At 41.5% G+C, this 144,179-nt stretch overlaps 2 protein-coding genes and 1 long non-coding RNA gene across 15 annotated transcripts; 2 read left to right on the forward strand and 1 right to left on the reverse strand.

Annotated features, from left to right (window-relative positions):
• The first annotated feature begins 2,292 nt into the window (after positions 1 to 2,292).
• LOC140776673 (uncharacterized) lies at positions 2,293 to 55,624 on the forward strand. Of its 12 annotated transcripts, none has more exons than XR_012106917.1 (9): positions 2,293 to 2,607; positions 2,702 to 2,889; positions 4,757 to 4,883; positions 38,661 to 38,726; positions 38,864 to 38,904; positions 38,998 to 39,064; positions 39,140 to 39,189; positions 53,680 to 55,137; positions 55,387 to 55,624. It is a non-coding gene; the product is annotated as an uncharacterized lncRNA (long non-coding RNA). The 12 variants fall into 12 exon arrangements; XR_012106914.1 differs by having other exon boundaries at positions 2,760 to 3,203; XR_012106915.1 differs by having other exon boundaries at positions 2,760 to 2,889.
• Positions 55,625 to 62,254: 6,630 nt separating this feature from the next.
• LOC140775798 (serine/arginine-rich splicing factor RS2Z33-like) lies at positions 62,255 to 65,692 on the reverse strand. Of its 2 annotated transcripts, XM_073119237.1 has the most exons (8): positions 65,552 to 65,585; positions 64,738 to 64,850; positions 63,886 to 63,991; positions 63,716 to 63,755; positions 63,498 to 63,593; positions 63,199 to 63,395; positions 62,982 to 63,065; positions 62,255 to 62,793 (listed from the first exon to the last, which is right to left on the reverse strand). In XM_073119237.1, the coding sequence occupies exons 2-8, from the start codon at positions 64,832 to 64,834 to the stop codon at positions 62,436 to 62,438; spliced, it is 978 nt and encodes a 325-aa protein (XP_072975338.1). In that variant the 5' UTR covers positions 64,835 to 64,850; positions 65,552 to 65,585; the 3' UTR covers positions 62,255 to 62,435. The 2 variants fall into 2 exon arrangements, with proteins under 2 accessions (XP_072975338.1, XP_072975339.1); XM_073119238.1 differs by lacking the exon at positions 63,886 to 63,991 and having other exon boundaries at positions 65,552 to 65,692.
• A 52,766-nt stretch (positions 65,693 to 118,458) lies between these two features.
• Positions 118,459 to 120,060, forward strand: LOC140776488 (adenylate isopentenyltransferase 5, chloroplastic-like). The gene is made up of 2 exons (XM_073120212.1): positions 118,459 to 118,504; positions 118,682 to 120,060. Exon 2 carries the CDS (start codon positions 118,729 to 118,731, stop codon positions 119,830 to 119,832), a length of 1,104 nt encoding a protein of 367 aa, XP_072976313.1. The 5' UTR covers positions 118,459 to 118,504; positions 118,682 to 118,728; the 3' UTR covers positions 119,833 to 120,060.
• The last annotated feature ends 24,119 nt before the right edge of the window (positions 120,061 to 144,179 follow it).

Genomic DNA, 144,179 nt, shown 5'->3' on the forward strand with positions numbered 1-144,179 from the left:
TACGCTAAGAGTATCTCTGTAGATAAATCATACCCTATCATACGTTAAGGGTATCTCAAAAGGAAGTAATCATACCCTGCCATACGCTAAGGGTATATCAATGATAGTTGTACCCTGTCATACGCTAAGAGTATGTCCAGTATCAGTTTGGATCAAATACCGTTCCAGCCATCACATCACATCACATACACAACTATTTTTATGATTTCCTATACATGATAGATTATATGCATATATGCAGTACTGCAATAGATCATGCAACTCAGGAATTTAGGTGGTAGAGAAGCCAAGAGAAAAATTATGTAATGCAAACTCGAACTATGTATCTAACAAATGCATACTCCTACTAATCTATCACATGCATACTCATGATAGAGATTATTCCGACATAAAACCATAACATTATAATCATCTCCAATTATTTCTATATATCACCAATGTACTCATATCCCAGATCAGCCTAATCAAATACATGATAAAATATGCTTGACTGAAATTATCTCTAGATAAAGTCATATAATCATATTGGAAGCCAAAATATGCATGTACATAATATATAATATAACCTAATTTGAGAAAGGCGTTTAGAGGATAAGACTACTCACTCTTGATTAGAAGACACGAACCACGCAACTCTCACGTCTGTCAGTCAGACATCAACTTAACGTCAGGGTCTACGGGGTCTCACATAAGGGGTTCGGGGGTTTAAAAATATTTAACTAGGAGGAAGTTAGTTGTTCATCTAATTAAAATCCGTTCATGTAATATATGATGATTTAGAAGGTTTTAGAATTTCTACTTATCTTTATAACTAGTTAGATTTTTAATTACAGATAAAAATAATAATATAAATATAGATGAAAACCTAACTATAATTATATCTTGATTAATTAGATATTACTTTATAAAATAATAAATAAATACATAAGCATAGTATTTTAGATAAGTGAAAGCTAATTTGGGGGAGAGTAGTCCAGTAGAAGAGAATTGCCAATAAAGACCATCTTTCCCATTAGAAAGGGCACAGTGACTTAGTGAATTTGAAAGTAAGTTGAATTTCACTAGAGCGTTAAAAGGGATTCATCTAGACTAGAATAGAGAAATGGAACTAAAGACTTCAGAAACTGAAAGCTGTCTATATGAGAGGAAAATTTCATAAGGTAGGGAGGGAAAATAAATAACTTGTTGACCTCCCAATCATCTAGCGATCTGTCTAGAAATTTATAAAAGTACCATTACCTATTTCATAAGCCAGGGAGCTCTCAACCCCTCTATTTATAAACTTCTTATACAAAATCTAATAGAAAAAATATTGGTTAATCAAGTTGGAAATTTGGTGAGTTAGGTGGATAGTTTATTCAACTGGAAATTTCTGCTCAAACAAGAATTTCAAATCTGTTTGCTGATGCAGTCACTACTAGAATTTGTTACTGAATTGGAGTTAGAAGTATGTTGCATTAGATGAATATTCCTTACTGAAAATCTGTAGTTTGATGGAGATTTACTTGCTGAAAATTTATAGCTTGATAGAGATTTGCTTGTTTTAATAGCTACGTGGAAGTGGTAGGAAATAGCTACATGGAAGAGGATGGTGAAAATCTATAGCCAGATGGAGATTTGCTTGTTGAAATAACTAGGTGGAAGAGGAAGGAAATTTTTTTCTTTCCATCCAAACCCATTCTAATTTAGGTGAGGAATAAAGTGAATAATGGATCTTAATTTAATTTATGCATGACTTGAGTGGATGAGAGCTGGGTTGAGTTGGCTAGTATTAATTAATTAGCCTAAGTGGCTAAATCTAATTCCGGTTTGAGTCTAAGTTGAAATATTTTTAGTGATTACATGTGATTTATTTGATCAAAATTTTATATATAACTGAAATACATTAATTAGTTAAAATAAAATATTAATAATTATATAATTTAGGCATAACAAATATAATAATTATGAACTTAACAAGAGGCTAGGATATGATGGAGCCGATGGCAACTACTCTTAAAATTGCTCGACTTTGACCTCCATCGCGTGATCAAGTGGCGTAGACGTTGACGAGCTTGGATCCACCGGTGCTCTCCTTGCAAACATAATATTAATTGATACAACACTAGGATTAGAGTTATATCACTTCCATTAGAGGTTGGTCGAAACTAGTAAAAAGATATGATCGGACTTATGCATCTCGGCCTACCCAACAACACTTGGTCTAGCCGGCTAGGACCACAGTTAAATGGCTACGAGGTCCATGGCTGCCAGGAAAACAAGTGAAGATTAGGTGGGGCTAAAGGAAGAGACCTTAACCAAAACTCGAAGATAAGGTGAGGGAAGGGTAGTGCCAACCTTAACTGATCCAGGCCGACTAGAACCATCCTCGGTTGGTCTTAGACCGAACGCAGACTAGGTCCATCCCCACGAACCCTCTTCTCCTTTGGATGTTAGAAGAGATGCGCGCAGATCATGAAGCACAAGAGGCTGCTTGTGAATCGCAGGAAAAATTTACGGAACTCCTCATCGAGGCGATTGCTACCAAAACCTCCAGCAATGGGCACCCCAGCCGAGCATCTATACCTAGGTCTTCCTCAAACTCTAGGGGAATGTCAAGAGACTAAGGTTGGGAATATCTTTCTTTCTTTTTTTTTTGTTGTGATTATCGATGCTTTGAATTGTTATTATACTCATGGAGAGCAAAATCCATACTTTCAAGGGAGAAGATATTAAATCTTGGATAAGGCTTATGCTCACATCATACTTGTTCATTATAGAGAGGTGGCTGAGGGAAGATTTATTCAGGGGTCAGCCTCAAACTCACCGACAGAATCTAACTCAGCAGTTCACCAAATGAGCAGCATTGTTAATAGCCAATCCCCAAGCGTCAGTACGAGAAAGAGTGAGGTATATGAACTGTACTAGAGCTCGTGTAGTTCAGTGGAAGAAGATAGTTTGAAGTTTGTTATAGAAAACTTTGAATCAGACAACAACAATACAACAGATAGATCAGGAAAACGTGATCACTCTTTACAGCCAGAAGTCAATCAAGCAGTAAGAAAGCTTGTAGAGCAGTCAAGTTTGAGTGATGATGATGATTATCTTTACTTTAAAGAAATAAAGTCTGATTTTGGAACTACAGTCTGGGACTTGATTTTGATACCAGAGAATCCAGACCTCCCAATGGGGTGGAATTCAACAGGAGTGTTCAAATTTCAGAGGTTGGAAAACACAATTATGTTGGTAGCCAATCCTTGGATGTTTCAGGTCATAGTTTTGAAATGAATGAATCACCATCTTGGAAAGATATGCTGGAATTATGATAAACTTCAGCAGATACTAATGCCAGTGGGAAAATCTCTGAATTATTGAACTTAAATGACAGTGTTACTGATTCTTCTCATTACAGAACAAATGATCTAGCATTGGGGCTTCCTTCCAAGTATACAAAAATAAAAGTGCAATTTCCTTAGAAAGGGATAAAATACCTTCTATTCCAATTGGACAGTCAGACATCCCGCTCTGGCAAAAGTTAGAAAATAGGTCTAATGGTCATTAGCTTGATGATAGTGATTTGCGTATTCAATTGTCTACAACTATAAATTTTTTGTTAGGTTCTGACAATTTCATGGAGTCACCATCCACAACTTTTTTTCTGAAGGAAGTGAAAAGCACTGTGTCTTTGCAGCAAATACTTGTCAAGTCCAAGCTGATGATTTGTTGCTTAAGAAATATTAAAGCACTAATTGGGTGGAGACTATGTCCAGTACACACCCTTCTGACTTGTCAGGCTTGTTACTCGATCAAAATCACCTTAATACTTCTCTTGGAATAGAGTCAAGTCTAACCTTGGCGTAGAAACAACGGTTTAGCACTCGTGAAATCTCCCCATGGGCATTTCCTCTGAAAGTACCAAGGAAATAATTACTGGAGAGTTTCTTTCCAATCCTTCATACAGTCCTTGGGCAGTAATGTTTGGTGATGTCGAGGTTCCTCTTGAAATTGTCCAGCAAGGTGTTCTCTATTGCCAAACTCCTCAACACAGTGTTGGAAGGGACACGTATTGCCCTCACATCTGCAATTAGGGAGTCCGACAATGAAATTAGAGAGTTTGAATTCCGTTCAAATCTAACTACCACTATATTTGGCAGTACTTCACCTTCTGAGAATGTTGTGAAAGATGCTGAAGAATTGTTATTGCTTGTCAAATTTGTATGGTTGCTTATATGTCCAAATGATGATTAAACTGCTCCTAAAGATGGTGTTGACCATCAAGTTGACTGTTCTAGAATATTAAAAGCCACTGATTATCATTGGCAACAATTGATTGATGGATGAACTATTAAAAGATAAATTGTTGCATTGGCTATCATAAAAATATCACCGGAATAAGGTAACAGGTAGTTTTCCATCAAAGCAAGAGCAAGTCTGGGATATGACTGGGCCCTAAATTCAGTCACCAATGCTGGCATTGGTATACATTTTTGTGATGCAAATGGGTGGACTGCATGGGAGTCAATTTCTATTTCACATTCTTAGTTTGTCGATTTCCCGTTCAGTTGAGTTAGTCAATTTTATTTTGGTTGAGTCAATTTCTATTTCAGCTTGTTATGACTTAAGTTGTTCAAGTAGTCATAAAAATTCAAGTCATGTGGAAAATTCTGTGTTTGGTAGAGATTATCTTCCTCCTTGGTTTCAGGGATATAGGGAATATCAGCAATTATTCTCTGAACTCTGTAGATATTCTGTGGTCACTAGCTGCTTTTCTCTGCAGTGTGACTCCTACAATAAACTGGACTGATAATCATTTCACAACTGTTGCACGACTCATATCAAAACATGCTTGGTTATACACGGAAATGGTTGTTGCAGAAGCCATTGTTCACCAAAAGGATAATTTGGTAAGCATACTATTGTCTGAGTCCTGAGCTTTCTGTTAGTTGAATAAATTCATGAATACAAGGTTCGCAAATTCTTGTTATAATATTTGTAAAATCTTATCTGTTTTGCTGGATTCTTTGTACTTATTGACAGATTTTGAAGCCAAATGAATTTGATATGTTTATTAAATTAGTATCTAATATTTATGTAATTCACTAGGTTTAGCTTACTATTATAGAAAACTATAAACTTATGAGGTATCAGACCTTAACAAGCTTTACCAGAGTGTAGGATGTACCATATAATGGCTAAAATGAAAAACAATACATCAAGCTGATGTGGTCCTTCTACTTAAAGGGAAAAGACAGATTGATTTCATTGGTGTAGTGTAGAACAATATAGGAGTTGGATCTAACATGTACGAAGTAAATGCACTCACAAATTAAATATGCTATGTTACGGAAAGACAAATATCTAGATCTATATGTTTTGCAAATTATCTAATACTGAGGAGAAGAAAGTTAAAAGTTATAAAAGAATTACAGACGGTAATAAAATAATTAAAAATTTGAAATTTTGGATATTTACTATTGTGTAGTTCTTTTTTAAAAGAAAAAAGGTTTTTTATAGATTAAGTGCCTCGATTACAAAATGTGCTGCTGAGATTGAAGCAAAAAATCGGAGCAAGGGCGAGGGATTGCCCCAACCCACGTGCAACCAAATCTAGAAGTCCTCCTAGTGTTAGAAAGGCAATTCGCACATCTATTGGCTTCTCTAAACACATTGGGTGACTTTTACATTTTGATAGGCTTTTAAAGAAAAAAGGTTTCCCCCACAATAGATTTCAGCACCCATGGTGGCTGATGTATTTTGCAGAGTATGTTTTTGAGGATCATTGAATCAGTCTTGACCTAGATATTGGTGAGTTGATGGTTCTTTATCACCTTAAGATCTTACCGGACAATTATGGCCTCTATAGCAAGAGTTGATTGTGCCACTATGCTCTTGGTACCTACAAGGATCGACTCCCCATTAGGATGGCAGACCACAAAACCTATACTTGCCTGCTCAAGGGGTCCAATGAAGGACCCATTTGTGTTGAGGTTAACCCATCCCAAAGGCGGGGGCTCCCAATGGATGAAGTGGCAGACTTGTATACGGTGGTCTGGCGGTTCATTTTTAGAGAATTCAAGTGCTAAATTCAAGGCCGAGTTCCAAACCTTATGAGCTGGGAGCAAAATATTCTTGAAGACAGACTCATTTCTTCTTTTCCATAACTGCCAATGCAGAATAGCTAGCACCGCTCTAAGCAACAATTTACTTTTAGGCGCTAACCCATCTCTCTCATAATGCCATTCGCCAGTATCCCAGTTTTGTCTAGTGAAGGTAGTCTCAAAAGCCTCCTTAGCAAAATTCCAATAATAGGTGGCAAATTGACACTCATAAAAGAGGTGCTTAGTATTTTCTAGCACCAGTTTACAATTCGGGCACAGTTTTTGTTGACCAATATTGATGCTTGCGAGGTAATCAGAAGTAGGTAATTTGTCCCCAAAAGATCTTTCATAGGAACATCTTGATCTTGGGCGGGATATGCATAGCCCACAAATACCTCCAGTCTTGCCATATATGAGTAGGTTCCTTAGGTCTGGTTTGGAGGAAAAAGCAAACTGATTTGGCCAAAGCAAAGCCATGAGGATGAGAAGACTAGGCCCATCTATCAACCCTCTTGCCCATTGGAAGATTAATGGAAAACACACTTTCAGCTAGAGTCGGCCTAAAAAGATTGAGAATCATGTCCACATTCCAAGCATTTATAGTGATAACATCCAAGACTTGCTTAAAATAGCCCATAACATCTAGGCCAAAAATTAATGGGCATAGAGGTGAGCCAAGGGTCTTGCCAAAGATTTGTATTCTTGCCATTCTTAATTAGTTTGCAAAGACCCGTTTTAATGTGCTCAGTCAAATCCCAAATCAGTCTCCAACTCTAGGCACTATTTCTAGGCCTACATCCCTCCAGGGATGAAGGGCTCTGTTTTGGCCCTAATGAGGTCAACCCACTACTTATGATGCTGATTTAAAACAATTAGGACCTTTTTAGCCACGAGGGACAATTTGATACTCTCGCAAGGCTTCCTTCCTTGCGAGAGAGGGTAGTTTTGTCCCATCCCACAAGGTGGAGGCCACCGTTCTACTTGCCATTTCTCTAAAGAAAGTTACGGGCCAGCTCAGTGATGCAGTTCACAATTGCAATCGGGGTCTAGGTAGAGGATAATAGGTGGATAGGCATGGAGTTGAGAACTGAGTTGATGAGCGTTACTCAGCTTGTTTCCAACCCGCTAACTTGGTTTCAACTCTAGCCAAAAACTACTCATGGTCTTTAATTAGTAGACACAGGTGAAATTTTCACTCCCAAGTATTTGAAAGGAAAAGACCCCTCTGTCATATTTAGAATGCCAAGGACGCCCTCTTTCAAATGAGTAGGAGAATTTTTGGGAAAGAAATCTTGGATTTGTTCCTATTGATTCTAAGGTTAGTGATGCTTTTATCGACCTTAAAGATTTTCATCAGAGAAGAACAAGAACATATAGAAGCATCCATCTGATAGGTTACATAACAATTCCTTCTAGATTTGGATTTATTGCAGGAAACAATTCACACAACCGAGAGAATATATTCACCAAATATTTTTCCGTTGTTAAAAAATTATGAAACTAGTGGAATCGATCCATAACTCTCTGATCTACGTTTTTCGTATTTATGCCCTTCGCAAATTCAAACTGCAACTAGGACTAAATTATGATTTAGTGCAAATGATGGTGGTGGTGACCGGTGGAGTGGATGTTAGGGTTATGGATTGTAATGGAAATGAGGATGAATAGTAGATGTTGTTTAAGGGATAAAGACGAAGGGGAAGAAGTGGTTGAGATCTTAAGGAAGAGGAAGGACTCGACAGACAAGGGAGATTAGAAGTTAGGAGAGACCTTGCCAACGGTAGAGGTGGTAGGTTGGTGACGAGGAAGGAGGAAGATTAGGATAGAGAAGATAGAAAGAAGATAGGAGACAAGAAATCAATAATTTAATAGCATAATGATTTTGGCTGTCGTCTACACCTTTATAGAGGCTAGTCAACAAGCCAAAATAGCAATAATTAATCTTAATTCTAAAAGATTTTCGTTGATCGCGTTCAAACGCGTCCGATTGCGTTCGAATGCATAAAAGGCGTTCCCTGTCGATGCGAATGCGATGCAAGCGTTCGAATGCCGCGTTCGAACGCGCCCTTAACCGTGTTCGAACCCGACTTACAAAAAATCTATTTTAATAAAAAAAAACTAATGTAATAAGAAAACACTCTAACAAAGTGTATCACCATCACAATAAGCAGGTAATCAACATACACGAGATGAGTAATGACAAAACGATAACCAATATGAAAAGGGGTCAGCTCATTGTAAAGAACATCATCCTTCATAAGGGCCATGAAATTTCAGAAACCAAAATAAACAGGTACGGGGAGAGGGGTCCCCTTGGCGGATGCCTCTCTTCCCTGCAAACTACTTCGACGCACTACCATTAATCAAAAGGGAGAAAGTAGGAGAAATAAAACAATTTTCAATCCACTTAACAAACTTAGTAGGAAAACCTATTTTGATCATGGTCCTAGTGATCGCCTCCCACTTGATGTGGTCATAGGTTTTCTCTAAATCCACTTTTATCATGATAAATCTACTATCACTCCTAGGGAATTAATGGAATGTGCAATTTCCTGGGTTATGGCAATATTGTCATGAATATGATGATCGGCTACAAAAGCCGTTTGCTTAGGACCCACCAAGGATTTTAGTTGTGGCTTGATTCTATTTGCAAGAATTTTTGCCAACAACCTATAATTAACATTACACAGAGATATAGACCTAAAGTTGGCAACCTTAATAGGATGGTCATTTTGGAAATAAGGGTATTATATGTTTGTCCCTAGGCCTAAAGAATCTGATTGATTTTTTGAAAATGGACTATGGCTTCCACCAAAGTGGGTCCAACAGTATCCCAATAGTTCTTATAGAACTCAGCATGATAGCCATCGGGCTTAGGGGCCTTCCTACTAAGCATTGACCTTAAAGCCTCTCTCACCTCACTTTCAGTTATATCCTTGGTGAAGTCATCTCACTAGGACAACCCATAACATGAACTGTTGGCCAATGAACTAGAGGATTCCCTTTGACATCCTTGCACCACAGCTTATATAGAAATTTAAAAATTCATCTAGCACCTCCTTATGACTAGAAACATTTTCTCCCCTATCATTGTAAATACTCATGATTAGGTTTCTCTGCCTACGAATATTAGTAGTAATATGAAAAATCGAGAGTTTTCATCCCTTCTCCTTAATTCAGGTAGCCCTAGACTTGCTGTGCCATTTCAAACTAATTTATCTTAACAGAGCCATGTAGGGCCAATTTAATAAGCAAGTCTAGTGCTATATGCAGTGGAGAGAGTGCTGTTTAGTTCTCTAGACTCAAGGGTAGTAATATCATCTTTAATTCTAGCTAAGTTCACTTCCAAGCGACCTAAACAATTCCGATTCCAATTAATTAATTCATATCCAATCAGTGAAAGATTGTGATCGAGAACAAAGGGAGGAGAAGAGACAGATAGATGTGAACCTTTGGCCCACGCATCCTCAATAATATTTTTAACATCAGGATATTTAAGCCAAAACCATTCAAATCTAAAGATTGGTTTAAAGTAGACATTATTGCTCCCAATGTTTGCAATTAAAGGTTCATGATCAGAGGCAATTTGAGGAAGGTGGGAAACATCTAAACGCAAAAAAGCATGTAGAAAAGCATTGTTAATAAAGCATCTATCAAGTATAACCAGGGTTCTAGAATCGCCATGCCTGTATTACATTAGGTGTAAGGATTCCCTTTATAGCCCATGTCAATCAAAGTAGCCTTTGAAATTAAATTTCTAAGGGCCTGACCGAGTAGCTAAGCTAAAAAGGGGAGCCGCCACACTTATCTTTAGGATTTACTATGCAGTTGAAATCTCTAATAACACACCAAGGTGTATCATGAATATTTAGGCACCCAAGTTCATGCGAGAGGTAGTTTCTGTCCACAGAATTTGTGCTAGCATAAATCGAAGTGAGAAACTAGAGGGGCTTACTTGCTTGGAGACCACATAGTGCATGGTCTGGGTGGAGGATGAAATAGGGGTTACCTTCAATTATCCTACATGCTAGCATACAACTATCTCACTTGTCACGGACAAAGTCTTTGAGATAGACAATGACCGCGCGGTACCCAACTTTCAAGTAGCAAAGTTAAGTTAGCCGTTCGCTTCCTAAGCGATGCACCTGTTTTTGGATTGCAACAAAGCAAAGATAAGCAAAATACAAGGTTTGGCAAACAAGTTTGCGATTCTCTATTAATTGGAAAAGAAGTTACAAGACATGCCAACGACAAGAAATTTAAAGGGGCAGGATAGCCATCGAGGGCAAAATGAACACCATTGAACCAGTGGCACTTCGGTTGCGAAGCTGGCTCACTTAATGCTTCTCGATAGTTCTCCTATACTACTAAGTATGAGCATCCCCAACCCGGGGGGTTCAAAGGTCTTGTGGGGCGTTACGTTTTGAAAGTAAGCCCCATTTGGGTTTTGGCCCATGAGTTTTATAGGCACGTGCGGGGAAAAACCCAAACTAGTGTTGCGGCGACACTAATATTGCAATCCCAAGGTTGCTTCGCAAGGAGCTCTTGAAGGGAACTAAAAGACACACAAAAACATGCAAAAACATGGGGTTGGCATCCCATTTACATACTCAAAAAGCGAAAAGTACAATAGGACCGACATTGCGACCAAAACGGTCCTAACAGACTCCCCCACTTAGACTCTCGGCGTCCTCGTCGAGGTGATCTTCGGCTGCTACCAAGTGATGCTTGATTTCATCTTGACGTGTTCGCCAAGTTCTTCTTCCGGTAGGCTTGAACCTTGTCTTCTTCATGCCTTAGAGTTTCTTCAAGTTCCCAACTAGCTTCAAACATTGGAAGATTCTTCCACTTGACCAAGTATTCGATCTCTGTAGCTCCATTGGGTAGTGTCCGCACTCTATCCACTAAGATGGTGTCAACCTGCCTTTCAAGCGACGCCGTTGTGGGGTTTGGCCGGCTTGACACATTGCGAGAAGGGTCTTCGCGATCGACATGATACGGTTTGAGGCAACTCACATGGAAAACCGGATGGATTTTAAGCCAAGCGGGGAGTTGCACTCGGTAGGACACATTGCCCACCTTATTCATGACAGGAAAAGGGCCTTCATATTTGCGAGCAAGTCCTTTGTGCACCTTGCGAAAGAACTTGAGCGATGCCGGTTGAAGCTTGACCAGCACCAAATCGCCTTTCTTAAAGTCTCGCGGCCTTCTATTCTTGTCCGCCCACTTCTTCATCTTTTGTGCAGCCTTCTCAAGATAGGCTTTGGCAATCTCCGCATTCCGATGCCACTCTTTGGCAAGGTGATATGTCGAAGGGCTGCTGCCTGTGTAACCCACCACCAAGGTATGCGGTATGAAAGGTTGTTGTCCCATGATAACTTCGAAGGGGCTTTTAGTAGATGCAGAGCTCCGCTGCAAGTTGTACGAGAATTGGGCAACGTCAAGTAACTTGACCCAATCTCGTTGGTTGGCACTAACAAAGTGCCGCAAGTATTGCTCAAGAAGAGCATTTATTCTCTCCGTTTGGCCGTCGGTTTGGGGATGAAGGCTTGTGGAGAAGAAGAGTTTTGACCCCAAGAGTTTGAACAACTCCGTCCAAAACTGACCCAAGAATCGAGGATCCCTATCGCTCATGATGTTTTGTGGAACTCCCCAATACTTGGCCACATGCCTTAGGAACAAACGAGCTGCTTCATCAGCGGTGCAATGCAGCGGAGCCGGTATGAAAGTCGCATACTTCGAGAACCGATCCACTACCACCAACATTGAGCCAATGTCCCCGACCTTTGGCAAGCTCGAAATGAAGTCCAAAGAGACACTTTCCCATTGTCGCTTAGGAACGGGGAGCGGTTCCAACAAATCACAAGGCTTCGTGCGCTCCACCTTGTCTTGTTGGCAAATGAGACAAGTGCGCACGTACTCTTCGACGTCTTCCCCCATCTTTGGCCAATAATACGCTCTTTCCACAAGAGCCAAGGTCTGATGTACGCCCGGATGACCTGCCCACAAGGTGTCATGACACTCTTTGAGCAGTTCTCTTCGCAAGTTGTTCGCCCGGGGCACGTACACGCGGTTTCCTTTTGTCATGATGAGTCTCTCCTGGACCCAAAACCGTCGCGTCTTGCCTTCATCTACAAGCTTCTTGAGGGTCTCCGCCATCGGATCACTTTGCATCCCCTCGCGAATCTTCTTCAAAAGCAACGCTTGTACTTGGCTTATACTCTCATTTGCCACCGCTTTGAGAGTAGCCAATTCTGCTTTGCGGCTTAAGGCATCCGCAACCTGATTTGTACTCCAAAACCATGTCGAATTCCGCCAAGAAGTCTTGCCATCTTGCTTGTTTTGGAGAGAGTTTCTTTTGAGTTTGGAAGTAACTCAAGGCCACATTGTCGGTCTTCACAACAAAGTGAGACCCAAGGAGATAATGCCTCCAAACACGAAGGCAATGTACGACCGCCGTCATCTCCTTTTCATGCACCGTATACCTCCGCTCCGTCTCATTCAACTTGCGGCTTTCATAGGCAACCGGATGTCCTTCTTGCATAAGAACTCCTCCGATGGCATAATCTGAAGCATCCGTGTGAACTTCAAACGGAAGGGAGTAGTTCGGCAACTGCAATACAGGTTCCTCTATCACCGCTCTCTTCAAATCAGCAAAGGCCTCTTGACATTTGCTAGACCACTCCCATGAGCGGTTCTTCTTCAGCAAATCAGTCAGCGGCGCAGCCCTCCGCGAGTAGCTTGCAATGAACCGCCGATAATAGTTGACAAGCCCCAAGAATGAAAGAAGTTCTGTCACCTTCGAAGGGGCTTGCCAATCATGAATGGCACGGACTTTCTCCTTGTCCATGCGAATGTGTCCTCCGCCAACTTGGTGTCCAAGGAACATAATTTCCTCTTGTGCAAAATAGCACTTCTCCTTCTTCACAAAGAGGGAGTGTTCCCTTAGCACTTGGAAGATGGCTTTGAGATGTTGGATGTGCTCTTCCAACGTCTTGCTGTACACCACGATGTCGTCGAGGTAGACCACCACGAACTTGTCAAGATACTCATGGAACAACTGGTTCATGAGTGTACAGAAGGTTGTAGGGGCATTTGTCAAACCGAATGGCATCACCAAGAATTCGAATGCGCCATAACGTGTCACACACGTTGTCTTTGCTTCATCGCCTTCCGCAACTCTGACTTGCCAATACCCCGATCGCAAGTCCAATTTGGAGAAGTACCGCACTCCTCCAAGTTGATCAAACAAGTCCGCAATGAGAGGGATTGGGTACTTGTTTTTTATCGTCGCTTTGTTTAAGGCGCGATAGTCTACACATAGTCGTAGACTCCCATCATGCTTCTTTTGAAATAGCACCGGCGCCCCAAACGGTGCCTTTGAGCTGCGGATCAACCCGCCTTTAAGCAACTCATCAGGTTGCTTCCGAAGTTCCGCCAACTCCGGAGGAGACATGCGATATGGTGCACGGGCTGGAGGCTTCGTCCCTTGTTCCAACTCGATCTTGTGATCCACCGCTCGCCGAGGAGACAAGGTCTTTGGCAATTCGGGTGGCATGACATCCCCAAACTCCTTCAAAACCCTTACGACCCCAAGAGGAATTGGGCCATTCTCCAAAGGATCCGCCTCTAGCTTCAAGGCCGCCAAGAATGTTTGCTCACCCTTCTTGACACCCTTCTTCAGCTGAAGTGCTGAAAGTTGCTTTGTCTCCTTTGTTGTCGTCTTTGCCATCGGGACGACACAAGGGGACTCATCTCCCATCATGCATAGAGCATTAAGAAACGGCATAGGTACTCCTCTCGCCGTTTGCAAAAATTCCATCCCAAGAATGACTTGGAAGTCATCCAAAGGAACCGCCATGAAGTTGGCCTTGCCCCTCCAAGACCCAACCGCAACATGTACGTCCTTCGCTTGCTCGGTGATTGGTTGAGACTTCGAATTCACCGCCTTCATTCGACTTGAGTCCTTTGAAAGGAGCAACCCAAGTCGTTGTGCCTCATGGTCCGCTATGAAGTTGTGAGTGGCCCCAGTGTCAACCAACGCCTTCGTCGACTTTCCATTGAGCTCAATGTCGACGAACATTAGCTCATTTGGCTTTCGGTTCTTTGAAGGCAAAGTCTTCCGCTTCTCCCCCACTTGAGCCTTGAGTGCATTTAGAAGCCGCAATGCCCCCATGCGAGGGCCCTCCGTCGACTTCTCATCGTCGCTCTCCGAACTTTGCTCTTGGGCTTGCACTGCATTGAGCGACTTCCTTTGCGGGCAATTCTTCACAAAATGTGGCCCTCCGCATAGGAAGCACCCCTCCTCGGGACTCTTGTTTGGCTTCGCACCCTTTTGCCAAGACCCATTCTTCTCGCTTTGCATCACCCCTTTGCCTTTCGGCCTTTGGGGCTTTGCATTGCTCGTCGAAGGCTTCTTCTTTGGGTTTTCGGGGGTTGAATAATCCGTCAAGCGCTCCGCCGCAGCTTGGGCCGTCGCTAAGTTAGGAATGTCCCAACGTCGCAACTCGGTCTGTGCCCAAGGCTTCAAGCCTTCCAAGAAATGAAAAAGCTTATCCTTCTCCGACATGTCCCGAATGTCCAACATGAGCGTCGAGAATTGTTTGACATATTCTCGAATCAACCCCGTCTGTGTGAGATGTCGCAAACTCCGTCTTGCGATGAACTCCACATTCTCAGGAAAGAACTGCACCTTCAGCTCCCTCTTTAGATCCTCCCAAGTGTTGATGTTGCAGCGGCCACCTTGGATGTCCTCGTAACGAGTCCGCCACCATAGCTTGGCATCTCCGTCAAGGTACATCGTTGCGAAGGTGACTTTGGTTTCTTCCGAGTCCGGTCGCACCACTCGAAAGTATTGCTCAACATCGAAAAGAAAGTTCTCCAACTCCTTGGCATCCCTTGCGCCCTTGTAGCAGCGCGGTTCCGGCACTCTGACCCTTCCAGAATGTCCCTCTGCTTGTGCAGCGGGTTGCACGATGCTCATGGCTCGCGTGAGTACCGTCACCCTTGCGGAGAGGTCCGCTAGCTGCTCTTTGAGATGTTGGACAGCTTCCTTGGTGTTGTCTCACAACGTCTCGACCTCGTCGTCGATGTGTTGCTGATATGCCTCCAAGCGATCCGCCCTATCGCCGAGAGTGTATATTTGAGCAACATTGGCACTCAATTGCGAGATGTGTGCCTCCATCTCGTCAAGCCGCTCCCTGTTACTTCGATGCCTTTCAGAATCGCTCAGATGTGGCTTTGTAATCAGCACTGCTGGTCCTTTGCCCAAATTTGCTGTATTTGCCGCTTGACTTGTCTCTCCGCCTTGCTTATGGCGCCCCATCTGCAAGGATGTTGCTCTTGTCGACCGGCTCTGATACCACTTGTCACGGACAAAGTCTTTGAGATAGACAACGACCGCGCGGCACCCAACTTTCAAGTAGCAAAGTTAAGTCAGCCGTTCGCTTCCCAAGCGATGCACCTGTTTTTGGATTGCGACAAAGCAAAGACAAGCAAAATACAAGGTTTGGCAAACAAGTTTACGATTCTCTATTAATTGGAAAAGAAGTTACAAGACATGCCAACGACAAGAAATTTAAAGGGGCAGGATAGCCATCGAGGGCAAAATGAACACCATTGAACCAGTGGCACTTCGGTTGCGAAGCTGGCTCACTTAATACTTCTCGATAGTTCTCCTATACTACTAAGTATGAGCATCCCCAATTCTGCAACCCGGGGGGTTCAAAGGTCTTGTGGGGCGTTACGTTTTGAAAGTAAGCCCCATTTGGGTTTTGGCCCATGAGTTTTATAGGCACGTGCGGGGAAAAACCCAAACTAGTGTTGCGACGACACTAATATTGCGATCCCAAGGTTGCTTCGCAAGGAGCTCTTGAAGGAAACCAAAAGACACCCAAAAACATGCAAAAACATGGGGTTGGCATCCCATTTACAGACTCAAAAAGCGAAAAAATACAGTAGGACCGACATTGCGACCAAAACGGTCCTAACAGACTCCACCATTTCTCGGGACAAACGTCCCTACCCATATGATCTGTAGACAAGAACTTGGGTTGGATACCAAAGGGGAGGAAGGAGGATAGAGAAGATGGATCAAGCTTAGATGAAAACTGATTTCAATATTGAATAATCAATCCAAAAAGGTTGCTTTTCCATATATAAAGAGGCTAATCAAACATCCAAAAACTCTAAATATATCCTATTACAACTCAACTTAACTCTAAATGAGTTTTATTATAACTCAACTTTCTTGTCGTGCGTTTGAATGCACCCTGTTCATATGCGGATAGCCAAAATACATTCTTTGTATTAACATGAGATTAGGCGTTCGAACGATCGTTTTTGAACGTACCTACTAGAAACTATTTTATTTTCCTAAAATATAAATAGAAATTGATACAAATTGAAGCGGTTTCACTATGCACCTAAATTAAGAACCACAACACTCGCAAGTGTTTCATGTGATCCGACCAGGTCTTGCTGTACCCAAGAATGTTATCAAAGAACACCACACTACCGCCAAAGGAGTGGTCAGAATATGTCGATCATCAGGCGCTAGAACGTCATCGGTGCGTTTGTCAACCTGAATGGCATGACTTTGAACTCATAATGTCCATGAGTCCGAAATTAGAGTACGGGTCGAGCTTGGATCTAATAGTATGCTGCATTGGAGGTCGAGCTTGTTGAAGTAGAATGCTCCTATTAGCTTATCCTGCAGCTCCTCAATAACCGTTATGCAGTACGGGTCCTTGACGCTAATGGCGTTCAGTGCACGGAAGTACACGCAAAAATGCCAACTCCTATCTTTCTGTCTCACTAGTAAGATTGGCGAAGAATATGTGCTCTGGCTTAGTTGGATGATGCCCTGCTCCAACATCTCGGTAACCAACCTTGAGATCTCCTCCTTATGCACATGTGGGTACCGATAGGGCTGAACGTTGGCCGGTTCGGCCCCTGGCACAAAGTTAATGCTTTGGTCAACATGCTTGGCAAAGGGTAGCTTCGTCGAGGCCTCAAATAGTCTAGAAAAGTCAATTAGTAACTAAACCAAATTGGCAAGTTTACCTAAGCTTAGAGCGGGCTTAGGTACAGTTGGGGCTAGCTGTAGGAAATAGGAAAGCTCTCCGACGCATAATACACCAATCAATAACTGCAATGTAGGGGTGTGGTTGAGGTCGAACTCCATCCAATCTCACCACTTATTCGTCCCTCCAGAAGGTGAGCCATGTGTGTGAGAACTCAAATGTAATTGGGCCAAGACTCTAGAGCCGCCAGGTGCCCAAGACTACGCCTACCCCACGGCATGCCAAGGGGTACAAGTTCATTATGAAGTTGTGACCCTACACCCTTAAGGAGACCCTTGACATATACTCTCCACTCGAAGCTTCATGCCGTCCCCGATGGTCACCTAAAAGCCGATAGAGGGCTCGACCTCCAATCCAATCATCTGCACGAGCTGCTTGCCCAAGAATTTATGCGTACTCTCGGTGTCTATAAGTATGTGTACGCTGTGCTTATTAACTACCCTATTCGCCTGTAGAGTTTTCAGGGAACTCATCCTTGAGTAAGTGTGCATGGATATCTTAGCGAGAGTATGCTCAATGAGGCCCTCGTCCATGGTCTCTACTATATGCTCAATGGCCACGTCATCCTCCATCACCTCCTTCTATCATTATAGTTGTTGATCAACATCACACTCCTAGTGGCTTTGGCGCATTAGTGGCTTGAAGTAAACTACTTGTCGCTCTACTTGTACAAGCGTAAGAGTGCGGACTACAGGTTGTGCCCCTCCTCCCGGATTTGTAGCTGGTCTCGATGCTATCCTTATGCCAAAGGGGCAAGGAATGGCCCTTAGAGTAGTTGTTAGCCTGTCCTCACCCCAACTGCACGTGGGGTAATCCTACTGTCTTGGCTAGTCCATGAAATCCTCAAAGCACTCCTCAAGATCATATGCTTTTGCTCTATCCGCCTGGCATCCTTGAAGACCTCGCTCAAGGTCCAAGATTATAAGGAAAGGACATCGACCTTGACCTCCTCATGTAGGCCAAAGATGAATGTGCTGGTCAACAACTGTTGCGGCCAAAGAGGTCGGCACCTGCTACCCATGTGCTCAAACTTCCCTTGGTACACGACTACATTTATCTGTTGAACCAATTTGAAGAGCGTAGCGTGGTAATCCTCGAAACCAAGGGTTTTTAACCGTATTGAGAACCTCTCGATGAACTTGGTCCATAACCCGAACAGTTGGTGGGCGCTCACCGACTGGTACCAATATAGGATAGCCCCCTCTAAATTGAAGCTCGCTAACAGCACCTTAATGTCCTCCGTTGTGCCTTGGTACTCAAAAAACTATTCTCAAAAAATCTAATCTAACGTGTTAGCTCCTTGAAGTTTTGGAAATTCAAGTCATATTATTTGCCTTTGAATGCCGTTGTCACGATTGGGGTCACATACTTGTTTAGGTCTGACTCTTGGTGGATGGAGGGGTCACATACTTATTTAGCCCTGATTGCGTCTGACGAGAGCTAGGACCCTCAAGTCTTCCCTTAGCCCTCGCATCTCTTCCTAGGACCGCTCTTGCAACTGCAGTAACCTTTGGGACAAGGAGCGTGGTGAGGGGCTCTTGCAGCGGAGCTCCCTCCGCTGGCAGTGTGCTCGGTGCGCTTGAGAAGGCTTCAGCCTTGATCGGCATAGCGGCACTGGTGGTGGTGATTAGGGGCTATTCGTCAACCGGTGCTTCAATTCACCATCACTCGCATGGTGGTCATGCCTGAGGATGGGGTGGCTCTACAACCACTGATGTGCGTGACAGTGGGGACCAAAATAGTGAGCTTAGTTGATGGAGAGTGGTGAGCTAGTGGAGGCTGTGATGGAGTAGAAATGGTGGGCTTGGTTGAGGAGATGAAGTGTTGCGGGCTGTTGTGAGTTGGTGGTGGGTTGAAGTGGAAGGAGAGGTGTGGTGGGCTATGGGCTATAAGGGAGGTAGCTAGTGCAAGTAAGGGGAAGAAAAAGAGAGCTAGGAGGGAAAGAAGAGGGATTCAATTGGTGGTGGTCTTAGTAAGAGTGCCTCCAGTTGTATGGACTAAGGGAGAGAAAAAATTAGGGTAAATATTTTTTTGATTTCCTTAGGATGCTCACCGCACCTTATTTAATGTGGCTAACCTATTTAAGGTGACTTGCTTTCCAAGCAAATCTAAACTAGACTCAACACAACTAGACCAACCCACCAAGTGAGTACATGACTCGGCTAGACCAACTAGCTCTGGGTTGGTTCACGACAAACTCTAAAGCTCTTAAACTTTACTTTGAGAAAAGTGGAACTATAGAACTCTTAAACTTCGATCTCCCTTTACTTCTCTGTTTTAATATGATCTTTGACAATTTTTTTAAAGTGAATTAGAATGTCCTTGATTCGTTCTAGGAGAATCCCAAAAGGAAATACCAAGTCTGAGAGAGTTTTAGAATTTTCTAATTCTAATTCATTAGTAAAGTGCGCACGCACCTGACTTACTTAGTGCACACCCATGTTTGAATTGCATAGAAATTTCTATAATAATTTCGTATCGGTGTGTGTATCTCATTATTTAGGGCAATGTTTTGAAAGGCGATCGCAAACGATGGGCGGTTATCTCACCACCTAGTGCTAAGACGAAATGTGGGCGATAAGGTGGGTGACAAGACTGTCTAGCATTTTCTATATAAAAAATTCAAAAAATTATATATGATATATTTATAATTTTTAATACTAATATAGTATATCTTAATTCAATAATCTTAATTTAGAAATCTTATCAATATTATAATGCAAGATAGTGGAAAAAATTTAGTAATCTTAATTCAAAGTCTAATTAGCATTAAGCAATTAATTTCTCCAATTAATTCCTCTCTAGCTGCCTAAACGAGAGTGGGAGAGACTAAGAAGTGGGGTCGTTAGTGGGAAGAAGTGGGATTGTGGGACTATGGGAGAGATTGAGAAAGAGTAAAAGAGAGAGAGACAAAGAGAGAGAGAGAGGGGGAGAGGGAGAGAAAAGAAAGATCGTTGTCGATCATCCACAATCGATCATCACTGTCCACAATCATTGTCACCTTAGCTCATTGGTTGCTGGTCGCCACTCGTCGCTCGCCTCTCGCCTCTCGCTACCGTTGAAGAAGACGATCGAGGGTTTGGGTTTAGGGTTTTGAAGGTTAGATTGAGAAAGAGAAAGAGAAAGAGAGCAACGATGGGTTTTACTATTTTATTTTGTTTATATATAATGGTTATTGGTTAGTCAGTCGGATTCAATCCATTAAATGGAATCCAACCCATTTCCAACACGATAGCATTTAATAAGCGGGCTGAACTACCTAGCCTGCAATGGTGCCTAGGCCCTATTCGGACTAGCCGAGGCTGAGCGAGCCGACTCTAGCTCAGGCTCGGCTCGAAACTTGATTGGTGCCGAAGTGGGGGAGAAGGTCGATGGAGAAGCAGGCTGAAGGAGGAGGCTGGATGAGGGGGCAAACGGAGTAGGAGGCCGGAGGAGAGAGATTTTGGTAGGCACGTCTTTACGAGCCATTTGCAGTTTGCAAGTTCTTCAAACCCCAACTAAGCCATTATTTGGAGATTTTGTTCCTCATCTTGATGAAAGCAGTTGCTTTTAATAAATATTGAGTGGATTGATGTGATAGAATCTGCCCATGATTTGTTTAATCTTATACTGCTTCTTCTGTCATGACCACAAATCCTCTCCATCAAACTCATTAAAACCTATTCTTCTTTAGCTAGTCTATTACTGCCACTCCCCCTCTCTCTCTCTCTCTCTCTCTCTCTCTCTCTGAGAACTCATTAAAACCTGCTCTTCATAGCTAGTCTACTACTGCCACTCCCTTACCTACCAATATTAATTAAAATGGCAATAGGAGCTAGACGAGGCAACAAAGGCATGGGCATGATGATGCCCCCCACTGGCACCAACATTGGGGCATGACATAGGCGGTGGCCATGGCGATGCCACCATGATGCACATAATTTTCTTCTAGGGGAAGCATACGTAGGTCTTGTTTGCTGGCTGGCTTGGCAATTAAAGCCTCGGCATGTACTTCCTCTCCCTCATCTTCGTTGCCATCATGTCCTTCAATGGGGGCATGCTCATACTCACGGTGGTGGGCCATTTGCTTGGGTTCCTCCTCTCCAAAAGCTTCAAATCTAGTACTAGTGATTAAGAGGCTAATAATAGAAGCACCTCCAAAGATTAGAGTCGGGTGTAAACAAGCCCATCAAGCCACACATGAGCGAGCTAGCTTTTGACTCAAGGCTTGGCTCAAAATTCAAATCAAGCCTAAAAATTAAGCTCAGGCTCGGTTTAAGCTAAGCTAAGCCGAGTCGAACCCAAGCTTCAATCGGGTCGAGCCCGAGCTGCTCATTTATTTTGACACCCCTAGCCCGACCACATTTCACCTCCCAGCCCGCAATGCCGCGGCTAGGTGGCCCGCCAATGCAGCAAGCTGCCTTCTCCCAACACTAGACCGGATGGCGGTCACCTAGAACACCATTTAAAACACTGATTTGGGGTATGCACCCAAACTGTAGAACTAACCAAGCTGATTTTGACTTGATTTTAGTGTTGTTCTTTGATCTTTTTCGCACGAGTTGTACATCATATTTTTGAGTGGTTTATATTCATGAACTTGCTATTACATAATATTGCACTTTCAAATATGACTCTAATAAACTCGGAATAAACTCAAATGAAGTATGAAACAAACCCAACTTGACTTCAACAATAAAATTAAACATAATCATCCTCTAGGTTCCAATTGACTCAATTAAAGATCAAATACAGATCTGAGAAGGACTGAATTGATCAACAAATGAAATCCTCGCATGCCTAAATCTTGCTGTGAAGTTTCTGTGGTTACAAATCCAAAGGCTTGGATATTTCTTCGGAAGATGCACTTAAGTGTGTAAGCCATCTGGATCTCCATCGTAATGGCTCTAAAGATCAAACCTAACCAAGTCAATTTAACCTGTGATGCTTGACATATTGGCTTTATGCTAAATAGTAAGCTTTATAATCATTATTGGTGTATCTTGTTAACTTCTTGGTTATATACATTCAAGTGTCGTATTTCTCATTTTAGCAACAAATATTAGAGTTCACTTGTTACTGCTGATTACCCTTTGTCATTTCACAAAAATCTTTGTATAGGTTCTAATCAGCAAAAGTATTTAGGTCTATTGTTAATGTGGCAGAATAGCTTGGACCTTACAAAGAGTTCTGAAGGATTGCAATAATAAGATTGAAACATTGACTCATAGGAGTTCATTCATATCATTATTCTTAAAAGAAAATTGGACATTGTTGTAACTTTCTTCTTGCTGATCCTAGGCCAAACCAGCTTGCTTTCATGAACTTTCCATTGCCATCAAATGCATCGATTACATACACATGCCATTTTGAATGAGTAGATAATTAAGGAAGCTGTTATGAACAATGTGATGGTGGTTTCTCTTTGTTCATTTATAGTAATTAGTAGATGGATTGTTCATTAATAGATAATATACTAGATAGAGAATCCTGCACTACAAAAATTCAAAGGAGAAAGAGAATCTATGTAGCTTACCTCAAATAGGCATAGTGAATTCATGGTTTCTGCTATTGCTGAGATCTATGATGAGATCATTAAGGTAATACTTATCAAGATTTGCCATGCAAATGGAATGGAGGGTGACAATTAGCCATTGGCACAACATGTTCTGACTGGTAAAGGTCAGCAATGAAAAAACTAACTTAGACATGCATATGTATCTAAACCCTAGGTAATGGTATCAACTCTTTACTTAAATAAATAAATACGGAATAACTAGCAAAGAGTAAATCAAAGATGAACGCCAAGATTTTTACGTGGAAAAACTTAAATAGGAAAAAAACTATGGATCTAAACTCAGATCAAAACCAATCACTAAATTTGTAGTAGTCATAAGACTGACTTACAAAACAACCCGTTGATCGCTGTAACTTTGTTTCTCTCAATCTTGCTCACTAGAACCAGTAATTCATTGCTTTATGTGATTGATCTCCAATCTCAATAGCCCTTGAAATTGATCCTTTGTCTAGATGACCCTTAAAACGAAAGCTTGGTGCGTTGTAAAAGAGACGGACCTTGTTGGTGGAAGAACGTTATAGCTTCAAAAAATCCTTTTCAAAAGCAATCACCCATCTCCTTAGGATCAGGGCATCCTAACACTTATATAGAATAACAAGATAAGACTAAATCCAAGTCAAAATAGAACTCTTGAAAGTCTAAAAACTTGCATGTTACGTGAGTGCATTCGAATGCGGTCCGAATACATTCGAATGTCCAAAACGTGTTCTCTGTATGTGTAAACGTCTGATTTTGCATTCGAATGCAGTGTGAACAATTGCAGGGTGCGTTTGAACGCAACCTAAGTGCATTCGAACGTCTTGTTCAAACAGCAGACTAGATAGTTGAATGCAGAGTACCTATTCTTGTGCCTTTAAGTAAAATTTCATACTTTTTCAACTATCATGACACCATTTAATCACTTTAATAAACTTGTAACCTTGCTCAGTTTCAATATATTAATATCTTTTTCAAAATAATATTGTTATTTGTCTCAATGGATCTATACCCTGTGGATCTACATAAAGTAGAAGTCATCTCGAGATGACGCTCGAGTCTTTTTCTCATAATTGATCCAATTAAGGTCATTACAAGGTGTCACTATGTGATCAACACTATAATAACCAAGATTTAAAATAATAAAATAATAATAATAATATATAAATTAAATTATAAAAAAAGAGACAAAAAGAAAGAAATTTTTTTTTATTGACCATGCAAGTTGCGAGCCCGCGTTGTGGGCGCCACACGTGCCCCCAACTATTGGCCCCGCTGCCGCAGCCACCGCCAATACCCCCCCCCCCCATCTTCTCTCTTTAAATCTCTCCCTTTCTCTCTTAATCTTTCTCTCTCATTCTTTCTCCCTTTCTCTCTCTCCCTCATGGTTGTACTGCCTTCGAAACCCACCGCCGCCACCTCCACCGAACGTCGATTTCGAACCCTCTTATTTGAGACCCCGTGGACTTTGCTAGCGATAAGTTGATACTCTGTTGACGGATGTGAGATATATTATTTTGTCTTCTAATCAGATGTGAGTAGTCTTATCCCCTAGATGCCTTTCTTAAATTAGGTTATATTATATATTATGTACACTAATATTTTGGCCACCAGTATGATATATAACTTATCTAAAGATGATTATAGTTGAACATATTTTATCATGCATGTAATTAGGCTGATCTTGGATATGAGTATGATGATGATATATTAAGATGATTAGAGATGACTATACTGTTATAATTTTGTCTAGTTGATTTGTAGTATGAGTATACATGTGATAGACTAACATGAGTATGCATGCAATATATGTACCACCGGAGATTTCATCGTATCATATATTTCTTTTGACTCTTTTTTTACTTAAATTTCTAATATGCATGACTTATTATAGTACTGAATAAAATGCATATGATCTGTTATTTAGAAGAAAAGCATGAAATCTGATTAATAGGATAGTTGATAGAAAGTATGACCATATTAGCTGGATAAAATGCATATGATTTGTTATTTAGAAGGAAAGCATGAAATCTAGTCAGAACTCACATTTTGAAAATTTGGCAAATAATTTCTTCTCTCTCAAGATATGGAGAATTAACCTCAAGTGATACTCATGTTCTTTCTCACTAGCTGAATATATTAGTATTTCATCAATGAAAACTATTACAAATTGATCCAAATAAAGTTGGAAAACTCTATTCATTAGATCCATGAAAACAACTGGACCATTGGTCAATCCAAATGGTATGACCAAAAACTCATAATATCCATATCTAGTATGAAAAGTAGTTTTAGAAATATCCTCCTCACGGACTTTTAACTGATGGTAACTATTACTCAAGTCTATTTTTGAGAATACTCTAGCTCTCCTTAACTGGTCAAACAAATCATAAATGCGAGGTAGAGGATATTCTTTATAGTCACTTGGTTCAGCTGTCTATAGTCTATACACAGCCTGAGCGTCCCATCCTTCTTAACAAAAAGAACAGGTGCTCCTTAAAGAGAGACACTATGTCTTATAAAGCCTTTCTATGGCTTTCCACCATTGTTCAGCCTTACCCCTGAGCATAAAGGCAGCAAAGGCTATCTTCTGCTGATCAATACATCCTAGAGTATCCAACATTTTCTCTATGTCCAATAACTATCCACTAGCCTCCAGTGGATCAACGTCTTCACCGTAAATTAAGGGGTTTAACGGTATAAACTTATTTAAGGTGATACGTGTTGTAAGAGGTGGCTCAGAACTCTCTATAAATTGGGGGCTCAGAATTCTCTTTGTCCGATAACCATCCACTGGCCTTTAGTGGATCAATGCCTCCACTGTAAATTCGGGGGGGTTTAACGACATAAAGTTATTTAAGGTGATACCCATTGTAGAAGGTGGCTCAGAACTCTCTGCTGATATGCTAGCTCCTCTACTCCGAAGGATCTCCTCAATAAGTCTTTCTTGACTGTCTAGGAGACACGAAATAGGATCATGCTTCTCTATAGATGGAGGAACTTCTAGGGTCTTAGTAAGGGCCTCAACTGTGGAGGTCACCCTAGACTCTGAACTTCTGCGACGGGGCGACATCTTTCTGTGAAAATAATCAAATTCATTAACTGATTAGTGATCAAGCAAAACCCTAAAATTTATCTCTTGCATAATCCTAAAATCGTAATATTTCTTTAGACACAAGGTGATAATGTACAAATGCTCTTGATGATATGCCGGATACTTATTAAACCTGGGCTCTGATACCACTCTAAAATGAAACATCCAAACCCTAAACACATGCATGACATGAGCCCACACGGCACGTGCAAAGCACCTGACAACTCAGTTAGATGCTGACAATCAAATAAACCTATACCAACACTATAATTTTATCCATAATGTCTAAAACAAAAATAACTCAAAACTACCAATAGCATATACATAATTCTTAATAGGGCCTCACACAGGACACAACACATCATCAAGAGCATTTCACTATTACATATACACAACAGTGGTATATACGTAATTTATCAAGTACAAAGTCACTTGCTAAAATATAAGACAGAGGTAAAGATATTCTAAAATGTCAACTGATACACCATAAAATATGATACATCTAGCATATAACACTAACACACTCTACTCTTTACCCGTCGGTAAGACCTTTGAGAGAATATCCTGCTCTACTCGCTCACTTGGGTTTTTGAAAAGGAGAAAATAAAGAGTCATGAGCTAAAGGCTCAGTGAATAGATCTTACTCTGAATCAGTGATGCCAAACAGAGAGTAAATTATGTACTGGATAATATGAATCAGAAAGAAATATGAGGCCGTGTATGAGTATGTATATATATATCCTCGATAACATATATATAAATAAAATTAAGATTATCTCATAAATGAGCATATTATATCCTCAACCAAAACTATATCTTATGATGAAATTATAATATAACATCACCGAATATAATAACATATAATGTATAACAATCATGATCTAGTGATACCACTTATATTAATGATGATGCATGATGCATGTCAACCACTACATAATCGTATATGTCAAAGCTGGATATAATCCACATATTTCTCACTATCATAGTCATTTGTCTTAATTCTAAATATCATCTACCATGTTGGACTACGGTATCCGGTCCTAAACTCGATACACATTATGCCACAAGCTTAGAGCATACTCTGTCATACGCTAAGAGTATCTCTGGAGATAAATCATACCTTGCCATATGTTAAGGATATCTCAAAAAAAAAATTATACTCTATCATATACTAAGGGTATATCAATAATAGTTGTACCCTATCATACGCTAAGAGTATAACCATCAGCCATTATCATACTCTGCCATACGCTAAGGGTATGTCCAGTACTAATCCGGACTAAATACCATTCCAACCATCACATCACATATACAAGTATTTTTATGAATTTCTAATACATGATAGATCATATGCATATCTAGTACTACAACAAATTATGCAACTCAGAAATTTAAGTGGTAAAGAAGCCAAGAGAAAGATGATGTAATGTAGACTCCAAATATGTATCTAACACATGCATACTCCTGTTACAGATCAACTAGATATAAAATTATAACAGTATAATCATCTCTAATCATCTCTATATATCATCATCATACTCTTATCCAAGATCAGTCTAATTATATGCATGATAAAACATGCTTAACTGAATCATCTCTAGATAAAGTCATATAATCACACTGGAGGCTAAAACATGCATATACATAATTATATAATATATCATAATTTGAGAAAGGCATCTAGGGGATAAGACTACTCACTACCACTGTATTTACCAAACAACTACTCGTTCACGCTGCTACGACAACAATCAGGCCTTAATAGCTAAGTCTACGGAGTTTTGAATAGGGGGGTCGAAATCTGAAATTATTTATAACATATAATGTCAGTCTTTCTATTAATTAAAATTAACCCGACTAAAAGATAATTTCTTGTTGCAATCATATACTTTTCATTCCTATATTTGTTTTGTTATTTATTAACCATAATTATATTATCTAATAGTGTATTTGAAATATAACTATCTGCCTATTATTCTCTTTGATAATTAAGAAAATAAGAATTAAGTTACTGCAAATAATTATACAAGAATATACGTACATAACCCTTAATAATTACTATACTTAGTTAGGATTAATATAGTAATTTATGTTGCAGGTATTTTGCTAAACATGATATAATTAGATTTAATTCATATCAATTAAATACATTAGATTAACTAAACTAATTAAATAACTAATAACATAATCAAATATAATTTAAATAATAATCAATAATATGTATATATATAGTATATATATATATATTTATATTTAAAAAACTATACATAGTGTTGGGCTCAGCCTAGCACCTCAACATAGCAGGTTTTTGGTGCTCAACTTTGATTTGCTGACAAGTGAGACATGTGGCCACAAAGTTAGCTATGTCCTTTTTCATGCCATTCCACCGGTAGTTTTCTCGCAAATCTCTATACATTTTTGTGCTGCCTGGGTGGATACTGAATCCTAAACTATGAGCCTCTGACATAATTTCATTCTTTAACTCCTAACTGGCTGGGACGTAGACTCGATTCTGGTACTTGACTAGTCCTTCGTCTGATCTCGAATAGCCAGGAGCTTCTCCTTTTTCTAATCCTTCCAAGATCTTCTTGAGGTTGGCATCCTCTAATTGAGCAGCCTGGATGCGATCTAAAAGTGTAGGTTTGACCACTAGCCGGCTGCAAATAGCTACTCTCTCTGGATTTGATGTTACTTCAATCTTCAAGCTTTTGAATTCTTCAATAATACACTACTGACAAGTAAGTGCTAATAAGTGCCCCTTTGATGATTTCCTGCTCAAAACATTGGCTACCACATTTGCCTTCCCAGGATGGTAATTGATACTAACATCATAATCTTTGATTAATTCTAGCCACCTACGTTGCCTCAAGTTAAGTTCTTTTTAAGTGAAGATATACTTGAGGTTCTTGTGATCAATGAAAATTTCACAAGATTCTCCATAAAGGTAGTGATGCCAAATCTTTAGTACAAAAACCACCGCAGCCAACTCAAGGTCATGAGTAGAATAGTTCTTCTCATAAATCTTAAGTTGTCTAGATGCATAGGCTATCATTTTTCCATGCTGCATCAAAACACAACCAAGACCCTGTCGGGGATGCATCACTATAAATTACAAAGATGCCGCCCTCTATCGGAAGTGAAAAGATAGGAGCTGAAATCAATCTCTGCTTAAGCTCTTGGAAGCTATTTTCACAATCATCTGACCACTCAAATCTCACCCCCTTTTTGGTGAGGTGAGTAAGTGGCAAGGCAATCCATGAAAATCTCTCCACAAACCTTCTATAGTAGCTCGCCAATCCAAGGAAATTGCGTACTTCAAATACTGAAGTAGGCCTCGGCCATTTTTTAACAGCCTCGATCTTCTTTTGATCCATCTTGACTCCATCCTTGTTGATTATATGTCCTAAGAAAGTCACCTCATCTAACCAAAACTCACATTTCTTAAATTTTGCATAAAGCTTTTACTCACGAAGAGTTTGAAGTATTGTCCTCAGATGTTCCTCATGCTTTTCTCTACTTTTGGAATAGAGTAATATATCGTCAATGAATATCACAACAAACTGGTCCAAGAAGGTTTTAAAGACCCGGTTCATTAAGTCCATAAAAGCTGCAGGCGCATTTGTAAGGCCGAAAGGCATCACTAAGAACTCATAATAGCTATAGCGAGTTCTAAATGTTGTTTTTGCAATATCTTCATTCTTGATCTTCAATTGGTGATAACCAAATCTCAAATCGATTTTTGAGAAGATCTGAGAGCTTTGCAGTTGATCAAAAAGATCATCGATCCGAGGTAGTGGATACCTATTCTTCACAGTGACTTTATTTAACTCCCGATAATCAATGCCAAGACGCATCGATCCATCTTTCTTCTTTACAAATAGAATCGGTGCTCCCCAAGGTGATACACCCGGACGAATAAAACTCAAATCCAGCAACTCTTGAAGTTGGGTCTGCAACTCTTTAAGTTCTGCTGGTGCCATCCTATAGGGTGCTTTTGATATTGGTTCAGTGCTAGGGAGCAGATCTATGGTGAAGTCTATCTCTCTATCGGGTGGAAGACCAGGTAGATCTTCAGAAGAAAATATCTGAAAATTTATTTACCACTTGAAGTTCATGAATCTCCTGCTCTGCACGCTCCATGCCCACTACCAATGCCAAAAAGCCTGGGCATCCTTTCTTCATTAATCGATTTGCTTGAAGTACCGAGATAATACTGGTCATAGGAATCTTTCGCTTACCCTGGAAAAAAAATTCTGACTTCTTCAGGATAGAAAATGTAACCCTTTTTATTCTACAATCTACTATAGCATGATGTGCAGATAGCCAATTCATGCCCAGTATAACATCAAAATCATGCATGTCTAGACAAATAAGATCTACTGGAAGTTTCTGACCGTCTATCTCTACTAAACAAGATCTGCAAATATGATTTAAAAGTATGGTCTTCCCTACGGGTGGTCACTACTAAATATGATTCTATAATCTCAGGTGCAATAGGTAATAAGGAAAGAAAATCAGGTGAATCAAAAGAATGTGAGGCTCCAGAATCTATAAGGACTTTAGCTGGTATAGAAGAAATAGATAATGTACCTTGCATCACGGATGGTGAGCGCTCAACCTCTTCCTACGTCAAAGTATAAATCCTTCCTTTATTCTCCGGCCTCACTCTTGGATTTCCGCTACTTGCTGGAGGCTTATTGTTCGCTGGGCCAGACTGGGACGGTCGATGCTGTTGATCCTGCTGAGAGGTTGGACGCCATCCCCCACGTGGTGCTCTGTAATCTCTCGCCAAGTGACCGGGTCTTCCACAGTTGTAGCAGCTTTATAGTACTCCATTGCACCCAACACTAGACGAATGGGAGCGTCCACACCTCGTACAATTTTTAAGCTGACTCTGTTTGGGACCTCTCCTAGAAGGGTTTGGTCCACTCCCGGCCCTCAAGGGCTATCCAGACAACTGACCACCTCCTCTGTTTTGCTCCTGGTACCTTCTCGATTTCTTCTGTGGATGCTGCTGTTCTCGTTCTTGGCGAAGCTCCCCAATTTTCTCTCGGCCTTAAACACCATTTCTGGAAGTGTCTGACACTGGAATAGTGATATCCTATCTTTCATGGCTGGCCGCAACTTACCCTCCAAGAAGCTAACTTTCTCTTTCTTGCTCGCTGCTATATGTGGAACAAATTGCAACAGCTAGGTGAACCTCGCCTCAAAGTCCACCGCAGGCATGCCTCCTTGTCTCAGCTCAAAGAACTCATCATGTTTCTTTTTTTTTAAGGCCCGAGGATAGTACTTCTCGAAGAAAATCCTCTTAAAGTTTCCCCAGGTCAGCTCCTTCTCTCGTCCAATATACTGGCGCTCAATCATCTGCCACCAATGCTCTGCCCGATCCTTAAACATATAGGTCATCAAGGCAACCCTTTGATCTTCTGAACAATCCAAAACTCGCAATATCTTCTCGATTCGCAGCAGCCATGCCTCTGCATCAATCGGATCAGTAGTCCCTCTAAAGACAGGTGGAGATGCCTTCAAAAAAATTTCAAACACTGTACCCCTATGTAGACCAAGGGGCCTTGACTCTGATTTAGCTGGAGTCTGCGATGACTGTCCTCCAATGGCCTGAAGAAGGGTCTGTAGCACTGATACCACTATATGAGTAGCAGGAACTGGGGCAGAAATGAGGATCTGGGCAGGGGTAGGAATCTGGATAGGAGTAGGAGCTTGGGTAAGAGCAGTTTTCGATCCCGAACCAGGAATAGTAGTTGGTGCAAGAGCTGGCGCTTGAGCAGGAGCCGGCTCTTGCTCCCTACTCTCGTCAGGAGATAAACTTTGGGCCGCAGCTCCTCATCGATGACGACGCGTTTACATATTGTCCCTTCAAGATTTATAAAAAAGATAAGAATAATCTTACTGAATATAATAAAAATTTCATAACGAACCTGAGCTTAACCTCCACACAACTCTATGGGTGATTTAGGATGACAAAATTTTAGGCTCTGATACCAACATTATCACGATCCGAAATAGGAATCATGACCGGCTATGCATCTCAATATGCTTGAGATACACGAAACCTTATTAGTACTTTCTACGTGTACGATGGCAAAATAAATAAATAAAATGAATATCTGCTTTATTAAATTTAAAACTAATTGCAATAAACATAAAACAATATTAATATTTTATAGTCTAAACAAAATAAATAAAACTTCTAATCTAAAGCATAAAATCCAAAAGAGAGGAAAAGTAAATAGGTGAATCCTAAGTGGAGGTGGAGTTCGGATACATCTCGCTCAGTCGTCCTGCTGACTATTACCTGAGATAGATAAATAAATACAAAAAACAAATCTATGAGCCAACAACTATAGCTCAGTGAGTGGAATCCACTCAAAAACTAAATAAATTTTAAATCGTATTAATGCTGAATAAAATTAAACTAAAAGCAACAATATCCATAACAATATGCAATAGGCATGCTCTTTAAATAATAACAATGATAACAATAGAGAGTGTCATAACTTGTAACTTTGCATGGTTTCAACATATTAACATATTTTCAATATTTATACTGTCATATGTCTCAATGGGTCTAAACCCTGTGAATCCACATCAACTAGAAGTCACCTCGAGATGACGCTCGGGACTTTTCTTCATAGCTGATCCGGTTATGATCATCAGATAGTATCACTATGTGATCAAAACACTCTTGTCTTTTTCACTAACCGTTGAAAGAAGTTAGAGTCACCGTAGTGATCTGATTTAAGACTTTCCCCTGGACTTCCAAATAGACTTGAGTCACCACGAAAAATCGCAAGCGATTTATACCTGGACTGTTCTCAAAGTCGTACCAATACTAGTCTCATTTTATTTTCACTAAATTTAATATTTGCATAAAGTATGGTAATGCACTGAGTATAATGATTAAATTTACATAGAAAATGTAACAATTAAATTTTTACACGTAAGGATGAAATAAATAATTTGCACACAGAAAATTTATATAGTCTGACAAAGGTGTGAAATATAATAAAATAAATATGTGAGTGAACCCACCCACCTGAGTCTAGGCAAGACAGCCGAAATCTCAAATCTCTAACTCACGTACTAAAAATCACCACCTTTAATAATAAATAATAATAAAAATTTTAATTTGAATAATATCAATATTTCTAAAATTTAAAAACTAAAAGAACTAAAATGGGTTTAATTTACCCATTGGATTAGGCTGGGCTACTACTAGCCCGGCCCATTCCAAAAATGAAACTAATCGGCCTGGGCCAAGGCCCAACCAAAATAATGGATTAGGCTACGGGCCAACCCACAGCCCATCCAAATTAACTGGTTCGGGTCGGGTCTGTGGATCCGAAATCCAAACCCAACCCGAACCCGAACTTAAACGAAAAAGGGGTTGGCTCGAATTAAACCTAAGCCCAACCAACCCCTTCTCTCCTTTCTCGCGACCGACACGAGAAGAGAAGAATCGAGGGAGAGGGTGACCGCCGACGACCCCCGTGGGTGGCGGTTCACGACCACCCTCAACCTCTCTTCTCCTTCTCTCTCTCTCTCTTCGTCGTCCTCACGAGGTGGAGGAGAACCCACCATCGACGGCCGACTTTGAAGCCGACGACGACTGGAGCCACAAGGGCTCCTCTCCCTCTCTCTCTCTCTCTCTCTTCGTCGTCCTCACGAGGTAGAGGAGAACCCACCACCGATGGCCGACTCCGAAGCCGACAACGACGGGAGCCACGAGGGCTCTTCCAGAAGACAACCATGGCGCAAGGCCAATGATTTAGAGCTCTCGAGCACGAGCAGTAGCAGTTCGAAGCCGCCGGCCGGTTAGAGTTGCCGGTGAAGCCAAAATCCCCAAATTAGGTATTTCTAATTTACTTTATTAAACTGAAATTAAACTAGAGAGATGAGAGAGGGTTCACCAGTGAGGAGTGTGGTGGTCCCAATTTCCTCCAGCGATGCTTCGACGGGCCGAACCCACGTCGCGATTTCGACGGTAAAGAAGAAGGAAACGAAAGAGAAGAAGGAAAGGAAAAAGGAGGCTTGAGGGGGGTTAGGAGAGAGAGAATTAGGGTTTTTATTTATAGGGCAAAGATCCAAATCTGAAACAGATTTGGATTTGACCGATCTGTTGCGCCTCTTCGCGTGCCGGAGAGGGAGAGGGGAGGGGTTGCACGTGCAGAGCATGTGCACCCTCCTCTCTCAACCCCTATTTTTTTTCTGGTTCTTACAGCCAGTCACCTAAGAAAGTCACCGTAATGATCTGATTTAGGACTTTCCCCTGGACTTTTAGATAGACTTGAATCACCACGGAAAATTGCAAGCGATTTATACCGGCACTGTTCTCTAAGTCGTACCAATACTAGTCTCGTTTTTCTTTTCACTAATTTTAATATTTGCAAAAAGTATGATGATGCATTGAGTATAATAATTAAATACACACAAAAAAATGTAACAATTAAATTTTTGCACCTACGGATGAAATAAATAAATTTGCACACAGAAAATTTGCATGGTCTGACAAAGATACAAAATATAATAAAATAAATATGTGAGTGACCCACTCACCTAAGTCTAGGCAAGACAACCGAAATCTCAAATCTCTAGCTCACGTACTAAAAATCGCCACTTTTAATAATAAATAATAATAAATTTTCAATTTGAATAATATCAATATTTCTAAAATTTTAATAAAAAAAAACTAAAAGAACTAAAATGGGTTAAATTACTTATTGGATTGGGCTAGGCTGCTGCTGGCCCGACCAATTCCAAAAATAGAACTAATCGGACTAGGCCAAGGCCCAGCCAAGATAATGGATTGGATTAGGCTGCAGCTGGCCCGTAGCCCACCCTTCCACCTCATACTAGTTGGGCTGGGCCAAGGCCCAACCCAAAGCCAACAGAGAACTGGGCTATAGGTCGACCTGTAGCCCATGACTTAAGGCTAGAGGTCGGGTTAGGTCTTACGATGTGACTCCGACAATGAGGAAGAAGAAAGCGAAAGAGGGGAGGAAGAAGAGAGAAAAAGGGGCTGAGATGGTTAAGCAGAGAGAGAGGGGATTAGGGTTTAATTTATAGATTAAAAGAAAATTCCAGACCTAATCTGATCCAGATTAGGCGTGATTTCTCCCTGCGCCTCGTCGCGTGCCGGAGAGGGAGAGAGGAGGGGCTGCACGTGCACCCTCCTCTCTTAACCCCTAAATTTTTTTTTTTGGTTCTTACAAGGCTCCTAGGGAGTGTTGGACTTGAAACAAAACTAATGGTGGGCTTAGAGGTGATGATAAGCAACGACACAACATTATAAGCTAGTAGAGCGTGCCGAGGTGTGTCACTGTAGGTGCAAGACTTGACCTTCATCTTAGACTTGTACCCACTTGCCCTCCGAGGAATGGACATCACCCTAAGCATCTAGTGGTTGCAGAACTTAGGACCGGTAGCTTTTGACTTCAAAAGCATACAAATGGCATTTTGGAGAGATGAACGAGTATTACAACTCGAGGATGCGAAGATGAGGACAAACCCCACCTTCCACTGCATGGGTGTGAATGGAAAAAAATTGAGAGAAAAGGGCACATGCAACCCCCTCCCCTCTCCTTTTCAGTAATGCGACGGGAGTGGCTACGGGGTTTTTGGCCACTCCGGATCAAAATCCGATTAATGATTGGGATTAAAAGCTAACCTATAAATTAAAAACCCTAAACATTCTTTTTGACCCACCTTTCTTCCCTATTTTCTTCATTTTCCTTTCTTCTATTGAAGTCGTAGCCGTGGAATCAAACTGTCGGAGTGCCGCCGGAGCAATCGGAGACTACCACGTGACTCTTTGGTGGTGATTTTTAGCACATGAGCTAGAAATTAAAGATTTCAGTTGTCTTGCCTAGACTCAGGTGAGTGGGTTCACTCACATATTTATTTATATTATATTTCATACCTTTTATCATACCATGTAATTCTCTATGTGTAAATTTATTTATTTCATTTTCTGTGTGCAAATTATTTATTATATTTTTTGTGTGCAATTTAATTATTATAATTCAGTGCATCGCTATACTTCATGAAAATCGTAAATTTTAGTAGGAAAAAATATAACTTGTATTGGTACGACTTAGAGAATAATCTCAGTATAGATCACTTGTGACTTTTGGTGGTAACTCGGTCTTATATTTTAGATTATTTGTTAATTTAAATTTGTTTAGAGACTCAGTAATAATGACATTGCTTTATTTTCATTACAATTAGTTTAAATCAAATAAAGCAATCTCTTCTTTTATTTATTCTTGCCATTATATACTTAGGAAATTTTAGGAAGGCTTTGTGTATCTCAAGCGTATTGAGGTACATGGGCCAATCATGATTCCGATTTTGGGTCGTGATAGTGGGACTGTCTCAATTACTAAGGGCAAAGATGAAGGTGGAAAACAAGTTGGACATCTCGCCTAAGGTCAAGCTAGATGCAAACACGAGGGTGTGAGGCGGACTCACACCAAGTCGATCCGGTCGACTTGATTATATATTTGCATCCCATTTGGAAGGATTAGAGGAGATTATGCAAACACTAGGGCATGAGGCGGACTCAGTTCCCTTTGGATTGATAAGATCCAGCTCAACAACCCCAAACCCAAGCGTGGATAGATTGAGTCCACCTAGCCCCGCACTGAACTGATGTTGTTGAACTTAAAGTTGGTGACTTGCTAGATTGAAACCAAGCTGAGTTTCCAAGAGAGGATGTCAAACCAAACCAAGTAGATGCAACTTGAAGATAGACTCAAATCAAGCATGGACACAACCCAACTGAGTAGCCAAGTATTTTTCTACTCATATTACCAACTTTTGTCCATTAAAAGTTGGTGATCCGAAGTGGGAAAAATGCTCGGATGCCAAAGAAATAACTCGCAAGAAGAGACAACACATGAGTGACGAACCAAGAACAACCACAGGTGGAGAGCTATCCAAACTGTTGAACCCTAAAGATGGACACTTGACGGGTGAAGTCGCACCGTCTACCATTTGGGACTGAATGTTTATCCCAATTTGAATTACTAACCACGCAATTTCGGAGGTTGCTAATTCAAATTGGGTATAACACTTAGTCCTTGGTGCAAGGATATGAGGAGGAAAGCAGCGAGACGTGGAGGTGGAGGTGGCCATTGACTCTGCACCTTGAGGAGAAGGTGATAGAAGCGTGGTACCCTGATACGAACTGACCTAGTGGGTGAGCCTAACCTCATTGGGCTAATGCGATAGAAGATGGTTGAGGCACGTCCAAGCCACCCAACTAGTTATGTAGTTAATTTTGTTAATTATTTGCTTATTGGTGAATTGCGTTTTAGTTTATCTGATAGGTGAGTCGAGTCCTAGCTATTTAAGTTGGGCCTGTTGAGTCAAGATAGATAGCCACCAATTCATTTGTGGTGTGCACCTAATGTTAGAATTGGTGCATTTAAGTGTTGGTTTGAGTCAGTTGGATCTAAGCTAGTCTAGCTACGTCGATCTAGTCGATTATTGAATGAATTAAGTTTTGACCTAATCCCTATCTCTCTCGCTCTCCCTCTCTCTCATCGAGCTTTATCCTCGGCTATGATTGCCGCCACCACCGCCCTTCCCCTATGTCTGATCGCCCCTCTCGCACCTGAGAGTCATTTACGCTTTATCTCACTTACAAGAGTCATCTTCTACCTTGTATAACCCTAACCCTAACCATATCACTATTTTCCACCATCCACATTCATCCCGCCACCACTGACCTTTAGTCATTCTATCCATCATAACTTTCAATTTATTCTTTCGATCGACGAGATCCCAATTGCATTAGATCCTTAACTTTTAGAAGATATCTGAATCTATCAGCATTATTATCCAAAATTCGTGTCCAAATTTGTCCAGAGCACACCTTGTTATGCTCTCATCTACTCAGATTCTGATTTATCTGGCTAGAAATCTTGCAGCCCCTTCTCGTCGCATATGGCAAAGAACAGGAGGTTGGTCACATGAACCGCATGTGAGGAGATTTACTTTTCTCTAGTTATTACTTTATTTAGAGAAGTTTTTTGTGTTTTCGACATGATAATCCTTAGTATTTCATTTGAGTATATGTATTAAAGCCTACATTAGAGTCTTTTATCTCTAGATAATATTGTAAATGACTTATTTTATTAAAGATATAATAGTTAAGTAGAAACATGATTCAACACATAATATAATTGAATGCATTTATTATTTGGCACTAGCTCAATAGTTAAAACCAAAATCTAGTTGAACATAGTTAATCTAACATATCCCAATATCAATATTAACTCAATTTGACATTAATTTTGGATTTTTTTGAATTTGAGGGAAATATAAATATGTTGAAGTTTAGCTAAAAATTATAAATTTTATATTCAAATCTACTCATATAGAGTTAATCTAACAATTTCTAATTCTAATTTTGACTCAATTTGAAAGAATTTGACATATGAATTTCAAAATTTTAATTTGGAGAAATCAAATTTTCTTTTGCTTCTTACATTTTAAAGAGTATTTTTCATATAACTAGCACCAAAATGTTAGCTCTATGTAGAAAGACCCTTACAAATAATAGATCTAACAAAACTGAGCTAGATCTATAATTTGTACACACCAAATTAGTTTTTTTAAAGTGAAAAAAAAATGTGTCCCGTGCTTGATTGCATGAGTTGGCATAGCACGTACCAGTTGCTGTGTTGATAAGAGCACGTACCAGGTGCCATGCCCTTATCGGCATGGCCATAACTGTTCTTTTGGACTATCAGTTGATGTCCTTGTTGTCAGGCTCCACTATCATGCAAATCTGCATATGATCTTATTACCACCAGCTTCAATTTCACCTGCCTTTTTGTTAATGGCAGGTTAATACAGCCAACCACAAGGGAAGGTACCCAAGGGATCATGGTTGGTCATGCAGCTTATATTAAGTATGATCTTTGATTTTCTGTTGTCCTTGTTCTTTTCCTCATGCCAATTGGAAATACTATGGTATTGTCATCCTAATTTAAAAAGGAACTACTGAAATGCTGGAACATTTCATTTTACTTTCACTTATTTGTGGCAGCAGGAGTATGGATGAACACTGAAAAACTATTTGCATCAATAGTATGTCTGCAAAATGAACACTTCTGTACTGCAAGTACATATCCTATTTTTCCCTTCCTCTGATGGTTTCTCAAACAAGGATATTTCTTGCAGCCCATGGTTTACTCTGGGACATGTTGATGAAGAAGTATATGGTGATTTTGGTGTTAAAATTTAGAAGGTTTGCAATTTCTTCTACTTACAGTTATCTATTAATTTTAGATCCTTGAAAGTTATCAGATTTATGGTGACTCAGGAACAAGAAAATATGGAGCTAAAAGATGAAACATTAGACACCTTGTTAAGGTTCGTAAAACTTGCTGAAATACTCTTCTATTTTAGCATACAGGGAACAAATTTGTTCATTTTATTTTCTTTTAAAGGTTGAATTAGTTTGATGCTACCATACGTGATGTTATGGCACTTAGGTCATCAACACATTATTGGTTCCTTATCATACTATTGTGCATGGCCAAAGCTGCTGTTATCATTATTTTAGGGAATTTTCTTTGTCATCCAGATAGATCTTTTATTGCCTATATATGGAAACAGCAGAATCTTTTCATTCATTATGCATAATAGAATGCCTCTGCTAGACAGTATGGACGCCTTCATTATCCATGAAGATTCCTTGTCAATTGACTAACAAAACTTATAAAGTAACCAGAATCATCTGTCTATGTTCCATCTAGAGCAGGCCTTTTAACATAGGTTTGGGTATTAATCAGCTAATATCTTTTCTACAGATTCTTCTGATGTATGAAGCCTTCTACTTGCTAATGGATATCCATCATATCCTAATTCAGGAGCACAAAGGCCATTGGCATGTTCCAAATTAGAGAGTTAATGCTTGATCTTTAGGTGTCTTTATTAAGTCAAATCTAGTGGGGATCAAGTTTATTTTGGCTACTTTTTTAGGCATTTATTTGACTTGCTTTCCCTTTTCGTAACTTTTGTATTTGGATCTGCTTTAGCCTCAATTTGAGGCTTGTTAGGTCAATAAATTAGTATTTAGTTAGGTTTTTTAGTACCTATATAGGTAAAGGTTTCCTTTGATCTAATCCATCTAGGAATTTGAACCTGTTTAGGGTTTTTATCAAAGTTCTGAGTATTGGGATAACGATTGGAATCGACTACTAATATATATCAGCTGTACCGGTTGCCTATACCAACTGATGTTGTATCAAACTATTTTTATTTACATAAAATTTTGAAAAATTATTTAAGAATGTATGAAAGCTTCAAAAAATTTGAAAATAAATACTACTCACATATGACAAAAAAAAAATCCTCACTTATTCAAAACCATGATAAATTTCAAGCTGGAATCTAATAGATTTTTATTTTTTAAATTAAATTTCAAGCTGGAATCAATTTCTCTAGCTTTTAAGTGAATTCATTCATTGAGCTAAAGTTGTTATCTTATTAGACTCTTTTAATATTTCAGATGCTAGTCAATGTGACGAATGATCATGGGCACCGAGACTCTATTTCTACTTAGGACTTTACTGTTTTATTCATTTGTTGTATTAGACATTTTATTTTAAACCATATGTTATTTTAGATTGGTTGGAGAAACATTAGCAATGATATTGATATATTCTTTATTGCTAGATTATATTTATTAAAGTTAGTTGTTCATAATTAAATTCTTGTTATTGTGGACTTAGAAAAATATTAATTAAGACTTCGTGTATCTCAAGTGTATTGAGATACATGGTCGTTTTCATGATTCCAATATCAGGTTGTGATAAGGATGAGGAGAAATTGGAAAAGGAAAGATTCTAAGGTAGAATTTGGATTGGATCAAATGATACAGACCGAGCTAGGGTCGATTCGAATCGCAAGGTTTTGCACAATCCGGAGAGAATATTCACCAAATATTGATGTTAGAAAATTATGAAACTAGTTGAAATAGCTTCGGAACTTGTTATGAATCAGATCTGGATCAATCTGGACGTAAGAAAATTATTAAAATTTAGGTGGTCATAGCCTCATGAGTTAGGGTTCTAATGGATTTGATTTTACCTAAATCAAATGTTGGGATGAAAAGATATAAATAAAAAAGTGGAGCAAGGTCAGAATGAGGCAAAATAATATATATTTGACGTTGTGGCGGTCATCAGAGGGTGACGGACGGTTGAAGGTGGTGGTGGACGGCCGTAGAGAATAGATGGCTCGTGGAGGAAGATAATGACTAGGGTTTGGAAGCTTGAAAGATTTCTATAGTTACGATACTACTAGAAAGATAAGGACGAGTTAACGGCTATGGTAAAAGAGAAAAACAAAAATAAATATTTGACTAAACTCAGATTTAAATTTATGAAATTATCTAACATATGTCCATTCCTATTTATAAGAGTAAAAATTCTAGTGGATCGAATTCATATAGGGATTATCCGATTTATTTTAAATTTAAAATAATAAGATAAAGCTAATTAACTAACTTAACTCCACTTGACTTAACTCAACTTAACCCACATGATTGGATCATAATATAACTTTCTGATCTACATCTTTAGTATAACAGATTTGCACTCTATCTATGTTAAATTTGGTCAAGTCTGACTATTGGTGAGTGTCATGATGATTGCGGTTTAGAAGATAGCAAGGGTGGATCGTCTTTTTAAATGATGATGTCAATGGCATGGATTATTGATGATGGTGGTGATGAGTAGTTAGATTGATACTTTAGAAGTGAAAAAGGGGGAGAAGTAAGCCGACCCTACGGGATTAATGCGATCGAAGAACGAGAGAGTTTAGAAACAAGACAAGACCATTTCGACAAAAGAGACGACAACAGTTGACAAGAGAGAGGAGGGAGAGGGAGATTTATGTTGGCGACCAAGTTGAGCGAGGTGATACTAGAGGGCAATAAGAGCAAAAGTCATTTAATCATTGATGAATGTATAACTCAATTAGGGTTGCACTTCACATTTACATAAAGACTAACCCTAAATTGACTCAAACTAGGATTTGCATTAAAAACTTATATAACTTAACTAGTTTTTGCTTTAAAGATTTACATAACTTAACTATGACTTACCTTAAGAGTTTACATAACTTAACTAAGACTTGCCTTAAGGACTTACATGACTTAACTAAACTAGTCTCCTTATCTTCCTCATATTAAATTTCTTTTTTGCTACAAATAGAGTCCAAATCTCACTGATCTTATCCAGCTTGTTCCATAATATTTGGATATCAGATGAATACCTTCTAAATATTTTCTCAAAACTGCATGAAACTGGATTTAGCTAATTAAACAAATTCTAACATATTAGGACTCCGACTAAATTATATAAGTAGATAGGATAATAGACTTGAACCATTAAGTCCAATGTCCCCATGATATAATTTGACCTAGAGCACGTGCAACCCCTCCTCTCTCCCTCTCCAGCACACAACGAGGTGCAGAGAGAAATCATGCCTAATCCGGATCGGATTAGGTCTAGATTTCTCTTCTAATCTATAACTTAAAACCCTAATCTTTTCTCTCTCTCTGCTTAACGATCTCAGCCCTCTCCTCTCTCTTTTCTTCCTCCTTTCTTCCGCTTTCTTCCTCCTTTACCAACGGAGTCACGCCGTGGAATCGGCCTGCCGGAGCGTCATCGGAGCCAGCGGAGACCATCATGTGACTCCTTCGTAAGCCTTCTCTCATCCCTCAAAGTTAATTAAAGAATAATAGGGTTTAGTGATAATACCTAATTTGGGGGTTCTTCGGCTTCATCGGCAAATCTGGCCGGACGGCAGCTTCGGGTCACAGCCACTATCTCTGGAAGCACCTTGCTGTTGGCCTCGTGCCGTGGACATTCACCGTTGGAGCCCTCGTGGCTCCGGTTGCCGTCGGTCATGGGATCGACCGCCGTTCGTAGGTTCTCCCCCACCTCACGAGGACGGCGGCACCGTATGGGTGTTGGGGAGCTGAGGGTGCGGCCGCCGAACCGTCGCCACGGTGGCCACCGACGTCTTCCTCTTCCTCTTTTCCTTTTTCTCTCTTTTCCTCTTTTCTCTCTCTCTCTTCGGCTTGGAGAAGACAGACTCGGGCAACCCGAGTCTGATCTCCTCCCTTTTCATGTTTGGATTCGGGTCGAGTTGGATCCGAATCCAAGGGACCCGACCCGAACCACTTATTTGGTGGGCTGTGGGTTAGCCCGAGCCCAATTCAATTAATTTGGCTGGGCCTCGGCCCAATCCGATTTAATTGGTTTCTTTTTGGATTGGGCCGGGCCAGCAGCAGCCCAGCCCAATCCAATGGGTAAATTTAAACCCATTTTAGTTCTTTTTGGTTTTTAAATTATAAAAAATAGTGTTATTATTCAAATTAAAAATTTTGATTATTATTTATTATTTAAGGTGGTGATTTTTAATGCGTAAGCTAGAGATTTGAGATTTCGGTTGTCTTGCCTAGACTCAGGTGAGTGGGTTCACTCACATGTTTATTTTATTGTATTTCGTGTTTTTGTCAAACCATATAAATTTTCTGTGTGCAAATTATTTATTTCACCCTTATGTGTAAAAATTAAATTATTGTAATTTTTGTGTGCAAATCTATTTATTTCATCCATACGTGCGAAAATTTAATTGTTTTATTTTCTATGTGCATTTAATTATTATATTCAGTGTGTCACGACCCAAAATAGGAATCATGACCGGCCATGCATCTCAATATGCTTGAAATGCACGAAGCCTTAATAATACTCTCTACGTATACGATGACAAGATAAATAAATAAAATGAGAATGTGCTTTATTAAAATTTTATTACTAAATGCAATTAAAATAAAAACAATGTTAATGTTTTTGAGTCTCTAAACTAAAATAAAATAAAATAAAATCTTCTAATCTAAAGCACAAAATCTAAAAGAGCGGAAAGGTAAATAGGTGAATCCTAAGTGGATGTGGAATCCGGGTACATCACGCTCAGTCGCCCCGCTGACTATTACCTGAAATAAATAAATAAATAAATAAAAACAATAGAACTCGTGAGCCAACAACTATAGCTCAGTGAGTGGAATCCACTCGAACCAAATAAATTTTAATACATATTAATGCTGAATAAATTAAACTAAGAGCATCAATATCCATCATAATATGCAATAGGCATGCTCTCTACATAATAACAATGATAACAATAGAGAAATGTCACAACTTGTAACCTTGCACGTTTTTAACATATTAACATCTTTTTGATATTTATACTGTCATATGTCTCAATGGGTCTAAACCCTGTGGATCCACATCAACTAGAAGTCACCTCGAGATGACGCTCGGGACTATTCTTCATAGCTGATCCGGTTAGGGTCATCAGAAGGTATCACCCTGTGATCAACACACTCTGTCTTTTCCTCTAACCGTTGAGAGAAGTTAGAGTCACCTAGGAAATTTTCTCATTTTTCCTAGGACTGATCCCTAACCCCGCCAGAGTCACCTAAGGAAGTCACCGCAGTGATCTAATTTAGGACTTTCCCCTGGACTTCCAGATAGACTTGAGTCACCATGGAAAATCGCAAACGATTTATACCGGGACTGTTCTCTAAGTCATATCAATATTAGTCTCATTTTTTTTCACAAATTTCAATATTAGCACGAAGTATGGTGATGCACTGAATATAATAATTAAATGCACACAGAAAATAAAACAATTAAATTTTCGCACGTACGGATGAAATAAATAGACTTGCACATAGAAATTGCAACAATTTAATTTTTACACATGAGGGTGAAATAAATAATTTGCACACAGAAAATTTACATGGTCTGACAAAAATACGAAATACAATAAAATAAACACGTGAGTGAACCCACTCACCTGAGTCTAGGCAAGACAACCGAAACCTCTAATCTCTAGCTCACGTACTAAAATTCACCACCTTAAATAATAAATAATATTCAAATTTTTAATTTGAATAATAACAATATTTTTAAAATTTAAAAACCAAAAATAACTAAAATAGGTTTAAAATTACCCATTGGATTGGGCTGGGCTGCTGACCCGGCCCAATCCAAAAGAAATCAACTAAATCGGATTGGGCCGAGGCCCAGCCAAATTAATTGAATTGGGCTCGGGCTAACCCGTAGCCCACCAACTTAAGTGGTTCGGTTCGGGTTTGTGGATCCGAAATCCAAACCCGAACCGAACCCGACTTAAAAGGCAAAGGTGGTTGGCTCGGGTTTCACCCGAGCCCAGCCAACCCTTTTCTTCCCCACCCTTGCGACCGACGCGAGAAGATGGCAGAGGGAGAGGGTGACCGCCGGCGACCTCTCGCCGACGACCCCTTCACGACCACCTTCAACCTCTCCTCTCCCTCTCACCCTTCCTCTGTCGTCCTCACGAGGTGGAGGACTCATCACCGACGGTCGATGCGAAATCCAACGCCGATCAGAGCCACGAGGGCCTCGTAGAAGACATCTCCGACACCAGGCTCGAATCACGAAGCCTCCGGTGACGATGCGGTTGCGACTCGAAGCCGCCGGCCGGCCAGATTTGCCGACGAGGCCGAATTCCGCAAATTAGGTATTTCGGATATACCTATTTAATTTTAAATTAAACTAGAAAGATGAGAGAGGGCTCACCGGGGAGGAGGGTAGTGGTTTCAATTTCCTCCGGCGACGCTCCGGCTAGCCGATTCCACAGCGACGACTCCAACAGTGAGGAAGAAGCGAAAGAAGGGAGGAAGGAGAGAGAGAAGAGAGCTGGGGGTCAAGAGAGAGAGGATTAAGGCTAATTTATAGATTAGAAGGGGATTAAATCTAATCCGATTTGGATTAGATGAAATCCTCTCCCCCTTATCAGCCTCGACGCGTGTTGGAGAGGGAGAGGGGAGGGACTGCACGTGTAGAGCACGTGCACCCTCCTCTCATAACCCCTAAATTATTATTATTATTTTTTTCTGGTTTTGACAACTATTCCCAACAAAAAGAAATTTCGTCCTCGAAATTAAGATTAGCGTAATATAAGAATAAGGTAATACCGTAATAGTCGCTATGAAGATTGAGGAAATAGCTCTGGATGCTTTTCCCTCATCTCATCCTCACGCTCCCAAGTTGCTTCCTCTGGCCTGTGGTTTTGCCATAAAATCTTCACGAAGGAGATTACCCTATTTCGAAGAGTTCTTTGTTGAGTCTCTAGAATTTCCACAGGTTGCTCCTCATAAGATAGATTTTCTCGGATCTCCAAAGGCTCGAAGTCAATCACATGATCTGCACTAGACACATACTTCCTCAACATAGATACATGGAAGACATTATGTACTTAAGATAATCTAGGTGGCAGTGCTATTTGATAGGCCACCTCTCCAATGCGCTCTAACACTTCAAAAGGTCCAATAAAGCGAGGACTCAACTTGCCTTTCTTACCAAACCTGATCAAACCTTTCCAAGGTGACACTTTTAGGAAAACCATGTCACCCACTTGAAACTCAAGGTTTCTTCTTCGGTTATCAGTATAGCTCTTTTGACGGCTTTGAGCTGCAAGAAGCTTTTCTTTGATTTTGACAATTTTCTGAGTAGCATCTTGTACTATATCAGGTCCCAACAATTGTCTTTCACCAACCTCAAACCAACAAAGTGGAGATCTGCATTTTCTACCATATAACGCCTCGTAAGGTGCTAGCCCCAAACTCGAATGGTAGCTATTATTATATGAGAACTCCATGAGTGGAAAATGATCATCCCAATTTTCTTTCCATTCCAAAGAACATGCTCGCAACATATCCTCAAGGGTTTGAATAGTCCTCTCGGATTGTCCATCAATTTGCGGGTGATAAGCTGAACTGAATCTCAAACGTGTGCCCATAGCTGAATGAAGGCTCCGCTAGAATTTAGAAACAAAACGAGGATCTCGATCAAATACGATAGACAAAGGTGCGCCAAGGAGTTGAATAATCTCTCTAATATAAAGCTGTGCAAAACGATCTAAAGAGTAAGTCATACGAATGGCCAAAAAGTGAGCAGACTTAGTAAGTCACGATCACCCAAATTGCATCATGATTCGATCTAGAGCGAGGGAGTCCCGAGACAAAGTCCATAGTCACATCCTCCCACTTCCATTCCGATAAAGGCAAAGGCTGTAACATCCCTGCAGGTTTCTGATGCTCAACTTTGACTTGCTGACATATGAGACATCTGGCCACAAAGTTTGGTATGTCCTTTTTCATACCATTCCACCAGAAGTTTTCTCTCAAATTTCTATACATTTTTGTGCTGCCTGGGTGGATACTAAATCCTGAACTGTGAGCCTCTGACATAATTTCATTCTTTAACTCCTCACTAGCTGGGACGCAGATTCGATTCTGGTACTTGATTAGTCCTTCATCTGATCTCAAATAGCCAGGAATTTCTCTTTTTTCTAATCCTTCCAAGATCCTCTTGAGGTTGGCATCCTCTAATTGAGCAGCCTGGATGCGATCTTTAAGTGTAGGTTTGACCACTAGCCGGTTGCAAATAGCTACTCTCTCTGGGTTTGGTGTTACTTCAATCTTCAGGCGTCTAAATTCTTCAATAATACACTGCTGACAAGTAAGTGCTGATAAGTGACCGTCTGATGATTTTCTGCTCAAAGCATCGGCTACCACATTTGCCTTACCAGGATGGTAATTGATACTAACATCATAATCCTTGATTAATTCTAGCTACCTACGCTGCCTCAAATTAAGTTCTTTCTGAGTGAAAATATACTTGAGGCTCTTGTGATCAGTGAAAATTTCACAAGATTCTCCATAAAGATAGTGACACCAAATCTTTAGTGTAAAAACCACCGCAGCCAACTCAAGATCATGAGTAGGATAGTTCTTCTCATGAATCTTAAGTTGTCTAGATGCATAAGCTATCACCTTTCCATGCTGCATCAAAACACAACCGAGGCCCTGTCGGGATGCATCACTGTAAATTATAAAATTACCGCCCTCTGTCGGAAGTGAAAGGATAGGAGCTGAAATCAATCTCTGCTTGAGCACTTGGAAGCTATTTTCACAATCATCTGACCACTCAAATTTTACCCCCTTTTTGGTGAGGTGAGTAAGTGGCAAGGCAATCCGTGAAAATCCCTCCACAAATCTTCTATAGTAGCCTGCCAATCCAAGAAAACTACGTACTTCAGATACTGAAGTAGGCCTCGGCCATTTGCTAACAGCCTCTATCTTCTTTTGATCCACCTTGATTCCATCCTTGCTGATTATATGTCCTAAGAATGCAACCTCATCCAACCAAAACTCACACTTCTTAAACTTGGCATAAAGTTTCTCCTCACGAAGAGTTTGAAGTATTGTCCTCAGATGTTCCTCATGCTTTTCTTTGCTCTTGGAATAGATCAATATATCATCAATGAATATCACAACAAACTGGTCCAAGAAGGTTTGAAGATCCGGTTCATTAAGTCCATAAAAGCTGCAGGTGCATTTGTAAGGCCAAAAGGCAAGGCATCACTAAGAACTCATAATGGCTATAGCGAATCCTAAATGCTGTCTTTGCAATATCCTCATTCCTTATCTTCAATTGGTGATAACCAGACCTTAAATCGATTTTTGAGAAGACCTGAGAGCCTTGCAGTTGATCGAAAAGATCATCAATCCGGGGTAGTGGATACCTGTTCTTCACAGTGACTTTAACTCCCGATAATCAATGCAAAGACGCATTGATCCATCTTTCTTCTTTACAAATAAAACTGGTGCTCCCCAAGGTGATACACTCGGACGAATAAAACCCAAATCCAGCAACTCTTGAAGTTGGGTCTGCAACTCTCTAAGTTCTGCTGGTGCCATCCTGTAGGGTGCCTTTGATATTGGTTCAGTGCCAGGGAGCAGATCTATGGTGAAGTCTATCTCTCTATCGGGTGGAAGACTAGGTAGATCTTCAGGAAAAACATCTGGAAATTCATTTACCACTTGAAGTTCATGAATCTCCTGCTCTGCACGTTCCACGCCCACTACCGATGCCAAAAAGCCTGGGCATCCTTTCTTCATTAATCGATTTGCTTGAAGTGCTGAGATAATACTGGTCGTAGGAATCTTTCGCTCACCCTGGAAGAAAAATTCTGGCTTCTCCGGGATAGAAAATGTGACCCTTTTTATTCTACAATCCACTATAGCATGATGTGCAGATAACCAATCCATACCCAGTATAACATCAAAATCATGCATGTCTAGACAAATAAGATCTACTGGAAGTTTCTGACTGCCTATCTCTACTAAACAAGATCTGTAGATAAGATTTAAAAGTATGGTCCTCCCTATGGGTGTAGTCACTGCTAAACATGATTCCATAATCTCAGGTGCAATAGGTAATAAGGAAAGAAAATCAGGTGAACCAAAAGAATGAGAGGCTCCAGAGTCAAAAAGGACTTTTGCTGGTATGAAAGAAATAGATAATGTACCTTGCACTACGGATGGTGAGTGCTCAGCTTCTTCCTGGGTCAAGGTATAAATTCTTCCTTTATTCTCTAGCCTCGCTACTGGGTTTCCGCTACTTGCTGGAGGCCTATTATTTGCTGTGCCAGACTGGGACGGTCGATGCTGTTGATCCTGCTGAGAAGTCAGACGCCATCCCCCACGTGGTGCTCTGCAATCTCTCGCTAAATGGCCCGGTCTCCCATAGTTGTAGCAGCTTCGTGGTACTCCATTGCACCCAACACTGTACGAATGTGAGCGTCCACACCTCGTATAATTTTTAGGCTGACTCTGTTTGGGACCTCCCCCAGAAGGGTTTGGTCCACTCCCGACCCTCAAGGGCTGTCCAAACGACTGACTACTTACTCTGTTTTGCTCCTGGTACCTCCTCGACTTCTTCTGTGGATGCTGCTGTTCTCGTTCTTGGCGAAGCTCCCCAATGTTTCTTTCGGCAAGGAGTGCCTTAGACACCATTTCTGGAAGTGTCTGACACTGAAATAATGATATCCTATCTCTGATGGCTGGCTGCAACGTACCCTTGAAGAAGCTAACTTTCTCTTCCTCGCTCGCTGCTATATGTGGAACAAATCGCAACAGCTCGGTGAATCTCGCCTCAAAGTCCACTATAGACATGCCTCCCTGTCTCAGCTCAAAGAACTCATCATGCTTCTTCTTCTTTAAGGCCCGAGGGTAGTACTTTTCGAAGAAAATCTTCTTAAAATTTCCCCAAGTCAGCTCCTTCTCTCGTCCAATGTACTGGCGCTCAAACATCTGCCACCAATGCTCTGCCCGATCCTCAAACATATAGGTTGTCAAAGCAACCTTTTGATCCTCTGAACAATCCAATACTCGCAATATCTTCTCGATTCGCAGCAGCCATGCCTCTGCTTCAATCGGATCAGTGGTCCCTCTAAAGGCAGGCGGAGATGCCTTTAAAAATTTTTCAAACACTGTACCCCTATCTAGACTCTGATGGAGCCGGAGTCTGCGATGACTGTCCTCCAACGGCCTGAAGAAGGGTCTGTAGCACCGATACTACAGTATGAGTAGCAGGAACTGGGGCAGGAGTGGGGATCTGGGCAAGGCTAGGAGCAGTTTCCGATCCTAAACCAGGAATAGCAGTAGGTGCAAGAACTGGCGCTTGAGTAGGAGCCGGCTCTTGCTCCCTACTCCGGTCAGGAGATAAACCCTGGGCCGCAGCTCCCTGTCGACGACGACGCGTATACATATTGTCTCTTCAAGATTTATAATGAGATAAGAATAATTTTACTGAATATAATAAAAATTTCATAACGAACCTGAGCTGATGCCACCGGACCTCCACACAACTCTAAGGGTGATTTAGGATAACACAAATTTAGGCTCTGATACCAACATTGTCACGACCCAAAATAGGAATCATGACCGGTCATGCATCTCAATATGCTTGAGATGCACGAAGCCTTATTAATACTCTCTACGTATACGATGACAAGATAAATAAATAAAATGAGAATGTGCTTTATTAAAATTTTATTACTAAATGCAATTAAAATAAAAACAATGTTAATGTTTTTGAGTCTCTAAACTAAAATAAAATAAAATAAAATCTTCTAATCTAAAGCACAAAATCTAAAAGAGTGGAAAGGTAAATAGGTGAATCCTAAGTGGAGGTGGAATCCGAATACATCACGCTCAGTCGCCCTGCTGACTATTACCTGAAATAAATAAACAAATAAAAAAAAAACAATAGAACTCGTGAGCCAACAACTATAGCTCAGTGAGTGGAATCCACTCGAACCAAATAAATTTTAATACATATTAATGCTGAATAAATTAAACTAAGAGCATCAATATCCATCATAATATGCAATAGGCATGCTCTCTACATAATAACAATGATAACAATAGAGAAATGTCACAACTTGTAAACTTACACGTTTTTAACATATTAACATCTTTTTGATATTTATACTGTCATATGTCTCAATGGGTCTAAACCCTGTGGATCCACATCAACTAGAAGTCACCTCGAGATGACGCTCGGGACTATTCTTCATAGCTGATCCGGTTAGGGTCATCAGAAGGTATCACCCTGTGATCAACACACTCTGTCTTTTCCTCTAACCGTTGAGAGAAGTTAGAGTCACCTAGGAAATTTTCTCATTTTTCCTAGGACTGTTCCCTAACCCCGCCAGAGTCACCTAAGGAAGTCACCGCAGTGATCTAATTTAGGACTTTCCTCTGGACTTCCAGATAGACTTAAGTCACCACGAAAAATCGCAAACGATTTATACCGAGACTGTTCTCTAAGTCATATCAATATTAGTCTCATTTTTCTTTTCACAAATTTCAATATTAACACGAAGTATGGTGATGCACTGAATATAATAATTAAATGCACACAGAAAATAAAACAATTAAATTTTCGCACGTACGGATGAAATAAATAGACTTGCACACAGAAATTGCAACAACTTAATTTTTACACATGAGGGTGAAATAAATAATTTGCACACAGAAAATTTACATGGTCTGACAAAAATACGAAATACAATAAAATAAACACGTAAGTGAACCCACTCACCTGAGTCTAGGCAAGACAACCGAAACCTCTAATCTCTAGCTCACGTACTAAAATTCACCACCTTAAATAATAAATAATATTCAAATTTTTAATTTGAATAATAACAATATTTTTAAAATTTAAAAACCAAAAATAACTAAAATGGGTTTAAAATTACCCATTGGATTGGGCTGGGCTGCTGGCCCGGCCCAATCTAAAAGAAATCAACTAAATCGGATTGGGCCGAGGCCCAGCCGAATTAATTGAATTGGGCTCGGGCTAACCCGTAGCCCACCAACTTAAGTGGTTCGGTTCGGGTTTGTGGATCCGAAATCCAAACTCGAATCGAACCCGACTTAAAAGGCAAAAGTGGTTGGCTCGGGTTTCACCCGAGCCCAGCCAACCCTTTTCTTCCCCACCCTTGCGATCGACGCAAGAAGATGGCAGAGGGAGAGGGTGACCGCCGGCGACCTCTCGCTGGCAACCCCTTCACGACCACCTTCAACCTCTCCTCTCCCTCTCACCCTTCCTCTGTCGTCCTCACGAGGTGGAGAAGGACTCATCACCGACGGTCGACGCGAAATCCAACGCCGATCAGAGCCACGAGGGCCTCGTAGAAGACATCTCCGACACCAGGCTCGAAGCACGAAGCCTCCGGTGATGATGCGATTGCGACTCGAAGCCGCCGGCCGGCCAGATTTGCCGACGAGGCCGAATTCCGCAAATTAGGTATTTCGGATTTACCTATTTAATTTTAAATTAAACTAGAGAGATGAGAGAGGGCTCACCGGGGAGGAGGGTAATGGTTCCAATTTCCTCCGGCGACGCTCCGACTGGCCGATTCCACGGCGACGACTCCGACGGTGAGGAGGAAGCGAAAGAAGGGAGGAAGGAGAGAGAGAAGAGGGCTGAGGGTCAAGAGAGAGAGGATTAGGGCTAATTTATAGATTAGAAGGGGATTAAATCTAATCCGATTTGGATTAGAAGAAATCCTCTCCCCCTTATCAGCCTCAACGCGTGCTGGAGAGGGAGAGGGGAGGGGACTGCACGTGCAGAGCACGTGCACCCTCCTCTCATAACCCCTAAATTATTATTATTATTATTATTATTATTATTATTATTATTATTTTTTATTTTTATTTTTTTTCTGGTTTTGACACAGTGCATCACCATACTTTGTGCAAATATTGAAATTTGTGAAAAGAAAAATGAGACTAGTATTGATACGACTTAGAGAACAATCCCGGTATAAATCGTTTGCAATTTTCCGTGGTGACTCAAGTCTATCTAGAAGTCCAGGGGGAAGTCCAGGGGAAAGTCCTAAATTAGATCACTACGGTGAGATTGTCATATCAAAGCCAACCAACTGAGGTCCTACTAACCATTTCTTCTAATGTTTTATCAATAAGCTCTGTCGGTGGAGAAAATTTCCTAGGTGACTCTAACTTCTCTCAACGGTTAGAGGAAAAGACAGAGTGTGTTAATCACAGGGTGATACCCTATGATGATCCTAACCGGATCAGCTACGAAGAAAAGTCCCGAACGTCATCTCGAGATGACTTCTAGTTGATGTGGATCCATAGGGTTTAGATTCATTGAGACATATGAAAGTATAAATATCAAAAAGATGTTAATATGTTGAAAACGTGTAAGGTTACAAGTTGTGACATCTCTCTATTGGTATCATTGTTATTATTTAGAGAGCATGCCTATTGCATATTGTGATGGATATTATTGCTTTTAGTTTAATTTATTCAGCATTAATATGAATTAAAATTTATTTAGTTTTCGAGTGGATTCCATTCACTGAACTATAGTTGTTGGCTTATGGGTTCTATTGTTTTTTGTATTTGTTTATTTATTTCAGGTAATAGTCAGCAGAGCGACTGAACGAGATGTACCCGGATTCCACCTCCACTTAGGATTCACCTATTTACCTTTCCGCTCTTTTAGATTTTATGCTTTAGATTAGAAGTTTTATTTATTTAGTTTAGAGACTCAAAAATATTAACATTATTTTATTTTATTGTAATTAGTTATAAAATTTAATAAAGCACATTCTTATTTTATTTATTTATTTTGTCATCGTACACGTAGAGAGTATTAATAAGGCTTCGTGCATTTCAAGCATATTGAGATACATGGCTAGTCATGATTCCTATTTTGGGTCGTGACAACCTAACCCAGTTTACATCATATAACAAAATCCGACCCAATCTATAGACCAAAGTAGGGAAAAAAAAACAGTACATTGGCGGTTTCGATTGATATGCCTTACATATTAGTTGACACAGCCTATATGTAGCTGATACGGCCTAGTATCGACCAATACCATCAAAACCCAACCCAAGCTTGAAATCTTCATAGTTTTCCCTTGATTTTGAATCGGCATTGGCAGATTTTGATATGTATCTACTGATACATCTCAATATTGGATGAAAGTTTGAACCATGACGAGAACCAAACAAGAAATCTATTTGGAACGGAGAGAAGTTTCTGGGAATTAGAAATAAGGCAATTCTAATCGATATAAGACATTGATAAAATGATTCGTGTGATTTGATGGATCCTAGAAAATTGGCTTTACTGTCACCGTCTTATAGCTGTACTGCTCTAATTGTTGACTTGTCACTGGATATATGAAAATGACTAGCTCTTCTTTTTCTCCTAAAATGTGTCTACTAGTGTATAACTCAAAAGCAATGGGTACTATAGGCAACATTTAGAGATCTTTCTAATTTCATCAAGTGATTATGTTGGTATCATGATATGCAAGAGTCAAATTAACTTTTACCTTGTATTTTGGAAAGCATTAAAATGACTTACTGGCCTGTCAATCCACCTGTTATTTGGCATATATTCTGCTAACATGATTTAGCATTTTATGAATAACAAGAATCTTCTGTTTGCAATTCGGAAAACACAGTAACTCAAGATTGTCCATACTGGGGAGGGTATTAAATCCGATGCATTGTCCTTTATCACTTTAATCTCTAGTTCAGTTTCTTATTAAGACTTCCATTTCCCATACCCAGCTGGTTTCAGTAACTGATTAATAATGAACATTTGTTATATATCATGAGGATCAAACTCTATCTGAGGCTATCAACCAATATCTATTATTGTTATTGTGTCCTTATACAAATTATCATGCAATTTTCTTGTAGATGTTGGTAATTATACAAATTATCATGCAATTTTCTCCTCGATTAGGACTGATAGTATTCCATCTATCTGAATGCAGCCATTCCTGAATTTATTTCATTCAGAAACTGGAAATGGTCTGTGAAAATGCAAAGCTGATGCTGCATTATGGCATTGCAAGGTATGCTAGGCAAGGTCATTTTTCTTTAACTACACTTTCCTAATTTATCACTAGTCAGTTGGGTAAATTTGGTTGACAGAAGATGCATATACATTAGAGAGTCTTTTTTACTTGTGTATCACGGAAAGAATTTATGTCAAGAAAATTGCTTCTGGTTTTGTTTAGGAAATTTCCCTCAGTTTAGAGAAACTCCAGGAGGGAAGTATGCTCCAACTTTGATATTAACTAATTTGGACTTGTTCTCTGCAGACAAATCAAATCCTAACCTTGGATGCCATACCCGACTCTGTTTTGGATTCAATTCGTACGAGAAGTCCATCTAGTCTGGAAGGAGATTTTGCTGATATGGGGTATTTGCTGCCTCCAAAATATGCGGTGCGTACCAAAGATCACTCGGAGTCACCAGCATGCCTAGGCACATTAGCACATCAAGTTGAAAGACGTGAACTCGACAAAATTCCAAAACTTGCAGCTAGCTGCGAATACATGTATTTTCAGTTGTCTATAACTTATTTCAAATGCGGCATGATTTTTGCCTGCAATTTGTGCACACCAAATGAACAGTCAAAGAGGAGCTGGTTATTTGCAGAAAAGTCCTCCTAGTTATGGTATTAGTAGTTTTTAGCTCTTGAGTTTTGAAATAGCAAATAAAGATCTCTTTTACTTATTTAATCCTAAAAACTGATAAAAATTAAGACTATCATATTCCACCTTGTTAGAGACAAAGTACCACACTAAATGTGATTACACGTTTAAAAAAAAAACTATGATTACATGTCAAATTACATTTCTGTCTCCTCAGCATGATTCTCCGTGATAGCTACTCGTCTTCCATCTTCTACCTTCTACTCTTCTTTCATCTTCTATTATTTATCACTAGCGATTGAATTATTCTTCTTCCTCTACAAAGGTATTATTTGACAATCCTATAAAAATAGTTTTTAGCTTTGATCTCACCCCTTTGTGGGTCCTATTTGTCCGCTTTTCATTAATAAGCATGGTTATCTACTCATTTGTGCTTCTACCACCTCATGTGGTTCAAGTATTCTCAAAAGGAATTTATAGTCATATGTAAGCAATAATTTTTTCTTTTTTGATGTATATTTTGTGAAAATATGTGTACATTGTAAAGATAAAAGATGCACAAAATTTACTCATATAAATGCGTACTATATTAATTGTGCTTATTTCTTACAATATTAGGATGTAAACCTCTGGATGTGTGCATCCTTAATATATGTTATGTACGATCTATTCGCAGCATGCAAAATATATGTATCAAATTATTGTTAAGTAATTTGCGAGGGAAATATGATGTGTATATTTGTATAGTTGTTGCGTCCAAAAGATATATGAAATTTTATTTTTTAAATTAATGATGCATATTATTTTAATTTAGGCTTAATATTCTTAAACAAAGTTTAAAGGAAACAAGAAACGTAGACAATCTTAAACAAATGTGTATATCTCTACAGATAAATGTATTGATGATTAAGAAGTTGTAGAAGATATTGTTTTCGAAGGCGAGCAACATACTTCAGCACCCACTTGAAAGATACTAAAATGAGTTGATTATGGACTTTAAGGAAGGGTTAGGGTTAGACAACTACGGTGGTTGCACTATTGAAAAAAATATATATTTGTGAATTTTGTTGATGAGTTTATTGTTAACTTCTACACTCCTAAAGCAAATGGTGATACTTATATACCCATCTCAGATTTACATATTGGACTGCTTTCGTGGGGTAACTAATTCCAAGCATGCACTTAAAATACATAGTCAGTTATCAATTTGAATTTCAACTCATGAGCATTATAAAATAAAGGCCCTTGATTGTTTGAGTGCACTAAAATATGAGTAAGAGGGACACTTCACATATTTTTATATGCTTTTTAAAGCTTGTTTGCGGGCATAAAGGTTAACATGCGTCCATTTATTTTACTATTGATAGCATTTTCCTCATAGACAAATATACGGGCTCATTAGTAATTACAACTATAATGGATGGTGATAATCGTATGCTTCTTATTATTTTTGCTATAATCGAGAGAGAACAAACACTTTTGAATTTGGTTTCTCACGTACCATCGTAATTGCATTTCATCAATTGTAAAACTCACAATTATGTCTCCCACCAATAAATGGGCTTGATCAATATAGTAAACCAAGATCTTTCTAGATATAGTAGATGGAAAGAAATCTTCAAAAACTCCCAAAATTTATGTACCTTAGTTTTGAGTTGCAGCTCATGCCTTTACAATTTCATAATTCACAAATCATATGCATATGATAAAGGAATGTTACCCAAAACATTCTCAATATATATGAGCAAATTATTATTTTCCTAAATATTAATATAATATTATTTTAACTAATATTACATAGAGTTGTAATGAATCTTTTAAAGAAATAAAATATCTGTTTATGTAATATATAGTGAAATAGAACTAGAAAGAAAGCAGCATCATATTTTTTAAAGTACCATAATATTGCAACAAAGATAAATATTTGACTATCATCATGGGCAGAGAAAATAATTATGAATGTAGGAGGAAAAGGAAGACAATATGTAGTATAGCCGTCTAGCATATTTGAATTATAGATGGCATACTTTCATAAAGCTCAGATAGTGAATCTAGAAAAGAAAGAAGGCATATCTAGTGCATTGAAGGTACTCTTTTTTCCCTATGAGCATACACTTGACGCTATAAAATTGTCATATTTAAAATATGATTATTATGAGAAATTGTTCACATTAAATACTTTTAGAAGTACTAATTCGGTTTACTTACCAACTACTACATCAAATGAATTTTGGCTTGAGAGGTGATGTTCTTAATCGTTCAATCCTATCCCTTGCAGTACAGGTGAAGTTTGAGCATAGATTGAAGAAGAGGTAACCATCAATTGGTGAGGTTGAGGACAATAGCAACAAGAGAAAGCAGAAACTATACTTCCATTGTCATAGAATTGGACATAATAGAAGAAGTTGCATTCGAACTATGACATAGTCATACTTCAAAGTTAGAATTGGACATAATAGAAGAAGTTGCACTCGAACTATGACATAGTCATACTTCAAAGTTCTGTCAATATTTTGTAACCAAAAAGATATCTAAAATATAGGAGAATTTGCACCCGAACTATGACATAATCGCACTTCAAAGTTTTGTCTGTAACGCCCCCGCCCAGCACAGGCACGTGCACGCCTACTTGCCCATGCAACAGGTGCGACGCACACAACAGGTCGGGCGAAACCTGTCACGCATAGGATACCCTCCTATGCCCATATAATCATGACATAATTAAATAAAACCTATTAAATATATTTATGCTCACATAACTCATCACCAAATAAATCATACTATTAACCAAATAAACATGTTAATATATAAACATCCAAATTCACAATAATATACACTAGACCACCATATAATTTGGTAGGACCCACACAGGCCACGACAAACCATCAAAATGTCACTAAAACAACTGATACATAAATACACTATAATATGACATATATTATACAAATTATCGTCTGATATAATAAAGTATAAATATAACAAACTATGATACAACTCAATTTCTATACAAATTATCATTTATACCGTCTTGCACTTATAGCTAACATCATCATCCTAAAATATCTTCTCATGATATCTCAAGCCACTATCACGTACCATATATCTGAAGAGGGTTAGAAAAGAAATAAGGAGAGTCATGAGCAAAAGGTTCAATAATGAATAGACTTTATACTAAATCAGTGATGCTAAACAAAAAGTAAATCATGTACCGAATAAAATAAGTATATAATTATATCATCAATAATATATAAATAAAATGTAGATATCATGTAATCAAATATATATAAATCTCGATGATGTATAAATAAATCTCCATGTCATACCATTATTATAACTCTCTTTTAAATATGACACATATGATGCATTCTGACTATGACAATGCTATGATATCAAAAGCAACCACATATAATATATTGTCTACTCGATAATTATGTATATCAGATAATAATGAAATCATATGTATTTTTCAGCATCTCAATCATTAATGTCGTCTCTAAATGCCATCATCATACTAGACCACTGTTCACAATCAACACCAGTACCCAATCTCAACATCATCCCCAAAGGCTTATAACATACTCTATCATCCGCGATGAGTATCTCAATCATAACCATACTCTACCGTCTGCAAAGGGTATCAACAGCTATCCAAACCAAACACCCTTTTAACTAATAGAACCACGTGAGGATAACTCGCCACATATGCTTTAGTAGACAGTATGTGTCTGAATGTTTGCTACGCACACAAACTAACGACTTTGGACGTAAGGCTCTAGGTTCATGACTATGTCGAACGATCAACATCCACCAAGTACATCCTAACCCTCGCGCCAACTCGGATATCCTCACACTTTCTATCAACTATCTTATTAATCAAATTTCATACTTTTCTTTTAAATGATAGATTATATGCATATATCCAGTATGATAACAAATCAATGCATAACCGGAAGTTAGGTGTAATAGGAGTCACAAGAAAAATGATATAATGTAATCTCTAATCATATAGTCAATACATGCATACGCATGCTAGTCTATCATATGCATATTCATGCTGCAGATCAACTAGACATAAAATTATAATAGTATGGTCATCTTTAATCATCTTTATTTATCATCATCATACTTATATCTAAAATCAACCTAATCACATGTATGATAAAATATGCTCTACTATAATCATCTCTAGATAAAGTCATATATTTATGCTGGAGGCCAAAACATGTATGTATATAATATATAATATAACCTAACTTGATAAAGGCGTCTAAAGGATAAGATTAGTCACATCTGATCAGAAGACAGAACCATGTATCTCTCACATCTGTCAATTGAGAGTCAACTCATCGCTAGCAGGGTCCATAGGCTCTTAAATAAGGGGTTCAGGGTTTGAAAATATTTAAGTAACATGAAATTAGCCATTTATCTAATTAAAATTTGTTTGTGTAAAATATGATAATTTATTAGATTTTAGAATTTCTACTAGTTATTTATAATTATAAATAAAGTATAAATATAGATAAAAATCTAATTATGATCAAGTTATGGTTCTCACTTTATTTTGATTAATTAGCCTTTACTTTATAAATAAATAAATAAGCCTAGTATTTCATTTGTTACAAAATAATAATATATAATAAATTATTAGAATTACTTAAAATGTATATCATAAGAATATTAGTATATGAATCTAATAATTATAATTTACAAATCTATCTATTAATCTAATAGATATATAAATAAGTAAATATAAGTATTACCTATATTTATGTGTAATAGTTTATAATAGTATAATCATTAATTATACTAATTATAATTAATGATAATCATGCTAAAGAATTTATATTAATATTACAATAATTATTATATAAGTAATCTATTTGCATTAATTAAGAAGAAATACCTAACTAAATAGATAAATAAATAATGAAATAAAATAAAATAAAAGAGCTGCCCCCAATGCTGGGCTCGGCCTAGCACTGGCCTGCTACAGTGCTAGGCCAAGCCCAGCAGTGTTGCAGAAAGAAGGGAGAAGAAGCTGAAGAAGGAAGAAGGAAGAAGAAGAAGAAGAAGAGAAGAGAAGAAGAAGAAGAGAAGAGAAGAAGAAAAAAGGAAGGAGGGGTGCCGGGCCAGCGGGGAGGGGCTCGGCCGCTGCTGGCCAGCCAGCGGCCGGCCTCTCGCCGGCGGCTCGGCTCCGACGAGCCCGAGCCCAAGTGAGAGAAACAGAGAAAGAGAGAGAGAGTTTGAGAGAAAGAGGAGAGAGAGAGACTGACCGACAGAGAGAGTGGAGCGAAGAAAAAGAGAGAGAGAGGCGGTGGGAAGGAAGGGGGAACGGCGGAGGCCGCGGCGGCACCGGGGCCCACCACGCTAGCTGGCCCGGCCAGGTTGGCTGGGCCTGCAGCTCGGGGCGCATAGCGCCCTCAGCCCGCCCGTAGCTGCATGGCACGAGGCCGGCCAAGTCGTGTCATGCTACAATTAAAATTTTTTTTTCTTAAAGATTGGTTGTTACACTGTCAATATTTTGTAACCAAAAAAATATCTAAACACAGTAGCATTTGCACCAAAAAAAAGCCCTTAAAGTTTTTATAATAACAAAATTAGACTATTGAAAACTAAGTATATTCTTTCCTACGGTAGATATACACATATTTTTATATAAAAGTGGACAATTTATATTGAAGGTGCGCACAAGAGTCCAATTTTATTCTTACCAAAAACTTTAAAAAAAAAATTTGGCGCAAATGGCCCATAGTATAGATTTTGTCTTCATATACATATACATACATATGTATTTTGTATAATTAAGTTAATATTTTGCATACTATTTAATTTTGTACATCTTTCGATAATTTTGAGATATCCAAAAAGTTCCTTAATTCCTCATCGAGTGCTATTTTGAGACCATATTTTTCACCTAAACTTTACCATTCACTTTTATGGGTTTGTGCACTACTTTAAGATTTTATTTTTCTCCCAAACTTTATCGATAAATTTTCAGTTAGCTTTATTTTTCTCGAAAAAACCCTCAACGAGCTGAAACGCTCACCTTTATAATGGTGTAGGATTTTTTTGGTAAATTTTGATCCAGTTTTATTTTCCTCAAAAGAATTCGTTCAATCCTTGCATTCATATTTTTCGTGCTTGCATTCAAAATACGAATACGATTTATTAGGGTGACAGTGTTGTACTTAAATATATTGATACGATACAACCCTAACGAGTTAGACACAAATTGGACACAAGCTTTAGTGGCAGAATTCTAGGAATATCTATTAGCAACAAACCTTCAGTGCAGATTCTGAATATGTCAAATGAATACTGTAGAATTGCTGATTATGCAACTCAAAGCCTTGAAATAACGTCAATTCATCAGAGCCTTAGAGCCCTTTGTACTAAAGCATCCTATACCTGGAAACGGCTCCTAGTATATAACTCATGTTTGACCCTATTAAGTTATTGCCAGCGAAGGTACCATAAACTTTCGTGTAAGTTGCGTTATTATGAAACAACATATGGCCAGAACATACGGACATGCAAATAACGAAAGCTGAACTAGCAATATAACCAAGTTAAACCCACGGGACAGCATCCAGATAACAATTTGCCAAACCACAAGTCCGCAGTATCCATTCAAACTTAAAAACAAGTTAACAAGCCTCTTGTTCACTTAAATATCTGCATATGTAAAAGCAAAGTTCCAACGGTAGCAGCTTTCAAGGGGACACGCTTCCTCTGGGCGAAGCATGATGGTTGCCATTATCTGCGTCATCCCTTGGGCTGGGGCTGTGTCCGTTGGTCACAGGGCTATCATACCTGCGGTCTTCAACTGGACTGCCGCTGTCTGCCCTTCTCCTAGGGCTCTCACTGTAATCTGAAGCATTGCCATCACCTCGCCCCTTCAGCAGGGGGCTCACCCTCTCCTGCGGGCTCCTGCTTCCCTCAGGTGAGAGGCTGCCCTTCCTTCCCTTAGGTGGTGGAGAACTCCTTGGGCTCCTGCTGTAACGAGGACTCCTTGATCTCCTCTCTTCACGCTCTACCGCACGCCCATCTCTTCTGGGAGATCTTGATCGGCTATTAACAAAGAACAAAATGACGTCAGACAGTACACAGTAATTATGTTGTCACCTCATAAAACTTTATGCATCTGATGTGATATTTTCCAAAATCAATCAGGACATGAATTGAAAAATGTAGTAAAGAAAATAGGATGCAAACAGTGATAAAGCTACTGCATGAAGCCATCTAAATACTTCTCATACCTGTAACTACGGCTTCTGCTGTAGCTCCTACTGCGGCTCCTACCACGCCGAGGAGATGGAGAGCGTGAATAACTTCTACCACGCCTACAACATACAACAGGTAAACCACATTACATTACAGAATTTAAAAAACATCTCATCAATGGCTTCATATGTCAAAGACCAATAGTGAAAAAGACAAAGAGAACAAGAAGGATCATATGCTGCAATAGACAACCTGAGATTTTTAGGACTATTCTGGCAATTTCTTTCAATATGGCCTCTTTCTCCACAGCGATAGCACTTATTTTTCCAGTCCCCAGCTTTGCAATCACGAGCCCAGTGTCCATCAATGCCACAATTAAAGCAACGACCAGATCCAGGAGGAGGCCCTCTTCCCAAATACTCACGGGAACCTCCTGGGCCACGCGGACCCTGCACAATGCAAGTATTTTACTATGGTATCAATCTTCAAAACAAAGGCACAACTGAAAAATAAGATCATTATGTCTATAAGTACATGAATTAGTTCCTTACCCCCCTAGCAAATTCCACAATGATGCGGGTTCCATCAAATTCCCGACCATCTAGGCTATATCTTGCATCATCTGCATCTCGAGGATCACTGAATTCCTGGAATATAATTCACAAGGACCAAAAAGGAAATAGCGGAGCCTCATATTTGAACATTGATACCAAGCATGAAATTGAATAGAATAACAATTTACAGTATAAAGCAAGAGGAGTGTACATACAACAAACGCATAGTCGTGCTTCAAATCCACATCTCGTACTCTGCGGAAATGGTTGCCAGAAACAGTAAGGCCATCAAATATAAGTACCGAAATGCATCACCCGTCAGAAGACGAACTAAGTGCCACTTTCTGATGGTTGCGATTTCCATTAAAACAGGTAATAAGATTACAGAAAGAAACGCCATAGTCTCCTAAACTTGGAAGAATGGCCACCAAATCCACCAAGGGCACCCTCTCCCATCATAGACCTCCAGGTTGGGTAAAAAACCCAAAAACCTTCAACAAGATCATTTAAGTTAAACACACAAGGCCTGGGGTCAATGTTTCAAAATATAATATAATAAAAAATGTAAACCCAAGCCAAAATGATGCTAGGATGGCCTATGGGCTCATAGCATCACTGATGGGTAACTGGTCACCAACTGGCTATCATGACTCAACAGCCATAAAACAAACCTACTAAACAGAAGATAACATCCAAGGCAGGCAGAACCAACTCCAAAACGACCCATCACTTCAAATGTAGGAATATTTTCTCAAGAGCTTTTGCAAGTCACTTCTTCTAAGAAGTACTTCAGAGAAGGAACTTCAAAATTTGTTCGTGTCTGACCATGCATTTGACTTATCATTAACAAGAAAACAATGAGAGGGAAAAGGACCATCAGCAATCCTATTTCGAAGGACATGCAAATGGCTCTCAACCTCCAGGTCCTATATATTAAAGGCCCCAGGAATGTGGGGGACTGAATATAATGCAATATATGACATATGAAGACCATTTGACTTCGCATGGAGTCAAGAATTCCAGCACTTCGCTTAAATAACATTTTATGCTCATGTTAAGGTGGGGACAGTTTAAGCATATATATCATATCAAAATAATTGAAGGAAAAAACTCCATTCAGCCAATTCACCTTTTAGAGTTATGATATCTTAGAAAGAAACTGCTTTGCATCAACTGTAGTATACAATTAGTAGTGTCCAGACCACAACGAAATGGGCATACTTTTATTCGTTTTTACCTTCCATATTTGCTGAAGAGATCTTCAAGGTCACGCGAGCGAGTCCGAGATGAGAGTCGACCAACATACAAGCGTTTGTTACCATATCGATCATCATAGCGAGGCATTTTACACTGTAACTCAAAGAGAAATAACTAATAGTAGTTCCAACTTCCAGGAACACCAAAGAATTAATAAAATAGTTGCTTATCTATCAACACTAAAACAAAAATAATGAATTTCAGATCATACTAGAATCAGAATTGTATGCAACACCGAGAATAAAAACAGAAACTACATGTAAGAAATTTCACTAACAATTTCTTTTCATCGAAGGGCAAGAAAGTACAGGCAAGATGTCAAAGAAAAAGTATTGTTTAACAATAAAAAGCCCAAGACAAACTTTTACCAAATCGAACAACTCAAGAATAAGCATCTTGGGCTATCAAATAAAGATAAATTACAGATCATGATGGTAAATCCAATATGTAAGAAGAATTTATCTTTCTCTCTCGATCGATATTCCAAATCAAGCTCATAGCATCCAGATCAACCAGTACGTCGACAAAATACAGAACCACAAAAATTGGGCATATCCTTCGAATCCAAAAATTTATAACCTTCGAACAAAGAAATCACCTAAACTAAGGAGATCTATCACAAGAAAACCTCACAAGTCGAAATAGCTGCAGAAAAGATGGCATGTCCACACGGATCTCAATCAAAGATCAACGCCAGATACAAAATTGCACGAAAACATCGATGGAAGGAGAAGAGGAGAAGATATCGGTGAAGAAACCTACGGAGATCGAGGGAAATCAGGTAGATATAGTACCTGCCGAGGCAGAGAGCTTAGGGAAACCCTAGCGACCCAAAAAGCTTGAGAAGGAAGAACCCTTCCTCTTCGAGGTCAATATATAAAGACGAGTTAGGAAGATTTGGACGGCCAAGATATGGATCGACGGCTGCATGCATGCTGTTACTGGGTTTGTCTTTAGCAATCTATGTATTTTTACGAATCACATCCTCTCTTTATCTATTTTATGGTCCCGTACCTTTTTCTTTTGACAATTTTATAATTTACCTCTTATCTTCTTCCAATAGTTCTTATTTAAGGACTTGATAGTCTGAATGTCAGTTCGAGTTTGAGGACTTGATAGTCCGGAAGATATGTGGTAGGTTGTTGATTGCTAATGCATATGCGCATTGGATGAGCATGGCAGATATGTGGTATTGGTGCATTTTATTTGATCATGATGCGCACATTCATATTTACTTATTGTTGCATCTTTTATTGCACTACTTTTAGACTATAACAGTAGATACTTACTGGGCTTTATGCTTACCACTAGTTGGTGAAATTATTTTCAGATTAGTAGATGACTCCCGAGCCTATGGAGGATCTGGTGAAGACTAGCTTGAGTCTTCTAATTCTAATTCTTATTTTATTCATGTAAATTAAGCTATATGGCTTGTAGCTCCTACGTGGGCTTTCTCTTATTTTTTTGTTATGGATATGTATTTTGGGCTTGTTGTGGCCTTAATGTTATAGGCTTCTCGGTCTATATTATTTATGAAAATATAAGTTTTTTGCTTGTATATTATATTAAAACATTTATTAGCAAGTCACATGACAATCACGTGGGTTCTACCCACACGAGGGACACGTGTTTGGTGGCGAGTGTTATAACATAGTATCAATATATATTTTGGGCTTATTATGGCCTTGATATTATGGGCTTCTTTGTCTGTATTATTTATAAAAATGTGGGCTTTTTGCTTATATATTATGTTGAAAAATTGACTAGCGGGTCACGTGACAATCACATGGGTTCTACCCACGTGAGGGGCACATGTTTGGTGGCGGATGTTACATTATCTTAGGGGTAAGAGTAAAATAACCTAAGAATAGAAGTAAATTAATCTCCTTTCATAATCGCCATTGTTGCTCATCATCTTCTTCACCATCACCACCACTATTATCCCTTCTTCGACCGTCTCCATTTACCATTATTCACCTTAATCGAAGCCTACCCTCCCTTGTTGCGGATCTTTTCTAGTCGGTTTGTAACACAATGTGATCCATACATAACTATTTCTAATTGATCCTACTTACATTGCTGAGATCATTACTTTGAAAAATAACTTAACCGAGTGCAATATACTTAATATTTTATTTCTATAAGAAATAATCTAAATATATATGAAATATCTAAATTATAAGATAAAGCAATAAACAAAAAAATAATATAAACTCCCACTAAAATAATTGATCCTCCAACAAAACAACACCAAAATGAGAAGTATGCTTATCAAAGACCTTGGGTGGTAATCCTTTTGTTGCAAATCTACTATCATAGAGCTTGTCCCAATACGCTTCATAGATATCTATCAACTCTACACCTTTTCTTTTACAACTAGAAACTTAATATCAATATGTTTTGACTTTGTAGAGCTCATATTGTTATTGGAAAACAAAATTGCTGACTTAGTGTCACAAAATAATTTGAGTGGTCTTTTAATACCGTCCAAAATGCGTAGTCTAGTGACAAAATTTTATAGCCATCATATTCTATTATTAGATGCCTCATAACATGCTACAACTCTACTTCCATGGTGGATGAAGCTATAAGTGTTTGCTCAGTAGTCCTCTAAGAAATAGCTCCACCAGCCAACAAGTAAACATAGCCTAATATGGATCTTCTATCTTGATATCCAGAAAACTCTGAGTCAAGATATCCAATAATCTCTAACTGATTCGATCTCTTATATGTGAGCATATAATTCTTTGTTCTTTGTAAATACCTCATAACCCACTTGATTGCTTTCCAATGATGCATGGTAGGGTTACTAAAAAATATGCCTAACATGCTAACAATGTGCACAATATTCGGACTTGTACATACTTGAGAATAAATTAGACTCCCTATGTGTTGACGCATAAAGAATCTTTTGCATTTCCTTAATTTCAAAGCTATTCTAGGGCACTGGATAAGATTGAACTTGTCTCCTTTAAATATAGGGGTGTCACCTGGTTGTAATATTGCATGCAAAACCTACTGAAAATATTATTGATATAGCTTCTTTGAGACAATCTTATAAATATCCCAAGAACATTCTCGGTGTATCTAAATTCCTAATACAGAGGAGACGTCACCAAGATCTTTCATCTCAAATTTTCTTGATAGAAATATCTTGGTTTCGTGCAGCATGCCTATATCCTTTGTCGTAAATAATTTGTCATCAACATACAAAACCAAGACTATGTGTCAACTCCCACTAAACTAATGATAATACATTCACCAACAACCTTAATCTCAAAACTAAATGAGACAATGACTTGATGAATTTGAAGTACCACTAACAAGATGTTTGCTTGAGCCTATAGATGGATTTGGTCAATTTGCTGGCCATATTGTTTGGGTCTCCTAACACAAAGTTTTTAGTTGCACTATATAAATTATTTCTTCAATGTCACTAGTGAGAAACACTATTTTGACATCCTTCCGATGCAACTCAAGATTATAATGTGTAACAAGTGCTATGAGTAAAGCCTTTAGTTAAATGTTCTTTATTGCTCTTCCACATTACCACTTGAATCTCTTTTTGGTTTTAAATATCAATTTACAACTAATGGGCTTCATACCAACTAGTAGTAGGATAAGTTCTCAAACCTTATTGTCTTGCATAAACTTGTACTCGTTTATGGCTTCAATTCATTTATGAGAGTTGGAGCCTTATATGGCTTCATAAAAGTTGTTTGAATCATTTTCTAGAATTCCACTTTCTTTATCATGTTCATAAAAAAATATGATATGATTATTTGAAATTGCATTTCTCCTTTCTCTCATAGATCGCCTTAATGGCGTAGACTCTAGAGGTTGTTAAGTTTGTTCCTTAGGAATAATTACCTCATCCTGAATGAGGTGTTAAACAACATCTCTAGTGAGGATCCAGATTCACTTCTTGATCAGTGGTAGGGATAGAAATCTACATATCGTCAAAAGCAATAGTGAGAGTTGAGATTGATATCTCTTCCTCCTCAAAGATAATATCTCCAACCTGATTTCTCTCCATAAACTCAACATTCTCAAGAAATGTTGCAGTTTCGTATTGACCTATTTACGAGATCATAAAATTTGTATTCTCTTGATCGCTCAGCATAACTAATAAAGTAGCATTTGTATACTGTTTGGAGTCTAATTTCCTTACATGTGGTATATAAGATCTCGCCTCACCTAGACATCCCTAAACATATAAGTACTTTAGACTAGGTTTTTGGCTTGTCTAAAACTCATAAGGTATTTTTGCTGTCGATTTAGTTGGCACTTGATTCAGGATATAAATTATTACTTTTGAGAGCTTCACCCTAGAGCGACTCTGGTAAAGTAAACTTACTAATCATACTCTTTACCATATCCTTAAGAGTCTGGTTTTGTTTTTCAGATACACCATTCATGCTAGATGACTTTGGCATGGTGTATTGTGGGATGATTTTATATTCCTCTAAGTATTTAGCGAATGGTCTTAGACATTGTTCACATGATCCGTCATATCTATCGTAGTATTTACCACTACGGTCAGATTTGATACTCTTTGTCTTTTTATTTAAGTTGTAACTCAACTTTGGCTTTAAATTTTTGAATATGTCAAAAGCCTATGATTTCTCATGTATAAGAAATAGGTAACCTTTTCTTGAATAATTGTCTATGAATGTTATAAAATACTATTGACCATTCCAAGATGCCATAGGAAATGGTTCACAGATATTCGTATGAATTAATTCTAAGACATCCATAGTTCTTTTGGCACTTAATTTCTTTATTTTTATCTATTTTCTCTTGATAAAAATAAAGGGATTTTGGAATCACCAAAAACATAAGTGGCTCAACTCTAAATTTATAGATGTGACCTAGGTGTTTGTGCCATAATAAGGCTATATTTTTTTTATCTAATTTACACTCGTACCTCGTGATTCCACATGCAATGTTTTATTATAGGATATTTTACAAATCACATTCTATATTTTACCTATCTTATGATTCACACCCCATTTTTGATGATTTTGTTACCCAATCCCTGATTTTTCTTTATAATTCTTGTTTAACACCTTGACATTATTTTGATAACTAATATCAACCAAATTACTAAATTACCCTCACCACTATTTTTCCTCCTCTTTGCCCCTCCTTTAAAGAAAGCATGGGTAATTTAGGTATTTATAAATTATTTCATATATTATAATGAAATATTCCTTTGCTGGTACTATTTAAATTAACAAAGGGTGTTAAATGAGAATTATAAGGAAAAAATAGGGGTCGGGTTACAAAAACCTCAAAGACGGGTTGTGAATCACAAGGAACTTGTAATGCCCATCATGGGTTCGGATGTCTTGTGAACGTTGGCTGCTCAGACCCTAATCTAGTGATAGCTGGCTCGCAAATCTAGCTTAGTGAAGATGGTGGCACCAGCTAACTCGTCCAATAATTCTTCGATAATCGGTACTGGATACCAGTCCTTGAGCATGATGGCATTTAGTGCTCGGTAATCCACGTAGAATTGCCATGAGTTATCTTTCTTCCGCACTAGTAGCACCGGCGAAGAGTAAGCATTATGACTTGGCTAGATGATGCCTTGATCCAACATCTCTCGTACCAGCCGTGTGATCTCATCCTTTTGGGCATGTGGATACCGATAAGGCCTCACGTTCGTTGGTCCAGCTCCTAGTGTGATCATGGTCTTGGATCGGCGGTAGTCCATGTGGCTCTTTGAAGACTTGATCAAACCCTTGGAGAAGTGAGTCCAAATCGGCGGCTATTGTGTTATCTGGGTTTGGTTCCTCTATGGATGAGACCAACTGCATCAACAAGCCATGGCAGTCGGCTTGTGGTAATCCAGTTAAGGCTTAAAGGCTAGCCTTAGGGTTTGGCTGCAACCCTTCGAGTCGAATTGGCCCTTATACTTGAAGTCCATCCGCATCATGCTAAAATCAACTAGGATTGGTGTAACACCCAAACTCTAAACACGTGCATGGCACGAGCCCATACGGCACGTGCGTAGCACCTGACCATTTGGTTAGATACTAACAATTAAATAAACTTGTAGCAACATCATAATTTTATCCACAACATCTAAACTAAGAATAACTCAAGTCTAACTGTCAACAACATACAAATAACCCTACATGGGCCCCACATAGGCCACAACACATCATCAAGAACTTTTTACAATTACATATACACAACGGTGTTATATACATAATTATACAAGTATAAAGTCACCTGCTAAAACATAGGACAAAGATACAGACACACTTTAGATGATGTTTACAAATACATCAGATAAAATAACTCATCTAGCATATAACACTAACCACACCCTACTCATCACTTACTGGCAAGATCTCTAAGGGAGTATCCTGCTCCACTTGTTCACCTGGATCTTTGGAAAGGAGAAAACAAAGAGAGTCATGAGCTAAAGGCTCAATAAATAGACCTTACCCTAAATCAGTGAAGCTAAACGGAGAGTAAATCAAGTACTGGATAATATGAATCAGAAAGAGTATTATGTCATGGAGAAGTTTATGAATGTTCCTCAATAATACATAATTGAAAAGTAGATAACATGTAATAACTGATAGAAGTATATAATCCTCGATAATGAATAAATAGGTCACCATGTCATACTATCATCATAACTTTCTCTCAAATATGATACGTATAATACATGCCGACTATATCATGATGTCAAATACAATGGTGTATAAATTATGATAATTACTCAATAATCATATGAAACTCTCCATATCACAATCATCATCGACATCTCGATACACCACCATCATACTAGACCACTGTGCACAGTCAACACTCGATACTCAGTCTCAACATCATGCCCGAAGGTTCAAAGCATACTCTGCTATCCGCAAGGAGTATCTCAAATATAACCATACTAGGGTATCAATATCTATCCAGACTAGGCACCCTTTTAGCTAATAGAAATCTCGTAAGGATAACTCACCACATATGCCCTGATGAACGGCATGTGCCCGAATGTCTGCTGCGCACACAGACTAACGACCTCGGACGTAAGGCCAACAGGATCGCGACTATGTCGAGCGATTAATCATCCACCAAGCGCGTCCTAACCCTCGCGCCTACTTGGGTATCCTCACGCTTTCTATCAACTATCCTATCAATCATATTTCATACTTTCCTTCTAAATGACAGATCATATGCATATATCTAGTATGATACAAGTCAATGCATAATAAGAATTTAGGTGGAACAGGAATCAAGAGAAAAATGATGCAATGTAGTCTCCAACTATGTAGTCAACACATGTATAATCATGCTAATCTATTATATGCATACTCATGCTACAGATCAACTAGACATAACATTATAACAATATAATCATCTCTCATCATCTCTATGTATCATCATCATACTCATATCTAAGATCAGCCTAATTAGATGCATGATAAAAATATGCTCGATTGTAATCATCTCTATATAAAGTTATATAATCATATTGGAGGCCAAAACATGCATATACAATAATATATAATATAAACCTAATTTGAGAAAGGTGTATAAGGGATAAGACTACTCACCACCACTACAAATACTAAATAACCACTTGTTCACGCTGTTACGACAACAATCAAGCCTCGATAGCTAAGTCCACGGGGTCTTGAATAGGGGGGTCAGAGTCTGAAATTATTTATAACAAATAATGTCAGTCTTTCTATTAATTAAAATTAACCTAGCAAAAAGATAGTTTCTTGTTGTAATTATGCACTCTTCATTTCTATATTTGTTTGTTATTTATTAACCCTAATTATATTATTTAATAGAGTATTTAAAACATAATTATATGCCTATTATTCTCCTTGATAATTAAGAAAATAAGAATTAAGTTACTGCAAATAATTACGTAAGAATATACGTACATAACCCTAATAATTACTATTACCTACCTAGGATTAAAATAGTAATTTATATTGTAGGTATTTTGCTAAACATGATATAATTAGAATTATTTACTAACTACGATATAATTATATTTAATTTATACAAATTAAAAACATTAAATTAACTAAACTAATTGAATAATTAATAACATAATCAGATATAATTAGAAATCAATAATATGCGTATATATATATATAAACTATACATAGTGCTGGGCTCAGCCCAGCACCATGTGCAGCAGGGTGCTGGGCTGAGCTCAGCACCACTTGCAGGGTGCAGTCTAAGAGGAAAGAAGGGAAGAAGGAGGAGGAGGAGAAGAAGAAGAAGAAGAAGAAGAAGAAGAAGAAGAAGAAGAAGAAGAAGAAAGGGGGAAGAGGATTAGGCCGTAGGGGAGGGGTACGACCGCTAGTGGCCACTCAGCAGCCAACCTCTCGCTGGTGGCTCAAACCTCCGGCGTCTCGAACGACAACTGACAAAGAGGAAGAGCAAGAGAGAGGGAAAGAGAGAGAGAGAGAAAGAGAGAGAAGGAGAGAGAGAGAGTGAGCCAGAGAGAGAGGGAGAGTATGCGGGGAAGAGAGAGTGAAAGAATATTAGAGAGAGAAAGAGTGAGTCATGCGGCGGCGGCGGAGTGGTCGATAGGTTGGGTCCCACCTCCACGCGGTGCTGCGGCGTGGAGAAGAGTGGATCGGTGGAGGTGCGTGGCACCCCTACCGTGCCTCAGCATGCATGGCATGCTGGGCACGAGGCCGGCCACAGCATGGCCAATAACATCGTGCCCAGCAAGCTTTAATAGTTGTTTTTTTTAACCCTACTTGGGTTATTACATTTTCCTTCCCCCCTTATAAAAATTTCGACCTCGAAATTTACATACCTCTAAACAATTCTGGATATTTGGATCGTATCTCATCCTCACGTTCCCAAGAAGCCTCTTCTACTGCATGGTTCCTCCACAAGATTTTTACTAAAGGTATAACTTTTGTTCTTAGTACTTTGTCTCTTCTAGCAAGGACTTTCACAGGCTACTCTTCATATGATAAATTTTGTTGTAGTTGAACTGGTTCATAATGTATGACATGCGAAGGATCTGCTATATATTTCCTTAATATTGACATATGGTACACGTTATGAATTTGAGCTAAGTCAGAGGGTAAAGCTACTCTATAAGCTACAGGCCCCACTCGTCCAAGAATCTCATAAGGTCCTATATACCTAGGACTTAACTTTCTTTTCTTCCCAAAGCGAAATACATCCTTCCAAGATGAAACTCGTAAGAATACTTTGTCCCCAACCTGGAACTCCAAATCACGCCTCCTATTATCAGCGTAACTTTTCAGTCTACTTTGTGTGACCTTCATATGTTCCCTTTATCTTCTCAACTGTAGCTTGCACTAGTATTGAAGTTTCAACCTTCTTTTCTTCAACTTTTTCCCAATCAATTGGTGATTTGCATTTCCTGCCATATAATTATAGGGAGGCATACTAATGCTAGCATGATAACTGTTATTATAAGCAAACTCTATCAATGGTAAATATTTGTCCCAACCCAATCCAAAATCAATTACACATGCTGCATATCCTCTAATGATTGAATAGTATGCTTAGATTGACCATCTATATGAGGATGATAAGCTGTACTAAACTGCAGTTTTGTTCCAAAAGACTGATGAAACTGCTTCCAAAATCTGGACACAAAACGAGGATCTCTATCTGAAGTGATACTAACAGGAATTCCATGGTGAGCAAAAATTTCATCTCTAAACAAGATAGCTAACTTATCCATTGAATCAATAGTACTAATCGGTAAAAAGTGTGTTGATTTCGTTAGTCTATCAATAGTCACTCAAATTGCATTCTTCCCCTTTTGTGTCTTTGGTAATCCTGTCACCAAAATCCATATTAATATGTTCCCATTTCCATTCAGGAATCTGCAAAGGTTGTAATACGCCTGCAGGCCTTTGATGTTCAATCTTGACTTACTAACAAGTCAAACACTTAGCCACAAATTCCCCAATATTTCTTTTTATTCCTTCCCACCAGAATTTCTTCTTCAACTCATGATACAATTTTGTTCCCCTGGGGTGCATGGCATAAGCAGAAGTATGAGATTCATTTAAAATTTCATTTCTAAGTCCTTCATAATTAGGAACATACAATCTATCTCTAAAACACAGTATCCCGGTAGAGTTTATGGAGAAATCTGGTTTACTGGAATTCTGTACTTGTTTCACAATTTGCATAGCCTTAATATCAGTCTTCTGAGATGCACTAATTTTATCTATCAATGTAGGTTTGACAGTAAATTGTGCAAGTAAACCAACTCCACCACCCTTGGTCACAATTGGAACTTCTAGCCTTTGCAAATCCTTAAGTATCATAGTTTGTTGGGTAATTAAAAATGCTAGACTCCCAGCTGACTTCCTACTTAGGCATCTGCAACAACATTTGCTTTACCTGGATGGTAATTTATGGTACAATCATAATCCTTCACTAATTCCAACCATCTCCTTTGCTGCAAATTAAGTTCTTTCTGAGTAAACAAATATTTAAGACTTTTATGATTTGTAAAAATTTCACATTTTTCCCCATATAGATAGTGTCGCCAAATCTTTAAAGCAAACACTACAGCAGCCAACTCCAAATCATGAGTAGGATAATTCTGTTTATAATTTTTTAACTACCTAGATGCATAAGCCACTACATTACCATACTGCATTAAAACACAACCTAATCCTTTGTGTGAGGCATCACAATACATTTGAAATCCTATTCCACTAGAAGGAATAATCAGAATTGGTGCACAAGTCAATCTTCTTTTTAATTCTTGAAAACTATTTCATACTCTTCATTCCACTCAAACCTTTGATTCTTCCGAGTCAACCTGGTAAGAGGCATAGCTATCTTTGCATATCCTTCTACAAACCTCCTATAATACTCAGCCAGACCAAGAAAACTACGCACTTCCGTGATATTAGTTGGTTGACTCCATTTCAATACAGCATATATTTTGGACTGATCCACACTGATCCCTTCCTGTGATACTACATGTCCCAGAAAGACCACCTGATCTAGCCAGAACTCACATTTCAAAATTTTGGCAAATAACTTCTTTTCTCTCAAGATCTGGAGAATTAACCTCAAGCGATACTCATGTTCTTCCTCACTAGTTGAATATATTAGTATATTATCAATGAAAACTATTACAAACTGATCCAAATAAGGTTGGAAAACTCTATTCATCAGATCCATGAAGACAGCTGGAGCATTGGTCAATCCAAATGGCATGACCAAAAACTCATAATGTCCGTATCTAGTACGAAAAGCAGTTTTAAAAATATCCTCCTCGCGGACTTTTAACTGATGGTAACCAGTCCTCAAGTCTATTTTTGAGAATACTCTAGCTCCCCTTAACTGGTCAAACAAATCATCAATGCGAGGTAGAGGATATTTATTCTTTATTCACTTGGTTTAGTTGTCTATAATCTATACATAGTTTGAGTGTTCCATCCTTCTTAACAAAAAGAACGAGGGCTCCCCAAGGAGAGACACTAGGTCTTATAAAGCCTTTCTGTAGTAGTTCCTTTAACTGTACCTTAAGTTCCTTCAATTCTATTGGTGCCATTCTATAGGGAGCTTTAGAAATAGGTAAAGTATCAGGAGCTAAATCAATTGAAAAGTTTACTTCCCTATTCGAGGGTAATCCGAGGAGATCATTTGGGAAAACATTAGGAAACTTTCTAACAACTCGGACATCTTCTAATTTAATCTTTTTATTAGTATCTCCTGACAGGCTAGCTAAGACACTTGTGCATCCTTTCTTTAATAATCTGAAAGCTTCAAATGCAGAGATATATATTGGCATGATAAATTCATTCTTTAATAATCTGAAATCCTTTCTTTAATAATCTGGATTTATTGCTCTTAATTCTATATTCTGCTCCATCAGCTAAATTCATCACAATTTCCTTTCTATAGCAATATATATTGGCATGATATGCAGCTAACCAATCTATCCCCAAGATAACATCAAAATCTGTCAGCTCTAATGGCAAAAGATCTACTTTGAACTCCCTATCCCCAAAACTATCTGTGCAAGATTTATAAGCAGAATCAATAGCAACTGTCTCTCCTATTGGTGTGGCAATCAACAAAATATCCTCTAAAGGTTCCATTAGTATATCGGCGTGGCAAGCAAAAGAACTTGAAATAAAGGAATGTGTGGCACCCGGATCAAATAAAACTCTTGCTGTATGAGAAAATAAATTTAGAGTACCTGTAGCCACATCATTGGATGCTAAAGCGTCATGCTCCGTCATCGCGAAGATCTGGCCACCTCTAGACTTTCACCCAGGTTGAGAGGAACCTGCTCCAACAACTCCTCTACCTCGGCCAGCCGTAGCAGAAACCCCAAGAGGTGCAGTTCTAGAAGATACTGCAGCAGCAGAAATCGAGGCGGTGGCGGCGCGCAGACAATCACGACGGATATGACCAGGCTGGCCACATTCGTAGCATAAACGTGGGTTGGGGCAATCTCGAAGATGATGCCCAAACTTCCCACACCCGAAACAGCTACGACTCCTCACTGGTGATCCACCAACAAATCCACTTCCTCTGCCTCCGAAAAGTGGTCCAGTCACACTAACCTGAGACACTGCTTAGCTAAGTCCTCCAGATCCCCGTGAATCAGATCTGTTAGTAGATGAACCAGCACTGGAACCCCGATAAGGATGGTAAGAAAGGCGACGCTGTGACTGCAAAAGCGGTAGGCTCTGGCTCCCGCCTCGCCTAGACTGTGTCCTAGATCACCGAGCTCCCATAGCCCTCTTCTCCTGAATCACCCCCTCAAGTGCCATAGCCCTCTCTACTGTATCAGCATAAGGGATGAGGCCTGCTCCCTCCAAGCTCTGACATATAGCATAATTCAGCCCATGCTTGAAGCGTCGAGTTCTCGCTGCTTCATTTGGAACTTGATGGGGTACAAAACGGGCTAAAGCATTAAATTTGACCTCGTACTCTGCCACCATCATAGGACCCTGACGTAAATGAAGAAATTCTTCTTCCATCTTTTCTTTCTTCCAGGCTGGAAAATGTTTTTGATCAAAGGCATCAAGAAATAACTCCCAAGTGATGATTGCGTCCCCTATCCTTGATTTTATTAGTCTCTCTGTAGCTTTCCACCATTGTTCTGCCTCACCTCTACCGATCATTACATCCCAGAGTATCCAACATTTTCTCTATGTCCGATAACCATCCACTAGCCTCCAGTGGATCAACACCTCCACTGTAAATCAGGGGGCTTAACTGCATAAACTTATTTAAGGTGATGCCCCTTGTAGGAGGTGGCTCAGAACTCTCTGCTGATATGCTAACTCCTTTGCTTCGAAGGATTTCTTCAATAAGTCTTTCTTGACTGTCTAGGAGGCGCGAAATAAGATCACACTCCTCTACAGATGGAGGAACTTTTGGGGTCTCAGTAGGGGCCTCAGCTGTGGAGGTCACCCTAGACTGTGAACCTCTGCGACGGGGCGGCATTTTTCTGTAAAAATAGTCAAATTCATCAACTGATTAGTAATCAAGTAAACGTCTAAAATTTATCTCTTGCATAACCCTAAGATCGCAATACTTCCCTAGACTTAAGGTGACAATGTACAAAAGCTCTTGATGATATGTCGGATACTTAACAAACCTGACTCTGATACAACTCTAAAATGTAACACCCAAACTCTAAACACGTGCATGGCACGAGCCCACACGGCACGTGCATAGCATCTGACCATTTGGTTAGATACTGACAATCAAGCATCGATAGCCAAGTCCACGGGGTCTTGAACATGGGGGTCGGAATATGAAATTATTTATAACAAATAATGTCAGTCTTTCTATTAATTAAAATTAACCCGGCAAAAAGATAGTTTCTTGTTGTAATTATACACTCTTCCTTTCTATATTTGTTTGTTATTTATTAACCCTAATTATATTATTTAATAGAGTATTTAAAACATAATTATATGCCTATTATTCTCCTTGTTAATTAAGAAAAATAAGAATTAAGTTACTGCAAATATTACGTAAGAATATACGTACATAACACTAATAATTACTATTACCTACCTAGGATTAAAATAGTAATTTATATTGCAGGTATTTTGCTAAACATGATATAATTAGAATTATTTACTAACTACAATATAATTATATTTAATTTATACAAATTAAATACATAAAATTAACTAAACTATTGAATAATTAATAGCATAATCAGATATAATTAGAAATCAATAATATGCATACATATATATATATATATATATATATATATATATATATATATATAAACTTTACATAGTGCTGGGCTCAGCCCAGGGGAGGGGTACGGCCGCTAGTGGCCACTCAGCGGCCGGCCTCTCGCCGGCGGCTCAAACCTCCGGTGTCTTGAACGACAACTGACAAAGAGGAAGAGCGAGAGAGAGAGAGAGAGAGAGAGATAGAGAGAGAGAGAAGGAGAGAGAGAGAGAGGCTCACCGGCGGACCGAAGGGCCAACGATGGCTTTTCCCGACGCCGGTGACTACTGGTGCACTAGAGGGAGAGAGAGAGAGTGAGCTAGAGAGAGAGGGAGAGAATGCGGGGAGGAGAGAGAAAGAATATTAGAAAGAGAAAGAGCGGGTCACGCGGTGGCAACGGAGTGGCTGATAGGCTGGGTCCCACCTCCACGCATCGCCGCGGAGTGGAGAAGAGTGGATCGGTGGAGGTGCGTGGCACCCCCACCGCACCACAGCATGCATGGCATGCTGGGCACGAGGCCGGCCACAGCATGGCCGGTCGTGTCGTGCCTAGCAAGCTTTAATAGTAGGTTTATTATTTTTTTTTATTTTTTTAACCCTACTTGGTTTATTGCAATTGGGGTTAAGCCCTGAAGCCATTGAACTCCTAGGACCAAGTTAGCCCCCTTGAGTGCCAACGGGTGCAGGTCCAACCAGAGCATCTCACCTTGGATTTGCACCTTAACTCCATCACACCTACTATTGGTCTGCAAGATTGTGCTTTCCCCGATAACTCCGTTGTATCTGATTGTTAGAGTCACCCCTAACCTAATTTGTCGCACCAACTTCTCATCCATGAAATTTTGTGTGCAGGCAAGTAAATTAGTATCTCAACTTGGTGCTTCTTCATCGAACCCTCTATCTGAAGGGTTTGGGGTGCTTGTGAGCCCGAATAGGCATGTAAGCTCAACTCGGCATGCACCTCATTGTTGTGGTCCCCAGCCTCCATATCCGCCACCTCTTCTTCATCACCCCATGGCTCCATTTCGCCCACATCATCCCCTTTGAGGAACATATAATCATTGCAGGTTGTTTTCCAAACTTGTGGCCCGGAGCAAACTTTTTGTTGCAATAGAAGCACAAACCCTTGGCTCTCCTTTCCTCAATTTGTGCCGGGGTTAGCCATCGGGAGAAATTCTTTCGTTGCCCTCCGAAGTCGGTGAGAGGAGCACTAGGTGGTAGGGACTTCCCCCCTTGAGGCTGAGCGAGAGGACCAAATCCAGCATTACTTGATGGAGTCGGCCGGGATCCTCTCAAGTCTATAGGGCTCCATGGCATCTTGGAACTTCTTCGTAGCTCCTTGACCTTCTCCTTCATCATGGCTACTGTAGAAAAGGCCTCTAACAATGTCCTAGGCCTCATGGCCTGACCTCCGCTTGTATGTTGGACCTAAGTCCACTGATGAAGGTGCGTGCTGCGAAGGGTTGAATTTGACCAACCCGATACGCGGTTGTAAATTCTCTCAAGCTCTTCTTGATAAGCTAGGACTGTGGTCTATTGAGTTAGCTTAGTCAAGATTGCTTAGAAATCTTCATACTCAGTCGGATTGAACTGAGTACATAGGGCGAACGCAAACTCATCCTAAGATGAAAATAGTTGAGTTCATTGTGCCGCTTTGAACCATCTGATCTCGACATCCTCTTAGTGGAATGAGGTTATTAGGACCTTCTAGTGGTCTCGAGTCCCTTGGTAGGTGAAGAACTGTTCTGCTTGATAGAGCTAGTCTAGTGGATCAAAATGGCTCGAACTTGAGCCCCTACAATGGCTCGTCTCATGGTGGCATGTCCTCGTTCCCAGCATAGGTCCCTTTTGCCACGTAGAGGGGCCCCCACTGTGGCATCGGCTCCATAACCCATTGGTTTGGACCATTGCCTACCCTAGCCATAGGTGGTTGGGGCAATCTCTAGCCGCGGGTCACTCAAGCCCTGATCTTGGTGTAGGCGGTTAATGCCAGGGTTTACCCCACTCTGTTTTGGGCCAAACCCTAGCTGTTGGTGGCTCGGTCCAAGCTCTAGGTGTAGGTGGTTCAGGCCAAGCCCTAGGCATTGTCGAGTCAGACCAAGCCCTTGCCGTTGGATGGGGTGAAGTTTCAATGCGCCAAACTCCATCTCGTGCACCTAGCCTTGGTTTGCATGCCCAAGGGAAGAGTCCACCGCAAACCCTACGACATACTCCTCTTCAATTAGTTCCATGTTCATAGGTTCAGCAGCCATAACTTTCCTCTCTATTTCTGCTTGTGAAGTCCATAGATCACGGAGTTCACGAATGGGGGACACCATCTCAGCCACATAGGTACTTTGGGCCATTGTTTTGAACCACTAGAGATGATCCGCAACTAAGGGAGTGTAGGCTTTGATTAGGGTGAATGATGGTAGATGGAGAGGGTGGAAGGAGGGATGATGGCAGTGGTGATGGTGAGGAAGATGATGGGCAGCGATGGCGGTGATGAAGGGGGATTAATTTACTTTTACTCCTAGGTTATCTTACCCTTACTCCTAAGATAAATTCAAGGCTAGAATACTTTCACAATGCTTGGATGCTTATTAAAAGAGCCCAACACCTTTATATAATATGTCGGTTACAACGAGTCCCACTAAGATTAGCCCAAAAGGCTGACACGATTAGAATTAGAATTTGCCTTAAAGGCTTATATGATTTAATTGAACTTGTCTTAAGGGTTGTCATGACTTATTTGGACTTGCCTTAATAGCTCACTTGACTAAACTAGACTTACTAAAAGGCTTACATTATAAAATAATTAAAAGATAAATAGACTTGATTATGCGAGCCCAATGTTCTCATGAATTGATCCGATCAGACCCGGTTCACATCACTCGGACAGTAGCAGAAACTTTTATACACAAAGTGGTTCGTTTCCATGGGGTTCTACGCTCTATTGTGTCTGACCGAGATCCTATCTTCACCAGCAAGTTCTGGATGGAAATGGCACATCTCCAAAGGACCATGTTGAAGATGAGCTTCGCCGACCATCCTCAAACTGATGGACAAACTGACTGAGTAAATCGTTGCTTGGAATTATGCAACGCTTTCCAAAATATTAACCTCAAGGATAAGGTGAATGGAAGCATGGTGGTGTTATGACCCAAGCCCAAGTTGATCTAGCCTAGCCAAGCAAAATCACTTGATCAACTATTGGACTCGCACGCTATCTATCTTAGATTTACTTATTTCCTTTAAGTTGTTCAATTAAGACCTTATGGTCTGTTGCATTTGCTTATTAGACCTATTTGGTCTAAGTCCAGATGAGGGTTAACCAACTTAATTCGTAGTTAGCCACCAATATATTATGGTGCGCAGCTCTTTTCTTCATAATCTAGATAGCCTCCTACAACACCTCCGAAATTTCCCTCTACACCTCTATTGCAGCCATCCTCCACCACTCCTCCACCAGGTCATGGACACCCTTTCTCAACCCGAAATGAGAGAATTACCACACCTAGAAGCATCTGCAACTTCTTCAAATCCAGACATGCTTTTCTAGAATTTGGGCTGCTACATGGGGTCCCTTGGTAGTTGAAGAACTCATCTGCTCAATAGAGCTAGTCTAGTGGAGTGCCTGCCACAAACTTAGGTAAATTGAGCTGTATGGTCCAAACTTGGGCCCCTACAAATGACCCATCTTCATGGATGGTATGTCCTTGTTCCCTGCATGGGTCCCTTCTGCCACATAAAGGGGGGCCCCACTATGGCATCGGCTCCATGACCCATTGGACCATTGCTTGCCTTAGCCGCAGGAGGATCGGGCCAATCTCTGGCAGCAGGTCTCTCAAGCTCGGGTGGTATAGGCCAAGACCTAGGCGTTGTGGGTTAGTCCAAGCCCTAGCCGTTGGATGGGGTGGAGTTTTAGTGTTCTGAACTCCATCCTGTGCGCTTAATCGTGGTGTATTCGACCATTGGTGTGCACGCCCAAGGGATGGGTCCACTCCAAACCCTATGGCATCCTCCTCTTCAACCGGTTCAATGTTCATCAGTACGGGAGCCACAACATTCCTCTATTTGTGCTTGTTGTATCTGTTCATCACAAAGTTCGCAAATAGTGGACATCATCTCAGCAATGAATGCTTGTATTAATTGCAAGGATTGCAGCACCTCCGACTAAGCTGTCAAGGATGGTGGGGTCATGGTGGACTTGTCTTCTTGGGTAGTCATCGGCGACGGTGGATCTCTAACCATAGAAGCTTCCTCAATTACTCTTTGCTGCCATCTCATGTGTGATTGTCATCTGCTTCGAGGATATCAATTGCTTTGATACCAAATTGTTACGGACTGACTAGAGAAGATCCGCAACAAGGGAGTGTAGGCTTCAATTAGGGTAAATGATAGTAGATGGAGAAGGTGGAAGGAGGGATTATGAGACAGTTGTAATGGTGAGGAGGAAGATGGCAGCAATGGCGATGATGAAGGGAGATTAATTTACTTCTACTCCTAGGTTATCTTACTCTTACTCCTAAGATAAAACCAAAGGCTAGAATAAATTATCAATTCTTGTTTGCTTAACAAAGGAGCTCAACCCTTTAATATAGAGGTCAGATACAGTGAGTCCCACTAGGAGTAGCCCTAAAAGGCTGACACAACATGAATCAAATTATGATTTGCCTTAAAAGCTTAGATGACTTAACTAGACTTGCTTTAAGGGCTATTACGACTTATTTGGACTTGCCTTAATGGCTCACATGACTAAACTAGACTTGCTTAAAAGGCTTATATCATGAAATAATTAAAGGATAAATAGACTCTGATAATCGAGCTCAATGACCCTGTGAATCAATCCGACCAGATCCGGATCACATCACCTTGCCTGGATCAGCTGCCATCCTCCTTGCGCTCTGCCCAAAGGCACTTGCTCATCTTCACCTGTTAGGATTTGACTTGTGAATCCATTTCTTATTTTAATTTCTAAGAAGCTGTGTTCACAAATAAGAGACCGCTCAAACTGCATTCAAATGCACCCGAGAGGTGTTCGAATGTACTTGACGAGGGCTTTTATTAGGTCGATATTATTATGTTGTTTTCCTAGGTTAGCCATCTATAACGTGGATGGCAATCTCATTAGGGATTAAAAATAAAATTATCAAGTTATTCTTTCTTCTCCTCTCTGGACAAAAAAACTTCTCCCACCTCTCTCAAGCCCTAGTCGTGTTGTTAGGGCCGTTTTGTTTGCAATGTCGGTCCTATTGTAGTTAACGCTTTTGAGTCTGTAAATGGAATGCTAGCCCCATGTCTTTTGTATGTTTTTGAGTGTCTTTTGGTTTCCTTCAAGAGCTCCTTGCAAAGCAACCTTGGGATCGCAATATTAGTGTCGTCGCAATACTAGTTTGGAATTTTCCCCGCACATGCCTACAAAACTCATGGGCCAAAACCAAAATGAGGCTTGCTTTCAAAACATAACGCCCCACAAGACTTTTGATCCCCCTAGGTTGCAGAATTGGAGATGCTCATACTTGGTAGTATAGGAGAACTATCGAGAATCATTAAGTGAGCCAGCTTTGCAATCTAAGTGCCACTGGTTCAATGGTGTTTATTTTGCCCTCGATGGCTATCCTGCCCCACAAGACTCTTGTAACTTCTTTTCCAATCAATAGAGAATTGCAATCTTTATGCCAAACTGTGTATTTTGGATGTCTTTGTTTTGTTGCAATCCAAAATAGGTGCATCCCTTGTGAAGTGAACGGCTGACTTAACTTTGCAATTTGAAAGTTGAGTGCCCGATCTTTGTGCCGGAACTGCGCTGCTACAAGGGATGCAAGGGATGCCAAAGAGTTGGAGAACTTTCTTTTCGATGTTGAGCAATACTTTCAGGTGGTACGATTGGACTTGAAAGAAACAAAAGTCACCTTCAGAACCATGTACCTCGATGAAGATGCCAAACTTTGGTGGTGGACTTATTATGAGGACATCCAAGGTGGCCGTTGCAACATCTATACTTGGGAGGATTTGAAACGGGAGCTAAGGTGCAATTCCTTCCTAAAAATGTGGAGTTCATCTCAAAGCGGAGTTTGCGACATCTCAGATAGACGGGATCAATTTGAGAATATGTTAAGTAATATTCGACGCTCATGTTGGACATTAGGGACATGTCAGAGAAAGACAAGCTTTTTCACTTCTTGGAAGGCTTGAAGCCTTGGGCACAAACAGAGTGCCTGATGGATTATTCAACCCCTGAAACCCCAAAGAAGAAACCTTCGATAAGCAATGCAAAGCCCCAAAGGCCTAAATGCAAAGGGGTAATGCAAAGTCAAAAGAAGGGTACAAAGCTGAATAAGAGTTTCAAGAAGGGATGTTTCCTATTCGGAGGGCCACATTTTGTGAAGAATTGCCTGCAACGGAAATCGCTCAATGTAATGCAAGCCCAAGAGCAAAGTTTGGATAGCGATAGTGAGAAGTTGATGAAGGGCCCTTGTATGGGGGCATTGCGACTTCTAAACACCCTCAAGGCTCAAGTGAGGGGAAGCGAAGATCTTTGCCTTTGAAGAACTGAAAGCGTAATGAGCTAATATTTGTCGACATTGAGCTCAATCAAAAATCGACCAAGGCGTTGGTTGACACTAGTGCTACTCATAACTTCATAGCGAACCATGAAGCACAACGACTTGCCCTTGGGGGTATTGGCAAGTCAGAGTTGGGGAAAGTGATGAAGCAAAGACAACGTGTGTGACACGTTATGGTGCATTCCAATTCTTTGTTATGCCATTCGACTTGACGAATGCCCCTACAACCTTTTGTACACTCATGAACCGGCTGTTCCATGACTACCTTGACAAGTTCGTGGTGGTCTACCTCGACGACATCATGGTGTACAGCAAGACGTTGGAGGAGCATATCCAACATCTCAAAGCCATCTTTAGGTGCTAAGGGACCACTCCCTCAATGTGAAGAAGGGGAAGTGCTATTTCGCATAGGAGGAAATCATGTTCCTTGCACACCAAGTTGGCGGAGGTTGCATTCTCATGGACTAGGAGAAAGTTTGTGGCATTCTTGATTGGCGAGTCCCTTTGATGGTGACAGAACTTCACTGATTTTTTGGACTTGTCAATTACTACCGGTGGTTCATTGCAAGCTACCTGTGGAGAGCTGCGCCATTGACAAATTTGCTGAAGAAGGACAGTTCATGGGAGTGGTCAAGCAAATGTCAAGAAGCCTTTACTGATTTGAAGAGACCGGTGATGGAGGAACTTGTGTTGTAGTTGCCGAACTACTCCATTCCATTTGAAGTTCACACGGATGCCTCAGATTATGCTATCGGAAGAGTTCTTGTGCAAGAAGGACATAAAGTTGCTTATGAAAGTTGCAAGCTGAATGATACGGAGCGGAGGGATATGGTGAAGGAAAAGGAGATGACAGCGGTCTTACATTGCCTTCGTGTTTGGAGGCATTATCTCCTTGGTTCTCGCTTTGTGGTGAAGACCCACAATGTTGCCTTGAGTTATTTCCAAACTCAAAAGAAGCTCTCTCCAAAGCAAGCAAGATGGCAAGACTTCTTGGCTGAATTTGACATGGTTTTGGAATACAAACCAGTCAAACAAATCAGGATGCGGATGCATTAAGCCACCATGCAGAGCTTGCTGCTCTTAAAGTGGTGGCAAATGAGAGTATAAGCCAAGTGCAAGCATCTCTGCTAAAGAACATTCGAGAGGGAATGTAAAGCGATCCGATGGCAGAGACCCTGAAGAAGCTTGTAGATGAAGGGAAGACACGACGGTTTCCGGTCCAGGAGGGACTCATCATGACAAAAGGAAACCGTGTGTACGTGCCATAAGCAAACAACTTGAGAAGAGAACTGCTCTAGGAGTGTCATAACACCTTGTGGGCAAGTCATCTGGGCATACGTCGGACCTTGGCTCTTGTGGAAAGAGCTTACTATTGGCCAAAGATGGGGAAAGAGGTGGAGTGCGCACTTGTCTCATTTTTCAATAGGATGAGGTGGGGTGCGTGAAGCCTTGTGGGTTTTTTGAACTGCTCCTCGTTCCTAAGTGGCCATGGGAAAGTGTCTCTTTGGATTTCATTTCAACGTTGCCAAAGGTCGGGGATATTCGCTCAGTGTTGGTTGTGGTGGATTGGTTCTCAAAGTATGCAACCTTTATACTGACTCCGCTGCATTGCACCACTGATGAAGCAGCTCGTTTCTTTCTAGGCATGTGGCCAAGTATTGGGGAGTTCCACCAAATATGGTGAACAATAGGGACCCTCGGTTCTTGGGTTGGTTCTGGACAGAGTGGTTCTTGGGGTCAAAACTCTTCTTTAGCACAAGCCTTCATCCCCAAACTAATGGCCAAACTGAAAGAATAAATGCTCTTCTTGAGCAATACTTACGGTGTTTTTTGTTAGTGCCAATCAGCGAGATTAGGTCAAGCTACTTGACGTTGCCCAATTCTCATACAACTTGCAGCGGAGCTCAACGTCCACCAAAAGCCCCTTCGAAGTTATCATGGGACAACAACCTTCCACACCGCATACCTTGGTGGTGGGTTACACAGGCAGCAGCCCTTTGGCATATCACCCTGCCAAAGAATGCAGTCGAAATGTGGAGATTGCCAAAACTTCTCTTGAGAAGGCAGCACAAAAGACTTGCTTGCATTGCTCAAGTTTGGTGCTGCTCAAGCTTCAACTAGCATTGCTCAAGTTCTTTCGCAAGGTGCATAAAGGACTTGCTTGCAAATATGAAGGCCCCTTTCCTGTCATCAACAAAGTAGGCAATGTGTCCTACGGAGTGCAACTCCCGGCTTGGCTTAAAATCCATCCAGTTTTCCATTGTGAGTTGCCTCAAACCGTATCATGCCAATTATGAAGACCTTTCTCGCAATGTGTCAACCCGGCCAAACCTCACAACGGCGTCCCTTGAAAGGCAAGTTGACACCATCTTGGAGGACAGAGTGCGGACTTTGCCCAACGGAGCTATGGAGACCGAATATTTGGTGAAATGGACGAATCTTCCAATGTTAGAAGCTAGTTGGGAACTTGAAGAAGCTCTACGGAATGAAGAAGACAAAGTTCAAGCATACTATAGGAGAACTATCGAAAAGCATTAAGTGAGCCAGCTTCACAATCGAAGTGCGACTAGTTCAATGGTGTGTTCATTTTGCCCTCTATGGCTATCCTGCCCCTTTTTCTTGTCATTGGCATATTTTGTAACTTCTTTTCCAATCAATAGAGAATCGCAATCTTTATGCCAAACTGTGTAGTTTGCTTCTCTTTCCCTTGTCACAATCCAAAACAGGTGCATCACTTGTGAAGTGAACGGCTGACTTAACTTTACAACTTAAAAGTTGAGTGTCGTGCGGACTTTGTCCATCTCAAAGACTTAGTCCGTGATAGTGCGCTGTTGACACTGGTTACCCGTAGTATCCCCCTTCTTTCAGCCCCTAGAACATCGCTGGTTTGTTTGTCAACCCAAATATCAAGTCCTATAACTTCTTGTGGCTGTCGTGAACCTAGAATCTTGTCTTGTGAACATCCTTCACTCAAACTCGAATTTAATGATACTCCGCACAGAGGTTGAGCTTGTTGAAGATACCCTACCCAACTCATCCAAGAAGCTTCTCTATGACTGGTTTTAGGGTACTGATCCTTGTGGTGATGGCATTCAGCATGAGGTAGTAGTCAACACAGAAATGCCAACACTCGTTTCTCCTCCTCACCAACAGCATCGGCAAGGAATATGCACTCCAATTAGGTTGGATGATGACCAACTCCAACATCTCAGCAAATAACCTTAAGATTTGCCCCTCCTACACAAGTGGATACTGGTAATGCCAAACACTTTTTAGGTTAGCCCTGGGTACGATCTCAATCTAGTGATCAGCATGCCTGACAGGTGGCAGTGCTTTTGGGGCCTCAACAATCTAGCAAAGTCGGTCAATAACTGAACCAAATCAGCGGGTTTACATGAGCTTGGAGTATGCTCAAGTGTAGCAGTGCCATTTGCAAGAAGTACGAGAGCCCTCCAGCGCATGTTACACCAAGCGGCCATTCTAATGTGGGATGTGGCTAAGTCCAGAGTCTGATGTGATCCGGGTCTGATCGGATGAATTCAAGGGGAAATTGGGCTCGATTGATCGACTTTATTTCTCTTTTAATTATTCCATGATATAAGTCTTTTAGGCAAGTCTAGTTTACTCATGTGAGCCACTATGGCAAGTCCAAATAAGTCATGATAGCCCCTAAGGCATGTCTAGTTAATAAGTCAAGTAAGCCTTTTTGGCAAATCCTAATTTGAGTCGGGTCAGCCTTTAGGGCTAGTCCTAGAGGTTGAGCTCTTTTGTTTAACATGCAAGCATTGTGAAATTATTCTAGCCTTGAGTATCTTGTAAGAGTAAAATAATGTAGGAGTAAAAGTAATTTAATCTCCCTTCAGCACCACCATCGCTGCCCATCATCTTCTTCACCATCACCACTGCCATCATTCCTCCTTCACCCTCTCCATCTACCATCATTCACTCTAATCAAAGCCTACACTCTCTTCTTGCGGATCATCTCTAGTGGTTCGTAACAATTTGGTATTAGAGCCATCATTCTGCTCAGACCAGATGTCAATCCCACGAGGGATGGCAGCAAGAGTAACCGGTGAGACTTCTAGGGTCAGGGATCCACCACCCTCGACATCTCAGCCGGAGGTGCTTCAATCCTTGAACTCAATACGAGCATTCATGTCTGATATTGTGTCCACCATTTGCGAACTCCATGATGAACGGACTTCACGAGCACAAATAGAGAGGAGTGTTGCGGCTCCCGAATCTATGAACGCAGAACCGATTGAAGAAGAGGATGTCGTAGGGTTCGGGGTGGAACCATCCCTTGGGCGTGCACACCAATGGATGTACCCACTATGGTTAGGCACACGATAAGGAGTTCGGTGCACCAATGGGTCATGGAGCCGATGCCATAGTGGGGCCCCTCTCTATATGGCTGAAGGGACCCATGTGGGGAACGAGGACATGCCATCCATGAAGACGAGCCATTTGTAGGGGCCCAAGTTCGGACCATACGACTCGATTTCCCCAAGTTCACAGGAGGTGGTCCACTAGACTGGCTCTATTGAGCGGATCAGTTCTTCACCTACCAAGAGACCCCAGACCACCAGAAGGTCCTAATAGCCTCATTCCACTTAGAGGATGTCGTGATCAGATGGTTCCAAGCGGCACAACGAACTGAACCATTTCCATCTTGGGTTGAGTTTGTGTACTCGGTTTGGTCCAACTGAGTATGTATGAAGACTTCAAGCAATCTTGACTAAGCTAACTCAACAGACCACGGTTTTAGCTTATCAAGAAGAGTTTGAGAGAATTTGCAACTGCATATCGGGTTGGTCAGACTCAGCTCTCCACAGCACCTTCATTAGTAGTGTACTCAGGTTTGACATGCAAGCGAAGGTCAAGGCCATGAGGCTTAGGATATTGTTGGAGGCATTTTGTACAGCGGCCATGATGGAGGAGAATGTCAAAGAGCTACGAAGAAGCTCCAAGGTGCCATGGAGCGCTACGGACGGGAGAGGATCCCGGCTGGCTCCATTGAGCAATGTTGGATTTGGCCCTCCCACTTGGCGAGGGGAAGACCCTACGAACTGGAGAGGATCCTGGCTGACTCCATCAAGCAATGCTGGATTACCACCTAGCACTCCTCTCACCAACTTCGAAGGGCAATGAAAGATCTTCTCCCGACGGCTAACCCCGGCACAAATCGAGGAAATGAGGGCCAAGGGTTTGTTCTTCTACTGCGACGAGAAGTTTGCTCCAGGCCACAAGAGTGGAAAATACCCTGCAACAATTATGTTCCTCGGAGGGCGAAATGGAGCCGTGGGGGGATGAATAGGAGGTAGTGGATATGGTGGTCGGGGATCATGAGGATGAGGTGCATGCTGAGTTGAGCTTACTTGCCTATTTGGGCTTGCGAGCACCCCGAACCCTACAGGTAGAGGGTTTGATCAAGAAGCACCAAGTTGAGAGACTAATTAACTCGAGCAGCACACATAATTTCAAGGATGAGAAGTTGGTGTGACAAATTCGGTTAGGGGGGTGACTCCAACAATTGAATTTGATGATAGCCATCCGAGATGGCACAGTCTTGCAGACCGATAGTAGGTACAATGGAGTTGACATGCAGATCTAATGTGAGATGTTTCGATTGGACCTACAACCATTGGCACTTAAGGGGGCCGACTTGGTCCTTGGAGTTCAATGGCATCAGGGCTTAGGCCCAATCCTAGTTGATTTTGGCATGATGCGGATGGACTTCCAGTAAGAGGGGAGACTAATCGGCTCGAAGGGTTGTGGCCAAACCCTAGCATTCAAGCCCAAACTAGGTTACTAGAAGCCAACTGCCATGGTTTGTTGATGCGGTTGGTCTCAACCATGGAGGAACCGAATCTAGGTATCACTATAGCCACTGATTTGGACACACTTCTCCAAAGGTTTGATCAAGTCTTCGAAGAGCCGCATTGACTAACGCCAATCTGAGACCACAATCATTAGATCGAGATCACACTAGGAGCCAGATCAGCAAATGTGAGGCCTTACGGTATCCACATGCCCAAAAGGATGAGATCACATGGCTGGTATGAGAGTTATTGGATCAAGGCATCATCCAGCCAAGCCATAGTGCCTATTCATTGCCAGTGCTACAACTGCAGTAGAAAAACAACTCATGACGATTCTGCATGGATTACCGAGCACTAAATGCCATCACCATCTAGGATCGGTATCCAATACCGGTTATCGAGGAATTATTGGACAACTTTGCTAGTGCCACCATCTTCACCAAGCTAGATTTGCTAGCTAGCTATCACCAGATCTAAGTCTGGGCAGCCGATGTTCACAAGACAGCCTTTTGAACCATTGTAATGCCCTTTGGGCCTAACCAATGCCCCAGCAACTTTTCAAGGGCTGATGAACGATGTATTTTGCCCACTCCTTCGATAGTATATTTTGATGTTTCTTGACAACATCCTCGTTTACAGTCAATTGAGATAGGAGCACCGACACCACGTATGGACAGTCATGTAGATATTATAGGCACACGGGCTGAAGGTGAAGAAAAGCAAGTGCTGTTTAGGGCAGGCACAAGTTGAATACCTAGGGCACTTCATCTCTTCCCCAGGTGTGGAGGCCGATCCCGAGAAGGTTAGCATATGGTGCGCTGGCCACAACTGAAGATGCCCTAGGAGCTCCGAGGCTTCCTCGGCCTCACCGGCTTCCAACATTGATACATTCGGGGCTATGGGAAGATTGCAGCCCTGCTGACTGCCCTACTCCACAAAGGTAGTTTCGAGTGGGACAACATGGCAGAACTCGCATTTGAAGAACTCAAGCAAGCCATGTCCGAGGCGCCCATATTGACCCTACCAGATTTCACCAAGACCTTTGTTGTCAAGTGTGACAGATGTGGTGGGTCAGGGATCAGTGCAATTTTGATGCAAGAAGGGCAACCCACCTACATGAGCAAGGCCCTCTCGCAACGGTTGCACCAATTGTCGACGTATGAGCAAGAGATGTTGGCCGTGGTCCACAATCCACAATGTTAGCAAGTGGTGCCCATTACGTGATCAGAAGGAAGTTCAAAGTGCACATCGATCAAAGCTGTCTGCCATACTTACACAGGCAAAGGATCCACACTCCAGGACAACAAAGGTGGCTCTCCAAGTTACTCAAGTATGACTATGACTTGGTTTACAAAAAGGGTTCGGAGAACAGCGCTGCCGATGCACTCCCCTGCCAACCTATTGCCGTCAACCAAGCTACCCTATCAATTCCAACCCTCCCCTTGTTGGACCGGATCAGGGATGCCACCTTGAAGGACCCAAGCATAGTGGATCTTGCGGCTCAGATCACTCAAGACCCATCAAGTCATATCGAGTATAGCACGAGAGGCAGACTAGTGCTCAAGGGGGACCGGGTCCTAATCCCAACTAATGCAGACTTGTGAACTATGCCTTGCTCATGTAGGTGGGTTGTGAACTATGCCTTGCTCATTAGCCACTTCCATTACTCAAGGGCATCTTTCGTACTCACAAGCAACTATGCCTCAATTGTTGGTGGACCGGCATGAAGAAAGACGTGCGCAACTACAACATCCGCATGCGTGAAGTCTACCAAAGAGTCAACCTTCTCCAACCCCTTCCCGTGCTTGAGCAGATATAGGAAGATATTTCAATGGACTTCATTGAAGGCCTATTGACTGTCCAAGGGCAAACAGTTATCATGGTGGTGGTCGACCGCCTCTCTAAGCATGTGTAGTTCTCAGCGGTCCCCAATCCCTACACTGCACGGAAAGTTGCGACATGGCTAAACTTCACGGGATACCACGATCTATTGTGTCCGATCGAGATTTGGTGTTTACTAGTCAGTTCTAGCAAGAATTTTTTTGTCTACAGGGCACAACATTCCGAATGAGCTTGGCATACCATACATAGACAGATGGGCAAACAGAGGTCTTGAACTGGTGTTTGGAGCAATACCTATGGTGCAACGCCGGAGAGCTGCCAAGGCGGTAACTCCACTTCTTACCATGGGCGGAGTGAGCCTACAACACTGCCCACCACTCAACCATAGACACCATGCCTTTTGAGGCAGTTTATGGTAGGCTGCCTCCTACCTTGGTCTGCTATGCTCCAACTCGATGGACGGAATGCACGAACATCAAGGAAACCCTTGTGGATAGGGATGCTCAGTTTCGACAGCTGAAGGTCAACTTAGGGATTGCACAAAACTAGATGAAGCAGATCTACAATCGGCGACACTAGGAGCGAACATTCGCAATAGGAGATTAGGTCTACATCAAACTCCAGCCCTACCGCCAGACCTCAGTTTGACCCATCATGAACCAAAAGCTAGCACATACCAAGTGATTGAATGGGTAGGCAAGGTGCCCTACAGACTTGATCTTCCGGATAACTCGTGGGTGCACTCGATGTTCCATGTTTCAGCTTTGCAAGCCCGAGTTGCAACGGAGACAGCTGTTGCAGCCAACATACCCAATCCAACCACACATGACCAAGAGCCCATGCCAGTTCGGGTTCTAGTCAAGAGAAGAATTCAAGTAGATGGAAAATTAATCAAACAAGTACAACTGGAGTGGTCCAACGGACCAATGGGAGATCCGACTTGGAAGTTTGAGTTCAAGTTGATACAATGCTTCCCAGACTTCTCAACTTGAGGACAAGGTGGTCAGAAGCCGGGTGGAGTGATGTGATCCAGGTCTGATCAGATCAATTCACGTGGACATTAGGCTTGATTGATCGAATCTATTTATCTTTTAATTCTTTCATATGTAAGCCTTTTAGGCAAGTCTAGTTTAGTTTGTGAGCCATTAATGTAAGACCAAATAAGTCATGACAGCCTTTAAGGCAAGTCTAGTTAAGTCAACTAAGCTTTTAAGGCAAATCCTAATTCGAGCCGGGTCAACTTTTAGGACTAGTCCTAGGTGGGACCTCTATATATTGAGGGGTTGGGCTGCTTTGTTAAGCATGCAAGCATTGAGCAAGTATTCTAGTCTTGAGTTTATCTTAGGAGTAAGAGTAAGGTAACCTAGGAGTAGAAGTAAATTAATCTCCCTTGAACACCGCCATCGCTCCCCATCATCTTCCTCATCATCACCACCGCCATCATCCCTCCTTCCACCCTCTCCATCTATCATCATTCACCCTAATCCAAGCTTGCACTCTCTTGTTGCGGATCATCTCTAGTGGTTAGTAACAGAGTTCATCCAATCACACCACGCGACCACCTCTCCAAAAGGTAAGTCGCATGTGGGAGAAGTCAAACGTTACTGGGCCTAGGCTTTGGAGCCATTGGGTGCCCAAAACTATGTCTACCCTACAAAAGCACCAATGAATACAACTCCATAATGAAGTTGTGGCGCTACATCCTCAAGAGAGCCCTACAAGGTATGATACGAACTTGGTCAGGTTGGATCCATTCTCGACACAGTGTGCTTGCTTTGGTCGAGTCTAATTATCTAGTTTAGTCATTTATAATTTTTACCACGTGCTATTTTGGTTAAGCCATAAACTCATCTGATAAATATGGACTCAATTTGCTGATTCATTAATTAGGTTTAGATAAGTCGATTAATTGTTTTAGTTGAGTTAGGATATGTATACTGAGTCCTAGTACCACTTGGACTCACATAGTCACCTTTGTTGTATGAATCTGAATTTGAGTCGGTCAAGGGTTAGCCTCTATAAATACATCTGGAGAGCATCCCTAATTATTATTAAGCAAGGATTATTTGTCTAAGGCTTGTCACTCCCTATCTCCTCTCTTTTCTCTTATACGTCGACACAAATCCCAACCTCCAATCGAGCCACCTTCCTCCGTTGGTAAGGTTCTTGACCAACTTCTAATCACCTTCTTTCCTCCTTAATATCCTCCTCAATCTCTTCATCAAAGACCTAGCGTGCAAACCAATCCAAGTAGATCCAGTTCGTATCATTATCCCACAAGTCTGTCTCTCCGACCTTTCTCCATTGATTCAACAATATCTCTAGATCTAGCTATCCAAATCTTATAATATTGGATTCTTTATAAAGCTCTCTTTCAGATCTACACAACATATCAAAATTTCACGTTAATCCAAAAGCTAGATCCACTTAAAGACCTCTTGAAAGTTCCATACGAATCAGTCCAGGACTGCTCCTTGTTACGGTTTCATCTTCCTTTAGGGTGAACGGAACAGCATTTGCTCTCCGCATGAAGCTTCATGCCTTCTCTGATGGTCACCTCAAAGCTGATCGAGCCATTCCACCCAATTGCCAACCTGGAACTAATTCAAGCCACATTATTCACCCCAGTAAGCCTTGTTCTTCCGCCGATCTTAGACCAATGCCTTGATAGAATCAAGGATCCCAATCCACTCATGTAACTCCCCTGCCCGGCATAGGTACGTGCACGCCCACGCGTCGACACGGCACGCGCGATGCATACAACATGTCAGGCGGGGCCCGTCATGCATAAATACACTTCTGTGCATATATAATCGTGATATCGTCAAATAAAACCTGCTAACATATCTATGCTCACATAATCTATCACCAAATAAATCATACTATTTACCAAATAAATCTGTTAACATATGAATATCCAAGTGTACAATAATATACACTAGACCACTATATAATTTAGCAAGACCCACAAAGGCTACGACAAACCATCAAGATATAACTAAAACAAATAATACAAGAGTACACCATGATTCGACCTGTATTATACAAATCATCGTCTTATACAAAGAAATACAAACCATCTAATTGTATCGCATCTATAGCTCACATCATCATCGCTCTAAAATATTTTCTCAAGGCATCTCAGGTCACTATCACGTATCACATATCTAATAGGGTTAGAAAAGAAACAAAGATAGTCATGAGCAAAATACTCAGTGAATGGACCTTACCCCGAATCACTGATGCCAAATTGAGAATAAATTATGTACTGGATAATATGAATCACATAAAAATATTATGTCATAAATTAGTATATGAATGTATCCTCAATAATATATAAATGTATAGAAGATATCATGTCATAACTGATCAAAGTATATAATTATCGACAATGTATAAACAAATGACTTTCTCTCAAATATGACACATGATGCATGCTGACCATGACTATGTTATAATATCAAATGTAACCATATATAATGTATATTGACCACTCGATAATTAGGTAATCAGATAATAATGAAATCATATGTATTTCACAACATATAAGTCATCAATGTTATCTTTGTATGCAATAATCGTACTAGACCAATCTGTAATATTTGAAAGATTAAATTCAAACTATCAAAAGAAAACATACAGGATCAACTTTATAATTATCTTTCTATCATTTTTTGTATCCAAACTATTCATTTCTCGATTCAAATAATTCCATTTTGATCATTATCTATTTAATTATCACAACTAGTATATCCACCAAAATATCACTTAATAATAAAGATACTCAGATCCAAAGACTATCTACTGAGTTCCACTAAGTAATCCAATAATCTCTTCAATAACTGGACAGTTATAACATTCAATTCATAATATTAATCCATTGCCACAAAACTGTTTCCTAATCCATCATACTTGATCTTTAAGAATACCTAAACATAACTTAGACAAATCCACAAAAATATTGTACATGAACTAAAGATACTAAGATTAATCTCTCGATAAAATAACTGACACTAACTAATTCATATAGATCAGAAGATATCCAAAATATAAATTACAACCTTACTAGTATATCTTCTATTTTACTTTAGATCAACTCACATCCTTAAATTTAAAATTCATTAAAATATCAAATTTTTACAAACTATAATAGAACCAATCATGTAATCTTTGGAATCGGTGGAGTTTGGCCGGCTTGACACATTGCGAGAAGGGTCTTCGCGATCGGCATAATACGATTTGAGGCAACTCACATGGAAAACCGGATGGATTTAAGCCAAGCGGGGAGTTGCACTTGGTAGGACACATTGCCCACCTTGTTGACGACAAGAAAGGGGCCTTCATATTTGCGAGCAAGTCCTTTGTGCACCTTGCGAAAGAACTTGAGCGATGCCTGTTGAAGTTTGACCAGCACCAAATCGCCTTTCTTAAAGTCTCACGGCCTTCTATTCTTGTTCGCCCACTTCATCATCTTTTGTGCAGCCTTCTCAAGATAGGCTTTGGCAATCTCCGCAATCCGATGGCACTCTTTGGCAAGGTGATATGCCGAAGGGCTGCTGCCTGTGTAACCCACCACTAAGGTATGCGGTGTGGAAGGTTGTTGTCTCATGATAACTTCGAAGGGGCTTTTGGTAGATGCAGAGCTCCGCTGCAAGTTGTACAAGAATTGGGCAACATCAAGTAACTTGACCCAATCTCGCTGAATGGCACTAACAAATTGCCGCAAGTATTGCTCAAGAAGAGCATTTATTCTCTCTGGAAAATGGTCGGTTTGGCCATCAGTTTGGGGATGAAGGCTTCTGGAAAAGAAGAGTTTTGACCCCAAGAGTTTGAACAACTCCATCCAAAACCGACCCAAGAACCGAGGATCCCTATCGCTCACGATATTTTGTGGAACTCCCCAATACTTGGCCACATGCCTTAGGAACAAACAAACTGCTTCATCAGCAGTGCAATGCAGCACAGCCGGTATGAAAGTTGCATACTTTGAGAACCGATCCACTACCACCAACACTGAGCCAATGTCCCCGACCTTTAGCAAGCTCGAAATGAAGTCCAAAGAGACACTTTCCCATGGCCGCTCAGGAACGGGGAGCGGTTCCAACAACCCACAAGACTTCGCACGCTCCACCTTGTCTTGTTGGCAAATGAGAAAAGTGCGCACGTATTCTTCGACATCTTCCCCCCATCTTTGGCCAATAATACGCTCTTTCCACAAGAGCTAAGGTCCGATGTACACCCGGATGACCTGCCCATAAGGTGTCATGACACTCTTTGAGCAGTTCTCTTCACAAGTTGTTCGCCTGTGGCACATACACGCGGTTTCCTTTTGTCATGATAAGTCCCTCCTGGACCCAAAACCGTTGCGTCTTGCCTTCATCTACAAGCTTCTTGAGGGTCTCCGCCATCGGATCACTTTGCATCCCCTTGCGAATCTTCTTCAAAAGCGACGCTTGCACTTGGCTTATACTCTCGTTTGCCACCGCTTTGAGAGTAGCCTATTCCGCCTTGCGGCTTAAGGCATCCGCAACTTGATTTGTTCGACCTGGTTTGTATTCCAAAACCATGTCGAATTCCACCAAGAAGTCTTGCTATCTTGCTTGCTTTGGAGAGAGCTTCTTTTGGGTTTGAAAGTAACTCAAGGCCACATTGTCAGTCTTCACAACAAAGCGAGACCCAAGGAGATAATGCCTCCAAACACGAAGGCAATGTATGACCGCCGTCATCTCCTTTTCATGCACCGTATACCTCCACTCCGTATCATTCAACTTGCGGCTTTCATAGGCAAACCGGATGTCCTTCTTGCATAAGAACTCCTCCGATAGCATAATCCGAAGCGTCCGTGTGAACTTCAAATGGAAGGGAGTAGTTTGCCAACTGCAATACGGGTTCCTCCATCACCACTCTCTTCAAATCAGCAAAGGCCTCTTGACATTTGCTATACCACTCCCATGAGCGATCCTTCTTCAGCAAATCAGTCAGCGGCGCAGCCCTCCACGAGTAGCTTGCAATGAACCGCCAATAATAGTTGACGAGCCCCAAGAATGAACAAAGTTCTGTCACCTTAGAAGGGGCTTGCCAATCATGAATGGCATGAACTTTCTCCTTGTCCATGTGAATGTGTCCTCTGCCAACTTGGTGTCCAAGGAACATGATTTCCTCTTGTGCAAAATAGCACTTCTCCTTCTTCACAAAGAGGGAGTGTTCCCTTAGCACTTTGAAGATGGCTTTGAGATGTTGGATGTGCCCTTCCAACGTCTTGCTGTACACCACGATGTCGTCGAGGTAGACCACCACAAACTTGTCAAGATACTCATGGAACAGCTGGTTCATGAGTGTACAGAAGGTTGTAAGGGCATTCGTCAAACGGAATGGCATCACCAAGAATTCGAATGCGCCATAACATGTCACACATGTTGTCTTTGCTTCATCGCCTTCCGCAACTCTCACTTGCAAATACCCCGATCGTAAGTCCAATTTGGAGAAGTACCGCGCTCCTCCAAGTTGATCAAACAAGTCCGCAATGAGAGGGATTGGGTACTTGTTTTTGATCGTCACTTTGTTCAAGGCGCGATAGTCTACACATAGTTGTAGACTCCCATCAAGCTTCTTTTGAAATAGCACCGGCGCTCCAAACGATGCCTTTGAGCTAAGAATCAACCCGCCTTTAAGCAACTCATCAAGTTGCTTCTAAAGTTCCGCCAACTCCGGAGGAGACATGCGATATGGTGCACGGGCTGGAGGCTTTGTCCCTGGTTCCAACTCAATCTTATGATCCACCGCTCGCTGAGGAGGCAAGGTCTTTGGCAATTCGGGCGGCACAACATCCCCAAACTCCTTCAAAACCCTTGCGACCCCAAGAGGAATTGGGCCATTCTCCAAAGAATTCGCCTCTAGCTTCAAGGCCGCCAAGAATGTTTGCTAACCCTTCTTGACACCCTTCTTCAGCTGAAGTGCTGAAAGTTGCTTTGTCTCTTTTGTCGTCATCTTCGCCACCGGGACGACACAAGGGGACTCATCCCCCATCATGCAAAGAGCATTAAGAAACGGCATAGGCACTCCTCTTGCCGTTTGCAGAAATTCCATCCCAAGAATGACTTGGAAGTCATCCAAAGGAACGGCCATGAAGTTGGCCTTGCCCCTCCAAGACCCAACCGCAACATGTACGTCCTTTGCTTGCCCGGCGATTGGTTGAGACTTCGAATTCACCGCCTTCATTCGACTTGAGTCCTTTGAAAGGAGCAACCCGAGTCATTGTGCTTCGTGGTCTGCTATGAAGTTGTGAGTGGCACCAGTGTCAACCAACGCCTTCGTCGACTTTCCATTGAGCTCAATGTTGACGAACATTAACTCATTTGGCTTCTGGTTCTTTGAAGGCAAAGTCTTCTGCTTCTCCCCCACTTGAGCCTTGAGTGCATTTAGAAGCTGCAATGCCCCCATGCGAGGGTCCTCAGTCGACTTCTCATCATCGCTCTCCAAACTTTGCTCTTGGTTTTGCACTGTATTGAGCGACTTCCTTTGCGGGCAATTTTTCACAAAATGTGGCCCTCCGCATAGGAAACACCCCTCCTCGGGACTCTTACTCGGTTTCGCACCCTTTTGCCAAGACCCCTTCTTCTCGCTTCGCACCACCCCTTTACCTTTCGGCCTTTGGGGCTTTGCATTGCTCGTTGAAGGCTTCTTCTTTGGGTTTTCAGGGGCTGAATAATCCGTCAAGTGCTCCGCCGTAGCTTGGGCCACCGCTAAGTCAAAAATGTCCCGACGTCGCAACTCTGTTTGTGCCCAAGGCTTCAAGCCTTCCAAGAAGTGAAAAAGCTTGTCCTTCTCCGACATGTCCCGAATATCCAACATGAGCGTCGAGAATTGCTTGACATATTCTCGAATCGACCCCGTCTGTGTGAGATGTTGCAAACTCCGTCTTGCGATGAACTTCACATTTTCAGGAAGGAACTGCACCTTCAGCTCCCTTTTCAAATCCTCCCAACTATTGATGTTACAGCAGCCGCCTTGGATGTCCTTATAACGAGTCCGCCACTATAGCTTGGCATCCCCGTCAAGGTACATCGTTGCGAAGGTGACTTTGGTTTCTTCCGAGTCCGGTCACATCGAAAGTATTGCTCAACATCGAAAAGAAAGTTCTCCAACTCTTTGGCATCCATTGCGCCCTTGTAGCAGCGCAGTTCCGGCACTCTGACCCTTCCAGAATGTCCCTCTGCGTGTGCGGCGGGTTGCAAGGTGCTCATGGCTCTCGTGAGTACCGTCACCCTTGCGGAGAGGTCCGCTAGCTGCTCTTTGAGATGTTGGACAGCTTCCTTGGTGTTGTCTCGCAAGGTCTCGACCTCGTCGTCGATGTGTTGCTGATACGCCTCCAAGCAATCCAACCTATCGCCGAGAGTGTATATTTGAGCAACACTGGCACTCAGTTGCGAGATGTGTCTCTCCATGTCATCAAGCCGCTCCCTGATACTTCGATGCCTTTCGGAATCGCTCAGATGTATTCAGCACTGGCACTACTGGTCCTTTGCCCAAATCTGCTGTATTTGCCGCTTGACTTGTCTCTTCGCCTTGTTTGTGCCTTCCCATTCCGCAAGGATGTTGCTTTTGTCGACCCGCTTTGATACCACTTGTCACGAGTCTTTGAGATAGACAAAGACTGCGCGGCACTCAACTTTCAAGTAGCAAAGTTAAGTCAACCGTTCGCTTCACAAGCGATGCACCTGTTTTGGATTGCGACAAAGCAAAGACAAGCAAAATACAATATTTGGCAAACAAGTTTGCGATTCTCTATTAATTGGAAAAGAAGTTACAAGACATGCCAACGACAAGAAATTTAAAGGGGCAGGATAGCCATCAAGGGCAAAATAAACACCATTAAACCAATGGCACTTCGGTTGCGAAGCTGGCTCACTTAATGCTTCTCGATAGTTCTCCTATACTACTAAGTATGAGCATCCTCAATTCTGCAACCCGAGGGGTTCAAAGGTCTTGTGGGGCATTACGTTTTGAAAGTAAGCCCCATTTGGGTTTTGGCCCATTAGTTTTATAGGCACGTGCAGGGAAAAACCCAAACTAGTGTTGCGACGACACTAATATTGCGATCCCAAGGTTTCTTCGCAAGAAGCTCTTGAAGGAAACCAAACGACAGTCAAAAACAAGCAAAAGAAATGAGGTTGGCATCCCATTTACATACTCAAAAAGCGAAAAGAATATTAGAACCGACATTGCAAACAAAACGGTCCTAACAAGCCGCTGTCTTTGAACTCGCAGAATTTTCAGTCGGCGTGCTTGGCACAAACTGCCCATCTCATTGCCCCAACTTGCTTTTGCTGCCATCTTGAGAGCCTTGTGTTTTTGCTCTATGCTCACGGCCTCCTCAAGAGTGGAAGGACAAAGAGCATGAAAGTCCACCTAGATCTCCTCCCACAGCCCTGAAATGAATGTGCTCATCAATGTCGGTTCGGTCCAAGGTGGCTTGCAATGACTACTAACTGTTTTAAATTCTACTTGGTACTCCAATACGGTTGTCTTCTGAACTATTTTGCTTAATGTGGCGTAGAATCTTCATACGTAGCTGTCCCAAATCTACGTGGTCTTCCTATAAAAGTCAGCCCAACTGATAAATCCTCCACCACGAATGGTCAATTGATACCAATGCAATGCCCGTTCCTTGGAGATGAAAGCTTGCCATCTGGACATTTGCGTCCTCCACTATGCTTTGACAATCAAAGTATTTGTTCCACTTGAAACACCCAATCGGTCGGATCACCACTCAAACTGCCAATCCTCTTCATTGACGAAGTGCACCGGTTTTGCACGGCTCTCGGGTTCTACCACCGCCGGTCTTGGGTTGTGTATTGGAGATAGAGGATGATGTGTAGGAATAGGTAAAAGAGGATCATTGACATTAATATGTCGTACCTGGACCTGTGGGGGTATCAGTTTTGTGTAGTCTCATCACTGGTCCTTCTTGTGGCACCGATCTTCATCGAGGAGATGACGAAGCCGATCAGTTCACTACATATTACTTTAAAGCATTATGCAGCAATATTTGGAACATGCCCCTAAGTTCATCCGCCAAGCCCATATTCACACCCATGGACGTTAGCCTCACGGTTAGGGTTATCATGGATTGAGTCTTCCCTTGTCGGCATGTTCTCCATTGATCTCTTTGTAGATGCCATCTTTGTTGTTTCCAGCATTAATAGAGGTCTGAGGTTAACTGGGCTTTGATACCAATGACTATGCCTACGGAACGATCCTTTCAAGATTTGGATTGATTGCAGAAAATAATCTGCGCAACCGAGGGAAAATATTCATCAAATATTCTCCCTTAGTCAAAAAATTACGAAACCAAGTTGGATTGATCCATAACTTCCTGATCTACGATTTTTGTATTTACGCCCTCTGCACATCCGAAATGAAACTGAGAGGAAAATACAATGGTGTGGGGATGAAGGTGGTGGTGATGGGTGGACTGGATGTTAGGGTTATTAATGATAATGAACATGAGGATGAATGGTTGATGTAGTTTAAGAGAGTCTTTATTTCATTGATTATTGATGCCATCTTTATTTCATTGATGTAAGTCTTTTAGGAAAGTCTAGTTTAATCATGTGAGCTATTAAGATAAGTCGAAATAAGTCATGACAGCCCTTAAGGCATGTCTAGTTAAGTCAAGTAAGCCTTTAACTTTAAGACAAGTCCCATTAAGTCATATAACCCTTTAAGACAAATCCTAGTTTGAGTCATGTCAGCTTTTACGAAGTCGTTGGGTTTGAGGTAGACCCATCCCTTAGGCGTGCACATCGATGGACGAACCCACTAGGGTTAGGTGCACGAGATGAAGTTCGATGCAATGTAACTCCACCCCATCCAACAGCCTAGGGCTTGGCCCGAACCACTTGCACCAAGGGCTTGGATTGAGCCGCCTGCAGCTAGGGTTTAGCTTGAAATAGATTAGGGTACACATTGGCATGATCCACCTACACCTCCCTTGTTGTGGATCATCTCTAGCCGGTCCGTAACATGGGTGCGGACAGATCTCATTTGGTTGGACGTGCTAAGTAGGCATTGTCAAGTTTGAGGTTGATACATGGTGGATGCAACCGAAGTCAAGCCCCAAAACGGTGAAGTCGAATCAGACTGTGAGGAGGCCATTTGAAGATAAGCATGAATAAGAGATGGCACAACCAAACTCAGAGCGAACAAGGAAAAAAGCATAAGGGTCAACGGTAACTCAGGTAGAGAAAAGAAGCCATTTACCACAAGGGCACAATGGAGGGGCAGCAAGATCCTAATGATGGCAGACGAGGTGAGCTGAGGTGGGAAAAATGCTCTTTCGTTAATAAAAAGAACTCTAAGAAGGCATGAGAAATGGACTTTGGGTTGATGTTACAAACCAGATCTGGACTAATCTGTACGTAAGAAAAATACGAAAATTTAGGTGGAGATAGCCTCGTGACTTAGCCCTAAAAGCTAACACAATTCGAATTAGGACTTGCCTTAAAGGCTTACGTGACTAAATTGGACTTGACTTAGTTAGACTTGTCTTAAGAGCTGTTATGACTTATTTGGACATGCCTTAAGGGCTGTCATGACTTATTTTAACTTGCCTTAATGGCTCACATGACTAAACTAGACTCGACTCGTCTCTCGACTTAACCCATGTGGTCCGATCGTAACAATCCACTGTGCTTCCAACACCTTGTCCTCAAGGTAACTAGTCTCTCATGTCCTTATACTCATACCAATTAGTAGATTCACGTTCATCTTCCTTGAGTTTGCCTAGGAACATGACGTGAGCTGGCCGACGCTTGCATTTAAGACCAGGGTAGGTCATCACGGTAAAAACACAAGCCTTTTCTTCAGCTCTCTTCCAAAGCAGCACGTGATCATCTTTTGGTTAGGCTGAGCCGTTGGTGCAGGTTGAGTCGAGGCAGATACCGTCTCTAGTGGGCCATGGGCTTGGACCATCTTTCTTCTCTCCACTTTGCAAATCTGGTTCAGCTGATCCAACTTGGACTTGACTCCATCACGACAGCAAAGGAGAAGGCCTCGTTAAATATAGTAGGCATCAAGCCTTGATCTCAACCTAAATGTCAGGCCTGAGCCCACTAATGAAGGTACTCTTCAAGGTTGAGTGAAACCAGTTCGTGACTCGATTGCATATTTTTGCTCGAACTCCTCCCTATAAGCTCAAACTGTTGTTGACTAAGTCAGCTTAGTCAATATGGCCTGAAAGTCCACATATTGGGTCAAACCGAACCGAGCATAAAATTGCATCCGCAAAGTCCTGCCACGACTCGAATGGTCAAGTCCGCTTAACCGACTAGTACCACCTAATCGCCACGCCTTCTAAGTGGAATGAGGCTAGCTGATCGTTCTAGTGATCGGGCGTGCCATGGTATGTGAAAAACTGCTCCACTAGATAGGTCCAGTCTAGTGGGTCTTGGTACAATCTCTCCATAGGCTAAGTTTCGATCCCTTCCAATTCTGTGATCTGGACTGGATCTGGCACGAAACTTTAAAATAAGATCTCGATAGATGCCACCGTTGGATCGACGTAAAATTTTGACATATTGTAGCCCCAAAAGAGTATTTCCAACAAATCTAGTTTCAGGTGAATCGGATGTGGGGATCTCGAGATATCGTCCAATTAGTGGACAAAGGTCAGGGTGGTCTGTTTAGGATCCGTGGATGGTGGCACGTGATCCTAGGTGATGGTAGTTGGTGGAGGACCGGCGTTAATCGGGTGGCACCGGTGAAAAATGGTGGAGGAAGGGTTATGGTTGATGGAAGGGTTAGGGCAAGTGTTGGATAGATTGGAAGAAAGGGGAGGAGAGGGCCGCCCCTAAGGGTCTAGGGTAATTGGCTGGTCGAGGGGGATTAGAAGCAGCATCGCCGGGGATTGAGAGAACGAGAATGAAAAAGACGAAGGAGGCAAGGCAAAACTCAATTCTTTAATAATCAATAATGACCTCTAGTTGCCATCCACATTCTTCTAGAGGCTAACCAACAACTCAAAATTAACCCAAAACAATACAATTTCACCGGCCGCGTTCAAACCGACCGAGTTCGCTCTTCTCTGGAATTGCGAACGCGATGCAGGCGTTCGAACGCGCGATCGAACATGCCTGTTTCCCACTTCTCTAGGTTACAAGTACTATGGTTCCTTTAGGTAGGTCCAACCGGTAAGCTACCGGACCGATTCGTTGTAGTTCTCGGTACGAACCATAGTACTTGTAAACCAACTTTTAGTTTAAAATTGGCATCAATGTGTATTGCGAGTATGGCTGAGCTCAACGAACACCCATTGATTCACCTCAAACTCTTGCTCATGCCGGCCTTTGTCATGAGTCTACTTCATGCGATTTTGGGCTGTTGCTAGGTGCATCTTTAGCTGTCTCAAGGTTTCATCTTGATCAACAAGTTCCAAGTCAAGCTCGGTCCTATCCTCCGCCGCAAGTCTATCGTAGGCACGCAAGACAGGGGAAGTGCGACCATAAATTGCCTCAAAAGGGGTCATCCTCAATCGAGCTTGGAAACTTGTACTCCTACTGGCCCAAGCTGGAATTTGAGTCCATCTACATTTAGTCCACTTGGTCTTGGGTGGTCGAACCTATTGATTCAATGTCAGTTCAGCAATAGAAATCCGGTGCATCCAATTGCGCTCGGGAGGTCGAGTTAGATGTAGTTGGTGGATCTAGATTAGGTCCTCCTAGTGACTCGAGTTAAGTTCAACCAGCCGAACTGACTGTTGGTTGTGCTCATATTCATTTTGCCCACTCCATGGATTAGGATCCAAGTCAAATGTATCTTGGTATAAGCAAACTTGACTTAAGTCAAGTAGAGGATTTTTTATCATGTCCCTTATTTGACTTAACTGAGCCCCCAAGTCTAGAGATGACTCACACTTGACTTGACACCTTTGGCTCTTTGGTCCAACCCAGCTCATGTCTAGCAATTCAACCTGGTCAAGGCCAACAATGTAGCCTTCTTGAAATTCTAACCACTTAGGGTTTTCAAAAAAATTTGAAATCCCTAATATTCCTCCCATAATTCCATCTCCATCAGCCATTGCCATAGGAGTTGCCTTAGCACGTGGCAGCCATGGTTGAGTAGTGACCACCTTCGGCAATTGCTCTAGCAGGGTTCCCAATGGTGTGGCGACAATCGGCGGTGATGGAAGGCCGAAGTTGGCGCAAAAAATGAAATTTTCATCTCCTTCTTCTGTCCTGTCGCAGCCATGGCAGGAAGCTTTCAGCTGTCTGGGTGAGAAAAGCAGCAGCCCACAAGGTCTTTACAAGGCTGTCAAAGGCTGGTGCTGCCATGGTTGGAAGATTGCAGCCTTCTCCTTCGAGTTGTAGCTCGGCGGGAGCTGCAACGTCATCACCGGTGATGGTGCTGTCGCGGTCGACTGTCGATTGACCCCAGAGAATGGTGTAAGGTCTCTAGAGGCCATACATGATTTCTTCCTGGTTGCTGACTCGCTGTGGTTGCAAAAGAAGGTGGTGTAAGGCGGCCCAAGTGCTGGAACTTGTGGTTCTGTATCATCTCCCTCACCACTGATGAGAAATTCCGGATGAGGGATATCCAGCGGCCATGCGTGGTCTTCCTCCATTAAAAAGTGGTTCGCACGGTTGTTGACTCTTCGAAGAACTCTGTTTTGACGTCGAAAGAATCTTTCCGACCATCGGGCTCGCTGAAGGAAACTGCTGCCTTGAAGCTAGACTCTTCGTCGTTTCTGCAGGGATCGGGAAAGGAATGGCTAGCCTTTCGCGGTTTATCGGCGAGGTCTCTGGTGCATAGGAAGATTTGGAGGTTCCAAGGGCTGCTGCAATGGTTGAGGATCCCATTGTAGCCGACAGCAATTCGTTGTGGCTGACCATGGGTTGAGGTGTAGAAGCTCGATCTTGCTGGATAGTCGAACTCTCCCCTACTTTTGTGAAAAATAGGAAGGTTGTGGAGGATGTTGGGTATACTGCGGAGGGTTCCCCATGCTGCCATGCGATTGCCCTGCATGTTGAAGAAGGTTTCGGCCACGCCCGTATTTCTCGCATCATCTCTATCATCATTTGATTATTGATGGCCATCTGTCCCAACACGGCTTGTCTACGGGTGGAAATCCCTACAACCGTTTCCCCCTCCTCTATTGGAAGAATCTCTTCTTCATCCTCTCGCCGTGCAACCATGGCTCTGGTGGTTATCATAGGAAGCGCTTGTATGAGAAACGGTGGCTCTGATACCAAGCTTGATACAATCTCCCCTTAGGCTAAGGTTTGATCCCTTCCAATTCTTTGATCTGGACTGGATCTGGCATGGAAGTTTGAAATAAGATCCTAAAAGAGGCCGCCGTCGGATCGACATGAAATTTTTATATGTTTTAGCCCCATAAAAGAGCTTTCTAGAAAATCTAGTTTCAGGCAAATCGGATGTGGGGAACTCGAGATATCGTCCAATTAGTGGATGAAGATCACGGTGGTCTATTTAGGATCCGTAGATGGAGGCACGTGATCCTAGGTGATGGAGGTTGGTGGAGGACTAGCGTTAATGGGGTAGCACTAGTGAAAAGTGGTGGAGGAAGGGTTTATGGTCGATGGAAGGGTTAGGGCAAGTGTTGGATAGACTGGAAAAAGGGAGAGGAGAGGGCCGCCCCTAAGGGTCTAGAGTGATTGGCCAGTCGAGGGGGGTTAGAAGCGGTGTCGCCGAGGATTGAGGGAATGCGCCCGACCACGTTCGAACACACCGAGTTCGCTCTTCTCTGGAATTGCGAATGCGATGAAGGCATTCGAACGTGCCTGTTTTCCACTTCTCTAGATTTGCAAATGCGATCTAGGCGTTCACAGTGCGTTCGAACGGGGTGTTCGAACGCACAATGCACACTCTTTACTCACGTTCACAACTGCATTTGAACTCACTTCACCCGCGTTCGAACACGACTTACAAAAAACTTATTTTCATTAAAATTAAACATTAAAACAAGAAACAAACACACTCCTAAAGTGACTCCATGTCGAGACGACGTCGGTGAAGTCCGAATCGTATCAAGTCTTCTCTAGAAAATTTTGGAAAATCAAGCTTGACGATCCGAGCTTGGATCCCAAAATGTGGTCTATCATCACGAGCAAAGTGACCTCGGGGTCGAGGCTAGTCTCATGGGTCATAGGCCCACGGGTTTGGCTCATGTCACCCCTAGGCTACACGTGAGTTCGGCTCAATCTGACGACGCGACCCCACCGGTTCACTCCACCATTCTTCCTCGGGCTCATACTCATGCTCGGGGTCTTGTTCATTCCAAATTGGTTCGCACGAGGTGGTCGAATCAATTCATGAAAATTTGGCCTACCTAAAAAAGCATGCACTTCATCTCCTTCATTCTAATAACCTAACCCTAACCCTAGGGTGTATGGGGGGCGGCAGCGGCTAGGTTCAGTTGAGGGTTGCCGACAGTGGACCCCTGGCTGGTCCTCTTGGTGGTGGAACGACGATGGAGGGCCAAACTCGAGCTCAGGCTTAAGCTCGTGAGCGGAGGACTTGGTGCATCGTCGGCCAGTACACTGGCCCCCGGCGTCTACGGAAGGGAACAATGGCTCCACTGTAAGAGAGTAGCGGCCACTAGTGCGCTGCCATAGGGTGAATTTGGAATTCAGCCTAGGGGCGCTACCATAAGGTGCATGGGGGGCGGCGGCGGCTGGGTTCGGTTGAGGGTTGTCGGCAGTCAACCCCTAGCAGATCCTCTTGGTGGCGGAACGGCGATGGAGGACCAAACTCGAGCTCAGGCTCGAGCTTGTGCAGCGAATGACCTGGTGCATCGCTGGCTGGTACACTAGCCCCTGACGGCTACGGAAGGGCCTAGTGGCCCCATTACAAGGGGGCAACGGCGGAGCCACCCCGATGTAGGGGTAGCTTCTCACAGTTGTGGCTCCTCTCGATAGTTGCCTAGGGCTACAGTAGCCACCACTAGCCGGCAATCAGCCTAAGGAAGCTGGTCGTGGTCACCAATGGAAGTGGGACGTCTAACCTATGGCCAGTGGCCGTAGGTTTGCTATAGTGCAAACCGCCGTTGCTAGCGATCTTCCAACCGGTGCCGGCGCAAACTGTGGTCGGGGCTTGAGTGCGGGGGGTCCCATAGGAGGGACTAAACATGGCGGCGAGGACCGAAAACTGTAACGCCCTCGCCTGGCATGGACACGTCCACGCGCCCAAACGGCACGCGCGGTGCACGCGACAGGACAGGCGAGGCCCGTCACGCATAGATACATTCCTGTACACATACAATCATGATATCATCCAATACTACCTGCTAAAATATCTATGCTCACATAATCTAACACCAAATAAATCATACTATCAACCCAATAAACCTGTTAACATATTAAAATCCAAATCCACAATAATATACACTAGACCACTACATAATCTGGTAGAACCCCACATAGGCCACGACAAACCATCAAGATACAACTAAACAACTGATACACGAGTACACTATAATCCGACATGTACTATACAAATCACTGTCTGATACAATAAAGTATAAATGTCAAGTAATGGTACAACTCAATATATGGTTAAACAATCTTTTATACCATCTCACATCTATAGCTCACCTCATCCTCGCTCTAAAATATCTCTTCAAGATATCTCAAGTCGCTATCACGTACCATATATCTGAGGGGGTTAGAAAAAAAATAAAGAAAGTCATGAGCAAAAGGATCAGTGAATAGACTTTACTCCGAATCAGTGATGCCAAACAGAGAGTAAATCATGTACTGGATAATATAAATCAGAAAAAGTATCATGCCATGATTGAGTGTATGAATATAACCTCAATAATATATAATTGAAATGTAGATAACATGTCATAACTGATAAAAGTATATAATCCTCGACAATAAGTAAACAAATCTCCATGCCATAGTATCATCATAACTCTCTCTCAAATATGACACATGATGCATGCCGACCATGACTATGCTATGATATCAAATGCAACCATATATAATATATATTGACCACTTGATAATCAGGTAATCAGATGAGAATAAAATCATATGCATTTCTCAACATCTCAGTCATTAATATCATCTCTATTTGTCATCATCATACTAGACCACTATGTATAGTCAACACCTGGTACCCGGTCAACATCATGCTCGAAGGCTCGGAGCATACTTTGTCATCCGCAAGGAGTATCTCAAATATAATCATACCCTGCCATCCGCTAAGGGTATCAACATCTATCCAGACCGAGCACCCTTCTAGCTGATAGAAATCTCGTGAGGATAACTCGCCACATATGCCCTCGCGAACGGCATGTGTCCGAATGTCTGCTGTGCTTACTAATAACCTCAGACGTAAGGCCAACAGGATCGCGACTATGTCAAGCGATCAATCATCCACCAAGCGCGTCCTAATCATCGCGCCCACTCGGGTATCCTCACGCTTTCTATCAACTACCCTATCATCCTATCAATCACTTTCAAGCTTTCCTTCTAAATGACAGATCATATACATATATGCAGTATGATAACGAGTCAATGCATAATAGGAATTTTGGTGGAACAAGAATCAAGAGAAAAATGATGCAATGTATACTCCAACCATGTACCTAACACATGCATACTCCTACTAGTCTATCACATGCACACTCATACTAGATATTATCTTGATATAAAATTATAACAGTATAATCATCTCTAATCATCTCTATTTATCATCATCATACTCATATCCAAGATCAGCCTAATTATATGCATGATAAAAGTATGCTCGCTGTGATCATCTCTAGATAAAGTCATATAATTATCCTGTAGGCCAAAACATGCATGTACATAATATATAATATAATCTAATTTAAGAAAGACGTCTAGGAGATAAAACTACTCACCTCTGATTAGAAGACCCAACACACGTATCCCTCACATCCATTAATCAACTGTCACATATCACTAGCAAGATCTACGAAGTCTCAAATAAGTGGTTCAAGATCTGAAAATATTTAAGTAATATGATGTTAACCATTTATCCCATTTAGAATTCATTGGTGTAAAATATAATAAATTATTTGATTTTATTAAATAACTTGATATACATTATATATATATAATTATGATAACCTTATTCTAATTATATATTAGGCCTATAATAATTAATCTCTTTAAGCATAAAAGAATCAGATATACAATAATATAATTAAAATATATGTACATAAAATAGCTAACTATAATTCAATTATTTGGCAATTACTACTTTTACTTAACTAGTTACTAATCATATATATAATAATCATTATCCATAAATATAAAATAATTATCTGAGTTCAGCATTTTATTGCATAGAAAATAATATATAATAATAATAAGGTGCTAGAAACACATTGTATATGCATGTATAAGCATACAAAAATATTAATAGAAACATATATTTTAATTATTTTTAATAAAACTAACTATATAAAATATAAGATTATTATCAATATGATTACATGTATTAATCTAATAAACAATGGCTAAACTATATATAATCATATGCAAGTATTTATAATTATAATTAATAAATTATTATACTAAAAATACTTAGCTAATACTTATACTAGTGAGTGTAAATTGTCAAAATAATCTACCATCTGATTTACCTAAATTTTAGAAACTAAATCATATAATTAATATAAACAAATTAAAGGGGAACAATCCCTTGTCACAGTGCTAGGCTCGGCACTGTCTGCTATAGTGTTGGGCTGAGCCCAGCACTGTTACAGAAGGGGGAACAGCTGAGGAAGAAGAAGAAGAAGAAAGAAAGAAAAGAAGAAGAAGAAGAAGAAGAAGAAGAAGAAGAAGAAGAAGAAGAAGAAGAAGAAGAAGAAGAAGAAGAAGAAGAAGAAGAGAAGAGAAGAGAAGAGAAGAGAAGAGAAGAAGGAGAAGGTGAGGGAGGGGGTTGCGGACTTGGGCCAGCGGGGAGGGCACTGGCCGCTGGTGGCCATCTAGCGACCGACCTCTCACTAGCGGCTCGGCTCTAGCTCACCCGAGCCCAAGCGCAAGAGAAAGAGAGCTAGATAGAGAGAGAGAGAGAGAAAGAGAGAGAGAGGGAAAGAGAGAGGCTTACCCCGGTGGCGGTAGGCCAGCTAGCAAAAGAGAGAAAGGCCGTGGGGAGGGAGGCCACGGTGTCAACGGCGGAGCCCACCACGCCAGCTAGCACGGCTAGGTTGGTCGGGCCGGTGGCTGGGGCGTGTGGCGCCCTCCCCTCCAGCCACTGCATGGCACGAGGCCAGCTACGTCGTGCCATTCAATTATTTATTTATTTTAATTTAATTTAATTTAACTTTTTTTAAGGTTGGGTTGTTACAGGAACGATCGGATAGCTGCCGATGGGAGGCTAGGGTTTTCAGCCCTAGCTCCCACCACGGGTGGGGATGATAGCTTGGGGGTTGTCTCTAGTGGCTGCTCCAACGTCGATACGATGACGGGCTCGGTCTGTAGGGATAGAAGGCGTTCCTCCACGCCTAGAGGAAAGGTTCTTGCCGACGGTTGGGTCTCCTCTCCACCTCCTTCATGATTTGAAGTTGGTGGTCGTGGTTGGGCTATTTTTGCTGTGGCCGATGGCGCTAGTAGCGCAAGTCGGTGGAGGGTGGCTAGTAAGGTCTCCGTCAAGGCTTGGATCGAGTCCTTGAGGGCGGTTTGGATCTCCTTCACATTCTCCTTCGACTCGACCGAAAATGCTTTAGAAAAAACTTTTGCCCATGTCGGTGGCTCATTGTTGACAGTTGCTAGGGTTGGAGGGTATGCCAGATCAACTCCCACAGGAACGGAGATGAGATCATGGTCCTCCATGGTCAATCCCTCCTCGTTGGCCTTGGAATGCATGCTAACCACTTCCAAGGAACGTCGACTTTGATGCTAATGTTACGAACCAGATCTGGACTAATTCGTACGTAAGAAAATTATGAAAATTTAGATGGAGGTAACCTTGCGAGTTAGGGTTCTATAGCTTTAGTTTCACCTAAATTGGATGTCAGAATGAAAAGTTAATTAACGCGCTATGATTTACCTTAAAATAGTAAATACGTTAATAAGAAAATAACTAAACTTAATTAACTCTCAATCTTAGATACTTAGATTCTTGCATGAATAACAAAGAAGCCTTGCCCCTCTATATATAGAGGTGGGGGACAATGAGTCCTACTCAGACTTTGCCCTAAAAGTTAACACAACTCGAATTAAGATTTACCTTAAAAGCTTACATGACTAAATTAAACTTGCCTTAAAGGCTTACTTGACTTAATTAGACTTGCCTTAAAGGTTGTCATAACTTATTTGGACTTGTCTTAACTAGATTTGCCTTAAGGGCTGTCATGATTTATTTGACTTGCTTTAATAGCTCACATGACTAAACTAGACTCGACTCGACTCTCGACTTAACTCATATGGTCGAATTGTAACAGTTGAGACCAAGTTTGAGTATAACCCTATCTATGTTGACAACAATTGAGGGAGGACATAGGGTGGAGAGCATGAGAGCGATGGTTACATAGGAGACTGAGAGTTTTTACCAACTCAGGGTGTCAACCACATCCTATGAATGGTTGGCAACCCAAATTGGGATCAACACTCAATCATTAAGGCATAGACCACCATGAGATCACAAGGCGCACCAAAATAAGGAAATCGCTTAGGTCAATTGAGGTAGGAGTTGACAAAAGGAGCTATGGCCCGGTCAATCATTAGGATGGGACACCAAAAAACAATCTAACAGGTTGAGCCGAGATCGCCAAATGATACTAGAGAAGGTTGTTCGACAAGGAACTTAGGGGAGGTGGCTATGTTGGGGATTGAAGACCATCCGAGAACGAACCACCCAGAACGAGAAAGGAAGCCATCGGTAGTGACCACAAACTTCATACCTTGAGGTCAAGATGACGAAAGTGTGGTGGAATGATACAAATTGGGCCAAACTAGTCGTCTTGTCATCTTGGGTTAATTAGATAGGGGTTGAAACTTGTTAGTTTAATTAGATTTATTTGTTTTTGCAATTTAGTCCTAGTCAAGTTAGTATAGTCGAGCTCTTTAAGCTGGCTGGTGGAGTCAAGTTAGGTAGCCACCAACTTGTGGTGTGCACCTGATTGTAGAAGTGAAGTTAGGCGCATTTGCTTTCAATTCCTTAATTTGGGTTAAGTCTAAGCGGTCAAACTAGCTAAACTAGTTTGTATCATGGCCACATGTAAATAATTAGGTGCAAACCACAATTCGATTATCGAATGAATATTGAAACCTTATGTTTGTTGATGAGATCCCGGTCTGATCGGATCAATTCACGGGGATATTGGGCTTGATTGATCAAGTCTATTTATTTTTTAATTATTTCATGATATAAGCCTTTTAGGCAAGTCTAGTTTTGTCATGTCAGTCCTTAAAGTAAGTCTAGTTAAGTAAGTCTTACAAGTCCAATTAAGTTATGTATGCCTTTAAGGCAAATCCTAATTTGAATCATGTCAGCCTTTAGGGTTAATCCTAGTGGGACTCTTTGAAACCTATCTCTATATATAGAGGGGTTGGACTCTTTATTAAACATCCAAGCATTAAGAAAGTATTCTAGCTTTGGGTTTATCTTAAGAGTAAGAGTAAAATAACCTAAGAGTAGAAATTTATTAATCTCTCTTCATCACCACCATCGCTACCCATCATCTTCCTTATCATCACCACCACCATCATCCCTCCTTCCACCTCTCTATCTACTATCATTCACCCTAATCAAAGCATACATTCCCTTGTTGCAAATCATCTCTAGTCGGTCCCTAATATTTGCCAAAAGACTTTACTCCCCCACTATCCTTCTCATGCGATATCTCTCTCTCGCAGCTTCACCCTTGAGCATGGTTAATGTCGTCTCTACTCTGCCCTTACATTCGATCATCTCCTCTTGTCCCTAAGAGTACGATCCCCTTCTCCCCACTCATCTAGTTTTATGCTTTACCCTCACTATTGTTGTCATATCCATCTTCTATAACCCTAACTTATTCCACCTTCCACAACCATCACATTACCATCTGACCTTTGGTTAGTATTTCTTAGATATATTAAGATCTATAGCTCTGATCATCATTATTCTGGTTGTATTAGACTCCTAACTCTCAAGGGAACAACCTATTAGTGTTTCAAGCCTTTTGTAGTGTTAGATTGGTTGGCATTGCTTTCCAAATTCTAGTTCTAAATCTAATCAAAGCCAACTTTTATTGCAATCACAACCTCCCGGAGGGTGATCGTAACATAATAACAATGATAATTTCATGTGTCCATGCAAGAATAGAAAGTTATAAATTTCTAATTAGCAAAATGGTGTACTTTTTATTTCTTGAAATTATAAGGACTATTGTGAAGTTAAATGCCAATGCAATGACAATTAAAACAGAAATAATTTCATGCTGATTTTTAAACCGAAAAGGCTTATAAATTATGTTCTATTTTAGAAAGGAACTTAGTATAAGGTTAAGAACAGTGATGCATTTGTGGAGGATTACTTGCCTATCATTCCTCTAAGGTATAACTCAGAAACTTATTTTTGTCTCATTGTTTAGCACAATTTTTTGATGCTTCTTTATAACAAAAAAAGAAAAAAAGGAGAGAAGCAAAATAATATATAGTAAAAGAGAAAAATTGAGTGACAGAAGCAAAACAACTTTGACGTTGCTTTTGTTATATTTTTCATGAGGCAAAGGGAGGTATATATACGTAGGTGTTTTAAAAACTTTTAAATTTCTCAAAAAACTTATAACCCCTAAATTTATTCAACCTATTAACCATTAAAAATATCATTATGACTGTTACATATCCATAAAAATTCTTGTAACATTTAATTTTTAAATTCACTTAATTATTAATTTTAAATTGATTTTAATTCCTGAAATTAATAACATATTATAATGTATATATTTTCACCACTTTATAGGCTTACACTTACACTTTGAGTTCAAGCTTTAATCATAGCTTAATCCAATTCAAGGTTAAATCAAGCTTGAATCGACCAGCTTGACTAATTAGGTTCAAATTGAACTTTCAATAAACCGGCTTCTTTCAAAGCTCGAGCTTGATTTAGGCTCAAATTGGGCTAGGTTTGAATTCTATCAATCTGCATATCTACTTGTCTTGTTATACCCGTTATCACCTTAGCTACTCTCTAAAGGGATATCCCCAAACATTATGGCGGTGTACTTTAAAAAAATTGGTAGCTACATTAATCCACTATTATTTAAGATTTTAATTAATCAATCAGTTAAGCATGATACGCTGCGTGCACAGCTCCCCTTTCTTCCAATGAAACACAAATATGAAGTTCAATGGAGATCGATCCTATTGAATGGGTGCAAATCTTAAAGAGCTTCTGAATTTGAGTTGAAGCGAGAGAAACTTGTCCCCGTAGGCCTTTACCATAAATTACGTACCGCACCATTTCATAAAAGAAGATTACCAGATCAACGAAATATTTACTTCCAGATAAGATGACAAGCATTAATGCAGATAGAGGATAGTGTATCTTTTCATATCCATATTCCATTAATTGTTGTTTGTTGTTCATACACCTGGCCTCGCGTAGTCCTACATCCTAGGGGAGAGATGAGATATGCATATAATTAAAGATAACATCAGACAAAATGCCGAATTGTTTTTAAATAAAATGCTTAATTTGGTAAGAGCACGGGGGCTATAAATTTGTTTTCCAAGCCTCAAAGACCAAATGCTACTGAATTCTACTGGGCTACTCTTCTGGTAAAGTTCTCTCCAGAAAAATTTTGCTTGAGAAAGCGGTCATTAGGTTAATGCTATACTCTTTCTGATCATCTTTCTCATAGTTGTTTGTTTGAGGTCGAACTTACCTAGTGTCGAGATTGGTATTTGTATGTCCCTTACTAGGTTTTGTTTCAAAGATTAAAGCATATATCATATGCGGTTCTATATTATGGCTGGAGTACACTACTTTGCTTCAGATTGTGAGATTGAAAGTATTTAATTTGTTGGTTTTAATTGTGCTGAATGTTTTATAGAAAAGATTTTAACCAAGCAACGTTGAAGCTCATAAATACTTTCTGAAACTGACAACAATATCCTTATACTTATATACAGGTTTCTTTTTCTCTTTACTTTTCCTATAAGGAGATATTTTTCAGTTGGCAGTGGTGAGAGAGAAATTCAGAATATCTTCTTTATTTTAAATTAAGATTGCTTTCTCTCTACCACTTCGTATCAATATAGTATCCAGTCCTATTAATCATTGTAGTGAGAAAGTTGCTATGTTTCTCAAGTTACAAGACCGAAGAAAAGGAAGTTTCAAGGTAGTGTTTGACACCAAGTCTCTACCACGGCATTAAATTTTGCATAACTAGTTCACCATCTATTCTTGTATCTCTACAAATGGAATTTATTGCAGTCGATTTCTCGAACTTTTCTATCTTTACTAGTTTATCCTCCTCAAATGGTATACCTTCTATTCTTTAACCGTGCCTATACAGTTTCGTTTTGCAAGCTTCGACAAATTCATCGATTGGAACCGCTTCCCATGGAGTGCTCATCAAACCTCCTCCGCCGCAAAGGCAAAGTGGTGTTCATCCTGGGAGCGACCGGCGCTGGCAAATCGAAGCTGTCCATCAACCTAGCGACCCGCTTCAACGGCGAGGTCATCAACTCTGACAAGATGCAGATCTACAACGGCCTAGACGTCATAACCAACAAGGTCACGGAGGCGGAGTGCGCCGACGTTCCGCACCACCTCCTTGGCGGCGTCCACCCGGACGCGGACTTCACCGCCACCGACTTCCGTCGAGAGGCCATGCTGGCCGTCGAGTCTATCCTGAGCCGCGGCTGCCTCCCCATCATTGCGGGCGGCTCCAACTCCTACGTCGAGGTGCTGGTCGACGGCGAGGATGGAGAATTCCGCCACCTGTACGACTGCTGCTTCGTATGGGTGGACGTCGATCTGCAAGTGTTGCATGACTTCGTGTCCGCCCGCGTGGACAAGATGGTGCGGCAAGGGCTAGTGGAGGAGGCGAGGGGGGTGTTCGACCCCGACGGCGACTACTCTAAGGGTGTGCGGAGGTCGATCGGGGTGCCGGAGATGGACCGCTACTTTCGGGCCGAAGGGAAGGTGGAGGAGGAGGAACTCTCGAGGCTATTCGTCGAGGCGATCGAGGAGATAAAGGTGAACACATGCAAGCTCACCTGCTGCCAGCTGCAGAAAATCCATCGCTTCTGCGCTATGGACAGATGGGAGGTCCACAGGGTCGATGCGACCAGATTCTTCTTGAATAAAAGGGACGGGTTGGAGGAGGAGGAGGAGGTTTGGGAGAAGGTGGTGGGGATACCCAGTACCATGATAGTTGGAGAGTTCTTGAACCGTAAGAGTAATAATTTTATTAGTGGAATAATGGAGAAGAACGAGTTAGAGGAGGAGGTGAAGGAGAAGAAGGTTAATGATCATCTTGAGGAGCAAAAGGATGGGAAAGGTGAGGCTGATGGTAACGACATAGCCAATGTGGCTTTGGCGGCGGCTGCGACTGCGACTGCGACTGCGACTCTGACTGCGACTGCAACTGCAACTGCAGCAGTGGATTTTAGCAGCAGCAATGGCAGAGCAACTGTTACTGCACTGGGAGCCACAGTTTGAGTTAGAATTTGGTGGGCCCACAAAGAAAAGGAAACTACTGCCTGTGTGGGCCCATTTGAGTCTGTGGTAGCTGAGAGAGGAGGAGCTCAACGTAGTGATGACTGATGGGTGTGCGTCCTTAATTTCTGGCTATCCGTTACTCGTCTTTTTTGCTTTGTTCTGTTTGGTTCTTCCTAGGAATGCGGAGGGTTGATATAAGATGTGCTATATAATGGTGGGAGGAATCCCTTTGATTTTGGCCTGCCTGCGTGTTTAGATGAGATTTTAAGTCATTCAAGGTCATCCTCATTCATGCAGGAATCAGGATTTGTTAATGCATTCCTTCGACTATGCGTCTCCAGACTTAACCAATATTATCTATCCTGGATTTGTTAGGGAGGAAATAGAGTGCAAGAATTTTAAAAAAGAAAAGATATTCTTTGTTCTATCAGAAGTTCTAAGATGACTTGGGTATAATTTAGTTAAAACCAATTTAGTTTATTGTTGATTTTCTTATAGTGAAGATTAATAGAAGGATAGAATGAGAAAACAAAACGATATTATAATGGTAGTTCTATGGTATTTTATAATGATTTTTATGATTGAAATTTCTTATGCCATATGGGTGACTATAATATATTAAAAATATATTATACAAATTATGGATTGGCTAGAGTTGGTTTGCAATAAAGCAGTCTAGGTATTGGATAGAGGTGGTTGACAGTGGTGATGAAGGTGAAAGATGGTGGAGCATGAAAGAGCGAGAGAAGATGAGCGGTGATGATGGTGATTAAGGGAGATTAATTTACATCTATTCCTAGGTTATTCTTATGACTACTCTTAAGATAGTCTAAGCCTGAAATATAATTCTCAATGCTTAAATTCGATGGATGATTAAATAAAGGAGACCGTCCCCTCTTATATATAGAGGTCAGGTATAATAAGTCTCAAAAACTATGACTAGTTCTAGAAGCTTATACAACTTAAACTAAGATTTATCTTAAAAACTCACATAACTTAATTAGACTTACATTAAATGCTTACATGACATAATTATACTTGTCTTAAGGGCTTACATAAGATATAAACGTGAATTAAAAGATAAATATACTACTTTCACTAAGCCCAATGTCCAACTAATGTGATCCGACCTAACTTGGTTCACACCAATCCATCACATTTTTGTTCACTTTGTCTCTAAAGTGAGAACCATGTAAATGGTTATCGGGAGGAGCCACCGATGGGGGTGGCATCTACCGCTGCTATATCTTTGCCCAAGATGGTGCTTGATACGATCAGGCCTAGGGGTACTCATGCTCTAATACCAAGTTGTTACAAACTGTTTTAAGGGTCTGAATCAAGAAAAAAATGTCAACTTTAAAGTTTAAAGTTGATAACTATGGAAGTTGTAAACTATGATTTGGACATGTCAGTAGGTTTAATTTATAAGGAGAACGAGATGAACACTCTGGTGAGTGAAGCCCAAGCTCATGGCATTATTGATGTTGTAGTTGATGAAAACGAAAATACTGAGGATTTTGTGTAAATCTATTTCAAACCATAATAATTTGAATTTTTTGTGATTTGATATCTAATGGAAATGATTCATAATCATAAATCATCAGGTTAAGATCAATCTAAACCAACAAATTTTATGTGGCGGCGACTTGGGTAAAGGACATGGTAAATGAAAACCTTGGGTAAAGGTTACGTGGTACTTTAGGGCAAAATTGTAAAAGTGGGTTAATGAATGTGTTGGATACTTACGGGTGTTGTTGAGGGTGAAAGGACAAAGAGAGAGAAGTGGGTTGGCCTTGAAGATTTAGGCGAACAACTAAAAGAGAGATCTAGAAAGGAGACCAGAGAATTGACGGAGAAAGAGTCTTTAGAGGGTTGGAGATTTAAAGAGATAAGATTAAACCAAATATTCAGTGCTTAATCAAAAGGGACTGCCTAGATACATATTTATAGGCTAGCCCAGCCATATTAAAGTATTCATTGTTCTGCTGTAGTTAGGGTTTGAATATGAAAGAATGTTGAATAGAAAAGTTGTAGATCATGATGTCATCAATATTTTTCAGTTAGTTTTGTAATATTTGGATGTCAAATGAATATCTTCTGAATATTCTCCCAAAACTGTACAAATCTGAATTCATTTAACTAATTCTAATCTACTAGGGCTCACTAAACAAAGTGAATAAGATAAATAGACTCAACCCATTGAGCCTAATGTCCTTATGATCCGATCGAAGGTCGGAAAAGGTGCTTTTGAGGGTCAACTTTGTTCATTTGTGGACTCGGTTACAAATCCTCTCAAACTCCTCTTGATAAGCTTGGACCACAGTTTGTTGAGTCAGCTTAGTCAGGATTGCCTAGAAGTCTTCATACTTGGATTGAACTGAGTATATAGTGTGGATGCAAACTCATCCCAAGATTAGAACGGTCGAGTCCAATGTGCCGTTTAGAACCATCTGATCACGACATCCTCAAAGTGGAATGAGGGTAATAGGACCTTTTGATGGTTTGGGATCCCTTGGTAAGTGAAGAACTAATATGCTAAATTGAGTTAGTGTAATAATCTAGCTGATGCGATCCGGGTCTGATCGGATCAATTCACGGGGACATTAGGCTCGATTGATCAAGTCTATTTATCTTTTAATTATTTCATGATGCAAGCCTTTTGGGCAAGTCTAGTTTAATTATGTGAGCCGTTAAGGCAAGCCCAAATAAGTCATAATAGCCTTTAAGGCAACTCTAGTTAAGTCAAATAAGCATTTAAGGCAAGTCTAATTAAGTCATGTAAGTCTTTAAGACAGATCCTAATTCAAGTCGTGTCAGCCTTTAGGCTAGTAGTCTTAGTGGGACTCGTTGTAACCGACCTCTATATATAGAGGGGTTGGGCTCCTTTGTTAAGCATGCAAGCATTAAGAAAGTATTCTAGCTTTGAGTTTATTTTAGGTATAAGAGTAAGATAACCTAGGAGTAGAAGAAAATTAACCTCTCTTCATCACCGCCATCGCTGCCCATCATCTTCCTCACCATCACAACTGCCATCATCCCTTCTTCCACTCTCCATCTACCACCATTCACCCTAATCAAAGCCTACACTCTCCTATTGTGGATCATCTCTAGTGGTTCGTAACACCGACACCGTAATGCTTAGGAGTCGATCACAAGGCTGGTGCATGAGATGCTAGATCAAGGGATCATCCAATTGAGCCATAGCACCTATACTCTTCACCTATACTTCTTGTGTGCAAGAAGGACAATTCATGGCGGTTCTGTGTGGTACCATGCCCTCAACTCGATCACTATTAAAGATCAGTACCCTATTCTGGTCATTGAGGAGATCCTAACTGAATTGGCGGGTGCAGCAATCTTCACCAAACTGGATCTGTGCGGAGGATACCACCACATCCAAGTCCAAGTGGAAGATGTTCCCAAGACAGCCTTTCGGCTCAAGATGGACATTACAAGTTCCACGTGATGCCCTTTGGCCTTACCAATGCCCCAGTGACATTTCAAGGGCTAATGAATGATGTGTTCCATCCCAAACTAAGGCGGTATGTTCTAGTTTTCTTTGACGATATTCTCGTCTGTAGCAGAACCCGAGAGGAGCACATGGACCACCTACACACAGTTATGGGGATCCTAAACTCGTATGGCCTACGAGTCAAGAGTAGCAAATGCACCTGGGCTCAGCCGAGTGGATTATCTGGACCACATAATCTCAGCCAAAGGTGTAGAGGCAGATCGGATAAGATTACAGTCATGGTGAGCTGGCCTAAGCTGAGAACACCCAAGGAACTTAGAGGGTTTCTTGGCTTGTCTGGATACTACCTGTAGTTTGTTTAGGGATATGGACAGATCGCGGCACCTTTGACTGCACTCTTGCGCAAGAACGGGTTCAATTGGAGTGAAAAGGCTGAATTTGCATTTCTGGAACTGAAATGAGCTATGACAAGTGCACCAGTGCTTGCCTTACCCAAATTCACTAAAACCTTCATGGTGGAATGTGATGCATCAGGGATAGGTTTAGGAGCAGTTTTGATGCAGGAAGAAAGACCAATCGCACTCTATCAGAGAGATCGCTCCATCTCAACACCCATGAGTGCGAGATGTTAGCTGTGGTTCATGCAATTGAGAAGTGGAGGCCTTATCTACTTTGGCGCTCCTTCGTTGTGCGCACCGATCATCGTTCGCTGCCATACCTTGTAGGACAGCGAATCCGTACTCCAGCACAGCAAAAATGGTTAGCCAAGTTACTTGGGTACAAATATGACTTGGTCTACAAGAAGAGCAGTGAAAATGATGCTTTGCTTGACTAGAATTGGCTGAACTAGCAAACCTTGTCTGGTCCAATATTTCCTCTCTTGGACAGAATCAGGACTACCAGCAAAGAAGACTCAGAGCTCCACAAACTTCAAATTGAGCAAAATCAGGCTAAACCGGACCACACCATGGGAGATGGCCTGATTCTGATCCAAGGACGCACTATGGTGCCTACAAATACTGAATTTAGAAGAGTTTTAGTCAGCTACTTTATGACTCTCTAGGATTTGCCTTATAGTCATATTAGCCTTTAAGGCAAATCCTAATTCGAGTTGTGTTAGCCCTTAGGACTAGTCCTAATGGGACTCATTATTCTTCACCTCTATATATAGAGGGGTTGGGCTTTTTTATTAAGCATCCAAGCATTGAGAAATTATTTTAGCCTTGAGTTTGTCTTATGAGTAAGAGTAAGATAACCTAGGAGTAGAAATAAAATAATCTCCCTTCACCATTGCCATTGCTGCCGTTCATCTTCCTCACCTTCGCCGCCGCCATCATCCCTCCTTCCACCCTCTAATCTATCATCATTCACCCTAATTGAAGCCTACACTCCCCAGTTGTGGATCTTCTCTAGTCGGTCCATAACAATTTGGTATCAAAACAGTTATTATGTTTGAACCAGATGACAACCACACGAGGGATGGAAGCAAGAGTAACCGTGGAGAATTCTACGGTTAGGGAATGACTGCCGGCGATGACTACCCGACTACTCGAGAACATAATCCACTGCTGAAACTACCGAACCCACCACCCTTGATGGCTTAGCCGGAGGTGCTTCAATCCTTGCAATCAATACAAGCATTCATGGCTAAGATGGTGTCCGCTATTTGCGAACTCCGTGATGAATGGACTCCATGAGCACAAATAGAGAGGAATGTTGCAGCTCCCGAATCAATGAGCACTGAACCGATTGAAGAGGAGGATGCCGTAGGGTTTGAGGCGGACCCATCCCTTGGGCATGCACATCAATGGCCGAACCCACCAAGACTAGGCACACGAGATGGAGTTTGGTGCACTGAAACTTCACCACATCCAATGGCTAGGGCTAGAGCTTCGCCCGATCCATCCGGGCCTAGGGCTTAGATCAAGTCACCCACAGTTAAGGTTTGGCTCGAAATGGAGCATGGTAGACCTTGGTATGAACCACCTGCACTAAGACCAAGTCTTGAACAACCCATAGCAAGAGATTGGCCTGAGCCACCTATAGCTAGGGCACGCAATGGTTCAAACCAATGGGTAATGGAGCTAATGCTAGAGTGGCCCCCCCTCCACGTGGTAGAAGGGACCCACACGAGGAACGAAGACATGCCATCCATGAAGATGGGCTTTTTTAGGAGATCAAGTTGGAACCATACGACTTGATTTCCCTAAATTCACTGGAGGTGATCCAGGCTGGCTCCATCAAGCAGATTAGTTCTTCACCTACCAAGAAAGTCTTAGACTCGTTCCACTTGGAGGATGTCGCGAGCAAATTATTCTAGGTGGCACAACTCAATTGTTTTTGTCTTGGGATGTGTTTGCATCAGCCATATGTACTCAGTTTGGTCTAATTGAGTATGAAGACTTTCAAGCAATCTTGACTAAGCTAACTCAACGGACCACACAGTCCAAGCTTATTAAGAAGAGTTTTAGAGAATTTGCAATCATGTACTGAGTTGGTCAGACTCAGCGCTCTGTAGCACCTTCATTAGTGGACTCAGGTTCGACATACAAGTGGAAGTTAAGGCCATGAGGCCTAGGACATTGTTGCAAGCCTTTCCCAAGTGGCTGTGATGGAGGAGAAGGTCAAGGAGCTTCGAAGAAGCTCCAAGTTTCCATGGAGCCCTATAGACTAGAGAGCATCCTGGCCCAGCTCCATTGAGAAATGCTGGATCTGTTCCTCCCACTTGGTCGCAAGGGGTGGAGTCCCTACCATCTAGTGCTCCTCTCACTAACTTCGGAGGGCAACACAAGAGCTTCTTCCGATGGTTGTCCTCGGCACAAATCGAGGAAAGGAGGGCCGAGGGTTTGTGCTTTCTACTGCGACGAGAAGTTTGCTCTAGGCCACAAGTGTGGAAAACAACTTGTGACAATCATGTTCTTGGAAGAGACAAGGAGGGAGAAATGGAGCCGTGGGGCGATGAAGAGGAGTAACAGATATGGAGGCTGCAGAGCATGAGGATGATGGTTCGCGAACCGTGATGGAGGAGAAGGTCAAGGAGCTTCTAAGAAGCTCCAAGGTTCCATGGAGCCCTACAGAATGGAGAGGATCCTGGCCGGCTCCATTGAGCAATGCTGGATTTGTTCCTCCCACTTGGTCACAAGGGGGGAAGTCCCTACCATCTAGTGCTCCTTTCACTAACTTTGGAGGGCAACACAAGAGCTTCTCTTGATTGCTATGCTTGGCACAAATCGAGGAAAGGAGGGCCAAGGGTTTGTGCTTTCTACTACAACAAGAAGTTTGCTCTAGGCCACAAGTGTGGAAAACAACCTATGACGATCATGTTCTTGGAAGAGACGAGGAGGGCAAAAAGGAACCGTGGGGAGATGAAGAGGAGGTAACAGATATGGAGGCCGCAGACCACGAGGATGATGGTTTGCGAGCACCCGAAACCTTACCAGTAGAGGGTTCGATCAAGAAGTATCGAGTCGAGATACTAATCGACTCGGGCAGCACACATAATTTCATTGGTGAGAAGTTGGTGAGACAAATTTCCTTGGGGGTGACACCAACCATCGAATTCGATGTAGCCATCGGAGATGGGACAGTCTTGCAGGCCGATAGTAGGTGCAAGAGAGTTGAGGTGCAGATCCAAGGGGAGATGTTCTGGTTGGACCTGCATCCATTGGCACACAAGGGTTTAATGTGGTTGGTTTCAACCATGGAGGAACTGAACCTAGGTAACACAATAGCCGCTGATTTGGACTCAATTCTCTAAGGATTTGATGAAGTCTTTAAAGAGCCGCATAGACTACCGCTGATCCGGGACCATGATAATCAGATAGAGATCACACGGGGAATTGGACCTGCGAACTTGACGTCCTACCGGTTACCACATGTTCAAAAGGATGAGATCACATGGCTGGTACGAGAGATGTTGGACCAGGGCATCATTTAGCCAAGGCATAGAGCCTACTCTTCATGGGTGCCACTAGTGTGGAAGGACAACTCATGGCGATTCTGCATGGATTATTGAGCACTAAATGTCATTACCATCAAGGACCAGGATCCAATACCGGTTATTGAGCAATTATTGGACGAGTTAGCCGGTGCCACCTTCTTCACCAAGCTATAACTAAATTAGGGTTCAGGCGGTCCACATTCACAAGACAGCCTTTTGAACCCATGATCGGCATTACGAGTTCCTTTGATGGTATGTTTTGGTGTATTTTGATGACATCCTCGTTTATGGATTGAGAGAGGAGTACTTACACCACCTACAGACAGTCATGGTGATACTACAGCCACATGGGCTGAAGGTGCGCACCGATCAAAGAAGTCTGCCCTACTTACTTGAGCAAAGGATCCACACTCCAATGCAACAAAGTTAGCTCTCCAAGTTGCGTAGGTATGACTATGACTTGGTTTACAAAAAGGGTTCGGAGAATAGAGCAGCTGATAGCATATGCTAGAGTGTCTCCATTTGGGTCTAAGGCCACCACAACTTCATTGTGGACTATAGTATCTGTTGCTTTTAAAGGATAGGAGCATTATCGCCCCATATATATCTCTCTAGCCGTCAGCTCTCCTTCCTCCTACCTCTTTGCCCACCGCGCCATTACTCCATTAGTTTGGTCTCTCCCAGCTTCTGGTCCCCTTCTATATCCTCTACTTCTAATCTCTCTACCGTCGCCCTAACCTCTACACTAGCCCTAACATTCCACCACCATCATCCCTACCAGTGCCACCCCATCACTGTTGGCCTACCACCATCTCACCTTGGAGTTCGTACCTCCACCCATGGATCCCAAAATCCGTGCAGACCTAATCTCATAGGTTTGACCCTTCGACTTTTGTCTACCTTTTCGCAGATATCTTTCGATCTATAGTCTAGGGCTACCTTGTATCAATGGCTAGATCCTCTAGAATATCTCTTGAAAGTTCCATGCAGATTCTGTCCAAAACCAGTTAAGAGAGGATCAAACCTTCCAAGGAGAGATCGTAACAATTTGGTATCAGAGCCGATCAAACCTTGGATCACCTTGAAGCTTTATTAATGGTGAACACAAGGTCTCGACCAACTATAGATGATCAAGTGCACGTGGATGATGCTACAATCACCGCAAACCAAGCTCAACACAAAGGAAGGACGGAATATTTTCTAATTGGCCCAAGCTAAACAAAATCATTCACGATTGGTTTGGACCGACTAGAGGATAGACCAGTCCCCACGGACATGAAACTCCTCCATTTCATCAATGAGATGCAAGACTTGGCATGATGAACTACCTCATCGACGTGATGAATTTCCGCCTAGACCACCCGTGGCAGCATACCAAGAAGAAGACCCTTGGGCAGAGTGGATCACATGCTCCAACCGAGCACAACGCGTGTCCACTTTCCAAATCCATTAGATTGGATCTATCAAATGGAGCAATTCTTCCCCTATCAAGGGACACCGGACCATCAAAAGGTGCTGCTGGCCTCTTTCCACCTTGAAGAAGTGGCGCTGAGATGGTAACAAGCTGCGCAACAAGCGCACCAGTTTGATAGTTGCGGGACAAATTTGTGGACGCGATTTGTGTTCGTTTTGGACTGTCCAACTATGAAGACTTTCAACCCACCCTATCAAAGTTGACCAAAAAGACATCCCTACCAAGAAGAGTTTAAAAGAATTAGCAACTGAGTTCAAGGCTGGGCCGATTCAGCCCTCAAAAGCATCCTCATTTCCTATCACCTTGCTAGAGGCCTTCTTTGTGATAGAAATGAAGGAGGAAAAGATATGAGAGTTGAAGGCAATACACCAACCAAACTGGACCACATTTGAGTCGACAACCATGGATCAAACATCGTGGACCAACCTGAGACCGACGGCCTTGGGTGTGCCATATTCGGGATAGGCTCGGCCAAATCCAAGCAGGCCAGTCCCTACCAGTAGAGATTGAAGATTAGCGCTCAAAGGGCCTATACTCCTATTGTGACAAGTGCTTCGTACTGAGCCATATATGTGCCAAACAGCCCACAGCTATTATGCTCATGGAGGAGACAATCAAGGATGATCCGGAGGGTGACATGGAGGACCAATTGCTGGAAGAGCATGGGCAAACCAAAAAGGATGCACAATCAATAAAGCAACTACATAAGGCTTGGAAACCACTATGGACTCCTTGAGGATAAGGTGGTTAGAAGCATGGTCAAGTGATACGACTCGGTTGGATTGGATCCATTCGCAGCACATTGGGTTCATCGGGATTAGCCTATTTATCTAGTTTGATTTCTTGCATTTCTTTTTGGCAGTTTGCCTTGTTAGTTTAGCCATAACTCAAGTACCTGCTAAATATGAACTCAGCTTATTAATTGGTTAATTGAGTCTAGTCAAGTCAATTAATTATTTTAGTCTAGTCATGGGATGTATTGTGAACTCGAGTTCGACTCGGGTTAATCAAGTGGTATTGGTTATCGAACCCTTACTTAGGTCGATCTAGGGTTAGCTGCTATAAATATGTAGAAGAAACCCTAATTTGATTATGATATAATTATTGGAGCATTATTGCCCCTATCTCTCTCTCTCTCTAGCCGTCGGCTCTCTTTCCTCCTCCCTCGCCCACCACGCCATCACTCTATTGGTTCGATCTCTCCTGGCTTCTAGTCCCCCTCTTCTATATCCTCTACTCCTAATCTCTCTACCATCGCCATAACCTCTACAACATCCCTAACATTACACCACCACCATACCTCACCTTGGAGTCCGTGCCTCCCATGCAAACCTGATCTCGTAGGTCTGACCCTCCGACCTTTGTCTACCTTTTCAAAAATATCTTCCAATCTACACATCCGATTTATATGAAACTAGATTCGTTAGAAAGTACTCTCCTAGGGCTACCTCATATCAACATTTCATGTTGATCTAACGGATAGATCCTCCGGAATATCTCTTGAAAGTTTTATGTAAATTCTGTCCAGAACAAGTTATGAGACAATCAAACCTTCTGAGGTCATATTGTAACACCAAGTGGAGACCATATTTGATTAGGCAATGGTTTGTCATCCGAACAGACAAATGGAGTTTGCCATTCTTTATGGGGCTGTAGGTTCACACTCCGGCGCAACAGAGGTGGGTCACCAGGCTACTAGGATACGATTATGACCTGCAGTACAAGAAGCGGACAGAAAACAAAGCAGCTGACATGGTCTCCCAACAGCTCGTGCCAACCGAGCTGGCAGCTTATTCAAGCACCTACGATTCCCTTTCCGTGGGTGCATCCAGGTACCCGTAGATGATTCCTTGCGAAGGCAACTCATGGATTTCTTCCATTCGGCACAGGAGGTGGGACACGAGGGCCTCTTGAGGATTTACAAGAGGCTCTCCCAGAGTTGTAGGTGGACTGGAATGAAGGAGCTGAGGAGGTTCGTGCGGGATTGCAATATTTGTCAGCGTGCAACGACCGGTTCCTTTTAGCCTGGCTAGACTACTACAGCCTTTGCTTGTTCCAGAGCGCATTTGATAGGATATCTCCGTGGATTTCATTGAGCTACTGCTGGTGAGGGGGTATTCTGTCATCTTCATCGTGATATGCCGTACTTGATCCTGTCTAACCATGATAGAGTCTTCACTAGCAACTTCTAGATGGAGTATTTCACACTCCAGATGGGTTAGACCTTAGTTTGGCCTACCACCCTCAAACGGATAGCCAAACTGAGGAGATGACACGATTTCCTACCTAAGCAGAGTGATCATACAACACTGCATTTCACACCAGCATAGGGATGGCACCTTTTGAGGCAATGTATGTTATACTCCCACCTACCTTACAAACATGCCCCAGAGGCTAATCTAGAGTTGGTTGATCGAGATGCAACATTATGGAGGCTCGAGACACACATTGTAGTGTCACAAAATCGCATGAAGCAAATCTATGACTGTCGACACCACGAGTTGGAATTTGCAGTCACAGATCTTGCATTCATGCACATTGAGCCATATCGACAAGTGACACTGAGATTAGTGCGCAACCAAAGTTGGCGCATCACTACTTTGGGCCCTTTCGTGTATTGAGCTATTTAGCGTGCCTGAACACGGTTGTACGCACTCGACTGCGTTCAAATGCGATCCACGAAAATGCATTGTTTCTAGGGCTGTCTTTTAATTGTTTTGCTTTTTTAGGTTAGCCTCTCAATATGTGGAAGGTAACCTTATGATTATTATCGAATGAATTGAGTTTCTTCCCCTAAATCTTCTTCTCTACTCTCTCATTCCCTCTGATCATGGCTATGCCACCTTAACCTTCTCAACTGGCTTACCACCCTAGACCCTTAGGGAAGGCCCACTTCTCCCTCTTCTTGTATTCTCCCTTACATACAAATGTTCCCCAGATCACAGCAAGACATGAAGGAACATTCAAGACCTATAAGAGATTAACATAAAATTCTGTATGCACAGGACTAAGAAAAGAAATGCTATACTATGTTTGATTTTATGAAATCTGTCAACACGCCAAGGTGGACTCAACGAAAATTGCGGGGCTATTGCAACCCCTACCTAATCTAGACCAATTTTGCAAAGATACGATGATAGATTTTATTGAAGGACTTCTCCGGGTCAAAGGACGTACAGTGATAATCGCTACCTTGAGTTAATATTTGCGGTGCTTCACTAGAGGCCAACCTAAGAGATGGCTAGGGAATACTCATACAACCCGGCTCACCACACCGTTATTGAGATGATGCCCTTCGAGGCGGTCTATGGATGCAGCCTCTCTCACATTGTGGTCCTATGACTGAGTGCATTGGACCATTCTGACATAGATGCTGTTTTATTGGAATGAGATGAACTGCTCAAGCAGCTCAAGCTTCACCTAGCAGCTGTACATAACCAAATGAAGCAAGTGTATAATCACAAACAACAAGATAGAAGTTATGAAGTCCACATTGAGTCTATTTTAGACTCCAACTATATCATAAGTCTTAGTATGACCATCATTTCTTTCATCAATTTCAGATACTAGGAAGGTGGGCATTTGTCGCATATAAGTTGGACTTACCTGAGTCATCTCGAGTTCACCCGATCTTCCATGTATCTAGTTTGAGAACACGGATTGGTCTAATTGAGCAAGTTGTAGTAGAACTACCTGAGCTTGAATTAGAGGTGGCTGAGCTCACTATAGAGAAGGGTCCTGGCACGGAGGGTTAGATAGGATGGTCTACTCTAATGATGTTATTCAGAGTTGACATTGGTGATTGAGATTTTGAGAAATACATATGATTTCATTATCATTTGATTTATCTAATTATCAAGTAGTCATTATGCATCATATATGGTTGCATTTGATATACATGGTCATGGTCGGCATGCATCATATGTGTCATATTTGAGAGAGTTATAATGACGGCATGATGGAGAATTATTTATACATTGTCGAGAATTATATACTTCGATCAGTTATGACATGATATTTACTTTTTATTTATACAGTATTGAGGATATTCATTTATGACATAATGCTCCCGTGTGATTTATATTATCCAGTACATGATTCATGATTCACTGATAAGGTCTATTTACTTACTAAGTCTTTTAGAGCAAAGATGAGGAGAGCTATACACGTATGATGGTATAAAAGATAGTTTATCTAGATATCGAGTTGTACCATTATTTGATATTTCTACCCCATTATATATACGATGATTTATATAATACAGGTCAAAATATAGTGTACTCATCTTTTAGTTGTTTTAATTGTACCTTGATGATTTGTCGTGGCCTATGTGGGCTTTGCCAAATTATGTAGCTGTCTAGTATGATTGTTGTAGATTTGAATATTCATATTTTAATAGGTTTGTTGGTTTATAGTATGATTTATATTTGAGATGGATTATGTTGAGCACAAGAGTATATCTGTTCATGATGGGCCTTGCCCGACCTGTCGCGCGTGGACGCATGGGCGTATACCCTTGCCGAGCCCCCACGTTACAATTTTGTTTAGGGTATCAGAGCCTAAGTTTAAGGATGATCTGGCAAACCATCAAGTACACTAGTTGTCGATTTTGTTTAAGGTTGCGCTAATAGTCGATCTTGATGAGTTTGATATTAATTGATTGACATAGATGCCTATGTTATAATGTTGAGGTTATTAAGTTCTTATGCTTGACGATATTGATAGAAATAATTTGAGATATTGGTATATTGAGAATTTATCTGAACTATTAAAGAATAGGAAGAAATATTACTAAATCATATATTGATATTATTGATGCTGAGGTGTTAGTCTGTGGAGTATAATGTCGAAGATATAGATATGTTCATATGATGTGATAAAGTATAAAAATATGTTAACATGTAGAGATATGTATTTTGTACAGAAAGATTATTATCAGTAGATTTTGAGGTTATTTTGAACGGATATTGCATATTTTGGATTTTGAGTATAATGTCGAAGATATAGTTGGCCCTCTTCACCGGCTAGTGCCACCTCTTCCTTTGACAAAGTCTCATCTAGCTTCTAATCTTCCTCTTCCACCTATCCTCCTAGTCCTATAAAGCAGGGCTATTTCTCCCCCTTCATCTCTATCTCTCATATGGTTTTCATATTTACCCGCTACTACAGTTATAAGCCAATCATAATCTTGAACTATTTATTGTGATGCGAATCGGGTCAAATCAAATCACATCAAAGGGAGATTGGGCTAAATGGATTGAGTCTAGTTATCTTATCTGCTTATTTGCTTTAATTAGAGTCTTATTAGGTTAGAATTTGTTAGTTAACTAATTCAGCTATGCGTAGTTTCACAAAAATATTCAAAAGGGATATTCCACAGATGACCAAATATTACGAAACTACTTGGAGAAGCTTGAAGACATCCTGATCTACAGCTCCTGTATTTAAGGTCTCTCCAGATTCAGACTCTATCTGTGGCAGAACGAAGAATCAATTTGACAAGGAAAAGGATAACTGATTTAGCTAAGTCATATTTATCTCTAGGTTGTTTATCTCTTATATAAGCACTAAAGGCAAGTCTAGCAAGTCTAGTTAAGTCATATAAGCTACTAAGATAAGTTCAATTAAGTCATGTAAGCCTCTAAGGCAAGTCTTAGTTTGAGTTGTATAAGCTTTAGGGTAAATTTAAAGCAAGTCATAGTTTGAGTCATTTATGCCTTTGGGGCTAGTCCGAATAGGCTTCATTGTACCCCACCTCTATATATAGAGGGCTAGGCTTATTTGTTAATTAATCTAAGCAATCTAAGCATTGAGAATTATTGAGTTTAGTTATTTTTTTCTTATCGCATTTATCGTTTTATCATAACAGTTAGATTGTCTTTAGTTTTCTATGAGTAATCTAAGTTAGAAATCCTAATTCTACCTCCAACCCATAGCCACCATCACCTCCAGCAGCCACCCTATCCTACGGTCGTCCATCACCACTCTTGGCCGTCTGCCACCCACCACCGACGACTGCCGCAACGTCAGATATATTCTAGCCCGTTATGACCTTGTTCCACTATTTTAATTATATTTTTCAATCTAAACATCCAATTGTCGTGAAACCAAAGCCATTAGAACCCTATCTTGTGAGGCTACTACCACCTAAATCTTCATAATAATCCTACGGAAGGATTGTTCCAGATTTGGTTCGTAACATATTGCATCCGCATCTGCAAGCCACTGCCACCATCATCTATTGCCCACCCACCTCCATCAACTACTCGGCCTCCACTCCATCATCACCTCCATCCTATACCTAGAAATCTATGCCTCCACCCAAGGATCCCAAATCCCGTGCAGACCTGAATCTCGTAGAACCATTACTGATCGAATCAAGCTGATTTATAATAATTCCACTTGTTATGAACTGAGCGTCCGCTTCACGATTTAGATCAAATACGGGAAAGTAGCTCGCGCAGTTAGAGGAAAATAATCACTAAATATTCTATCATAGATGAAAAATTACAAAACTATAGGTGGTCAATCCGTAACTTCCTGATCTGCGTTTTTGGTATTTACACCAGTAGCAGATTTTGACTGCAACAGGGATGAAAATACGTAAAACTGGGGGTGATAGTGATGATAATGGTGATGGGATGGATGGATTGTGGTGTTAAGGAGATATGGATGAGGGGGGAGAAGTGGTCGAAATCCCAAGAAGAGGGGACTCAACAGACGAGGGGGATTAAGGGAGCAGCGGTGTCAAGATGGCTCATGGCTAGGCTTGAATGAAGGGGAAGGAAGATTAGGGTAGAGAGGAAGGAAAGGGATAGAAATCAATATTTATTCATAATAATGTTTTTAGTTGCCATCCAAACTTTAAGAGGCTAACCAAACAAGCCAAAAATGACAAATAATAACTCTAAAAATATTTAATTCTCGCTGATTGCGTTCGAACGGGGTCGAGTACGTTCGAATTTGGATTTCGCCTTCTCTGCCGATGCGAACATACACAGACAGGGGTTCACACGCGGGCATTCGAACAGGGTCTGTGTGTTCGAATGGGCAAATTGCGTTCTCTATCGATGCAAACGCCTACAGGCATTCGCAAGGGGCGTTCGAATGCAACCCTCCTCCCGCGTTCGAGTTCGACATACAGAATCATTATTTCCTGAAAGAAACAACTAAAACATAAGAGTAGACTCCCATAGGGTGTATCCATGCTTACTTTGTCCTCAAAGTGCAAATTCAGGATATCGCTCCATCAAGGTTGCCTCAAGTTCCCATGTGGCTTGCTCTAGTGTTTGTCCAATCCAGCTTACCAACACCTCTGTGACTCCTTCACGGTTGACCCTTCTTCGTTCTAGGACCTTCTATGGAGCGGGCTCAACTGCCTCTGATTTGGGCTCGCGTAACTGTTCTGCAATTGCTCAACTAGACCAACTTGGGTAACTGTTCTGCAACTGCTCAACTAGACCAACTTGGGCTCTCAAGTTGGATGCATGGAAAACTGGGTGAACTCGGATAGGTCCAGCTTATATGCAACCGCTCCCACCTTCTTTAGGATCTGAAATTGACCAAAGAAGGGATGTGCCAGCTTTTGGTTTTGAATAGTTCTTACCGTGATTTGCTGGTACAGTTGGAATCGAACATAGACCCAATTGTCAAGTTCGTAGCTTTTTTCTTGGTTCTGTGCCGCTATAAGAAGCTTGAGCCACTTGACTACTTCATCCCGTTCCATTAGTACCACATCTAATTTGGTATGGTCATGTGTGCATAGTCGGTCATATGATCGCAATGTTGGGGGCACGCGCCCATAGATAGCCTTGAAGGGGGTCATCTCAATAGTGGTGTGATGTGTCGTGTTATATAAGTACTCCGCCTAGGGTAGTTAACCTAGCAATATCTTCAAAAACTCCCTGGCAAAGCGTCGCAAATATTGCTCAAGACAACGATTAACGACTTCGGATTGCCGATCAGTTTGCGGATGATACATCGAGCTCATTTTAAGTTCAGTACCTTGCTGTTTGAAGTACTATTGCCAAAAGTGACTCATGAAGATCGAATCACGGTCTGAAACTATTGACCTTGGCATTCCATGCAACCAGGCTATTTCCTTCACAAAAATTTCTGCTACCTTCTTTGCTGTGTACAGGCTAGAGCTGAAAAATGCGCACTCTTCGTCAACCGGTCAACCACCATCATTACCACCGTATGTCCCCTAACCTGGGGCAGTCCTTCAATGAAGTCCATCACATCTTCCCAAATTTGCTCCAAAATGGATAGGGTTTGTAGTAGATTGATTTTGTCGAGTCCGCCTTAGCGCGTTGACAGATTTCACATGCTCAAACATAGGACAGAACTTCCTTTCTCATCCTGCCCATACACAATTTTGTGTCAACATCTTATAGGTTCTAAAGGTTCTCTCATGCCTCGCCATAGGAGTATTGTGGAAGTGGCAAACCAAACTCACCCATAGTTTGGGTTTGGTCGGTACTCATACTCGCCCGCAGTCTAGTAGTAGACCATCTTCACTTCTATCCCGGGATAGCTAGATGGTTCTTCCTCTACTTTCTTCATGAGCTCTCTCATCTCTAGATATTCCACATATGCAGCTCTAATCTCTGAAAGGAAGGGAAAGACTGGGATAGAAATCATGACTAGGGCAGCCGGTTCAGGTTGCTGCAATAGTGCATTGGCAAACCTGATTTTCAGTTCCCTTCCTGTATACCAATTCATAGTCATAGTCCAACCACTTTGTCACCAACCGCTACTGTGCCAGAGTGTGAATCCATTGCCCAAGGAAGTAAGGAAGACTTCCCTGGTCGGTACGCACCACAAATTCTCCATTTGGTGACAGCATGGATAACGGCTACCATCTCTTGCTCATAGGGAAACATCATCTTCATTGACTACGCCTTGCTCATGTACGCCACCGCCTCCCTTCCTACATGAGGAAAGATCCAATTCCAGTTCCTGACTCATCACATTCCATCGTAAAGGGTTTGGTGAAATAGGGTAACGCCGAAACTGGAGCAGTGGTCCATTGCCTTCTTCAACTCTTCAAAGGCCTTCGTTGTTACCTCAGTCCAATGAAACTCTCCCTTCTTCAATAGCAATGTCAAGGGGGCGGCAATCTTGCCTAGTTGGCAACAAATCGACGATAGTAGCCCGTTAATCCTAGGAAGCCCCGCAATTCTTTTGGTGTATTTGGGATCTGCCATTGCACCTTGGCGAGATCCCAAACTTCCACTCCTGCTACTGAAATAATGTGACCGAGATACTCCATTCTCAGCTGACCCTATAAACATATGGACTCCTTCACCTTCAACTCATTGTCCTTCAAAATCTGCAATACTTCATGAAGGTTAACAAAGTGATCCCTCCATGAGCAATAGACAAGCTCAAACCGCCTCAATAAGGCCCTAAAGACGTCATTCATCAACTCTTGGAAGGTGGAGGGGACCTTGAACTTATAATGCCCATCATGTGTGTGAAATGCAGTCTTGTGCACATCCTTGGGGCCTCACGCGGATTTGGTGGTAGCTAGTTTGCAAGTCAAACTTGCTGAAGTAAGAGGCCCCCAAGAGTTCTTCAATGATAGGTATGGGATGGCTATTCTTCAGCGTGATGACATTGAGTGCATGGTAATCCACACAAAATCGCCATGTCCTATCCTTCTTCCGCATGTAGAGCACCGGTGATGAGTATGAGCTCCGGCTCGGTTGGATGATTCTGTTGTTGTCTAGCATCTCCTTGACAACTCTTGTTATCTCCTCATTTTGCACAAATGGATACCTATAGGGCTGCACATTAGCCAGTTTCGCTTCGGGAGTAAATTTAATGCGGTGGTCCTGGGGGTCGAGTCGGTGGCATGACGCGTGACTCCTCCAACACCTTGCTGAATTCCTTCAGTAAGGCGGACAAATCTGCGGGTACTTCTTCCTTTGCATGGTCTACTTGACTCCAAATTAATTCCATTAAAAGTCCATACATCCAGCCTTTGGTAGTCCCACCATCGGTTGAAGTTGGGCTCCAATCCAAGCTGCGGTCGCATTCCATCTAACCACACTCGCTTGCCACTTCATTTGAAGTCCATCCACATTTTTGAGAAGTCAAAGGTCATTAAGCCCAAACTTTGCATCCATTGAGTCCCCAATACAGTGTCAGCCCCTCATAAGGCCAATGGGTGAAGATCCAAGTGAAGAAATTGCCCTGAATCTTCAAAAGAATCCCTCGGCATACATCGCTCGCCTGGAGTGTCGTGCCATCTCCCAAAGCTATATCGAATCCCGAAGTAGCATCTATATAGCCATCCCTATCTTCTTCACCCAACACTCATCCATGAAGTTGTGGTGGGTGCTCTTGCTTTTGATGAGGATCCTCACTGTTTGATTCTTCACAGTACCATCAACCCACAGCGTCCTAGGTGCATTAGCGCCGGTGTAGGCATGCATGGCACTCCTCGCTGCTCTCCAATGCTTCTTGGTCTTCCACCAAATCCTCTAATTCCTCTTCCACCATTTCCTCTTCCTCCACATCCTATGGTTCATCCAACACCATCGCTGTGGTCGCCGATCGGGCACATTTGTGCCTAGGGGTGGATCACTCATCACAATAAAAACATAGCCCTTTAGCTCTTCTTTCTTCAACTTGGGCTGGGGTAAGTCTCCTCATGGTAGTTCAGGGAGGTCCCTCACTGTGGTTGTGGCCGTGGAGGCAACATTGCACCTGTTGTCCTTGGTGGAGGTGCTGACACATGATGTGTGGCTGTAATTTGCCGAGGCACTCCTTTAAATTTCATGGTGCTCTAGCCCCCTTTTGCCACTATCCAAAGCTCTCGAAGCTTCTCTCCCATCAACTGAGCTATTGCAAAAGCCTCCAGCAATGTTGTTTATCAAGCAGCCTTCACCTCGGCTTGAATGTCCCGCCAAGGCCACTAATGAATGTGCTCTTGAGTTAGGAATCCGACCAGCTCTGTAATCGATTTCTAAAACGGTTGAACTCCTCTTGATATGCTCTCACTATAGTTCTTTGGGTTAATTTGGTAACAGCAGTCTTTTCATAATTGGAGGGTCCAAATCAGATGCAAATAGCATCCGCGAACTCCTCCCATGTTTGATAGGGCTGAGCTCGATTTGTGGTCTGGTACCATCAAATGGTGGTGTCTTCAAGATGGAAAGATGCCAACAACACCGTTTGTGCATTAGGGGTTCTTTGGTACTCGAAGAATTGCTCTGCTTAATAAACCCAATCAAGTGGGTCTCCTCCATTGAAGGGTAGGAAGTTGAGGTGAACAGTCCCTACAGAAATGCCTCCTTCATATCAGTTGCCTTCTTTCCCTAGGATTAAATCTAGCATCCCTAGGATGGTGTCGTGGGGTGGCTGGTAATTCGTAATCCGCCCACTTATCATCATCATCATGGAGTGGTGGATCCAGTGCTCGATCGCAGTGATTAACTGGCGGTGGTGGTATGCTGCGTTGAAAGACCAACGGTGGTACATTGCACCTTTCGGCCGACGTAGGGGGCAAGGGCCTCTGGAGTGGTCCTTGTGGGGTCTTCACTCTCTTCCTCCTACCTAGCACAGAATTGTGGAGGTGGTGTCCCTTGGCGAAAATGTGGTTCCATTTTGGTCAGCCCGAGCTCAAGTAGGGAACTCGGTCGCCGCTGTACCCATTGGTCCACCTTAAGAGGACTTGAGTCATGGCTTCCATTGATACTTGCATGGCTCGTTGTGTCTCCATCATATCCGCAAACATCTTGATCAAATCTGAGTTGACCGTAGAGGTCATTGGAGATGTTCCGATCGGTGAGTTAGGGTTGGCCTCTAATTTGATAATCTCTGTGGCCTCTCCCTTAGCGAAGGTGCCCTCATTTGGTTTCGATGCTATAGATCTGATTGTTAGTATGGTGGCAGAGGAACGGTGCCTCTAATACCACTTGTTATGAACTGTGTGTCAGCTTCTCGGTCTAGATCGAATGCAGGAAAGCAGCCCACCCAGTCGGAGGAAAATAATCACCAAGAGTGACGGGTGATGGTGATGAACAAGTGAGGGATGATAATGGTGATAGGATGGATGGATTGCGGTGTTAAGGGGATAAAGATAAGGAGGGAGAAGTGGTTAGATCCCCAGGAGGAGGGAGGACTCGACAAACAAGGGTGATTAGAGGATCACTAGCGTCGAGATGGCGCACGGCTAGGCTTGAACAAAGGGAACAAAAATTAGGGTAGAGAGGAAGGAAAGGGATAGAAATCAATATTCATTGATAATAATGCAAGAGGCTAACCAAATAAGCAAAAAATGACAAATAATAACCCTAGAAATAATGAATTCTCGCTAATCATTTGAATGGGGTCGAGCGCATTCAAATGCGGATTTTACATTCTCTGCCAATGTGAACGTATGCAGGTGTTTGCACACTGGCGTTCAAACGGGGTCTGTGCATTCTCTGTCAATGTGAACACCTGCAAGCAAGAGACGTTCGACCCTCCCACGTTAAAACAAGATATACAGAATCCTTATTTTTTGAAAGAAACAACTAAAACACAATAAGAGTAAACTCCCGTAGGGTGTATCCATGCTCGAGACAATTCGATGGGATCCGAAACACATTATTTTTAGCCCATGCGCCTGTAGTATCTCCATGACTGTCCGTAGGTGGTTTAAGTGCTCCTCTCTCAGTCAACTATAAATGATGATGTCATCAAAATACACCAAAACATCTTGTCAAAGGATTGGGCAAAATACATCGTTCATCTACCCTTGAAAGATTGCCAAGGCATTGGTCAGGCCAAAGGGCATTACAAGGAACTCGTAATGCCCGGCATGGGTTCAAAAGGCTAGCTTGTGAATGTTGGCCGCTTGAACCCTAATCTAGTGATAGCCGGCTTGCAAATCTAGCTTGGTGAAGATAGTGGCACTGGCTAACTTGTCCAATAATTCCTCAATAACCGGTCCTTAATGGTGATGGCATTTAGTGCTCATAATCCAAGCAGAATCGCGATTAGTTGTCCTTTTGCACCAGTAGAACTGGCAAAGAGTAGCTATATGGATTGCTGAATGATGCCTTGGTTCAACATCTCCCATACAAGCCGTGTGAGCATGTCGATAGGTACGGCCTCACGTTCACTGGTTTGGCTCCCTTTGTGATCTCGATCCAATGATCGTGGTCTCGAATTGACAATAGTCCATGCGACTCTTCGAAGACTTGATCAAACCCTTGGAGAAATGAGTCCAAATCAGCGGCTATTTTGTTACCCAAGTTCGATTCCTCTATGGTCAAGACCAGCCACGGCAACTGGTCTGTGTTAACCTAGTGGTTTGTAATAATTTGGTATCAAAGCCATCATTATCCTTAGACCAGATGACAATCACCCAAGGGATGGCAGCAAAAGTAAGCTGGGAGACTTCTACGGTCACAAATCCACCACCGGCGACTACTACCTCAGAACACAAATCCACTGCTAGAACCACCCTAGACATCTCAACCAGAAGGTGCTTCAATCCTTGCAATCAATACAAGCATTAATGGCTGAGATGGTGTCCGCTATTCACGAACTTTACGAGCACAAATAGAGAGTAGTGTTACGGTTCCCGAACCAATGAACGCAGAACCGATTAAAGAGGAGGATGTCATATTGATTACAAGGGGTGGACCCATCCCTTGCTCATGCACACCAATGGACGAACCCACTAGGGTTAGGTGCACGAGTTGGAGTTCGGCACACTCGAACTCCACCCATCCAATGGCTAGCGCTTGGTCTGACCTAACGACACCTAGGGCTTGGCCTGAACCACCTGTGCCTAGGGCTTTGATCGAGCCACCCACAGCTAGGGTCTACACCGAAAAAGAGCGGGGTAGACCCTGGCATGAACTGCCTACACCAAGACCAGGGCTTGAGCGACCTATGGCTAGAGATTGGCCCAAGCCACCTACGGCTAGGGCAGGCAATGGTCCGAACTAATGGGTCATGGAGCCGATGCCAAAGTGGACATGACATCCATGAAGATGGGCCATTTGTAGGGGCTCAAGTTCAGACCATACAACTCGATTTTCAGAAGTTCACGGGAGGTGATCCACTAGATTGGCTCTATCGAATGGATCAGTTCTTCACCTACAAAGGGACGCCAAACCACCGGAAGGTCCTAATAGCCTCATTCCACTTGGAGGATGTCATGATCAGATGGTTCCAAGTGAAACAACGAACTCAACCATTTCAGTCTTGGGGATGACTTTGTGTCTATCCAATGTACTCGGTTTGGTCCGACTAAGTATGAAGACTTCCAAGCAATCTTGACTAAGCTAACTCAACGGACCACAGTCCGAGCTTATCAAGAAGAATTTGAGAGAATTTGCAACCGCGTACCAGGTTGGTCAGACTCAGCCCTCCGCAACACCTTCATCAATTGACTCATGTCTGACAGACAAGTGGAGGTCAAGGCCATGAGGCCTAGGACATTGTTGGAGGCCTTTTTTACAGTAGCCATGATGGAGGAGAAGTCAAGGAGCTAAGAAGAAGCCCCAAGATACCATGGAGCCCTGCGGACTAGAGAGGATCCCGGTCAGCTCCATCCAGCATTGCCGGATTTGGTCCTCCCACTCGGCCTCTGTCCCCACCACCTAGTGCTCCTCTCACCAACTTCAGAGGGCAACGAAAGAGCTTCTCTCGATGGCTAACCACAGAACAAATCGAGGAAAGGAGGGCCACGGATTTTGCGCTTGTACTGTGACGAGAAGTTTGCTCTGGGCCACAAGTGTGGAAAATAACCTACGATAGCATTAAATGCCATCACCATGAAGGACCGATATCCAATATCGGTTATTGAGGAATTATTGGACGAGTTAGCTGGTGCCACCATCTTCACCAAGCTAGATTTGCAAGCCGACTACCACCAAATCAGGGTACAGGCAGCCGATGTTCACAAGACAGCCTTTCGAACCCATGACGAACATTACAAGTTCCTTGTAATGCCCTTTGGCCTAACTAATGCCCCAGCAACTTTTCAAGGGCTGATGCTACAATGTATTTCGCCCACTCCTTCGATGGTATGTTTTGGTGCTTTTTGATGACACCCTCGTTTATAGTCAAGCGAGAGAGGAGCACCTACACCACCTACGGATAGTCATGGAGATATTATTGGCGCATGGGCTGAAGGTGAAGAAAAGCAAGTGCCTTTGGGAGCACGCGGGAGTTTGAGTACCTAGGGCACTTCATCTCTTCCGCAGGTGTGGAGGACAATCCTGCAATGGTGGCTAGAACAATGCGCTGGCCAAGACCGAAGATGCCCAAGGAGCTCCGAGGCTTCCTCGGCCTCACCGGCTCCTACCGTTAATTCATCCAGGGCTATGGGAAGGTTGCAGCCCCACTGGTTGCCCTACTCCGCAAAGGCGGGTTCGAGTGGGGTGATAAGACGAAATGCGCATTTGAAGAATTCATGCAATCCATGACTGAGGCATATGTGCTAGCCCTAC

Source organism: Typha angustifolia, chromosome 14, assembly GCF_048772165.1.
Source record: "Typha angustifolia cultivar Huaian chromosome 14, ASM4877216v1, whole genome shotgun sequence".
In the NCBI taxonomy this organism is placed as follows: Eukaryota; Viridiplantae; Streptophyta; class Magnoliopsida; order Poales; family Typhaceae; genus Typha; species Typha angustifolia.

Bases quoted from the DNA above. Each gene is read 5' to 3' on its own strand.
- LOC140775798 (XM_073119237.1), bottom strand. From the start codon at position 64,834: ATGATGATCGATATGGTAACAAACGCTTGTATGTTGGTCGACTCTCAT. The intron at 63,992-64,737 runs GTAAAAACGAAT...ATCTTGTTGAAG, and splicing joins CTCTTCAGCAAATATGGAAG to GTTTTTGGGTTTTTTACCCA. The intron at 63,396-63,497 runs GTAAGGAACTAA...TGCATTGTGCAG, and splicing joins TTGTGGAATTTGCTAGGGGG to GGTCCGCGTGGCCCAGGAGG.
- LOC140776488 (XM_073120212.1), top strand. From the start codon at position 118,729: ATGGAGTGCTCATCAAACCTCCTCCGCCGCAAAGGCAAAGTGGTGTTC.